General features: G+C 39.6%; 2 protein-coding genes and 1 non-coding gene across 10 annotated transcripts; 2 read left to right on the top strand and 1 right to left on the bottom strand.

Moving 5' to 3' along the window:
• The first annotated feature begins 4,889 nt into the window (after positions 1-4,889).
• HCFC2 (host cell factor C2) lies at positions 4,890-54,741 on the top strand. Of its 2 annotated transcripts, XM_065938136.1 has the most exons (16): positions 4,890-5,094; positions 6,784-6,932; positions 8,306-8,466; positions 19,864-20,072; positions 20,844-20,928; positions 22,993-23,099; positions 23,208-23,396; positions 29,594-29,761; positions 30,304-30,356; positions 36,125-36,302; positions 39,044-39,247; positions 39,792-39,865; positions 41,793-41,930; positions 43,486-43,671; positions 46,320-46,605; positions 48,292-54,741. In XM_065938136.1, the coding sequence occupies exons 1-16, from the start codon at positions 4,932-4,934 to the stop codon at positions 48,480-48,482; spliced, it is 2,541 nt and encodes an 846-aa protein (XP_065794208.1). In that variant the 5' UTR covers positions 4,890-4,931; the 3' UTR covers positions 48,483-54,741. The 2 variants fall into 2 exon arrangements, with proteins under 2 accessions (XP_065794208.1, XP_065794218.1); XM_065938146.1 differs by having other exon boundaries at positions 46,320-48,428.
• Positions 54,742-62,189: 7,448 nt separating this feature from the next.
• NFYB (nuclear transcription factor Y subunit beta) lies at positions 62,190-78,341 on the bottom strand. 7 transcript variants are annotated; one of them, XM_065938207.1, is made up of 9 exons: positions 78,212-78,341; positions 75,533-75,619; positions 70,409-70,484; positions 68,873-68,966; positions 67,336-67,466; positions 65,360-65,557; positions 64,026-64,107; positions 63,249-63,328; positions 62,190-62,639 (listed from the first exon to the last, which is right to left on the bottom strand). In XM_065938207.1, exons 4-9 carry the CDS (start codon positions 68,964-68,966, stop codon positions 62,607-62,609), a joined length of 618 nt encoding a protein of 205 aa, XP_065794279.1. In that variant the 5' UTR covers positions 70,409-70,484; positions 75,533-75,619; positions 78,212-78,341; the 3' UTR covers positions 62,190-62,606. The 7 variants fall into 7 exon arrangements, with proteins under 7 accessions (XP_065794279.1, XP_065794260.1, XP_065794224.1 ...); XM_065938188.1 differs by lacking the exon at positions 78,212-78,341 and adding an exon at positions 77,059-77,357; XM_065938152.1 differs by lacking the exon at positions 70,409-70,484.
• Positions 69,734-69,805, top strand: TRNAE-UUC (transfer RNA glutamic acid (anticodon UUC)). The gene has a single exon. It is a non-coding gene; the product is annotated as a tRNA-Glu (tRNA).
• Positions 78,342-108,924: the final 30,583 nt, after the last annotated feature.

Raw genomic sequence — 108,924 nt, forward strand, 5'->3', positions numbered from 1 at the left:
GTAATACCTACTCTGTGCATGACGTAAGGAATGCAAAGAAGCAGAAGAGGAAGTACAACAAGAAAATGCATGATATTTGTTGGTGATGGACAGGGAGGCCTGGCGTGCTGCAGTCCATGGGGTTGCACAGAGTCAGACACGACTGAGCAACTGAACTGAACTGAACTGATGTATGGATGTGAGAGTTGAACCATAAAGAAAGCTGAGCACCAAAGAATTGATGCTTTTGAACTGTGGTGTTGGAGAAGGCTCTTGAGAGTCCCTAGGACAGAAAGGAGATCAAACCAGTCAATCCTAAAGGAGATCAGTCCTAAATATTCATTGGAAGGATGGGTGCTGAAGCTGAAGCTCCAATACTTTGGCCACCTGATGCAAAGAACTGACTCACTGGAAAAGACCCTGATGCTGGGAAAGACCCTGATGCTGGGAAAGACTGAAGGCAGGAGGAGAAGGGGGAAATAAAGGATGAGATGGTTGGATGACATCATGAACTTGATGGACATGAGTTTGAGCAAGCTCTGGGAGTTGGTGATGGACAGGGAAGCCTGGCATGCTGCAGTCCATGGGGTCGCAGAGTCGGATACAACTGAGGGACTGAACTGAACTGAAATGTTTGTATCCCTGTCCAAATTCAAATGCTGAAATCCTCACACCCCAAAGTGATGGTGTTAGGATGTACAACCTCTGTTCTTGATCTAAGGCCATGAAAGTGGGGCCCTCATGAATGGAATTAATGCCCTTATAAGAGACCCCAGAGAGGTCCCTCATGCCTTTCACCAGATAGGAAAGAGTGAGAGGTCAGCAGTGTGAAACTTGCAAGAGAGTCTTCATCAGAATCTGACCATGCTGGCACCCAGATCTGCCAGCCTCAAGAACTGTGAGAAATAAATGTGGGTTGTTTAGAAATCATCCAGCCTGTAAGATAGTGCTATAGTAGCCTAAACCGACTAAGACATCTCTAACCTTTTCATCTGGATTCTTCCTCAGGACCACAATCATGTTCAAGTTTCATCCCTGGAAAAGAATAAGCACAGGTTGTTCTGTACCCAGTCATTTTTCCCCTCCAGCCATTGTTTTTTCTTTCCTTTCAGGGGCAAGTCTGTGTAAGAATTAAAGTATACACGTTATCTGTGCAGCCTCACTTGTTATTCATTCTTCGATCTTCTGTGGCTTCCCTCCTCCCACTCCACTGAGTATTTTAATCTAGGCCATTAATAACCTCTTAGTCTGCAAATTCAGCAGATGCTGCTTCTTGGTCTTTTTCTTATCTGACCTCTCTATGGCTCTTGGCTTTGATAACCACTTCCGCTCTGTGAAAGCCCCTTTGCCTGCGGCTTCCTTGACATCGCCCTCACCCAGTTCCCTTTTGACTTCTCTGGCTATTTGTTCCCCATTTCGTTCATGAGAGCCTCCTTCTGTCTTTACCACTTAGAAGTTGGTTTCTTTAGGGTGCTATTCTGCCTCACTCTTCTCTTCCCTTTCTATACTCTTCTACTAGATGGCAACTTGCATTCTTTTTTTTTTTTTTCTTTTTTTGGAAAGAGCACCGGGGTGGAGGGCAGGAGGGTAAGGGAACCCAGGAGAACTGCTCTCTTCTGGAAAACAAGGACATTGCTCTTGGACAAAGGGGGAAAAGGACTGAACACTGGACTTTTTAACTTTAATTCCTCTGCGGTTAAGGAGTTGCATTATGATTCCAATAAAAAGCTGTCTTTCTTTTGACTCACTGTTACCCATTTTTGTTACTAATTAGAAGAAAAAAGAGAAAAAAGGAAGAGGCTTAATTTATAGAAGAAGGAAAGAACCTGAAACGTACCCACCTTTCTTACCCTACCTTTCTTATGTAGGGGGGCCTGTAGCGCCCTAGTGGGGTTCTAAAACCTGAAGCCTACCCACTTTCCTCACCGTACCTATCTTATGCAGGGGGACCCACGGCACCCTAGTGGGGTCCTAGCCGTCCCGAAGACTGAACAATGGGGGGGATTACCTTCGGGTTCCCTGTTCGTGGCGCCACTTGCCAGGGTCCAGCCTTGGCAGGATCCAGGGGATACCTTCAGGATGAACGGTGTCGGCGAGAGAGAGAGAGAGAAGACACGTGAGACCAGTCTTGATAGAGCCAAGTCTGCGAGGGAGAGAGAGAGAAAGAGAGAGAGAGAGAATGACCAGACGAGGGTGTTTGCAGGGTCTGGCAGAGTCTGGCTGCAACCTGCATTCTTAAAGTTTCAAAGAAGAAGGTAGCTTTCTTGAGAAATGGGGACCTATTCTAGCCTTCTCACTTAGGCAGAGCTGAGTCATAGGTACTCTGCTAAAACATCTTTCACAGTGGATTAAGCATCTTGTCATGTACTGAACTGTGTCCCCCAACAAGGTAGGCTGAAGTTCTAATGTCCAGTAGCTATGATTGTGACATTATTTGAACACAAGGTCTTTGCAACTGTAAACGGGTTAAGATGAGGTCAGCAGGAGGGCTCTAATGTGATATGACTAATGAACTTCTAAGAAAAGGAAAAGAGACACAGACACAGGGAGGACACAATATGAGGATGGAGGCAGAAGTTGCAGTGATGCAGCTAAAACCAAGGAAGGTCTGTGATTGACAGTCACTACCAGAAGTTAGAAAGAGGCAAGGAAGCATCCTTCCCTACAGGTTTCAGAGGGATCATGTCCCTGCTGATACCTTGATTTTAGATTTCTAGACCTTAAAACTGTGAGACAGTACCTTTCTGCGGTTTTAATCCCCATGGTCTGTGGTACTTCATTATAGCAGTCTTAGGAAACTAATACAGACCTGCCCCACCATCCTGAAGCTCCTTACCTAAGCAAGCGGTTATCACTTGTAATCTCTTTTGTCTTAACATTTTGCCTTCATCTTTCCCTTAATTCAGAGATTTTCAGACTTTCAAATATCATACACCAGTTTGGATTTTTTAAAATCTGAGTATCAACACTGGGTTTGCAACTTTTAATTTTACCCTTAGTCTTTTGCTATAAGGACATTAAAAGAAAACAAAACCAAACTAACATTCACTTACAAGCATGCTTTATAAAAGTTGGGGCATTTTAACATTCAACTCTCAGGATAAAGTGTAGTTCTTTAAATGAAATATTTAATGTTTTATGAAAAACTCATTGCTCTATCCCCAACTTTTCCAGTATTGTTTCAGATAAAAAATATATAACCAAAACAGTTAAAAGTCCATGGTATGAATGTAACCCAAAAAAAGTCAGTACATAAACATTCATAGGTTTCTTTCTTTGTTTCCAGCCATCTTCCTATTCCAAGATCTCTTTGACCATATTATGAAATTCAGGCATTAATCAGCGAGAGTAAAAACTTGAGAAGCAGGAGCTGTAAAGAGTAGTAAGAATTCCTTCTTAAAAGGAAGAGAATGACCTCTCAAAAGGAAGTTTAGATGAATGAGAAGGTGGGAGAGGCATGCTAGATTTGAGAGAGCTGGGGATAGGAGATGAGCTAGGCACGAAAGAAACTGAAAACAATAAGATGAGAATGAAATTTTAGGAAATTTGGTCTACACTATGTGTATTCCCTCTTTGATACCTTAAGAGTGTGAGGTAGGGATTTAAACTGCTTTAGTCCCCCCCCAAGCCCCCCAACACTTCCCCCCCTAAGACTTTGAGTGTGATTCTTTGTAGGACCAGATCACAAGGCAGCCCAGACTTAAAAGGGTTACTTATGACTGCATTCAGAGAAAGTATGTTATAGTGGTTAGGGGTTGGGGCTCTGGAATCAGAAGTTTTGCCTTTGAATCCTGGCCCTAATTCTTCTCTGCTGTGGGTCCACGAGAAAATTACTTTTCTGTGCCTCATTTCTCCATTCACTAAAGGGAGAAAACAGTACCCACTTCACTGGATTGTTGGGAGAATCATGAGTTAACACATACAAGGCAAGGAGGACAGTGCTTGTCAATGAAACACCCTCAAACGTCAGATAACAATAAAACAGAAATCTATACATAACCTCCCACCTGTTTAAACAAAACAACTTTCGCGGCTCACCGTTCCTAAACTTCTTGGCATGGCACCCTCCAAATCTGATCTGCCCGATTTGTCTTGGCAAGCTTAGCTCCGGTCTTCCCTCCAGAGTTAGCTGCAGCGGGCACGCGGCGCTCGCAGACGCTCGGTCGTGGTCCAGATTCCCTCCCGCCCGCAGACCAGCTCCTCCCACCCCCCGCGCCCGATCACCCCCGCCCGCCTCCCGCCGCGCCCGATCACCCACGCCCGGCTCCCCCCGCGCCCGATCACCCCCGCCCGCCTCCCCCCGCGCCCGATCACCCCCGCCCGCCTCCCCCCGCGCCCGATCACCCACGCCCGGCTCCCCCCATGCTCCCGCCTTCGCGGGCATCCTCGCCGCCCTCGAGGCGCCTGGGCACGCGTGTCACGCCCTCTGCGGAGACCGACTTTCCTCTCCTCTCGCCCGGCTCCCGACACTTCAAAACCTCCAAGCGAGCTTTTCTCTTGGTGTGCTGTCATTGTTTAAAGGGTCTGACTCGCCTGCACATCCTAGATGCTCAATTAAAGTGACTGTAAAGGGAAACGCTCTCTCTTCTGCAAACACAGAACTGGAGGTAATGGGTGGGGAGGGGAGATTGGTCAGCAGGAAATCTCCTTGCATCCTAAAATCCGTTGCCCCGCGTGCCAAGACCAGCCACGTCGCCCGGGGGTAGGGGCCGGACTCCCTTCCAGGACCTCCACCCCCCCACCCCTCCCCGCCCGCGCCGCGCCGCGCCGCTTCTCACAGCCTTCCAGCCTCGCCCTGGACCCCACGGTCACGTGACCAGCATCCCCCACCTTGGGGTACACCCCCCCTCGCCCCACGCGCACAGCTGGAGGCCGGTCCCCGCCCTCCCCCGGGAGCAGCGGCGCCGGAGCGGGCGCGGTGCATTGTGGGCAGAGGGGCGGGGGTTGGGAAGATGGCGGCTCCCAGCCTCCTGAACTGGAGGCGGGTTTCCTCCTTCACGGGGCCGGTTCCCCGCGCCCGGCACGGACACCGAGCGGTGGCCATCCGGGAGTTGATGATCATCTTTGGCGGGGGCAACGAAGGCATCGCGGACGAGCTGCACGTCTACAACACCGGTAGGCGCGGCGGCGGTTCTTCGGCCCCGCCTGCGGGAGCCGCGGAGGGGGAGGGGAGGCGAGGCGGCGGCCGCGGCCCTGACAGCTGTCACCGCCGGGTCACTGCCTTCTCCAACCGGCGGCGGGGAGTGCGGCTCGGCCGGTTGGCCCGCTCCCGCAGCGTCCCGGGCCGTAGCTCCGTTTCCCCCGGTTCCGCTGGGGCGGAACCGGCCCCGGAGCGGGGCGAGCCGGCCCTCTGGCAGACGGTCGTGGACCGCCCCCCCCGCCCCGGCCCGCGCCAACGCTGCTGGCGGACGTAGGCGAGAGAAACTGTTTCCACCCGCCTGGGCCTCTTCACGAAGTCTTGCCCACTCCGGTGCCCCGAGGTCCCTCCCTGTCAAAACCCAACTCCAAACCAGCGCTCCTCGGGGCCTTTCTTGTCTTTGCTTTCCTTCCTTCGTAGGAAGAGAATATAGGGGAAATGAGGGAAAAGGAAAGGCCTTCTGGTACTTTCACCCCCATCTGAGCCCCGTATCTGGCAGGTGGCAGTCAAGATTTTTACCCCGTTCTCAGTGCTCTTAACTGGCGGGGAAGTGGTTCGTGGGTGAGACCCGCGCCTGGGTCTGCGCAGTTGGGTGTGTGTGCCCAAGCTCAGCCGTTCGGCGCTCGATCGGGGAGGGCCGTCGGCTTCAGCACCGCTGCGGATGAGAAATGCCTCGGGCCGCGGAGGCCCTTGCCCTTGAGTACCTCTGTGGAATATAAGGGAGGTTGGAATTTCATTGTTTTTTTCCCACTTGTAAATGCGCCAGCTGTCGTAAGGAAGCTGTTTTCTTGGTGTAACGTTAATTAATGAGTTTCAGATCAACGTCGCGATCCATAACGTTTTTCTGGCCGAATAGCTTAATCGTAGTGGTCATTTAGAAATGAATAAAATGGTGGAGTAGGAGAAACTTTTTATTTTCTCACCTTCTCCTCCTTCTGGCACCCCAGCCTAAAAAGTTAGAAAGTTAGTCAGTACTTGGGTAGAATGTGAAAACCTTGGCTTTGAAGTTAAGTCAGACCCAGTTTGAATTTTGCTCTGCCAGTTGCTTAGGATCAGCGCTAAAGTTAAGTAAACCTAAGTGTCAGATTTTTCACTTGTAAAATGGAGAGCATGATACTCCCCAAGTAGGGTTTTTGTTGAGAAGTTAAGTGATATATAGATCAAGGTTTTTCAGCAGCATGTCTATTGATATTTGAACCGGATAATTTTTGGTTTTAGGGGGCTGCACTGTGCATTGGGCTTCCCCGGTGGCTCAACGATAAAGAATTGGCCTGCAATGCGGAGCTAACCCTAACCTGGGATGGTCACTGAGTTGGGAAGGTCCCCTGGAGGAAGCATGGCAACCCACTCCAGTATTCTTGCCTGGAGAATCCCCATGCACAGAAGAGCCTGGCGGGCTACAGTCCCTGGTGTCACAGAGTCAGACACGACTGAGCGACTAAGCCCACGGATACTGTGCATTGTAAGATGTTTGGCAGTCCCGCTAGCTGCTAGGAGTACTCCCGCCCTTCCACTTATGAAAGCTAAAAATTTTTTATTTGTCCCTGACCGGGCAAAATCATTTCCAATTTAGAACCACTGATATAAACGATCTTTATAAAAGTACATACTTATAGTTTATGATAACTATTTATTATAATTGGTTTTTATTTTATTTTGGCAACTAGTTACAAATCAGTGGTTTCTACCAGCTGTTAGAGGAGACATCCCCCCAGGCTGCGCTGCGCATGGATTTGTCTGTGATGGCACCAGAATATTAGTATTTGGGGGAATGGTTGAATATGGAAGATACAGCAATGAGTTATATGAGTTACAAGTAAGTGTATTTCAAATTTATTATCTCAGACTGAAATATTAATAATGATATTGCTCTTAATTCTTTGAAAGATTGCAAAATATTTTCATTAACATGCTGAAGATAAGTGTGAGCTCCACATTTTATAGCTTCAAGGAAAATGTTTCCACTTCACTACAAAGCCAAAGTTTCTAATGTAATTCTTTTTCCAATACCCAGTGCAACATTTGTAACATTAAGATATCTGTTACTCAGCATCAGTTGTACAAGTTATATTTGGGCTTTTGTATCTTAGTGCAGTCTTTCTTAAGCTTTAGCCTGCAACAGAAGCAGGGGGCGGGTTTGTGAAAACATTGCTGAGCCGCGCCCTCAGAGTTTCTGAATCAGTATTGTCTACAGAGAATTTGCATTCCTACTAAATTCACACCTGCTGCTGATCCCCAGACTGTATCTTTTGGAAAACTTCTGCCTTAGTTATAAAAATTGTTCCTCTAACACTAATAATCACCACCCCCACCCCCCCACCCCCGGCAATACATACAAAAGAGGTAACAGTTTCAGATAGCCTTCCAAATTTCACTCTCCAATGAACCGGACTTAGAGCCCACGGTGACAGCCCTGACTAATTTTGATTCCTAAACTGTGCTTATATTCCTAAGGCTGTGATCATGAGGGTATTTGGTAGTTGACAGATATAGATGGATTATGCCTGTTTATAAGCAGTTCTTTTCAAAAAATTTCAATCCATGACTAGAGAGTAAGTTTTGGAGTTTGGTTTGTTAAATGGTCTTTACATTGGACTTCCCTAGCAGGCCAGTGGTTAAGACTCTGCGCTTCCACGGCAGGGAGCACAGGTTCTATCCCCTGGTTGGGGAACTAAGATCCCACATGCCCTGTGGTGTGGCCAAGAAAAAAAAATTGTTTTTTATGATCTTTATGTTTATTTAAAGCTTAAAATATATACCATTCATGGATTAACTAATTTCAAAAGGTGAGAGTGCATAAATTACATGTAATCTTAAAGTTGTAAGTAATTTTGAATTCTTCATTTGGAAAATATTGGGTTGGCCAAAAGTTCGTTTGAGTTTCCCCATGATGTGTTGCTGAGAAACTCAAACTTTTTTCCAACCCAGTATTTTATGTTTACTAGTGTTAATGATTATTAGCTTAGTTTGCCATTGTGGAAAGCTGTGAATATGGAAGACAAGACTGATTTTCTGTTGGAACACTCATTTTAATTTCAGAATTTATCTGGTTATTTGTCATTTGTCCCCAAAGTAGTTTATTGAAGCCTTCTGATTGGATTCAGATTAAAATGTATTGGTATGATATTTTAGTATTTTACCAGGAATATTTCGTGATTTTGTCTAAGTGTATTTATGCTCTTTTTTAAGGCAAGTCGTTGGTTATGGAAAAAAGTGAAACCCCATCCCCCTTCTTCTGGTTCACCTCCTTGTCCTCGGCTGGGACATAGCTTCTCTTTATATGGTAACAAATGCTATTTATTTGGTGGACTGGCAAATGAAAGTGAAGATTCAAACAATAATGTTCCCAGGTATGCCAACACTTTTTCAGATCAAATGTTTATTTTATGATTTAGATTAAGAGCATGTAATTTCTTCCATCTTTAATTATTAAAAGCAATGAAGCTTATCCCTTTGCATTTGAACCTAACAGTGAAAAAATTTGTGTCCATTTGTGATTTTTCCTTCGTCCCTGGAGTATATCAGTTTTCAAAACTGTGCCTTTTTAAATCAAATCATCTTACTAAATTGGTATTAATATAACTGCTTGTGGCAGTTATATTGTATATGTTGAGCCACAATGTTGTAAGTGATAATGAAAAGCAATAAATGGTTATTTACAAATTATATTTCTCTGGGAATTTGGTGACAAAAATCTGAATATCAAATGAAGGCCATCGTTTCCATTTTTCACATAGGAAGCTGTTAAGAGTGGTTCACACAAGCAGATTTCTTTAGAACCAATCCTCTTCTCTTTTCAAACAGAATTAATCACTGCCTCTTTTCTTTTTGCATAATGTTTTGATGACATGGTCATGATAGCATTCAGAATTTGGAGGTTTAGAGTCCATAAGGCTGTTTTCTGATTCACTGCTTAACCAATTATGTGTCCTTTAGTGGAAGTAATCTAAGCCTGTTTTCCTTCACTGTGAAATGGGAGTGATTACCTACCTTCCAGTGTCACTGTGATTACTAAATAAGATCATTGGCATAATTTTCAAAGCACTTTCCAGTTGCCATCAGCAATATCAGTAGTTGTCGTCCCTGTTATAATGTGTTTTTACCTATATTAGGTTGGTTTTAGAGCCTTAACTTTTTTTTCCCCTACAAACTTAAAAAAAATAACATATGCTAAAACTACATCGAAAATTTGGAAACTAGAGAAAAAGAGGAAAAAAATGTATCCCCCACACTAATCCAGATACTTTTAGTACATGTCTTTTTTCATTTTTCCATTAAACAGATTTCTTTTGAGATCCTGACTTGTGAAATTCAAGGAATTAGACAATTTACAAAGTTTTTTCTCCCAGGATCCCTGTTCCCCAACATAGGCAGCCACATATAATTCAATTTGATGTGTATGTTTTGGGAACTTTTTCATATAATACATTGTATTAGTCAGTTTTTGTTGTGTTAAAGGTAAGTTTCTCAAGTTTATGCTGGTTGAGAGAATAACTAGATACATGTGATGCTTTTTAAAGCCTTGATTAAAGCCAGCACATTAATTTCTGTTGACATTCCATTGTTCAAAGCAAGCTGTAAGGCCAAGACCTGAGTGGGTGATGCAAGGATACATGTTCTGCTTTCTGGGAGAAGGGACATGGGAATATTAATCTGATTCTACTCTTTTTTTTTTAACATAAGTGAGAACTTTCCTTTTGTTTTATGACTTTGGGTGTTTACTTGTTTCGGTTTTTTTGTTTGTTTTTTTACCTTTAATAATATATCTTTACCTGGCAGTAGATATGGATTGGCCTATTTTTAATGGTGGAAAAGTAGTCTGAATTTTGCAAATTATCTAACCACTCCCCTACAGATGGGCACTTAAATATTTCCATTTTGTTATTATAGTTTTTGCATAATATGAATTTTTTTGTAGGATTGATACTTATAAATGGAATTGGGAAGGAGATGGTAGTGACCAAAGGATACATCTTAAGTTTGTTCAGTTCAGTTCAGTTCAGTTGCTGAGTCGTGTCTGACTCTGCGACCCCATGAACTGCCCCACGCCAGGCCTCCCTATCCATCACCAAGTCCCGGAGTTGACCCAAACTCATGTCCATTGAGTCGGTGATGCCATCCAACCATCTCATCCTCTGTTGTCCCCTTCTCCTCCCGCCTTCAATCTTTTCCACCGTCAAGGTCTTTTCAAATGAGTCAGCTCTTTGCATCAGGTGGCCAAAAAATTGGAGTTTCAGCTTCAGCATCAGTCCTTCCAATGAACACCCAGGACTGATCTCCTTTAGGATGGACTGGTTGGATCCCCTTGCAGTCCAAGGGACTCTCAAGAGGCTTCTCCAACACCACAGTTCAAAAGCATCAATTCTCTGCACTCAGCTTTCTTTATAGTCCAACTCTCACATCCATACATGACTACTGGAAAAACTATAGCCTTGACTAGACGGACCTTTGTTGACAAAGTAATGTCTCTACTTTTTAATATGCTGTCTAGGTTGGTCATAATTTTCCTTCCAAGGAGTAAGCAGTCTTTTAGTTTCATGGTTACAGTCACCATCTGCAGTGATTTTGGAGCCCAAAAAAATAAAGTCAGCCACTGTTTCTGCTGTTTTCGTATCTGTTTGCCATGAAATGATGGGACCAGATGCCATGATCTTAGTTTTCTGAATGTTGAACTTTAAGCCAACTTTTTCACTCTCTTTCACTTTCATCACCAGGCTCTTTAGTTCTTCTTCACTTTCTGCCATAAGGGTGGTGTCATCTGCATATCTGAGGTTATTGGTATTTCTCCCGGCAATCTTGATTCCAGCTTGTGCTTCATCCAGCCCAGTGTTTCTCATGATGTACTCTGCATATAAGTTAAATAAGCACGGTGACATTATACAGCCTTGACGTACTCCTTTGCCTATTTGGAACCGGTCTGTTCCATGTCCAGTTTTAACTGTTGCTTCCTGACCTGCATACAAGTTTCTCAAGAGGCAGGTCAGGTGGTCTGGTATTCCCATCTCTTGAAGAATTTTCCACAGCTTATTGTGATCCACTACAGTCACAGTCTTTGGCATAGTCAATAAAGCAGAAATAGATGTTTTTCTAGAACTCTTTTGCTTTTTTGATGATCCAGCGAATGTTGAAAATTTGATCCCTGGTTCCTCTGCCTTTTCTAAAACCGTCTTGAACATCTGGAAGTTCACAGTTCACAGATTGTTGAAGCCTGGCTTGGAGAATTTTGAGAATTACTTTACTAGCATGTGAGATGAATGCAATTGTGCAGTAGTTTTGAGCATTCTTTGGCATTGCCTTTCCTTGGGATTGGAATGAAAACTGACCTTTTTCAGTCCTATGGACACTACTGAGTTTTCCAAATTTGCTGACATGTTGAGTGCAGCACTTTCACAGCATCATCTTTTAGAATTTGAAATAGCTCAACTGGAATTCCATCACCTCCACTAGCTTTATTCATAGTGATGCTTCCTAAGGCCCACTTGACTTCACATTCCAGGATGTCTAGCTCTAGGTGAGTGATCGCACCCTCATGATTATCTGGGTCGTGAAGATCTTTTTTGTATAGTTCTTCTGTGTATTCTTGCCTCCTCTTCTTAATACCTTCTGCTTCTGTTAGGTCCATACCATTTCTGTCCTTTATTGAGCCCATCTTTGCATGAAATGTTCCCATGGTATTTCTAATTTTCTTGAAGAGATCTCTAGTCTTTCCCATTCTATTGTTTTCCTCTATTTCTTTGCACTGATCACTGAGGAAGGCTTTCATATCTATCCTGGCTGTTCTTTAGAACTCTGCATTCAAATGGGTATATCTTTTCTCCTTTGCTTTTCCGCTTCTCTTCCTTTCACAGCTATTTGTAAGGCCTCCTCAGACAGCCATTTTGCTTTTTTGCATTTCTTTTTCTTGTGGATGGTCTTGATCCTTGTCTCCTGTACAGTGTCATGAACCTCCGTCCATAGTTCATCAGGAACTCTATCAGATCTAGTCCTTTAAATCTATTTCTCACTTCCACTGTATAATCATAAGGGATTTGATTTAGGTCATACCTGAATGGTTCTGTGGTTTTCCCTACTTTCTTCAATTTAAGTCTGAATTTAGCAATAAGGAGCTCTTGATCTGAGCTACAGTCAGCTCCCGGTCTTGTTTTTGCTGACTACAAAGCTTCTCCATCTTTGGCTGCAAAGAATATAATCAGTTCCATTTCAGAGTTGACCATTTGGTGATGTCCATGTGTAGAGTCTTCTTTTGTGTTGTTGGGAGAGGGTGTTGCTATGACCAGTGTGTTCTCTTGGCAAAACTCTGTTAGTTTTTGCCCTGCTTCATTCCGTACTCCAAGGCCAAATTTGCCTGTTACTGGTATTTCTTGACTTCCTACTTTTCCATTCCAGTTCCCTATAATGAAAAGGACATCTTTTTTGGGTGTTAGTTCTAGTTAGGTACTCCTGAATCAACCTCCAAAGAGATGGAACAATTTTATACTCCTAATGGCAGCATATAAGAGTGCCTTACACGCCTGGCAATACTGAATCATTTCACTCTTTGTAATTTTTGCCAATATAATTGGTGAAATATATTTCATAGGTTTGTTTTGATTTAATTTTAAACTAGAAATGAGCTTCATTAACAGTGCTTATTGAATATTTACAATTCCTTCTCTGAAATTGTTTAGGTCCACATTTATTTTTGTTTAAAAATTGATAATATACCATAAAATTCATCCTTTTTATATGTATTGTTCATAGATTTTTAGTAATTTATAGTGTTGTGTAACCATTACCACAATCCAATTCTAGAATATTTCCATCATTCCAAAAAGAAACTTTTTCTTATTGGAGGATAATTGCTTTACAGTGTTGTGATAGTCTCTATGGGCTTCCCAGGTGGTTCAGATGGTGGTCTCTGCTGTATATCAGCTCGAATCAGTCGTAATTATGTATATACATATATATACATATGTCCCCTCACTCTGTAGCCTCCCTTGCCCCACACTCCACTCGTCTGGGTCATCACAGAGGCCAGGCTGGGCTCTCTCTCTCTTTGTTACATACCAGTTTCCCACTAGTTACTGTTTTACACATGATAGTGTACCTATGTCAATGCTACTTTCTCAGTTTCTCCTAGCCTCTCCTCCCCTCTCTGTGTCCACAAGTCCATTCTCTGTATCTGCGTTTCCATTTCTTCTCTGTAAATAGGTTCACCAGTACTCCTTTCCTAGATTCCATATATATGAGTTACTATAAGAAACTTCTTATTCATTTGCAGTCAGTCCTCATTCCCATACCAATACCCATGTAACTACCAGACTGTCTCTGTAGATTAGCTTTTTCTGAACATTTCATATATGTGTGATTTTGTGCATTTATCTTCTTTCACTTAGCGTAATATTGAGGTTTCACCATACTGTAGCATGTATCAAATGTTTTTTGGTTTTTATTATTGAATAATACTCCATTGTGTTGATACATCACATTTTATTTATCTGTTGTCGGTTGATAGACATTTGGATTGTTTCCAGTTTGGGCCTCTTGTAATAATGCTGTTATCATTTGCCTACAAGTCTTTCTATGGATATGTATTCATTGCTCTTGATTAGATACCTAGTAATAGAACTAATGAGTCATGTGAGAAATTTATATTTAACTTTTTAAGCACTACCAGACTGTTTTCCAGTGACTACCATTTTACCTTCCCACCAGCAGTGTATAAGGGTTCCAAATTTTCCACATCCTTGCTAACATTGTTTTTGCCTGTCTTTTTGACTGTAGCCAACCTAGTGGGTATAAGGTCATGTCTTATTATGGTTTTGGTTTGCATTTCCCTATTGACCAATGATGTTGAGTTTCTTTTCATGAACTTTTTAGCCATTTATATATCTTCCTTGGTGAAATTTCTATTCAAATCTTTGTTCATTTTAAAATTAAATTGTTTGAGATAGATGGCCAATAGGCACAAGGAAAGGTACTGAACCTTGTTAATTATTAGAGAAATGCAAATCAGAATAACAGTCAGGTACCACCTCACACTGATCAGAATGGCCATCATTAAAAAGTCTACAAATAACAAATGCTCGAGAGGTTATGGAGAAAAGGAAACTCTCCTATACTGTTGATGGGAATACGAATTGGTATAGCCACTATGGAAAATAGTGTAGAAGTTTCTCAAACTACTGAACATTGTCATATGATCCAACAATCCCACTCCTGGGCATTTTTCCAGAAAAAACTATAATTCAAAAAGATACATTGCACACCTATGTTCATAACAGCACAGTTCCCAATACCCAAGGCATTGGAGACAACCTAAATGTCCATAGGCAGACAGATGGATAAAGAAGATGTGGTGCGTATATATAATGGAATACTGCTAGGCCATAAAAAGAATGGAATACTGCTGTTTGCAATAACACGGGTAGACCTAGAGGTGATCATACTCAGTGAAGTAAGTCAAAAAGAGAAAGACAAATACCATGTATCACTTATATGTGGAATCTAATATATTATACAAGTTTATTTAGGAAACAAAAATTGACTCACAGACATAGAGAACAGACTTGTGGTTGCCATGGGAGAGGGATGGATTGAAAGTTTCAGATTAGTAGATGCAAACTGTCATATAGAGCTGGGTAAACAACAAGGTTCTGTGTAGCACAGGGAACTATATTCAATATCCTGTGATAAACCATCATAGAAAGGAATATAAAAAGGAATGTATGTAGATGTGTGTTACTGAGCCACTTTGCTGTGCAGCAGAGATTAACACTGTAAATCAACTATATTCAATAAAATAAATTAAAAAATAAAATTTAGTTGCTTGTATTCTTGTTATTGAGTTGTAAGACTTCTTTATATATTCTAAATACAAGTTTGTTTTTTAAAAAATGAAATATATGATTTGCTAATATGGATTATGCTTTTAGCATCCTTTTTAAGAACTGTTTGCCTATCTCAAGGTTATAAAGATATGTTCCTCTATTTTGTTCTAAAAGTTCTGTAGTTTTATCCTTTACGTTTATATCTGTGGTTCTTTTTGAGGTAATTTTTAATGCCTAAAGTAACTGAGTAAATTCATCCTTTTACATATGGATATTCAACACTATTCGTTGTAAAGATTATCCTTTCCTCATTATATTGTTTTGGCATCTTTGTTGACTATCAGTTGACCATAAAAGTAAGAGTTTATTTTTAGACTTTTAATTCTCTTCCACTGATCTATATGTCTGGTCTTACACCAGTACCACACTGTTGTAATTACTGTAGCTTTGTAGTAAGTTTTGAAATAACTTACTAAGTTCTCAAATTTTATTCTTTTTTCAAGAGTGTTTTCACTATTCTGAATCCTTTGCATTTCTGTGTAAATTTTAGGATCGTCTTGTCAGTTTCTGCAAAAAGTTCTCCTAAGATTTTGATAGGGAATGTGTTGACTGGATATATCAATATTTGAAGAGTTTCTATCTTATTAGCATTGAGTCTTCTAGTCTATAAACATGGAATGTCTCTACATTTATTTAGATCTTCTTTAGGTTGTTAGTCAGCAATGTTTTCAGATTTTCAGTGTACTAATCTTGCTCTTGTTTTGTTAAATTTATTTTTAATTTTTTATTCTTTTTGATGACATTGTGACTAGATTTGGCTTCTTAATTTCATTTTTGGATTGTTCATTGCTAGCATATAGAAATAAAGCTGGTCTCTCTCTATTGATCTTAACCAGTATATTGATCTTGTATCCAGTGACAAGATTTTATTATTCTAATCATATTTTCGTGGATTACAGTTTTTCTTTTTATTACTGTTTTTTATATGTTCTAAATATTTATATTTTCTAAATAATATTTTCCAAGTCTTTTGTTTGCTCCCCCCCTTTTAAGAGTTTTCCTTTTTCCTTTATCAAGTATGATGATATATATTTTTTTAATGGCTTTCTGGCTTTCTGTCCTGCTTATTAAGAAGACTTTCCTATCCCCAAACTATAAAAGTAATTTTTCTATAATTTTTTTCTAGTATGTTCACAGCTTTGTTTTTATGTTTAAAATATTAATGCACTTGCAATATATTTTTGTAGCTTTTTACTTTTACTTCTGAATGAATTTTCGGTTCTCCCACAACCGTTTGTTAAATAAGCCAATCTTCTTCCACCTCCCCACTGTTTTGAAGTCCCATCTCTATCATATCTTAATTCTCCTAGAAATGGGTCTTTTTCTAATCTCTCCACCCCAGGGGTTACAAACTACTCTTTGTATGTAAAATTTAGCTTACTGCCTGTTTTTGCTAGTAAGTTTCATTGGAACACAGCCATTCCTGTTTATATACATGTTGTCTCTGGCTGCTTTCTTATTAAAAGAACAGAGTAGAATTGAACTTATGACATATAAAGCCTAAAATATTTACTATCTAGCTCTTTATAGAAAAATATTATCAGCTTTTATTCTAAACTCTTCTGTTTCATTAATACACTTAATATTTACCTATCATTAAGTGATATTTGCTGTAAGTTTCTGTTATATGCCTTTGGTCAGATTAAGGGAGCTTTTTTTAAAAAATTAAATATACATATACATATGAAGTATGTTGTTGTTCAGTCACTGAATCATGTCTCATTCCATACTGCTTTGTGAAATATCATGTCATGTGCCTTGTTCTCAGTTGTGTCCGCCTCTGACCCCACGGACTGTGACCTGCCAGGCTCCTCTGTGGATGGGATTATGAAGTATAGTTGTATAATATTATCTAAGTTTTAGGTGTACAATATAGTGATTCACAATTTTTTGAGGTTATACTTCATTTATAGTTATTACAAAATATTGGCTATATTCGCTGTGTTGTACAATACGTTCTTGTAGCTTATTTTATACCTAATAGTTTGTACCTCTTCATCCCCTCCCTCTATGCCTCCTCCCTTCCCTCTCTCTGCTGGTAACCATTACTTTGTCCTTTATATCTGTGAGTCTGATTCTTTTTTGTTATACTTAGTAGTTTGTTGTATTTTTTTAATTTCCTGTATATAAGGAAGTTTTCTTAAATCTGTAGTTTGATAATTCATTGTTTTCTCTTTTTACCCAAAAGTGTATGTTGAGCGTAATTAAAAAAATTTTTCAAATAGAAAGTTTTTTTATTATCACTAATATCTAGTTTTATTATGCTGAATTAAAAAAAATATGGTCTATGGAGTTTCTTCTTTTTAGTGATTATTTTTGTGGTCTACTTCACAGTCATTTTTTGTAACTATTTCATAGTTGTTCATAAGATCATGAGTTCTTGACTGTTTGCGTAAAAGGTTCTTTATTAAATCAGTGTCTTAAATTATTATTCAAAACTGTTTTATGCTGTAGATATTGGTCATATCAACTTCTGAATGACATGTTAAAATATCCCAGTGTGATTGTGAATTTGTGTTTTGTTCCTTGTATATAATTTCAACCTGTGTATATTATTTTGTTACAAACTCACCTTTGGTAAATAGGACTAACAGTTAATTAGTATGAACTCTTACAGCATACTGGCTAGCATTCATTCTGACCTGTTTAAATCTATGCCATATCAGTTGTTAAATAGTTTTATTATCATCCTTGCTATGCTTCCCTTGTGGCTCAGCTGGTAAAGAATCCGCCTGCAACATAGGAGACCTGGGTTTGATCCCTGGGTTGGGAAGATCCTCTGGAGAAGGGAAAGGCTACCCACTCCAATATTCTGGCCTGGAGAATTTCATGGACTGTATAGTCCTTGGGGTCACAAAGAGTCGGACACGACTCAGCGGCTTTCACTTTCACTTGTTGTTAATAACTTATAGTTGGATTTGGGGTTCTTTTGATTCCCCTACACACGCTCTACCTTGAAGAGACTTAGTCTTATAATAGGGAAGTTTTTTCCTGCCCATGTAATTTTGTCTTCCATAAACTCGGCTTGTTGTTGCTTCTCCATACCCCTTTCTCTTCCTTTGCTAGATTTGTAAAAGTTGTGATGAGGGTGAATATTTGTGTAAGTGTATTTATATAATTTTTATTTCCTGTTCTGTGAACTGCCTATTTATACCTTTTACCTATGTCTATTGTGTGATTGGTCATTATCTTGGTTTCTTGATTTTATAGGTATTTATATTAAGAAAATTTGATCTCTTTTCTGTGATGTATACTAAATTGTTTTCAATTTTTCTTTTCTCTTTTGACACTGTTTATAGTTGGTTTTTTTTCCTATCCTATCTCTATAGATTGTGCTTTGTTTTTTTTCCATCTTCATTTGTCTTGATTTATTGTTTTTCTCTGATTCATTCTTTCCTTCTGATGATTTGAAAATTATACATGCTATTTCTGTGCTTCCTTTTGTTGCTTGGAAATTATCCCACACATTTAAACCAAAGACGCCTTTTCATCTTTGGAAATAGATTATCTTTATCTGTAGCCTTTTTTTGCTTACTCCCTTTTTTATGTTGTGTAGAATTGTGAATCTTATTCCAAATGACAATAATGTTAAGAAATTAAGTTTTTGATTAGTCTTTCTCTGTGATTATTTAGTGCTCACAACCACAGTTATCAACATCAATTTAAATTTAATTATAAATTACTAGTTTATTTGTACAACCATTTCTTTTATTCAGTGTATTCCTTCTTGGATTTCTTTTTATTTTTCCTGGATGATCTAGAATCATTTTTTCCAAAACAAATTATATGGCTATACTTTGAAGTTTTAAATGTTCTGAAATGTTTAATTTTGCCTTCATACTTGAGTAATAATTTGATTACTCAATTTATTGAGAAATAGATTCCTATGACAGTCATTTTGCTGAAAACATAGAAAACATCCATGTCACAGATGAGAAGTCTAATGCCAATTTCTAGAGTGAAAAAGCTATGTAGGACATTGCTATAACATTATAGAGTGAAAATTTATAAAGAAAAAAAAGTTGCAAAGCAACATTTGTAGTATACCTCGCTTATATGTATGTAGCTATCCATAGAGAGAGAGATCTGAAAGGGTATTTACTAATTATTGTCAGTAGTGATTGTTCTGGTTATCTAGTACCATATAATAAATTGCCCCAAAAGTTAGTGATGAAAAATAGCAACCATTTTGTTGTGTCCTTGGATTCTGTCCTTTGAAAATTCATACGGGACACAGCAGTGCTGGCTAGGCCCTCAGATGGGAAGGCTTGAATGGTCACTCCCATGTCTGATGCCTCAGCTGGGATGGCTGAAGGATGGACTCAACTAGGACTGTCATCCTGTGTGCCTATGTGTGTCCTGTTCAGATGGTGGTTTTGTGACAGTTGAACTTTCATGGAGGTTCAGGATTCTGAATGCAAGTGTCACTGGTGAAGCTGCATTGGTCTTCTGTGACTCAGCCCCAGAAGTCACATAGTGTCATTTCACTATACTCTATTAGTTAAAGCAGTCACAACCTATGCAGCACCAAGGGGAGCGGACGTAAAACCTACTTCCTGTAGGGAAGAAGGTCAGGGAATTTGAGGCTGTGTTTTGAAACCATCACGGTATTGTCATGGACATGCGTGTTGGCTGGATGATGGCAGGTTTTTTTAATCTCTTCTGTTCACTGGTGATTCCCGTAAGAGTGCCTGGTACACGGTAATGTTTGATAAATAGCATTGAATGAATGAGTTATGGGCTTTCTGCTCTCCTAATATTTTTCTGTTCTGTATGACTTTTTCACAGTAAGCATATATTATTTTTATAAATAGAAATAAAAATCTAATAAAAGGTATATATTATATTAATGTTTTAATTTCTTTCATTATATCCTAGATATTTAAATGACTTCTATGAGTTGGAGCTACAGCATGGTTCTGGTGTTGTGGGTTGGAGCATTCCAGTGACTAAAGGGATTGTGCCTTCGCCAAGAGAATCCCACACAGCTGTTATATATTGCAAAAGAGATTCTGGAAGTCCTAAAATGTATGTTTTTGGTGGAATGTGTGGTGCTCGCCTGGATGATCTATGGCAACTTGACTTAGGTAAGCTTATGTTGATTCAGGCTCAGAAATTCTTTATGATTGATAAAGGCAAATATAAAAATTGCCTTGAAAAATATTTTTATTACAGTATTGAGTTATACTTAGATTTAATATGAATGGTTGCTGATGAGTCGAGTTGAACAAATGAATGTTTGATTTATGATAGTAGCACTCTTGGGCTCCCTGTAAGTAGGATCACCATATGTTCTGGTTTGCCTTTAATGGTCCTGTTTTATGCTTATTGTCCCATGTAATTAGCAGTAGTACCTCCTCTCACTCTGTGAAGTGGCCCGGTTGAGGATGATTGAATTTATTGTCTTGAATATTGTTATTGAATTTATGTCACAATTACTGTCTACAGTAATTGTGACATTAGTAATGTTACAGCTGATCGATAAAAAAAAAAACCCTGCATAGCTATTTTAAGGGCCCATAGGAATGAATATTTGGAAGATACATGTGCTGTCACTTCTGAGTGTCTTCTGCACAGTGTGCTCTTACTTAAAATGTTAAAAACCTTAATCTGATCTTAATTCAAAATTGTTTGCACCCTAAATACACCTCTCCATTGCAGATACTAGCATTCAATATAAGTAGATTTCTGTCATTGATAATTTGTGTCAGTTGGAAATGTTTAAGATGAAATTCAGATAGTGGTTTTGAAACATTTTAGCTTCATTTTAGTAGGTCCCTTTTTAAAGAAAATTCTGGAAATTGAGGTAATTTGCTATTATTAGATTAAGTTGCTAATATACTTGTTTTTATTTTTAGAAACTATGTCATGGTCAAAACCAGAAACTAAAGGGACAGTGCCACTTCCACGAAGCCTTCATACAGCCAGTGTTATAGGAAATAAGTATGGTGTTATTTTGTCTTTTGGTCTTTTTTTCTTTTTAACAAACTTAAGATATGTACAGAGAAGAGTGATGCTGCCAGTTTCTTGAAGATGATTTGATAATGCTTGATTGTACTTACTGAAACCAAAATAATATGTGCACAGGAGCTAAAATATCATGCGTTTTCTTGTCGTACTCCCTATTTTGCTTCTTTGCATTCCTTACGTCATGCACAGAGTAGGTATTACATAAGGGTAAGGCAGAGTGATGTCAAACTTAAACTGTCCTCCATCAATAGATTTGACACACGTTGTTTCTTCTTACACATCTTTGATAGTGCTTGATTCATACTCAGGTGTATATTTAGCTTCTGTGTTCAGTGATTGTACTTTGGATGGCATTATGGATAGAAGGTGGATCTGTAACCAGATTACCTGAATTTAGGTCTCAGCTTGGATACTTGTACTGTCTGTTCAGGACCAAGGAAACTTAATCTCTCTGCACTTCAGATTACTCGAGTATCAGTCAGTTCAGTTCAGTTGCTCAGTTGTGTCCGGCTCTTTGTGACCCCATGGACTACAGCATGCCAGGCCTCCCTGTCCATCACCAACTCTGAGTTTACTCAAACTCATGTCCGTTGAGTCAGTGATGCCATCCAACCATCTCATCCTCTATTGTCCCCTTCTCCTCCCACCTTCAATCTTTCCCAGCATCAGGGTCTTTTCAGATGAGTCAGCTCTTCGCATCAGGTGGCCAAAGTATTGGAGTTTAAGCTTCAGCATCAGTCCTTCCAATGAATATTCAGGACTGATTTCCTTTAGGAAGGATTGGTTGGATCTCCTTGCAGTCCAAGGGATTCTCAAGAGTCTTCTCCAACACCACAGTTCAAAGCATCAGTTCTTCAGTGCTCAACTTTCTTTATAGTCCAACTCTCACATCCATACATGACTACTGAAAAAACCATAGCCTTGACTAGACAGACCTTTGTTGGCAAAGTAATGTCTCTGCTTTTCAATATGCTGTCTAGGTTGGTCATACTTTTCTTCCAAGGAGTAAGCATCTTTTAATTTCATGGCTGCAGTCATCATCTGCAGTGATTTTGGAGCCCCCCAAAATAAAATCACCCACTGTTTCCACTGTTTCCCCATCTATTTGCCATGAAGCGATGGGACTGGATGCCATGATCTTTGTTTTCTGCATGTTGAGCTTTAAACCAACTCGAGTATAAAATGGGGATAACAATAAAACCTGCTTCATAAGGCTCGCATGAGAACTGAATGAATCAGTACATACAAAATGCTTCCAACAGTGCCTGGTACATAAAGAGCACTCCTTCAAGGTTAACTGTCATCACCAAGTTCCCTTTTTTATGCATCACTGAGCCAGGATTAGGAATATTGTTTTAAGTAGAATTTAAGTAAGTACTTATCTCTGTAGAGACTTGATCTTAAAAGGTAATCTTTTAGGAGACAACAGTTGTAATGTAGAACCTCATTAGTTCTCAAAAAATAACCATAAGCAAAATCTAATAAGATATTCATTTTTTTAAACAGCAGAACTCTTTTATAAAGTGTGGTTTTCTACTGGAACTGTAATATAGAAAACATTTTAAAAAATAGAGCTTCTCTGGTTGGCGTGAGGCTACTTGGCCTAAGCTCTGCCTGATGAGTCTTACCTCCTCAGTAACCACTGGGCATGTCTCAAGAACCTTTAGGGCTCTGAGGAACATAGTTTAATGTTTTTTATTTGATGACATCAGTGACCAAAGTTATATGAAACTGAATTCTCTTTGGTTACTGTACACATCAATTCTGAATTTGACTTTGAATGTCATGCTTCTGACTGAGGTACCCTTTAGTATATTGCATACAATATTGATTTTCAAATGTGTTATAATTGAAATGTTTCCTACTTTAAATAACTGACCAGAGGGAAATAATTTTGATTCTGTATGGCTTCATAAAATTATAAACTCTAGAATGAAGACCACTTTATTCATTATCGTATTTGCATTTCCTTGACAGTGATAAGTGATTTTAAGAAGAAAACCAACTGCTTTATGTTTTCCTTTTGTTGTTGTTCAGGATGTACATATTTGGTGGATGGGTTCCACAAAAGGGGGAGAATCTTGAGACTTCACCTCATGATTGTGAATGGAGGTGTACCAGTTCATTTTCTTACCTGAATCTTGGTGAGTCTTTTAAGAATTATTTACTAAAATAAAATTTATTAATAAAATAATTTTTATTATTTTATCATTTAAGAGAAGTTTATCAGTCATGGATATTTCAATGTTTAGATACAGCAGAATGGACCACTCTAGTATCAGATTCTCAGGAAGATAAAAAAAATTCAAGACCAAGACCAAGAGCTGGACACTGTGCTGTTGCAATTGGCACTCGATTATATTTTTGGAGTGGAAGAGATGGCTACAGAAAAGCACTGAATAGTCAAGTTTGCTGCAAGGATCTTTGGTATCTTGATACTGGTAGGTAAGAGTATTTAACAAACAAAGTTTTTCTTTAGATAAATAAATAAGTAATGTCTATCTTTTGAGCTTGCTCTCATGTCACTGCCTCTCTTTTTCCTAATGAAAAATGAATGGAAGAAATGATATGTGTAGATATTTTCCATCCTAGAGGAGTTTCTTAATTTCCCTCTCCTTGAGTTTAGAATGGATTTAGTGACTCTCTTCTGAAGGATAGAGTATGCAAAGGGAAAACTAGTGGCTTTGCAGTGTAGAAACCTGGCAAGCGTCACCTTAAGTAGTCAAGGTCAGTATCACTAGTGATAAGTTGCGTTGGCATCAGATAGTCCCTGCCTCCCGTATCATGTGATAAGAAGATACTTCCCCTCTGTGGGACTTTCCCCCAAAATGCATAATACCATTCTAAATATGAGAACATATCAGACAAATCCAAACTGAGGGACATTTTAGACGTTTTACAGGATATGTGAACAGTATTCTTCAAAAGTTTAAAGTGATGAAAAACAAGGAAAGATTAAGAAATAAATAGTCACAGGTTGGAGGAGACTAAAGAGATATGATGACTAAATGTAAGGTGATATCCTGGAACAAAAACCAGGTAAGATCTGAATAGTCTGTAGTTTGGTTAATAAATAGTGTTGTTGTTTAGTTGCTCAGTTGTGTCCAGCTCTTTCCATCCATGGGATTTCCCAGGCAAGAATACTGGAGTGGGATGCCATTTCCTTCTCCAGGGGATCTTCCTGACCCAGGGATTGAACCTGTGTCTTATGCATTGGCAAGTGGGTTCTTTACCACTGAACCACCAGGGAAGCCTTGATAAATACTATTATTCCAGAGTTAATAGTTTTAACAAGTGTGTTAGTATTTGGAAATACTGAGTAAAAGATATATGGGAACTCTGCAATTCTTCTTCTTCTATAAATCTAAAATTATTCCAAAATAAAAAAATTTTTTAAGAAGTATTATAATAAAAAACAATTTTTAGTATAGAACTCACATCCATTTTTCAGTGAACATTTGTTGAATTATTGGTTGACAGCTGTGAGTAGGAACTGTTCTAAATGCTGAGAATACTTCAGTGAATAAAACTGATAACGTCTGTCCTGTCAAAGAACTTATATTCTATAAGAGAGTGTGAGGACAGAAGTTTGATGGCCAGTAATCAGAGAAATAAAATAAATTTAGCTTTGGGTAAGTATCTGAAGACTGTAAAATAGAACAATAAGATCGTAATGGGAGGTACTAGGAATGGGGTGAAGTGGGTTGGCTACTTGAGAATAGGTAGTCAGGAAAGGGTGAACTGGCATTTGAGATGTAATCCAAATGAAGAGGGCATGACAACCCATTCCAGTATTCTTGCCTGGAGAATTCCATGGACAGAGGAGCCTGGCAGTCTACAGTCCATGGGGTCGCGAATAGTCAGACACTACTGAAGCGACTTGGCACAGCACAGCACCAAGTGATGAGAGGGTGCTATCTATGTAAAAAGCCGGGGGTGGGGGGGCAGGGAGGGGGCACTGCAGGAAGAATGAAAAGCAAGTATGAGGGCCCTGAGACGGGAACACTTGGCATGTTTGGCAACAGATCTGAGCTGACCAAAAGAGTGTAGGCATGGCGATTAGAGCAGTGAGCACAGGACAGATCATGTAGGACCTGGAACATCATGGTAAAGATTACATTGTTTTTAAAATACAGAGATAGAGTGATTTATTAGTTTGGAGGAGAGATGTGTCATGATCTGATGTGTATTTTGGAATTGTCAGTGAACTTGTGTGGAAAATAAATTGTAGGGGGCAAAAGTAGACCCAGAGACAAAAAGAGGCTTTTGCAGTTGTCAAAGAAATCTTCAACTCTAGAGGTGGAGAAAGTGGGTAAGTTTGGAATGTATTTTGCAGTTCTTGTTAACAGAACTGACTGATGAGTTGGGTGTGGCAGTTGACAGAGAAAAGAAGGATGAAGTTTTTACCTTGAATAATATGGTGTTATTTCCATTTACTGAGATGGGGAAGATTGTGGAGAAAGCAGGCTTGTGGAGAAAAAGAAAAGTTCCATTTAAACCTTGCTAAGTTTGAAATAAGGAGATCAGTTAAGCAGTTGAGGGAATAAAGAAATCTGGAAGGCAGTAGAGAAATCAGATCTGGAGACATAATATATGTTGTTTTATTTGAAAAGCAGTTATAAAACATACCTATGATTCTAGTTTTTCTTTTAAGTGTATAAACAGGAAAATCTGGAAGGATATACTGTATACCAAAGTAATAATAGCTAAGAGGTGAGATTATATATTTTTTAAAAAGGTTTTCTCTCTTATCTGTATTTTCTACAGTAGCATGTGTTGCTTTTATAATGTAGAGAGTTTAATTTTAAAATTAAGATTAAAAAATTTTTCAAGATACTTGAAAAAGTAATAAATGGAACAATTAAGTTAGAGACTAAATGCTTTCTATGCAAAAAGTAGAAAAACGAGCGTATTAGGCTAGGAGGCAGGAAAAAAATACAGAAAATTGAACTTAGTGATTCATCTTTGAAGTTGGGAATTATGAGCTGAAGTCTAAGGATGAGATTCTAATCAGTCTCTGAGATTAGAAGAAAAATGTGCACATATAAATTTTTTCCAGTGGCAACTGTTACTTTAACAAGATTCTCTAAGAGATCTGAGACTTTTAAAAGATTAAAAATCACTGTCTCTGAATGTCCAGTTTTTCATAAACCTTTCCTCCATAAAAGGCTATAGACAGGAATATCTATCTAAAAGTAATCACGGTAATTATCATGAAGATAAAATTTAGATTTTGCTTTTTCTCTTGCTAACTTGGCATCAGTTTGGGTTGGGAAGGATATAAAGGTTCTTCATCTTGCCTTTTTTTAAAACTTTTAGTTAAGTTTTGTGCACTTGAGAACATATAAAGATTAGTATACTTCCATAAGTCTTTTTAAAAAATGAAAAACAGCAGTCTTTTGCTCCCACTTTCCTCCCATCTTCCCTGTTTCACAAGCATGTGCTTTCAGCTCTGTTAGACAGTTCCTATGGTATTTACCTTCATATCTCCATATAGCATGAATATATTACTCTTTTTTCCGTTTAGTCATAATATGCTCGTTTTTCAGATTGTGGAGGTCATGGAAGTCAAGGATTTCTCACTTCTTCCCACCACTCCTTACCTCTCTCCTATGCACCTTCTCTAACCCCTGCTCTCTCAGTCTGACTGATTATGATTACACCATCATTTTGTTAGACGAGAGTTCAGTGTTTTACATTCAGTTCAGTTCAGTCTCTCAGTCGTGTCTGACTCTGCAACCCCATGAACCGCAGCACACCAGGCCTCCCTGTCCATCATCAACTCCCGGAGTCCACCCAAACCTATGTCCATTGAGTCGGTGATGCCATCCAACCATCTCATCCTCTGTTGTCCCCTTCTCCTCCTGCCCTCAATCTTTCCCAGCATCAGGGTCTTTTCAAATGAGTCAACTCTTTGCATCAGGTGGCCAAAGTATTGGAGTTTCAGCTTCAACATCAGTCCTTCCAATGAACACCCAGGACTGATCTCCTTTAGGATGGACTGGTTGGATCTCCTTGCAGTCCAAGGGACTCTCAAGAATTTTCTCCAACACCACAGTTCAAAAGCATCAATTCTCTGCACTCAGCTTTCTTTATAGTCCAACTCTCACATCCATACATGACTACTGGGAAAACCATAGCCTTGACTAGACCGACCTTTAACCATATAAACATATTCACAGGTGAGCTATGTAGAATATCTAAAAGTGATTATCTCTCTTGTACAGCTTCTTTATTTGCTATGGATTAGTAATGGTCACCTTGTTTTAGATTGGTGTATATTTACCACTAATTCAGTCTATGCTCTCTTGTTTAAATCTTCTCTCGTTATGGTTAGATGCATCAGATATTCTATCGGATTTCCTCACCTTGAAGAAATTTCTCCTCCTCCAATCTGGGATGTAAAGGGTATATTGGAACTCTGCCTTCTACAGATTGAGCACACCTATCCTCTTAGAGACTCCCTTCGTCTTCTTCCTGAGGATGTCTTTGGCCTGTCACCTGTGCTGGATTCCCTGCTTCCTGGATCTCTTATTTTCCACTTTCTTAGTTTATTTCCTCATTTTTTGTAGAACACATCCCAGGAAAAGGGTGCATAGGTGATATATTTATTTTGAGATTTTGCATTGCTTGAAAATACATTCAGTATTCCTTCCCACCAAATTGGCAGTTTGAGTGGAAATCGATTTGTATATTGGAAGTCATTATCCTTCAGAATTTTGGAAGCTGGAGAAAATATTTTTGAAAGGTGTTATATTGTATTCAAACTTCTGGTGTTTTTGTTTAGAAATCTAAACCGCTTCTGATTTTTGGTCCTTTTAAATGTGAACTTCCCCCTCATGCTTAATAGCTTTTAGGATTTTTTCCTTATCTCTGCTGTTCTTGAATTTTATGATGTGTGTTGTGTGTCTTGTTGTGTGTCTTTTTTAAGTTCCTTGTGTTGAGTACTCAGTCCATTCAGTCTGGAAGCTCATGTTCTTCAGTTGTAGGGATTTTCTTGATTTATTTCACTGATTTACACCCTGCTGTTTTCTCTATTTTTCTTCATGTAACTTCTCTTATGTGGGTGGTGTATCTTCTGGACTTGTCTTTCTATTTGTCTGCTTTTTCTCAGGTATGGGTTGCCTTACTTTGAGAAACATAAATAAACTGAGTTGTGAATAGGATCATGGAGGAATTTACATGGGAACTTGGCTTAATTATCCTCTAAAATAGGGTCATAAGACTTTTTTTGGTAAAGACCCAGAGGGTAGATATTTTAAGTTTTGTGGGCCATATGATCTCTATTACAGCTACTCAACTCTACTGGTGTGGCATAAAAGGAGTCATGCTGTTGTTTAGTTGTTTAATCCTGTCTGACTCTTTTGCAACCCGATGGACTGTAGCCCTCCAGTCTCCTCTGTCCATGGGATTTCCCAGGCAAGAATACTGGAGTGGACTGTCATTTCCTTCTCCAGGGGATCTTCCCTACCCTTTCCCTTCCCTTCCCTTCAAATCCACAGGGAAGCCCAAAAACTGGACTCATAGACAATGCATAAACAAATGTATTTCAGTAAAACTTTATTTTCAAAAGTAGGCACAAACTGGATCTGGCCCATGAGTCATAGTTTGTTTTTGCTGACCCCTATTCTAAAAGATACAAAGAGATAGATATTAGACTTGTTATATAAAAATTAAATTATAACTTACAGATTTCAGCTCACTGAACTGAAACTGTTAGGCACTCAGTCGTGTTCAACTCTTTGTGACCGCATGAACCGTAGCCCACTAGGCTTCTCTGGCCATGGAATTCTCCAGGCAAGAATACTGGAGTGGGTTGCCATTTCCTTCTCCAGGGGATCTTCCCAACCCAGGGATCAAACGTGGGTCTTCCGCTGCAGGAAGAATCTGCAGGCAGATTCTTTGCCGTCTGAGCCACCAGGGAATTTCAACTCATCTGAAAAATAGATTTTCCTTATGTAACTGTCTAGAGAGAGAATATACTGCCCTGGGATTTGTGCGTTCCCTAATTTGGTAGGTAAGCAAAAAGAAAACTGGGATATTGTAGAAATAATCTTAGCTACTTTTTTACAGTTCTAAGAGTCTATGATTGTCACTTGTTTTAGAAATGTTGGTAATATTTTATGCCAAATAATTACCTGTTTTGAGTAGTACAAGTTTTGATAAGAAGGTATTAACTTCAAAGAAGTTATGTTTTTCCAAAATATCAGCTCTAAATCATATTTGCTAACATTAACAGTATTTCTAACATGTATTCTCTTGGCTTAAAATTGGCTTATAAAATTAAAATCTCCTGAAGAATGTAAAATAGTGTAGCTGTAACTGTCAAGTACTTGGTTTTCCCCCCTCTTGTAGGATTAAATTTTTTTTTTAATTTGGTGACTCAGTTTAGACCTGGATTATTTTGTTTGTAGTTTTATTTGCATAAGTAATTAGATAAATACATAGAATCAGAACTCTAAATTATTTTCATTTGACCTGCTATAGCTTTGCTTATCTGAGTAAATTGTTTCCCTCTTAGTAAACAGATGAAATGTTCTTTGCTAATGTTTTCAGAATTCCAGGTCTGCACAAACTATATAGAGAAACTGTTGATACATTTGAAACTTAAATACTTAATACCCATTTTGTTCTTTAGAGAAACCACCGGCACCATCACAAGTACAGCTGATTAAAGCCACCACCAACTCTTTCCACGTCAAATGGGATGAAGTGCCGACAGTCGAGGGCTACCTTTTGCAGCTGAACACGGATTTGCCGTACCAAGCCGCATCATCAGATTCCTCAGCATCGCCAAACATGCAAGGTAGCATAGTTTTCACACTCAGAGGTTGTATGCGCATATGCTTCACGAAAAAAGGATGCTATAGAAAAGCCTGTGATTAGGCCTGGTTTAGGAAATGTTATGCTGTGATGTTTCCTGCCTGATAAATCAAATATGTTATGTTTCAACTCTGAAGCTTGACTGTACTACCATCGTGCTATCATGCCTTATACGTACAGCACATAGGTATGTAGGGAGAATGGTTTTTTTGTAGTTCATTTTGATGTGCTTTCTTAATTTGACATGATACTTAACTTGTTTAATTAGTTTTTGTAAATATTTCAGCTTTCAAAAGTATTTTTAACTAACAGGCAGTTGGAAAGTAAAAGCAAATTTAATTTTACATATTCTTCCAAAAAGGATTTAAATCAACTATTAAGCAGACTATTAAGAAAACAGATAAACTTTGATAAAGATACTACTTTTTAAACCTTTAATATGTAACTTTTAAAAATATTTGACTGTAATATATTTTCTTGAAGTTTATTTATAGCATATCAGTCTGAACTTTCCTATTCCTACAGGAGTCAGGATGGACCCTCACAGACAAGGCAGTAATAGCATCATTCCTAACAGTGTAAGTTGAAAAAATGTAAAATGGTAAATGAATGTTTATGGGTGTAGTGCCAGTTTTTATTAATATTTTATATTACCTTAGGATAGGGAGTCTCAACCATGGCTGTACATCACATTCACTTCTGAGATTAAAAACAAACAAACACAGGTTCCCATGCCTTTCCCCAGATCCAGTGATGCAGAATCTTTAAGATGATGACCAGGTAACTGTTTTTAAGGAAAGTTCTGCATATCATTGTGACAGTAGCCTGAATTAAGAACCCTTGGCTCGGAGATTGAAGTCTCATTGCACATAGTATCAGAGGCTAATATACACACAAGCATATACACCATATATATATTTAAAAATAAATTTAGGTGGTACTACAAGGTTTATAATGAAGAGTAACAGTTCCTTACTCTGTTCCTATTTGCTCTTGATCCTGCCTCTCTAGAAACTACTACTTTCTAATATTTTATCTTTCTTTTGTATCTACCTTTGTGCCTATAAATAAAATCCTTGTTCTGTCACTTCTTGACTTTCTAGTTTTAGATCAATTGTCTTCAATAATGGAAGATGATGAAGCTTTTTTTGTCTCTTAAAATATTGCTGTTTCCTCCCCTTTCTCTTCCCATGCACTTATAATATTTTTAGTTGAATCATTATGTGATATTTACATTGTGATGATGACATACTCAGAGCTGAGCCCTGTAATGTGCTATGAACATTGTCCCTTTTTCATGTAATTTTTTGTTTTTCTTGGCATTGTTAACTGCCTTACTTTTTCATTTGCTTGGTTTTCTTCTTGCCTATCATTAATTCATACTCTGATTTTCCAATAAAATAATAAAACTCTCAACATACTCAAACATGTAGTTTCTCTCTTCTTCCTTCACTACCCCTGCCCCAGTAACCATCCCTCCTGAAACCTCTGCCCTGGTGCTCTCGTTTGTACTAGTTCTTCTCTAAGCATGCTCCTCAGCTGTACTCTTAAAACTTCCACTTGTTTCTTTTTTAAAAGATAAATTTTATTTTTTTGGCTGTGTTGGGTCTTCTTTGCTGCATGTAGCCTTTCTCTAGTTGTGGCTAGTAAGGGCTGCTCTCTAGTTGTGGTGCATGGACTGTTTTTCCCCTCCCCTTTTTTCTTATTTTATTTTTTAGTTGGAGGAAAGTTTCTTTACAATGTTGTGTTGGTTTCTGCTGTACAACAGTGTGAATTAGTCATACAGAATTTGCCTGCCAATGCAGGGGACGTGGGTTCAATCCCTGGTCTGGGAAGATTCCACCTGCTGCAGGGCAGTTAAGCCTGTGCACCATAGCTACCAAAGCCTGTGCTCCCCAGAGCCAGTGCTTCTCAGCAAGAGAAGCCACCACAGTCGCTGTGGCACATGGGCTTAGTTACTCCACAGCATGTGGAATCTGCCTAGACCAGAGATCAAATCCGTGTCCCCTGCAGACAACTTCTTAACCACTGGGCTACCAGGGAAGTCCCCATTTGTTTTTTATTGTAAGCTTATTTTCTCTCTTTTCTGTGTTAGAGCCTATATTTCTTGATCTCATGTCATTCTCTTTTTTTTTTTATATATTCTCCAATAATTTCCTGAGAAAGGGAGTATGAAAGGTAAACTTTTTAAGATCTCCATATCTGAAAATGCCTCTCCTCTGTTACATTAGGTTGGTAGTTTGACTGGGTTATAGAATTTTATATTGGAAGTGTTTTCCTGAGAAACCAAAAGGCATTTTCCTACTGTCTTGTAGCATTCAGTGATGCTGTTAAGAAGTCGGATGCCACTTGGATTCCTGATCATTTACATGAGACCTGATTGTTTCCTTTTAATCCCCAGTTCTCAGAAATTTCAACAAGGATGTACCTTAGAGTGTATGTCCTTGCTTCATTCACTGTGCTGTCCATTCAGTGGACTGTGTCATTCTGGGAACTAATGGCTTTCATTACTGATTATTTCTTATATTCCACATTCTTTTCTTTGTTACTCCTGTTATTGAATGATGGTCCTCCTGAACTAATCCTCTGATTTAACTTTTCATTTTCTATCTTTTCTTCTCTCTGGTCTGCTTTCTGAAAAGTTTCTTCATTTGAATAAATCTTTTATTCAATTTTTAAATATATTCAGCCACACAGTTACTCTCTAAAAACCTGATCCTACTCTTTCTTTTCTTTATGGCATTTTATTTTTGCTTCAAAAATATAATATCTCTCTTATCTCTTCAAGAATTTTGCTTTTTTAAAAAAAAAAATGTGGAGTTATATTCTGCTCTCAGCATTATTTCTTTTTTTCAAGCTCCTTTAAAAAAAAATTGGTCTTAGACTTCCATATTAGAGCCTGTCAACAAATGTCTGGGGATGCTTGGTATCCTTTCATGTTTAAAGTGAGGCATTTAAAAGGAGCTTGGAAGCTGTCTTAGTCCATTTGGCCTGCTCTATCAAAATACCATAGCCTAGATGGCTTATAAACAAGAGAAATTTATTTCCTGCATTTCTGGAGTCTGGAAGTCCAAGATCAGGGCGCCTGTATGGTTGAGTTTTGGTGAGGATTGCAGACTGCTAACTTCTCATTGTATCCTCCTTACATGATGGAAGGAATAACCGATCTTTCTTGGCCACTTTTATAAGGGCACTAGTCACAGCTCAAAGGTGCTGCTTTCTTATACCATTACCTTGGGGGTTAGATTTCAACATGTAATTGCGGAGGACACAAATTTTCAGACCACAATGGCTCTATGCATATGGACGTGTTTTATTAGTAAACCTTAATGAGGTTTCTGGGCGAGAATCCACAAACACTAGTATCTTTTCTCTTGGACCAATGGGTTTCCCCTGGTTTCCTTCTCCAGCCTCTTGCTTACGGGTTTTTAGCCTGGAGCTTAATGCCGGGTAAGCGGTATCTCTCTGTTCAGTGTACAGACTTTCACTTAATCCCCATTTTCAGTAGGTTGCCTGTTCTCCATCCTCTCCAGAGAGATACTGTACCACAGTCCAGAGCCTCCCATTTCAATCTTTGTACCTACCTGCCTTCTTCAGTTAGAATCGAGGTGTGGCATTTGTTTGCCTTTGTATACTGGAAGAGCAGAGCTGGGGCTACAACCACTTTTTGTTTAGTTTTTTATACATATGTCACCTCCCTCTTGAATCTCTCTCCCACCTTCCTCCCCATACAACCACTTTTTATATAGTTTTCCATATGATGGTCCTCTGGTGTTTATTTGCACTCTGTACTTCAGCCTCCAAAGAACCTGATGCCTCCAATTTCCAAGCTTTTCTGGGCTCTTTAGCAAAAATGGTTCACCTGTCCATGACTTTCCACCTACAGGCTCTTAGCTTCAGCCTTTTCTGCTTTATAAAGGCATGTCTCATTTTTTGCACTTCACTGTACTATGCTCTCAGATAGTATGACATGGGGAGTTCATAGAGAAATAAACTTGAGGTCAAATTCTCACTTTGCTGCTTGCTGGCTACTTGACCATGGGTATGTTATCTAAGATCTCTGAGTCTTGTTATTTTCCATCTATAAGCTAGGGTGATATTATCCAATTTATAGAATTCTTGTGAAAATTAAGTGAGATTCAGACTTTATAAATATGTATCATGGGGCCTATCAGGTAGTATAATGGTCCCTAATGGTTGTGGATATCATCATTATCATTTATTAACAATAGCATAATCACCATCAATTAGAATGGAGGTAGTGTGTGTCTTGGGCTTCCCTGGTAGCTCAGCTGGTAAAGAATCTGCCTGCAAAGCAGGAGACCCTGGCTCGATTTGTGGGTCGGAAGATCCCCTGGAGAAAGGAATGTCTACTCACTCCAATATTCTTGCGTGGAGAATCCCCATGGACCGAGGGGCCTGGCGGGCTATAGCCCATGCGGTTGCAAAGAGTCAGACATGGCTGAGTGACTGAGCACCACACAGAGGGCATATTATGAACAAGTATCCTTTGAGCCATGAGAAATTGTAATTGACAATATAGTTCTAATTGACATTAAAGATAGAGACAGAAAAGTAACAAAAAACAGGTAACTAAAAAGAGGCAGGCGATATTGGGGTATTTGAATGAAGCCAGATCACTTTTATGGTTCAGTAGACCTATAGTTATTGCTATAGAAACTCCAATACCTTGGCCACCTGATGCGCAGAGCTGACTCTTTTGAAAAGACCCTGATGCTGGGAAAGATTGAGGGCAGGAGGAGAAGGGGATGACAGAGGATGAGATGGTTGGATGGCATCACCGACTCGATGGACATGGGTTTGGGTGGGCTCTGGGAGTTGGTGATAGACAGGGAGGCCTGGCGTGCTGCTGTTCATGGGGTCGCAAAGAATCGAACACGACTGAGCGACTGAATTGAACTGAACTGAATTGAACTGAACTGATATCACCAATGTAAATTGGTGATTTGAATTATCGAAAGGTTTAAATGTGTTTATTATAGTATCTTTAAGAAAATAAACAGGTGATTAGGAAGATTGCTATCTAAAATGTTTAATGGTGAAGAATATTGATATGTGTGTGTATATTAAATCTTGATGTCTATATGGAAAACTCAGTCATACAAAATAATTCGTATGCTTGAAGGTTTCACGTAACAGATTTTTCTTTTAGGAGTCATAAGATCTTTAGTAAGAGCTTCCCAGGTGGTGCTATAGTTGTGAAGAATCTGCTTGCCAGTGCAGGAGACGTAAGAGACACTGATCCCTAGGTGGGGAAGATCCCCTGGAGGAGGGCATGGCAACCCACTCCAGTATTCTTGCCTGGAGAATCCCATGGACAGGGGAGCCTGGCAGGCTACAGTCCATGGGGTTGCAAAGAGTTGGCAATGACTGGAGTGACTTAGCACACACATAACATATTTAGTATACATGTCTAGTCTTGTTTAAAAAATTTGAAAAAAAGAAGAAAATTTGACCAGACTGTTAAACTCAGTACCTTGGGTGTTGTCACCTATTCAGTTCAGTTCAGTCACTCAGTCATGTCCAACTCTTTGAGACCCCACGGACTGCAGCACTCCAGGCCTCCCTGTCCATTACCAACTCCCGGAGCTTATTCAAACTCATGTCCATCAAGTTGGTGATGCCATCCAACCATCTCATCCTCTGTTGTTCCCTTCTCCTCCTAATTTCAATCTTTCCCAGCATCAGCGTCTTTTCCAGGGAGTCAGTGCTTTGCATCCAGTGGCCACAGTATTGGAGTTTCAGCTTCAACATCAGTCCTTCCAAAGAATATTCAGCACTGATTTCTTTTAGGATGGACTGGTTTGATCTCCTTGCAGTCCAAGGGACTCTCAAGAGTCTTCTCCAACACCACAGTTCAAAAGCATCAGTTCTTTGGCGCTCAGCCTTCTTTATGGTCCAACTCTCACATCCATACATGACCACTGGAAAAATCATAGCTTTGACTAGAGGGACCTTTGTCGGCAAAGTAGTGTCTCTGCTTTTTAATGTGCTGTCTAGGTTGGTCTAGCTTGTCCATATTTACTTGAATACTAGCTACCACTTGTAAAATGTAAATTTTATTCCCTCAAAATTTACTGTTCCTTTTCCCTTCAGAACTAATCTTTTGAGAATGGATATTAAGTGGAAAGAAATTGTTTTCTTAAGCTATTATAAAATTTAAAGAATAATACTATATAAAATAAGACTATAATTTAAGCTGATTTATATTTTGGAGAATTTATTTTCAAAAGCCTTTAAGTTGTAAATTATTTTGCTCATTTTTACATATATGTCTATTTAATTGAACATTACTTGCTGCAATAAATAATTTTCTTTCTTGTAGATCAGTGAAATAGTGAACAGTGTAAAATCTGAACATACAGCCATGAAAGGAACTTCAGTGAAAAACAAACCAGATCTCAAAGCATCAACTGATTCTAATGCCTCTTCACATTCATCTTTGGCAGCTAATGCTTCTAATCATAATAGTTGTGTGGTGGATATGCTAAGGAAAAATGAAGGTATAAAGATGGCATTTTAAAATAAAGCTAAAGCTTTTTATAATGATAGAGAATTTTAGAGTCTTTGAAAAAGTAAATGTTACATAGTTTGGATCCAGTTTCAAAATATGATATATGTTTACCATATTGACCCTAATTAAAATGATGTCAAGATACCAAGCAAGAACTCACCTAAATAGTGATGATTAGTTATTAACTACAGAATTTAAATGAGGCAAGCTCTTATATGCCATTTGAGGTTGGCCAGTGTGTTCAATGTCACTGTTCCATTATTCTGTTGTCCTATAACTATCTGTAATTATTTATTTTGGGTCAGGATTTTGTCTGTCTTATTCACATATATTTCCCCAGCACCCAGATCCATGCTTGGCAAATTGTAGTCACTTAATAAATAAATAAATATTTGTTTAGCAAATAACTGTATTATCCTCAGAAGGATAGTTCATTTATGAGAACTCTTGATTAGCCTGTTGAATGCATGGAACAGCTTATAATTTGATGGCTCTTATATTTAAAAGATTTTAATTTGAATATTCTGATATCATTTGTGATATATTAAATGCTACCTGTGATTTCAGTATCTAAAATTACTTTATAAATCTTATTCTGATATATCCCTGGCATAGTAATATGTGGCTTCATTTTTAATTTGAAAAAATTGTGACAGTTAATAAAAAGCTAATCCCTCTTCAGTAAATAACAAGGCATATTCTTTTTATTTCCATTTTTCTTTAAGAACCCATGGTAGATAAAAATATTCAAGAAAAATAGTTTCCTATAGTTTTTCCTGATTTCATTACTTGTGGAAGAGGAGAGACTTTGTTTTGTTGATTTGCTGATGTAAGGGAATCATTTGGTCAGAATTATAAAAGCTTGGAACTAGATATGTTTAAATTTTTATAGTGATTTTCTATGGCCATCATGTAAAGAAGTTTACACTCTTGAAAACAAATATGACCTTTGAGATTTTAGGGTCCTAATATACTCTAAATCCTACTTATAAGGCAGTTTGGATAAAATTCATATTAGGCAAATGGGGAAACAAGTGATTATACAATGACAGTATCTGGCACATCGTAGATATTCAAATATGTAAATGAATGGCTAGCTAGTCTCAGGTTAACAAGAGGAGATTGGACTTTTCCTCTGTACGTTGGAGTAGCTGGTATTTTTCAAAAGTGAAAGAGTGGCATGATTAGTTTTTGTTTTTTATTTTGGAAAGGACATTCTAGCCTCACCATCAGGAAGAGCTATTATAGGAGATGTTTGGGAGACTTGTTAGAAAGTTCTTTTAGGACTTAAAGAGATGCATAGAAACTAAAGCAGTGGGTGAGATGGAGAGGAGAGAATACATTAGTTCAGAGACTTTTAGAAAGTGGCACCTATTAGACTAGGAAACTGGTTGTATATGAGAAATGAAAACAAGTCGAACATGACTCCCAGTTTTCTGGGTTGAACATTCAGTGGATGATGATACTCTTCATTAGGATAAGAAATACAGAAGCAAGAACAGATTTGGGAATAAGGTAGGTTCAACCTTGAACTTGCTGTTTTTGAGGCACTTGAGGAACATGTTGGTAAAGATTTCTAATGGGCAGTTGAATACTTAGGTCTGGAGTCTAGAAGGCAGTTCTTGGCTGGAAACATAAATTTCAAAGTTAACAATATCTAACATCCACAAGAACAAGGACCTTCTCTGACTTGCTCACTGCTGGATTCTCAGGACCTGACACTGTGCCTTGGACATGCATAGTTGAGAGACGTATGATTTGTAAATGGTAGCTAAAGCACCAGGGAAATATGCAAAGGGAGGCAAGATAGGGCTTGGAAAATACCTGCATTTAAAGAGTCATTTGGACAAGAAAAGTCAGCTAAAGAGATTGAAAAGGCTTCCCAAGAAGGTTAGGCAAAGAACCAAAAAAATTGGTATCGTATTTTTTTACCTCTGTAGTGGGTATTACCATTTATAACTATACATTTATGATGCATACATGAGTGAATACAAGTCATAGACAGAAACAACTTCAAAAAAAGTATGTCAGCATTGTTTATATTTCAGAGAGGACAAGTAAATGAAAATTGATCAGTATTCCTTAGAGCTAAGTATCCCTGGACATTTGTCAGAGCCATTTCCGTAGAGTGGTGTGCTCAATCAGATTGGGGTGATCAAGAAAGTAGACTGCTCTGAAGGAAAGTAGCGAGGGAAGATGGTGACTGGAGAAGACTTGATAATATGTATAGACTGAGGGCCAAAACTTCTGCAGAAGAATTTGAAAACAACCCTGAAGAGAAAGGAATGATTGATAAGAGAGGATCCCAAAATACAGGGGAAGGAATGGGACCAAGAGCACAAGAGAACAGATTAAACTTACCTTAGGAGAGAGGTCATCTTCTGGAATGGAAGAGAAGACAGAGGGACTGGGCAGAGTCATAAATGCATTTCTAGTTTAGGACAGCCATTTGATCTATGGTTGAGTAGAGTTTAAGAACAGTGGTTCAGGGTTTAGAATGGACGAAGGAGCTGAGAAGTTGGACATCCATGGATATGATGCATTTTATTTTTCTAAATCTTGATATTTTATGCCTAATGGTTAAGTCATATGGCTGACATTTGTGGTGTTCACGTTTAATGATTTTAAAATTGAAAATGCCTCGAATTGGGTGACAAGAACTCTGTAAGATACAGCAATTACTTGCAGATATTCATTTGTTAATAGTTAATCTTTTCCCTTTAATTTTAGGTCCTCACACTTCAGCAGATATAGGTGTTCTAAGTAGTTGCCTGGACTTAAGAACAGTAATCCCTGAAACTTCTGTATCCAGTACTGTTTCCAGCGCACAAACTATGGTAACCCAGCAGACCATTAAAACTGAATCATCCAGTACAAATGGGGCAGTTGTTAAAGATGAAACTTCACTAACAACATTCAGTACCAAAGCTGAAGGTTTGAAATGTGTTTCACATACTGTATTTTGAGCCATTTTTGTATAGAAATTCAGCAAGCGTATTTGTTTTAGATGGGAATTGCATTTCATCTTGGGTTGAATTGAATATAAAAAGATAAAGACATTTCATTTAAAATCATTATATAATATATTCTCTGCTGCACTGTAATACAGTCAGACTTTATCTTTCCTACCATGAGTTTATTCAACAAATTTTTTTTTCCTTAGAAAAGATTAGTTCTATGCTATGGAGTAACAGTTCTTATAGCTTGATCAATTTCTGATTTTGTAAATTCTTATTTTATGATTTTGCAACAGGAATTGTATTTCATATTTGACAAACATTCTCTGAAGTTCCAGCTAGTCATCAAATCCTTGAAAACTGAGCTTTGTGAATTAGTTCAAGTTAGAGGGTCCGTATTTCTAATTGTGATTTTTTTTTTTTCTCTCTCTGGCTGTTTGCATATTTATAAGTTACATTTTAATGTATCTGTTTGGTCAGTGACTATATAAGTCTTATCTGATGAATCGTTTGATTTTCAGTTGATGAAACGTGCGCACTGCCTGCAACTAAGATAAGCCGTGTGGAGGCGCATGCTGCCTTGCTGCCGTTTTCTGTAAGTATGTGCTCTGCGGGTGAGACTGCTTACTGATGGCTGAATGCGCTTCAAATGCTGAGCAACTTCAGCCTAAGGTCAGGAAAAGGCTCTTGGGGATCCTCTCAGTAATTACTTGACACAGATTGAAAAATGGCGGGTTAAAGAGAAAACTGTTCACAGTATAATCTTAAGTGGAAAAAGTTGGATAAAAAAATAATATATTAAAAAAAATAATAATATATATAGTGCATTCCCAATTTTATTAAAAACTCACAGTACATACATTCACACTCTCACATGAGTCCACACAAATCTACACTACAGTGCTAGATGATTTTCTTCAGGTTGTGGGGCCAAAGGTAATTTTTACTTCTTCTTTATGTTTTCAGTATTTTTCTATAATGTTAACTTTCATAATTGGAAATGTGTGTATATACAGAGATATATGTATATATGTAAATTACTTAACAATTTAAAGAATAAAAGGACATGTTATAGAACATAAAACTTAAATGGTTTTTATTGCTGGCTGCTTAATAAGAGAGCAACAGAATATTTCAATTTTGAGTCAGACATACCTGTAGGATATCCTAATAATCTCTAACATTGGACTTTTTGGTGGAAGGCCAGAATTAGTCTGCCTGGTACCAAACTTAAATGCCAGGAATATGCCTCACAAATATAAGATTGTCTCAAGTGGATGAACAGGAAGATAATACATATATGTGGTTTTGTATATTTTTAAATTATCCGTCATTTCAGATGGATAATTTAAAAATATACAAAACCACAGACTTTATTGCTATGAGCAAGAGTTTTTATTTAACCTAACATTTACCATTTAGAACCTTCAAGAATAGTCTGTAGTTTTAATTTTCTTTCAGTCATGATTCTGTGGATTTTGATCATGTCTTTACCTTCATCAGCTTTCACCTTTCCAGAATGTTAAGCGCTAGTGTTCTAATAACTCTTCTCAAAGAAGAATTATTAAAATGATTTTTTTCTCTTAAATCTGTTTTACAGTGCATCAGTTGGAATGGTATCTATAGTTGCAGTTGGAGCCAGTTGTTTTATAAAAGTTGTTGAAGACCGTTTTAACAAGTTTAAAGCTATTTCTCTTTTAAAAACCTTAAAGACTCTCTGGTTAGCTCACTTGTCATGTATGATAGCCTCAATAACAAGTACTTTGAATTATAAGCATGTACCTCTGCTATTATATATTTAAGACAGAAATAAGTAACTGAAGTACATATTTGTTTAGAGCTTCTGGAAACAGTGTCTCGTTTATAAAGAAGATGGCTTAAAAAGGATAAGTATAATTCACTTATCACTAAAAGTAGTTTAAGGTACAGGAAGTTTATTTGTTAAAGCAAGATAAAAATGTCAACTGTTTAATCTGCTCCTCTTTAGTGTATGCTAAATTATATTCAAATTGCACTTTAGTTTGAACATTTTTTCTCCTTTTAGGTTTGGAGAATCACAGGTATTTCAAGAGCAAAGATCACTGAATTTCTGCTAGTTGTTTTTGAATCTAGAAATAAGCCAGCTTGCCATGAATTTTTCCTTATTTGCTCCTTTTGGAGCGAGTTGTAATGTCACACTAAAGGGATTATTACATTTTCTGAGAGTCTCTAAAATGACAATGTTCTATAAAATAGCTGGCATTTTAATGTATCACTGATTGGAAAGCATGCTAACTCCAGCTAGGTTGATAGCACAGAGCTACTGACTTGGAGAATGCCTGTCACTCCCTGTGTTTGAATTGGCATCCCTGTCTCACTGTCAGTTGACCTCATCTGTTAAGAGTTTATTTACTTATGATCTATTAATGTTGTGGTGTTTACCCATATACCTACGTGTAGATCACTGCATGGAGTTATTAAATCTTGGCATTTCTTGTATGTTCAGTAAGAGTCTTAATAAATTTTTCTTTCTCTGAAATTAGAAAGAGACTCCTTCAAATCCAGTGGCCATGGTGAAAGCAGGAGAACGACAGTGGTGTGATGTAGGAATTTTTAAAAATAATACAGCTTTGGTGAGCCAGTTTTATTTGCTGCCAAAAGGGAAGCAAAACATTTCAAAGGTAGCTATTGATGTATTTTCTACACTGTTAGTTATAAGCCTTAAACATGGAACTTTAAGTAATCCTGATTCAGGACATTTGAATGAGTGAAATTGGGATCTGTTTACTACCTATAATTGAGAGTTTATATATATATATATATATGTGTGTGTGTGTGTATATATATATATATATATAGTTATTGTATTCTTTTTTAAGGCTCTGTTTATAGAATATATCACAAGCAGGTTATTTTAAAAAGTCTTATACACTCATTGGGTTGGATTTTGAGTCATAAGTGATACAGTCTGGCCAGTACAGATAAAGGTTTCTTGAAGTATCTCTAATGTTGTAACCTGGAGTGTTTAGAACGGAACTTTTTTTTTTTTTTTACTTAGAACTTTTGTTAGTCCCAATTTCATAATTTAAGAAATGTAAAGCCCTTAACACTATTGAATACAATTAGGACCTTATATATATAGATGAGACATTAACCTTCTAAGAATTATGAAATAGATAACAGCTGCAAAGCATACTGAACTAATTTTTTTCTGAAATGGGAATTGCAGAGGGGGAATTGCCAACAAAATGGATATTCAGGTTTGAATCTCCCAAAGATCTTACAAATGTCTCGAGAATATAATATTTATCTTTATATTTTAGTTTCTCTAATACTATTTTCTGATGTCCCACTTTTACATATTGAATCTTCCAATTCTTAACAAAAATAGACATCCTGGTTAATATTGTGTTAGTATTATGTCTAACAAAATTTCTGGCTGTAGTTTGATTTCATATATATGGAAATACCTGGATCTAAGGGCCTGGTAGCTAACTATCTTTCCCAAAAGAAGGAAACATAAAATTTAGAGCTAGTAAACTTGAGTTTGACTCATCAGTTTCAGCACTTGACAGTGTGACCTTGGACAAATCACTTGTTTAACCTCACTGAGACTCAGTTTCCTCATCTGTGAAATGGAGTAACTCCCTTAAAAACGGGATGAAACTTTGCACAGTGATGTAGTGATGTAAAAACTGAAAGTTGTAGGTGTTATGAGCTTCCCACCTGGAGTATGCAATCTGGTTATTTAATTTAATATTTATTCAGTATCTGCTGAATATTAATTTTTAAAATGCTATGTGCTGCATGCTAGTTGTTCCTTTTCTATCAAGCTTGCTTGCCTATGTCCAAAAGGTGTCGTTCCTGGCTAGACTGACAGTAAATCTTCTGAGATTTCTACTCCAAGTTAAATTTACATGGAGATAGTTGTTACTTTGTTAATAGTGGTTGGTTTTTTTCTCTTTTCTCTGTATTCTTGATGTGCAGAATACCTTTATATTTCTTTTTATAACCAGTGACTCTCAACTGGAAAGGCACTTTTCCTCTGGATGAGAATCACCAATTTATGGGCTTATTTACTTTTGTTTTGAGGGGGTTCATTCCATGTATGAAAGAAGAAAATAAATAATGTGCACTACAACCCTAAAACTTAATTCATTCTTTAAAAGTTTTGTTATTCAATGAAAAATAATTAATTACATCTTTTCTTTGACTTTTGCATATATTACATTTTAGATAGGAAATGCAGACGTACCTGACTACAGTTTACTTAAGAAACAAGATCTTGTTCCAGGCACAGGATACAGATTCAGGGTTGCTGCCATCAATGGTTGTGGAATAGGCCCTTTCAGCAAAATCAGTGAATTTAAAACTTGTATTCCCGGTTTTCCTGGAGCTCCTTCTGCAGTCAGAATTTCAAAGGTGAGACATCAGGTCAAGACTTAATGATTTAAATTAGTGAAACTTTGTACATGAAGTAAAACTATCAGTTTAGAAATTCCTTTCAGTGTCTAATGAAACGAGAGATATCTAAAAGGGGTGGATTAAAATTTTTTTTTAATATTTTTTGCTAATCACTCATGATATATATTTATTTAAAATAATTTATTTGGCTATGCTGAGTCTTTTTTTTAAAATTATTTATTTATTTTTGGCTGTGCTGGGTCTTTGTTGCTGCATGGGCTTTTCTCTAGTTATGGTGAGTGGGGGCTACTCTCCAATTACCGTGAGTGGGCTTCTCATCATGATCGCTTCTCTTATTGTGGAGCGTGGGCTCTAGGGCCCCAGGTCTTCAGTAATTGTGGCACATGGGCTCAGTAGTTGCGGCTCGTGGGCTCTAGAATGCTGGCTCAGTAGTTGTGTTGCTGAGTCTTAGTTGCAACATGTGGGATCTAGTTCCCTGACCAGGGATCAACCTGGGCCCCCTGCATTGGGAGTACAGAGTCTTAGCCACTGGGCTACCAGAGAAGTCCTCATTCATGATATTTTAAAAATTTATTTATTTTTAATTGGAGGATAATTGCTTTATATTGTTGTGTTGGTCTCAGCTATACATCATCAAGAATCAGCCATAGGTATACACATGTCCCCTCCCTCCTGAGCCTCTCTCCACTGCCCACCCCATCCCACCCCTCTGGATCATCACAGAGCTCCATGCTGATTTCCCTGTGACTTCCCATTAGCTATTGGATTTACACATGGTAATGTATATATTTCACTGCTGCTTTCTCAGTTAGTCCCACACTCTCCTTCCCCTGCTCTGTCCATAAGTCTGTTTTCTATGTCTGAGTCTGTCCTCCTGGCCTACAAATAGGTTCGTCAGTACCATTTTTCTATATTCCATCAGTTCAGTTCAGTCAGTCAGTCGTGTCTGACTCTTTGTGACCCCCATAGATTGTAGCACACCAGACCTCCCTGTCCATCACCAACTCCTGGAGCCTACTCAAACTCATGTCCATCCAGTCGGTGATGCCATCCAACCATCTCATCCTCTGTTGTCCCCTTCTCCTCCCACCTTCAATCTTTCCCAGCATCAGGATCTTTTCCAATGAGTCAGTTCTTCGCATCAGGTGGCCAAAGTATTGGAGTTTCAGCTTCAGCATCAGTCCTTCCAATGAATGTTCAGGACTGATTTCTTTTAGATATGTGTTAATATATGATATTTGTTTCTCTGTTTCTGACTTACTTCACTCTGTATAACAGGCTCTAGGTTTATCTACCTCACTAGAACTGACTCAGATTCATTCCTTTTTATGGCTTAATAATATTCCATTGTATACATATACCATAACTTCTTTTATCCATTCATCTGTCGATGAACAACATCTAGGTTGCTTCCATGTCCTGGCTATTGTCAGTAGTGCTGCAGTGAACATTAGGGTATATGTGTCTTTTTCAATTATGATTTTCTTAGGGTATATGCCCAGTAGTGGAATTTAAAAAATGCTCAACATTGCTTATTATTAGAAAAATGCAAATCAAAACCACAATGATGTATCACCTCACACTGGTCAGAATGGTCATCATCAAAAAATCTACAAATAATAAATGCTGGAGAGGATGTGCAGAAAAGGGAACCCTCTTGCACTTGTGGTTGGAATGTAAATTTATACAGCCTCTTGGAGAACAACATGGAGATTTCTTAAAAAGCTAGGAATAAAACTACTGTATGATCCAGCAATTCCATTACTGGGCATGGTATCTTTAAGGACCCAAATTTCAAGCAGAATTATAGCATCCAAATTTTGGAAAGTCAGGGAGATCTGTGTATGCTTCTTCTATTAATTTTGTTCTTGTTATAGAAATGAAAAGTATTATGCTAGAGAATTTTAATGTGTGTGTTCAGTCGCTCATTCATGTCTGACTCTTTGCCACCCCGTGGCCTGTAGCCTGCTAGGCCCCCCTGTCCACGCCTGAACTTTCCCAGGCATGAATACTGGAGTGAGTTGCCATTTCCTATCCTTCCTAGTTGGGAAGGGGATCTTCCTACCTCAAGGATCGATCTTGTGTCTCTTGCGTCTCTGCTGTTGGCAGGTAGATTTTCACCATTGTGCCACCTGGCATTTAATTGGATTATATTTTATCCTAAGATCATACCTCTGTTTAGAGAAGAAAAGCTCTGCTTTCAGATAAGAAAGATCTCTTTCTTTGGGTGTACAGGCAGACATTTAAGCCTAGTTATGTTTTTTAAAAGGGCATAAATTGGGACTTCCCTGCTGGTCCAGTGGTTAAGAATCTGCTTTCCAATGCAGGGGACATGAGTTCAATCCCTGGGCCAAGAACTAAGTCCCACATGCAGTTGGGCAACTAAGCCCCCATGCCACAGCTAAGACCTGATGCCACCAAATAAATAAATATTTTTTTTTAAAAAAAGAAAAAAAATAAAAGGGCATAAATTAAATGTTACAGATCCAGGTAAGGTAATGTTTTAAAAATCAAGAACAAAAGTTGTAACATTTGATACAGTTACTTTAGTGAAATGCATCTTGTGTTCTAAAGATAACATAATAAGTGCTATTAGAGAAAACTTCAGATCCTTTATCTGTTTTTGTTTTTCTGCTCTCTTCAAGAATGTCGAGGGCATCCATCTTTCCTGGGAACCTCCAACTTCACCTTCTGGAAATATTTTGGAATATTCAGCCTACTTGGCTATCCGCACAGCACAAATACAAGATAATCCAAGTCAACTTGTGTTTATGAGGATTTATTGTGGTCTTAAGACATCATGTATAGTAACTGCTGGGCAGCTTGCAAATGCACATATTGATTATACATCCAGGCCTGCCATTGTGTTCAGGATATCAGCAAAGAATGAAAAGGGATATGGACCAGCCACACAAGTTCGATGGCTTCAAGGTAACAATAAAAAAGCACCTTTAAATTGATTTTCTTTCTTTCTTTTTTTTTTTTACTGAAGCTATTGTGATGATTATTTATTAGTAACTGGTTTTGGAGATTTGTCATTTAAAAGAGTATTCTCTGACTGTATTTCTAGCAGTTATGAATTTGAGTTTGTAAGTTGTTCTTAAAATGTATTTGCTCAATTCTAGATCCAAATAAAAGTAGAAAAGAAGCAAAGCCTCTCTGAAAATCAGTATATGAATTCTTCCCTACAGTTATAGCTCTATTATAAAGAAAAATAGTAAAATTAAGATAAAAGCTAGAAAGCTTTATTACCCCAATATCTTTTATAAAGGCCATGCAACTCAGTCATCCTAGAGTTACTGAGATGATTCTAGTAACTGGCTGTTGTACACTGTGCTGTCTTATATGGTAAATGTTACCTACCCTGAAAAGGTCCTGTGTTGGAGTACTCCCTCTCACTTTACTCTATATGAGCAGTGGTCCTCTAGCAACTATCTTCTACTGGATAATATTTGTAATACTGATTTTAGTAGCCATTTGATTCATTTCTTTGTTTATCTACAGTTAGCACAGAGCTTAAGAAGTTAAAAAAAAGAAGCAAGTTCAGAAACTCTGCTATGGAATTTTTATCATTTTCCAAGAGTCATGGCAACATACAAAAAGATTAATGGGTTTTCTTGATTCATACCGGGTTAATATATTGGAATATAGTTTTGGCCAAAGCACTTACCTGGCCCTCAGTTTCCTGATTAATAGATGAGGGAGTTAAAAAAAAGTTTACCTTTAAGGTCCCTTTCAGCACTTAAATTCAGTATGTTTATTAGAAGTGAAGTTTATCCCTAAATATTTTAACATCTGTCTTAATGGATCTACTTTTGCTTTTGCTGAAATTAAAATGTTCATAATTTAAAATTCAGAGTTTTATGTCCTCCTTATCACAGAAAGAAAGAAGCACCTTAACAGGACATGAGTTTTGAAATAGTGTTTTAAACATTTGTAAGATTTTTGTAAATGCTCTAAATGTTTTATTTTTGCATTGTTTTTACCTTGAAATTGTATAAACTTTTTTACAACTGAAATATAAGCATTAGACAGCTTCCTCAGGTTCCATTATAACCTTAAAGATAACATATAGGCATTATATTATATTCATATACATATACAGGTGACTTATTTTAAACCTTTTAGGAATTTCATGGTTCCACTGCCTATTCAAATCCAGAATAAATATATAGAGCAATAATTGCAGAAAAGACATTTCAGACCAAGCTGCAGTAACTGCAGGAGGACAGGTCTGTCCTTTTTATACCATGTAACCTTTTGCCAGTTGCGGTTGACTGAGTAGCTGTGTCCTCAGACTTCATGTATAATACTCCCAGCAAAGGTGGATTTAATTGTGCAGAACTGATGTGTATGTATGTTCCAGTTACTAATTTAAAGTGTATAGAATATTTTAATATATAATTTTTGTAAAGAACTGGGATTTTTATACTACAGTATTTGTAATTAATGTGTCTTCACTAATTAAGTTTCTCTTGAAGAAAATATGCAAACTGTTAGACACGTATTGAGAGATTTCCGAACTCTAAAGGTAAAATAAATGCACTACTGTGGTGTTGTTAGCATACCTTTTTTGTGGCTATATGAATCCTTGATCTCTAAATGTGTGCTTTACAGACAGTGTTTACAAGGAGCTGCTCTGGTTTGTTAGCCCAGCACCTGCCTTGGTGAGAGCTTCATTCTGCATTTGTTTAACTCATATGCATTGCTTTTGGCATATGCTTGCTTTTTGCACTAGTAGAATTTTAACTTACCTCATTATTATGTTTGTAATCATTTGTATAGCTTCCATAATATGTCTGATATAGGCTGAAGAAGTACTTAACCAAAGTTAAAATAAATGGTAAGCAATTTTGCACATATTAAATGCTAGGGTTTGTTGTGTATGTGTGTGTGTTTAGTTATAAAGAGAGTAAGAATGGAAAGTTACAGTAAGTATATATTTCAAACCCATTTTATAATCTACTTGCTTTATTAGGAAAAGGTCTGGCTTTTAACCCCTTATTCTCTTCATTAACAGTTTGCATCTTGAAGCACTTCTCTTAATGACAAGGAATAAGTTGACTTTAAGCAAAGAACAGAATATTTGAGTGTGTACATTTCTATCTATCTAGTATTTTGTTTTTTAGTTTACTTTGCTTAAATGCCTCTTCTGTTCCAGACTAGCAGGTGAATATGAACCTGTGGTTCTAAAATATGTCTTATTTTCTAGAGAGAAAGGGAGTCTTTGTATACCAAGGGATTTACTTTGAGAATTAGCCCAAATTCTTAACATTTTGTTACAATTGTCCATTAACTTCTAGTCACATTTATCCCTTTGATAAATGGTTGGTGACTGAAAGATGCCATAGAGGAATCTCTGTGGCTTTGACATTAATAGTTAATAAGAGATCATTGAGCTGTATGTTTATGAAGAGAATGGATGGGGATAAATAATAGAAGTGCATTTAGCTTCTTGTGATTTGCACATTTTCTAAGTGAAGATCCTCTGGTGTTGCAGTGCGTTATCACATACAGATATCTCTCGTAAGAGGATGTACACTGAGGTAGATTACTTTCTTTCCTCCTCCTGGCTGAATAAGCCATTCAGACGCACAAGTCTTTGTGCCACAGTCCTCCTGGACTCTGCAGCTATGGTTCACGTAGTAGTGAAAAGATTTTTCTGTAGCACGCTCTTAGAATTATGTTTTCTAAAATATTGTACTGACTTCATTTTAGTTTAGTAAACTTTTTGGCAACTTAACTAGAAGTAGGGTATCATAAACTCACTTTTACCTGCATTAAAAAAACAAACAACAGAAATAATCTGATTGCATGTATGAGCCCCTGCTCCCTCTAACCCAGTCACATAAATGTAAATCATCTATAAGAAGGTCATACTGTTGATCCATTATTTCAAAGACTTGTAGACTAGCAGAGTTTGTTGCAGAGATATGGTCTGTATAACTGGAGATATTTTTTTAATTTGCAGCACTTGTAGCATAAAAATAACTTGTAACATTGGATATGAAGAGATTGTTCGTATTTAAAAGTATTGTAGTCGTCTGATCTTAAATGAAGTAGGTTACAAAATAGACTTGGTCCTTGACCATTGAAGGTATAAGTAACTGACAGTTATGTTTTCCAAGACTAATTTTAGACAGTTTTATGTACTGTGTACCAGTGACATGTAAAATAAAGCACCTTCTCTACTGTAACCAGTTACAGGTGTTATTTATTTTGAATTACATGGGAGAAAAATTAGTGATGGCATAGTAAATCTGTAGACATGTTGATTTTGTATAAATCACTTAAAATGATATAGGCAATCTTATAAATAATGTTGCTGTCAGTTGTTCAGTTGCTAAGTCGTGTCCAACTCTTTTCGACCCCACGGACTGCAGCACACCTTTTCCTGCACTATCTCCCAGAGTTTGCTCCAACTCATGTCCATTCTGTTGATGATGCCATCCAACCATGTTATCCTCTGTCACCCCCTTCTTCTGCCCTCAATCTTTCCCAGCATCAGGGTCTTTTCCAGTGAGGCAGCTTTTTGCATCAGGCGGCCAAAGTATTGGAACTTCAGCATCAGCATCCTTCCAGTGAATATTCAGGGTTGATTTCCTTTAGGATTGACTGGTTTGGTCTTGCTGTCCAAGGGACTCTCAAGAGTCTTCTCCAGCACCACAATTCAAAAGCATCAGTTATTTGGCACATAAAGAATGAAATGTGTCTAAAAACTTGTTTATGAGTTAGTGGATTGTGTTTGGGAGTCATTTTCTGATATAAATATAAAGCTTCTCTAACCTTTATTGTAGCTAAACTAGTGTGCTTGAAAGTAAAAAAGCAAATGGCTCCAAGAAACAGATTAACCTAGTTGTCACATTTCTTTTCTTTTCTTTTTTTTTTTGGTCTTGTTTACTTTTAATATTTTTTTCTTTGTGCTTTTTATTTTAATTCATAGCAGCCCCGTCTTCTGTCCAAGCTGCTCCATCAAAATGGGTGTAGCAAAGGTCAGGGATAACATCTTATTTTCCAAATCCAGTGAATTATTTCATTGTACTTAATCTTATCATTCGAAACTTTAATGCTTTAAACTTGACACTTTCACCTTTTTTAAGCCTCTTTCAAACTGTGCCCTCTGTCATCTCATGTACCTCCTTTGTCTGCAGTCCTCTCTTCCACTTCCAGCTGTCCAGAGATTCACGTAAATGTTGCCAATCTGATGAAGCCTTTCCTGACGTAATTTATTTCTAGGCAGATTTGACTCCTTTTTCTTGTGCCCCCACTGCCCTTCGTCCAGTCTTCTGTCGTAGCAGCCTAAAAGCTGTTGTGCCCTTACTTGTCAGCATTGTTCCTCTCCTGCCAGGTGGTAGGTCTTTAGGGCAGAGACTGGGTCTTTATCTCTCTTCCATATCAGCCATTTAGCTGGTACTTAAATATTTTAACAAATGATTAAAGAAAATTGTCACCTTTATGTCTCTTTCCCTACTCCCCCTCCTCTTCTCAAATTGCATCAAAGTGCAAGGGAGGCTTTCAAAGGTAAAGAGATTTTAGCAGATTTAATAAGCTTCTGGAGGAAATACAAGCTCCACCTTTGTCTTACTCTACTGCTGCTGTTACTTAGGATCCTAAGAGAAGTAAGAGATAAGGAAGAGATATCTTATTTATTAGGCTAAAAAGGATTTAATAGGGGTGTATATAGATATCAAGAGGGATTCTTTGATCTAGAAAGATCTGAGCATTTAGTGAAATCTGTCATTACTGGATATGTGCATTACTGGATAATGATTTTTAATGATCAGGATTTCTATTGATTTTGGATGATAAGGAAAATGAGCTAAAAATATTTCCAAAGTCAGTCTCTCTGATTTCCACACAGGAAAGCCATGGGCAATTGTCCAGAAGCAGCTACCTGCCTATTTAATATGTAAGCATGGGGAGCTGCTGAAGGACACGGCACCAGCATTAGTGCCGCACTGGAGTCTGTCCGGTCACTGCTGTCACCTCTGAGCTCACAGGACAGAGGGTTTTAGTTGAAAATAAGATGATAGTGGCACACCTTCCTCCCAGGTTTCCCAGTTATACTTGGGAGTTCTGATATGGTTATGCATTTCTGTAATTCAGAAAAGACTTTTTAAAAATCAAGCCTGGGAAAGCATGAACTACAACATTCAGGGGAGGAAAAATTAATTCTAAAAACTGAACGATGAAAAAAAAAGCTATACCAGTCTCATTCAAAATAGATTTCTGTATCTTCTATTTCTGTATCTGTATAGGGCAGCAGCTAATGTTTATTTTTGAACAAAGAGTAATCTGTCCACTAGCAATTCATGGTCCAGCAAATGTCCAGCTCTGACCTAGGGAATTATCCATTCCTCCTCCTCTCTGAAAAGACAGAGTGGAAGTTCCTCAAGAGCTTGAGGAAAGTCCCCTCCCTATTTCTCTGTTTCTTATTGAAGGAGGAGGGCAAAGCTACAGGTATAATAATTACATCCGATTTAACAGAGGTGTGGGTGTGCCACTTAAGGTGGCATAGCATATAAGAGGGTGGGTGAGACCCTGTAGGTCTTGTCAACTGCTTGGTCCAAAGTCACGCTGCTGCCAGCTGCAGGTTAGCACGTCCTGGTGGCGGTGTCCATCCCAGCTCACATACAGGGAAGACTTTGGGTCTAGCAGCACTGGGTCTAGCAGCACGCAGCCTAGGATTTTAAAAATAGCATAGTGGTGTCTGTAACTTTCTGAATGACTGGAACTGCTTGGGGAAATAGGACCTAAAGGATACTCTGTCTGCTCCCCATTTCCTGGGAATGTGTTGCCAGCCATTTGCTTCCAGGCCTAGTTCACTTCTTGTAGCAACTCCCTAACCCAAGATAACTTTGGCCTGTGTTATTGGGTACAAGGCATAGATCCAGTATTTCAAGATTTTTTTTCTTTCAGATTTCTAGATTGAATACCAAAATGTATAGTTAATCCCCTCAATCAGGTTACATTGCACTTTAACTGTGCCTTGTTTAATTTACAAAATGGCACTGCTGGTGATGACCCTCGCAGAGACGTGATTGCGAAGTTGTTGTGACACTTGTGACCAACTCAGGCACCTATTATTGACCAGTGTGGAGAAACAGCCAGTAGCTACCGTGCACTTTATTTTTCGATTGCTTAATACATAAATGCACTATTAGGAGAATATGCCAAAGGGAATTTGTACTTTTGAAAGTCAACAGAATTCAGGAGAGTCAATGTCTTTCTCAGTTTATTTTGGGATTTGTATCGCTTATCATTTTATTCTCCACTTATACAAATAATTATACCCAGTGAACAAAGTAACCGGTTAACCAGAATCATACCAGTGGCTGAACCAACTTGGCAGAGCAGAACTGTAATACTGCCATCTCATTAGACCCTGACTCTCTGGGAACATAATTAACTTCTGTGAAGAATAGCTCGTATTTATTCCTTTCTTCCTTTCTTCCTATTACTGTGTACTTCTTCCCCACCAGATACAGTAATTGGCTAATTTGCAATGCAGAACAGTGGCTGAAATATCAGATGTCCCCTCTCTTTGTTGGTGAAATTGTATCACATAACCTTTTATTTTTTTTCTTTTAAAACGTTTGTTGAGAATAAAATGATCACACATCTTCAGCTTAAGAACTAGAATACCCTCAGATGTATATAGCTCCCCTACTTTGCCTTCCTTCCACACATACTGCATGAGGTGAACATTCTGGATTATTTGGTAACAGCTCTCATGTTTTTATTTATGGCTTTGCATTCTATGTTATGTATCCCTAATAATATATTATTTAGATTTGTTTCTGAACTTATATGTAAATGGTATCATGCTTTATATATTCTTCTGTGACTATTTCTGACATTGTTTTTGAGATTCCTATCCATGTTATGCATGTAAGTGTATTTCATTTGTTTTCACTACTGTATAGTGTTCCATTGTATGACTGTGACGCAATTTATTTATCTGTTCCCGATTCATGGAGGTTTGGATTGCTTTCAGTTTTGGCTATTCTGAATGACACTGCTTTGAGCATTCTGCCAATTACAGTGTAAGCTCCATGTGGGCAGGGGTTTTGTCTCGTTTCATCTGATTTTGTCTAACACGTTCATAATGTCTGGATGCTTAATAAATATCTGAGGAATGAGTGAATCCTTGTACATGTCACCTGGTGTACATGTGCAAGAGTTCTTTAGGGCAGTTGTTTTCAGATATGTTCCAGGGACTCTTGAGGACCCTGACACCCTTCAGAGGGGAGTCTGTGAAGGCAAAAAGATTTTCATAAGAGTGCTAAAACATTATTTGTCTTCTTCACTCTCATTTTTCACATTTAAATGTTTTCCAGATATGTGACGACATCACTCTGACAGCTTATCAAGGATGTACCTGTATATTTTTGTTTTGAAAATGTCTATTTTAACTTCTAATATGGTAAATTTTGAAAAGTATAAGCCACATGAACAACAAGCTCTTTGAGGTCCTCAATAATTTTTAAGGCTGTATAGAGGTTCTGGAGTAAAAATTTGAGAACTGATGCTCCAGAAAGCAGGTTTTACTTAGTCATGCTGAACTGTTTTCTGCAGCATTTGTACCAGTTATGCTCCCACTGGCAGTGGTTGAGTGTCATTGCAAACGTTTAGATCTTAGCAAACACTTAATCTGGACTGTCTTTTATATTTGCCAGTTGGGTGGCGATTATATAGTATCTTACTGTGGGTTTAATTTGTGTTTCCCTGATTACTAAGGAAATTGAATATTTTTTCATATATAAACGTGTTTCCTCTTTGTGAAATATCTGTTCATGTCTTTTACCCATTTTTCTGTTGATGTCTTTTATTTCATTGATTTATACAATTTCTTTATATATTCTGAATCCCCGTCCTTTGTCATTTAAATATGTTGTATGTATTTTCTCCCAGTATATGTATTATCTTTTGTAATTGTATTGAACTTACTGATTAGCTTTGAGAAAATTGGTGTCTTTTCAATAATGAGTCTTCCCATCCAAAAATGTTGTGTATTTCTCCATTTTTAAAAAAAATATCTCTCAATAAACTTTAACTATTTTTCTCCATAAAGGCCTTCACGTCTTATATTAGTTTTCTTTCTAGAGTTTTATGTATTTTTTTTAATGCTGTGGTAAATTTCTTAAAATTACACTTTCTAATCTAAGTGGTTCTTACTGATTATAGATATATTGTAGCCATGTGTTGATTTTGCATCCAGCAACTATGCTAAATTTTTATTAGTTCTTATAATGTAATTAGATATCTTTTGAGTTTTTTATATAATCACATCATCTGAAATGGTGGCAGTTTTCTTCCTTTTCTTGAACTTTCTTTCTCCCTTTCAAAAATTTTATTATATTCTGTACTTGCTAGGACCTGTAGTACGATGTTGAAAAGAACTGATGATGAACATCCTTGTCTCAGTCCCAGTTTAAAGTGAATGCTTTTAACATTTCAGTTGAGTATGTTTTATTTTTTTCCACGAATGACCTGTCCTCAGATTGAGGAGATCTTTTCTATTTCTAGTTTGCTAATAGTTTTATTTTTTTAAATATTTACCTTCAGGATCTTCCTCGCCTTGTTCAAGGTCTTTTGCGGCATAGACTCTGTATTTGTGGTGTGTGGGCTTAATTGCTCTGTGGCATGTGGGGTCTTAGTTCCCCAGTCAGGGATCAAACTCGCATCCCCTGCATTGCAAGGTGGATTCTTAAACCAGGGAGGTCCCCTGCTAATAGTTTAATATGAATGAATGTTGGATCTTATTGAATGCTTTTTTCTCATTTATTTAAAGGGATGAATTGTTCCAATGTTACTGCATTAAATTGATGGTTGATTTTTTAATATTGAACCCATCTTTAATTCCTAGGATAAACCCAATTTGGTCCTGGTGTGTATGTGTGTTAATACATTGTTGGACTCAACTTGCAAATATTTTCTTTAGGATTTTTGCCTCTACTTTCATGAGTGAAATCAGCTTATTATTCTCCTTTTATGTCCTGCATTGTCTGTTTTGGTGTTACGGTTATACCAATCTTACTAAATGAGTTTTTCAACAGTCTGGAAGAGTTTAAATTGGAACTAGTCTTAAAGCCAGTGGTCATTAAGAGCATGTAAACTGTTGATTCGTTACTTTGAGGGTTATAACATCATTAAGATTTATTATTTTCAAGTCAGTTTTATTAAATTTAATGTTCTTCTAGTGATTTCTCCATTTCATCATAGTTTAAAACTTCTTGATATTGTTATCCATATTGTCTTTTTAGTTTCCACAGCATATGTAGTTATGACTGTTTTTCATTCCTGTTAATTTATGCCTTCTCATTTTTTCTTCATCATTAATCCTTGAGGTTTGACTGGTTAACCCACTAGTCATTTTAAAAGTGTATTTCCAAATGCTTGGGTGGGTTATAGTTGTCTTAATTTTTATATCTAATGTCATTTTGCCAGAGAATATGAGCTATAAGATCTGAAATTTGAGACTAGCTTTATGATTTGTGATCAGTCTTTATACATGTCCCATGTGTACATTGATGAGTGTATATTCCTTGGTTGAAGTGTCCATTAGATCAAATTTGTTAGTTGTGCTGTGCAGATCTTCTTTACCGATTTATCTTATACTTGGCTTCTTATTTACTGAAGAGTCTCAAGATTTCATTATTAGCAGATTTCTCAGTTTCTCTCGAAGCTGTGTTTGCTTTTTCTTTGGGCTTTATTTTTAGATGCATGCATGAGTGCTTAGTCACTCAAGTCGTATCTGACTCTTTGCAACCCCATGGACTATATAGCCTGCCAGGCTCCTCTGTCCATGGGGTTCTCCAGGCAAGAATACTGGAGTGGCTTGCCATTCCCTTCTCCAGGGGATCTTCCTAACCCAGGAATTGAACCCACATCTCTTATGTCTCCTGCATTGGCATGCAGTTTCTTTACCACTAGCACCACCTGGGAAGCCCAACTTAGACCTTTTCCATCTCCCTGGTGAAGTGAATTTTTTATTTTATGTAGCGACTCTGTGAATGCTGTTGCTTTCATCTTTTTGTTGTTACCTTTACTTACTATAGCAATATTTTGGTTAATCCGAGTATCTTAGATATTTCTTTAGCCTCACATTTTGAAACACAAGACCACAGAAAACTTCGAATAGTTTGATACATTTATACCTACTGTGATTACAAATATAATTTGAATTTATTTCTATGATTTCTGTTTTTATGCTCTCATATCATTTTTAAAATTTTTGTCTACTCCTTATCTTTCATTTTTTCTCCTCCTGTTTTTTAATTATTATATTTTTATGAGTTCTATTTGTTTTACAAATGTACTTGTTCTTTTTTTGTATAATCTTTTGCTCCTTACTCTTATTTTCCATGCTTCTATTCCTTTATATCAATACATCATTCATTTTTCTTGTGTTGATACCAATATTCATTGTGGGTGAGTGTACTGTCTGTTGTATAAATTGTCGTTTTTCATCTATGGTGCCATTTCCCCTTGTTTTGTGATATCTGAAACTTGTTTTCCTTGGAAAAAATAGGAATTACAAGAAATATGGACTGAAATTGAGATCTTCAAGAGAATTTGTCTGTTCTGCCAAACACCTAGGGGCCACTGAGACTGATTTCAATTATGGCCTTGAAGGTTCTCTGATTTCAGATCGCAAACCTTGAGGGCTCACCAGTGATGATAAATTGGAGGGTGGTAGTGATTTAGCCCCCTGACACCCAGCACCAAACAGCCAGGTTCCTCCTGCCCACTCCTCAAGTTGTAGCTCAGCTAGATTCTGGCCTGAGTGAGCCTCAGGCTTTACATCTAGTTCCCTAGCTACTGGTAGCTTCCAGTCTCCAGAGTTTAACAGAACTCTCATGGCAAAGGCGGGCTTTTGTGCTAGCTTCCCTTACAGGTTTCCTGTTTGCACTTCAGTTTTGGCATTTTGCAGATGCCTTCTACTTTCATGCCAAGTCAGTGATAAACATTTTTTTAAAATATATTATTTAATACTACTTTAGATTGTTTCTTACATTTTTTCAGCATTTGGTTTTTTAAAGCAGGGGTTATTGAAGGTATCTAGACTGCCTTACTCTCAGAAAGGAAGTAGAAATTAAAATTTGCTTTCCTTTGCTCTAATATAAGTAGGAAATATAATAGGTTGTAGTCTATTCAGAATTACAGGATGCTTTGTTCTCTCCATTGTACTGTCCTATGAGATAGCACTTTTATGGTAATAAAATTGTATAGAAAACTATTGTTTTAGTCACACTCTACCTCCACAGTAAAGAATGGCTCTGAAAAAAAAAAAAAAGAATGGCTCTGCCAGTTCCTTAAATGGCTATTAGCCCCAATATTACTTTTGTTGATTAGTGATTGCTTTGGTCTGGAAAAAAGGATTCGGTTTCTATATTGGGCATTATATATGCATGAATGGGCCTTTGACATACCTGTCCTGGCTGAAAGGCACTATCTGTTATGACTTGTCTGTTCCTAGCAACTTGTTTTCAACCAATTTATTGTTTAGTAGCTAAGTTGTATCCAATTCTTTTTGCGACCCTCTGAACTATAGCCCAGGAGGCTTCTCTGTACATGGGATTTCCTAGGCAAGAATACTGGAATGGATTTCCATTTCCTTCTCCAGGGGATCTTCCCGACCCAGGGATCAAATCCGCATTTCCTTCTTGGCATGCGGATTCTTTACCACTGAACCACCGATTACCCAATGCTTAAAGGTTCAGGACTGTCTTTTCAGATGTGCTTTGAAATTGAGCCCTGGAAAAGAGGTGTAAAAGTAAGACACAAAATTGTTACCATTTGCACTTAAGGGTACACTCAAGGAAGACCTAAATTATGCCTTTTTAAAAGAGGCAAAAACTTATGCTGTAGTGTCAGAGTTTTTTTAATCTATTTTATTTTTATGGAAGATAGAGCATTACCTACTAACTTGTAATTTCTGCCTCTAAAACCAATACATAGCCATTAGGTCTCTATAGACACAGCCAGCACTTACTTTACTGACTTTATTTGGCAAGCCTGGTGGCATTAAACTTGGCAAAGGAGTTCTTCCAGTACACTGCCTTGCACTGGTGTCTATTTGATATGCAGTGCAAAAGGAAACTGTCTTTGGAGTAAGGTCAGGGAAAGCTGTAACTGTACTAATAGGCAAGCTTGTATCTCAAAATGTGGCACCCAGAAGCCAGCGATATGAATCTATCCTAGTGCCGTCTGTGGTCCATGATTTGAAAGGATTCTACCTTCTGGTTTTAAAATTCTTAAAATCAGGTATATAAAGCAGCACAGTCTTGAAAGAAACATCCAGGAGTCTATAGCAGCCAGCATACTGGCTACTACAATCCAGTCTTGGGTGGCGCCACTTTCTGTGATGATTAGTACACTTTTTACAAGAGTTTTAAAGGCTTTCCTGATGAAGTTTAAACTAACATCTGAAAGATGAGTAGGCCTTAGGCAGAGGAAGAGAAAGAATGTTCTAGACAGAGGGAAGTTGATGTGTTTAAAGCCATGGCAGGGTGGTGGGAAGGATCAAGGAACAGGGCACAAGGAGTCAGCGGGCCAGGATGGCAGAAGAGAATGAGGCAAGAGGAAGCTCAGCTCGGTGAAATTAAGCAAAGTAGCATTTCCAGCTCTGAAAGAAAGCATCAATTAAAACTGAGTATTTTTTAGACAGTATAGATACAGCCCTTTGAGAAACAATCAGTAGAGTTCTATTCTTTACTCAAGAGCACACTGTATGACTTATAAGTTTAATGCTATATATGTATATGTAAATTATTACATAAACTAATATATAAATAGTCAAATTCAGAGAGACCAAAAATATACATTTAAAATTGACTGGCTTTGGGAATTTGCTGGCAGTGTTTAGGACTTGGTGCTTTCACTGCCAGGGGCCTGGGCCTTATCCCTGGTTGGGAAACTAAGATCCTGCAAGCCGTGTGTATGGCCAAAAATATAATAAATTAAAAAAAATTTTTTTTCAGTAAAATAGACTAGGCTTTTGGTAGAAATCTCATCCAATAACATTTAAGTGACTCAGAAGCATAATTTACTACATAAATCAACAAATAATTATCTTGTTTTAGACAGCTGATAACAGGTTTCCCTAAGAGAAAATATATTTTCCAAGAAAATTTTACACTGCAAGATTTCATTCTTGGTGAATGGTAGAAACTATTTAAAAACACTTTTAAAAAAATTTTCATCCCTATTTGATACTGCTGTGAAATCCTTTTAGTTGAGCCTTCATAATAGCTGTGTTCAATTAGCATTATTGAAGGTTAAGTGGTATTCCTGTGACCCAGTAAGGCAATCCAGAAAACTTGAAGAAAGGAAAATACTGCATATGCAGTATACAGTAAGAGGAAAAGAAACACAAATAACTTAAAACATCATCATACCCAAGCATATGACACTAGGAAGGTAGCATTAAAAAACTCTAGAGCATCTCCATTATGAGGCAGTGAGGGTATATAGAAGCTACTGAAGTCCTTTCTTCTGTGACTTAGTGACTGATACCCATGTCTCTCTCAGATACTCATAAAGCAGTATGTACACAATTATTTTAAAAACTCACTTGTAGGTTAGTGTAAGAGCTTACGTGGGCTTCCCTGGTGGCTCAGACGGTACAGAAGGTGCCAGCAGTGCAGGAGACTGGGGTTCAGTCGCTGGGTTGGGACAATCCCCTGGAGAAGGAGCTTATTATACACTTCAGAAGTTCCAGGGAGGGAGAAAACATGACATTCAGTTACATGTAACATAGCCAGGTGAGAAGGCAATACTGTCTCTCACATGCATCAGAGGGGACTATGGACCTGACACAAGTAGATGGCCAATGTTCTTTCAGAGTCTGAAGCCCGTATAACCCAAAGCTGACCAATTTTAACTTTTCAAGTTTCAGTTTTGGTATATATTGATGTAAATTTTAAAGTTGTTTAATTCCTTTTTTATCTTGATTCTTAAACAGCCCAATCTTTAAACTTTAGAGAAAGAAGCTGATAACCAAAGATCAAGTGCTTTTATCAGTTATATAATGACATACTGCCTGGATCAAATAGAAGATATTTTAAAAATACAATTATATATGCATCAAAAGCCTTAATTTTGCATATCTATTAAACCAACAATTCTGCTAAAAGAATTAACTTGAAGAAAACAGTCATGGATGTACACAAGATTCAGTGAAGTGTTGTTTATAACTGAAAAGATGTATATAGCCAAAATGTCCAACAGAAGATTAAATAAATTATGTTTCAGCTATACAACAGAATAATAAAGAAATTAAAGTAGAAGACTTACATAATGACCTGGGAAAGATGTTCACAATATATTGTTAAGTGAAAAAAGCATGTTACAAAACAGTATGCAAGTATGAGCCCATTTTATAAAAATATACATATTTAGCAAAGTAAAAGGACAAATATTTACCAAAATATTAACATTGGTTACTTTTAACATTGTAGGATGATGGTTGATTTTGCTTAGCCACACTTTTTTGCCTATTTGAATTTTCTGTAATGAAGATTATTCTTTAAATGGGAAAATAAAGAGGGAGTTATTAACTTCAGATTATCCCAGCTGTGCCCTCAGAAGCTCCTTCTGGCAAAGAAAATGTTTCTCTCCAGCCCATATCTGGGAAATTGCTTCTCCCTTGTAAATCTGAGTGTCTTTCCAAGATGACAGTCACTCAAAGTGTCTTTTAGGCAAACTATACAAGAGCAATTGTTGATTAAAAAATTATCACCAAAAAGAACAGGTGAGAAAATACAAATCTCCTCACTTTAAAAAAGCAACAACCCAAGTGCAGTGCTATTAAATTATACAAAGTTACATTATCTAAATTTAGTTTATTGCAAAGATCAAGACAGCACACTTGAAGTTGGCAGCTTCTCTTTCATACCATTGGCAGCACTCACTCTGCTCTTCATTTCATTCACTCACCCATGCAAAAAAGGTCTGTACACACACAATGATGTCTGACATTTCTTGGTTCCCACGGTATAATAGGAAACTTGACATTTCAATTAAAAAGGTAAAATGAGGACATTTACCATCAGACTAAAATTCCTCTTCTGGAAGAGGGTATTATGTAGTATTTGAAGATATGCTTTGGAAAAATCATACACAAAATGAAAGGGGCACCATTTCAAGAGCACTAGGACTACAGTAAACTTATGAATCCCAACACTCATAATAATGTAACTTGGAAACAAATCTTGTCTTACCAAAAGCTCCGATAAACTAAAACTATCTTACCAGGCACAAGGAACAGTGTAAACACTGTTAATGGGCACCAAGTTGAATAGGGCAGACAATATTTGCTTCTGCATTCACACTTAATCTCTCAATTACTTCTAAAAAAAAATGGTACTGTTTAAGCTATGAATGTTTTACAAAAAAAGTTAATTTTTAATAAATATGGCAAATGCTAAAAATCTAGCTAGGTTATCATGCAAGATATTATATAACCAAGACAAACTCAAATTTATAATAAAGGCAACTTGCATTCAAAATGAACTCTACCCTTATATTTTATTAAAAGGGCAAACATCATGAATTAACCCAGCTGCTTACTTGAATTACAAAAGTAACATGATTCAATATGAAAATAAGAAACTGTCTACAAATCTCTGACAGTAATAAATTGCAATATACAATGCATACAGGAGTCATACAGAGCAACAAACTCTCGTACAAAACAAAAATATTTTAATACCTTTAAAATCCAAATTTTTCTTTAAAATCATTCATGAAAAAGATTCTCAAGTCAGAATTAACACCTCAATTAGTCAAGCATTGGGAAGCTACATTACAGCTATTTAATATACAAAGAGACATCTTTTCACCAATCAGTTCCTTCTAATGTCTCTGTTCCAGAATCTGTATACAGACTTGGTTCTCTATACTCTCCGTTCCATCATTTCTTCAGATCATGAAAACTGAATCTGTTGAACGCCAGAAATCTAAGATTTGAAAATTTAAATTGGGCATAATTAAAGAAAAAATAGTTTAAAAGTAGCATGTCTACTATAACATTCAAAGAATAAAAACAGAAGGCAATGAAATGTAAGACTAGTTCCCACCCCAAATCTCCATTCTCTCTACTTAAGGGAGCTACTTCAATAATCTCTTGTATATCTTTACAGAAATCTATGTGAATACACACATTCCCTCAATATCCACAGTGGACTGGTTCCAGAATGCCCTGTGGATGCCAAAACGCACAGATGCTCAAGTCCTTTAGTCCGCTTTCAGTATTCATGGGTTCTGCACCTGCAAATTCCATCTGCGGATTCAACCAACGACGGACTGGAGACGGCATATGATCCACAGCTGGTTGAATCCATGGTGTGGAACCCGTGGATATGAAGGACAGGCTAAATGAACATCTGTGTACATATCTGTAACCATAAGAAAATACTATACACAGTTATATATTTTGAGAAAACAATTTTTAACAACCCTCTTTATCCAGTTCTTAATAATTATGTTGACGTTAACTACCTGTGATTTAAACAAAAAAAAAAATGAATATAATTTAAGTAATTTAAAATACAGAGAAAGTACGGTACCTGTTGATATGATGTTGTGTAAACCATAACATTTTGTTGCTGACCATCTGCAGTTATTAAGCCAGCTGGTAACTGGTTAGCTAGAAGACAAACAAACAAATGCTAAAGTAGGTAAAGAAGTGCATCTGCTTTCTTGACCTGAATCTTAAGGCTGGGTGATTTTCCATTTAAAAAAAGTTTCCCCAAAAGCACATTTTTTCCTATAGCATTTTTTCAATTTTCTGAAGTGTACTTTCGCTAACTGCCCATGTGCATAAAAGATGGATTAAGTTTCTGATTCATAAATACACCTAAACTCTAGGCTTAGGCTTGGCTGAGAACAACACTTACATAACTAAGCAGTATGTATTTTAAATATGAGAAATATAAAATATATACATATAAATCTTACATGAGAAATATAGTCACCATAGACCTTTTATTTCACAAATGCCTAATGTCTCAATTTTTAAGAAACCTTCAGTTCAAATTTATTTAAATCACAAGATTTAATATTATAAACAATTCTCAATATTCCTATCTCATGAATCTTAAATAATAAATTAGGGACTATGGAAATCAGAACTATTGGTAAAAGATTATAATCTCTGCAGAATTAAAATTTATAAACTTATCCCTCACAGACTTCAAATATAAGGGCACGAACTAGTAAGAGCTATTCAAAATAGTGCTATGTCAAAACACACAGTGCTAATATTCCAAAAGCTCCACTAAAGACATATCCTGTTAATCACCGCCAACAATTGAGTTGCACAAACGCATCGTAACACTGCTTACTAAATGCCTCCTCTGTGAGCTCCTCGCTTAGTCCATCTGTAGCTGTGACTGCTCCACCGATTCCCTTCTCTCCTTTCATAGCCTGGGGAAGGAAACGAAACAGTCATCACTGGTACTCAAAACAGCAGCAGCAGCAACAAAAACCTGCTTCCTAAATGAGAATGCTTACTTAGTTCCTAGAATTAGAGGCTTCTATTACTATAAAACTGTTTATTAACACTTCTGGTTAATAACATATAGGGAGGTCCTTCAAAATGCTAACTGTTATATATGCAGTGGTCATCACAAGACAGTGTTAGTAATGACCTATAAAATCTAAAATATTTTAAGTAAAAAGTTATTCTAATTCGACACTACGTCAAAAGGAAAAGAAAAGTCTAATTACAGATGAAGTAGTCTGCAAAATATTATAAATACTCAGCTTGCAAATCTACTACAAATGATCCCAGTATCATTTAACTATATACACCTCTCTTGGCCAACTGGGCGGCACTGAGGCAGACAGTTGGGAGTTTAAAATTCCTAAATCAGGACTACAGTTTGGATCAAAGACCGCTTCAATGTCTGTCCACACTCAGGTTCTAGCAGTCTAATGATGCTGAAGATCTGGAAAAGTTCTGTAAAGAATTAACACATTCTCTTCCTACTCCAGTCATTTTGTACCGATATCACAAAGTTAATAGAATTCTAACACTGAAGACATTAAGAAAATATTTTGAAAGTAGTATGAATCTGAGTATATATCTGAGTTGGAGTATAGAATTTAAAAATATGCTGATCTTAATTCATTTTCACAAATTCATATCATAGGCAAAGAAAAACCAAACATGAGATGTAGAAAAATTTAATTAATATAAGAAAAGGATATAGTTGTAGTTCCCTATCTTAGACCCCAAGCTCTGAGATACTACCTCTTTTAAATTAGTAACAATAACAGCATGTGCTATTAATGACATTATTGACCATTCAGTATGTGCTAGGCCAAGGGATGTACATAGATTGTTTTACTCTATCTTCTCAGTAACTCTGTGAGGTAGGTCCTATTAGCCTCACTTTACAGATCAGGACACCAAGGCCTAAAGTACTTAAACAGTCTGCCTAGGGTCACGGAGTTCAGCATCCAGGTGGTGTAAATCCAGAGTCCATGCTCTTTTAGTTATTACATAACTGTGCTGCCATTAGTAATAAACAAAGGGAGGAGGAAAGGACTTGCTATTTAAGTTCAGTAACATAAGTGGTTACATACTTCTGAGAAATGATTCATATGTTTAAAAAGTTAAAGCAAACAGTGTGCCTTATTTTCTTAAAAGCATAATGGGAGACACTTTACTTACCTCTCTGAACTTTTGAAGGTATAATTTCAAAGGTTCTACATAACTGTCGAAGCCTAAGGTAGACATGGCAAAAAGAATGTCTTCTCCATTGATTGTCTTCCGTTTCTCTTGATGGCATCTTTCACTTGCTTCAGATGTTATAAAGCTGATGAACTCGCTTACACATTCTTGAACACATTCTTTGGCATCTTTTGCAATCTGAGGAGAAAAATCGAAGGTAAATCTGCAGGGAATATAATCACCACTTTCTTAACAAACTGCAAAAAATAAAAGGCTATTCAGAAGAATATAAATTTCAGTAAATGACTGTTAACCTTTAATATTTAAAAATATCTGCTGATAACACTGAATGATGTATGCTATCAAAATTCGAACCCCCAGAGTGAGACTGAAAACTCAAATACAAGGAGAGAGGCTTTGACAGCTATTCACAGAAAACAGAATTTAGGTATAAAAGCAACCACTAGATGACTCTATTACCCAATAAAGTTGAAAATTCTTACTAACCAAGTGCCCAAGAAAATCAATCCTCTTATGTCTGGAGTGTATTGTGGGCTAGACTCAAGTCCTGCTTCTCTGCCCTGGCACTTCCACCAGTAAGGACACCAGAAAGTTTTTAAAAACAAATAAGTTTGTGTAAGGCTTACAAGGGAGTGAAATGACATCTAGTGACTTTTTTATTAATAAAGACACACTTTGTCAGCAATGGGTTTTGAGTTTATGAAAAACCCTACCAAAAGAAGCACACACCTGTCATCGAAAAGTAACAAGAGTTACTGCATAAATGCACTCAAGCAAGACAATATAATGTGAGCTGTATACAGGACTTTAGATTTTCTAGCAGCTACGCTAAAAAAAAAAAAGATGAAATTAATTTTAATATATTTTGTTTAACCTAATAAATCCAAAATATTATCATTTAAACATAGAATCCATTTAAAAGTTGAAGTATACCTCAATAAAAAACATTTTAAAAACTGAGATAGCTTTATCCTTTTTTTCAAACTATGCCCTCAAAATCTGGGGCATGTTTTATATTTACAGCACATCTCAAGTCAGACCAGCCAACATTTCAAGTACTCAGTGACCACAGGAGGCTAGTGGCCGCCGCAGCCGGCGGCGTAGGCCTGCATAGACAGCAGTGAGCGGCAGTATGCCTCTTGCCCCTAACACAGGAAGACCGTTCAAACTGCAACATCTAGGCTTAAGGATATATTTTAATAATATACTTCCTTGTAAGCTTTATTACTTTCATAAGTATTTTCTAAGCTATAATAAAATGAAAGGGAACTTACTATGCAATGTAAAACAATATAAAAAGTGTGGACTTCAGACCAAGTGATAAGCAGAGTGACAATAAGTTTTTAAAGCTGTTATAGGTAAACTATTTATATGGTTGTTTCTCTATGAGACAAAACAACTTAGAAACTTCATGCCAAGGACTTCCCTGGTGGCCCAGTGGTTCAGACTCTAGGCTTCTACCATAGGGGACGTGGGTTCAAACCCTGGTGGGGAACTAAGATCTCACATGCCATGGGGCATGATCAAAAATAAATAAAAATGTAAAAATATCATGCCAGCTGAATTTAAATGTATATTAACATTTACAATTATAGACAGAGTTTCCAGATATATAAACTTGGGCGGAATATCCATTAGTCCAACATGCTCCAATTCTGATGCAACATTTTAGAAGTTACAACTTCACAGGCCCCAAACAATGTACCTATTTTTAAAACAATTCTTAATTCTGTTTTATCTCTTCCAGCAAGTGGGGTAGGGGGAGCTTTGGGGGATATAAGAGAACTGAAATTGAACCCTGCTCGGTAACCAAGTGTGTACCACTGAACTAAGTATTCTGCTGAATGACTGAAACCAATAGCTAACTACATTCATGAACTATGTGTACATGTAGTTTTACTTTCCCCCTCTTCACCCCTGAAAAATAAAACATTTAAATTTCTCCTCTGCATTACCTTTCCCGTTTGCGGTATGGCATTTTTCATTATCCTTGCAACATTTGCAATTGGAAGGTATATATCTTGTTCTCTAAAACTTTCCTTTGAACCATTCGTGTCTTCATGATCATTCATGCTGTCCTCAGTATCTAAAGGAAAACAACAGGTTTATAGGTTCTCATAATTTTTACTTTAAGATAGAGAAGACTACCTGAAACAATCTAGGATAAGTGACATTCTGATTCATCTCCTAATTATTTTTCAGGATTAAAATGGCAGGTCTTTACATTAAGTTTCCCAGGACCATAACTGAATATCCTCATTAATTTCAAATCCACTGCCTAGAATACTTTTATCCTCAACTCTGCCTACTAACTCTCCCAAAAGCTCAAATACGTCTCTCCTGCACTTTCAGAAGTGATTTCTCTTTCACAAAATATCACATGTGCTTCTTTGTCTCTTCTCTAACACATTTTGTAATTCTTATTTCTCATTCTCCTCTTAAATTTTGGCTGAGCTTTATGTATGTATGTGTGAGCTTTGATCAGCTTTATGTTCTTCCATTTGGTATAGCAGCTTCAACAGAGCAGGTTGTTGAACAAATAAATATTTGTTACATAACTTAGCTATAAAACATAAGAGACTGACTTTGGCTCCATGCATATAGCTAGATTAAGAGGATGTATGTTTATCCAAAGCCAAGTTTATAACAGAACAGAAAAACTGGACTTGAATATTACTGACCCAATTGCAGTATTACTAAGGTAGTAATGTTTTTTGAACAAAGCTATGGCGGTAATATAATGTTCTTACAAAAAGTAAATTTTCAAATTATATAGATTTAGATATAACTGAAGCGTTCACAGTACAAGTATCCTTTTATGATTAAATGCAGTATCCTGAAAGTAAACTTCCCATTCTTTTGTATATGTTACATAAGAAAGGTACTTAAGTTGATTCAATTTATATTTTTATGTGTTTAAAATGATGTTATCAAAATTAACTTGTTTGAATTGTTTAAAAATGAAGTAAATAATCAATTACCCACCCTCAACTACCTTCATCTTAGTATTTTTTAATTCTACTCATCAGAATGCCACAAAAGCAAATTATTTCTGACAGGCCAACATAATGCTGCCATTCTAATACATAGTTAATACTTGATATTGAATAAAAAATAAAACTACATCTGTTCATAAGTACTGGAAATATAACAGCTAGCACCCACCCACTAAAGAACTAGTTTATTCTATCAATTGAATTAGAATTTTCCATATATAATACTTAAGTAGGGAATCAGTAACAAATTAAAGAAACTCTACCAGCTTTAAAAAGGCACACGTTTACAAAATTCTTTTCTAAAACCCATCATTCTTTTGAAAACTATTTCTAATAAAAATAGGCAAGTACACCTTTTAGATGAACACTCAACTGTGACAAAAGATTTCAAATTTTCCTGTAAAGACAAAAGTAACCTAGAACATCACATCAATAAAATTTCCACTTTCTCATGTTTTCCTACTTGTGAATGTGTTTCTAATTGTGGCTTTCTTACCATCATGAGGCTGTATAACATAATGACTCCCTCCAATATAGTCTGCAGAAATCCCTAGTTGAGAAGCATCTGTGGTAGAACTGTCACCATCCATCTACAAGGAAAAAAAGCTTTTCAATAATCTTCAATAAAACTTGTCTAAAAAACTACATAATAGATTCAGTGCTAATAAACTGTTATAGGATGAGTCAATTACATTTTCCATAGCTCTAAGCTATGGAATGTTTACTAAAAGAAACATTTACTAAAATGTTTACTAAAAGAAAACATTTCCACTTCTTGTTTTGGAAACGTTTTAATAATTTGCCAGTGATTCAAGATTCTCCTACCTAAACACACGTCTTTCTTTTCAATTGCATAATCCTCAAACACCATACAGGCAAGCCTGACTTACAACCTCATTTTATCCCTGGAATAACAAGAAGAGCCAAAATCAGCTTGTCAGTAAGTCACCTGGAAGTCACCTATATCCAGCATGCTCAGCTCTCCTGCTAAAGCCAGGTGTATTCCTACACAAGCATTTTTGCTCTTGCTGCAGACTTTCTTTGCTATCTCAGAAGTTCTACAGAGACAATGCCCTGGTTCAAACTATTGTCTGGTGTAAGAAACATGGATTCCTTGCACAATTCTGTACCCATGCAGCCCAAAGGTACACCCACATTTTGAACAAGCTCATCACCTCTAACTGAAAGGTTAATTTTCTCTACCCCCCACCCCCTACTCCCAGACTTTTGACTTGTACAGAAAAAAAGAAAAGGAGGGGTCTGGGAGATTGGAGATTTGCATATAAAAATATGAAAGTGTTATAACCACAGACAAAAATGAGTGTTAAAATGAGTATTTTAAAAGAACCCTGGGAGTTCCCTGGTGGTCTAGTGGTTAGGATTTAGCACTTTCACTGCTATGGCCCTGGTTCAGTCCCTGGTCAGGGAACTGAGATTCCTCAAGCCATGCAGTGTGGCAAAATAAAGCTAAAAGAACCCTGCTTATTTATACGCACAACTGAGTCCCTCTGCTGCTCACCTGAAACTACCACAACACTACTGACTGGCTACATTCCAGTACAAAATAAAACGTTCAAACAAAGGAAAATAAAAAAGAATCCTGCTTAATTTTGCTCAGAAGTAAAAGGAGAATCTGGAAAAAAAAAAAATGAAAATCATAAGCCCTGAACTGTCTCTATTCCAACATGGCAAATCCTGGAAGTCTTTCTGCTTTGCAAATAATACTATTGAAAACAATAAGGAACTGGCTATTTGTGGGTAGAAATTTTTTGAATGTATTATCTGAATAAAAAATTCCTAAATGTTTATCAAGGTCCATGACCTAGCACAAACTTGATGTTATTAACTGCAATATTTGAGTCCTTATGCAATACCTCTTTTCCATCTCTGTTGGATTTTTATCTATTAAATAATACTAAAACACCAGGCTAGTTTCCAAGCCTTCAACAACATGGCATTTGATGCATCTGGTGAGGGGCAGAAAAAAGAATTCACCTACTTTTAATAATTTGTAGAAGTACAGGGTACCTACTTATGATGCGTCTTAGTGCTCTCTAGGAGGAGGTAAACAACAGTCGGTGAGCTTGGATTCAGACTCTCGCTGAGCCCTGAAAACAAGCATCCTTACCAGTTAAATGTATTTCTATATAAAATGGAAATAATTTCACCTTCCCCATCTTAAAACAGCTAATATATGCCTGAAATAGTACCCAAATATAAAATGCTATTTTGATCCTAAAGTGCTAAAAAGATACTAGGAGAATAGCCTTTAATAGATCTGATGATGGACTTATTACCCATAAAAAAGTTCAATTAGGACAGCTGTGAATTGACTGGTTTTTACAATGCCCTAGAGGAGATCATTGGAAAAGACCCTGATGCTGGGAGGGATTGGGGGCAGGAGGAGAAGGGGACAACAGAGGATGAGATGGCTGGATGGCATCACCGACTTGATGGGCATGAGTTTGAGTAAACTCCGGGAGTTGGTGATGGACAGGGAGGCCTGGCGTGCTGTGATTCATGGGGTCGCAAAGAGTCGGACACGACTGAGCAACTGAACTGAACTGAGGGGAGATCAAGGTACCAGAGACAGGATCAAAGTGGTTGTTTAAGAGTGTACAACTGGAAACAAATCCAGTTTGATTTTTTAGGAAGGTGGGGGCATGAAGCAGTAACAAATCTTTTGCTAAATCAATGTCTACAAGATAGCCTGGGTTTTTAAATTAGCTGATGAGCAAGACTCTTGAAATAACGATGGTCTAGGAGATTAATTAATTTACAAATACAATGTAAAAAAGTATTAAAGGCAAAAAGTTTAAGTCACATTATCTTGTCCTGAACTGGAATTAGCAGCAAGATTATCACTGGAACTAATAGCATTAGCTTCTAAACCTCAGTCTTCTAAAAAATATTCCTACAAGTGTTTCACAGAGTTGTTAGAATTACAAAAAGAACAGAAACCTGCTGAGGACGGACCTTGGCCCACAGTGTACTCAGGAGACGTCAGGTCTCGCTGTCCCTCCTTTGAAGATGAGCCACACGTCAGCCGCTTAGCTGTATGTGGCTTTGGTTCTGCAAGCCTCAGCTTTTCTGTCACTTCACCACTCCTGTCTTCCTCTCCTCTATTTTTCTACCATTAAAATCCTGCCTGATACTTTAATCCCAGTGTTCATCCATCTTCCTGAATCTGATTTACCCTATTCCCTATTCTGTAAGCCAGAAATTAAGTGTTCCATCTTGGAATCCCTAAGGCTTGGAAATTCCACATATTAGCCTCGTCTTTGATGCCTATAATATGCTAGCTATTCTCTTATTTATACATATAAAAAATGAGGGGGGTAACTTGCTAGATACATCCCAAAAGTTTTTTCCAGTTCTAAAACTTCCTATCAAAATTTCAAAATAGTTTGTACAGCATAAGTAAGTCAGTGAACAAATATTTACCAAGTAAGCACCTAGCATTTATCAGGTCTGTACCATGTGCTGATGACCTCACAGGTCAACAACAAAGACAAGGTCTCTGTCCTGTCTAGTAGAGAAGACAAATATTACATAAACTGGGGGCAAGGGGAAGGGGTGGGGAGCGCAGCCCATTAGCATTTCCAAGGCACAGGCTCTGGAATCAGATCATCTGATTTGAATTCCCTGCTAATAACTGGCAAGTGGGATGAGCATAGTACAATAAGAGTACTCAGTAAATGTTATATATAGCTATTAAATAATTATAAATCATTAACTAATTGCTAGCGCCCAATGCTAAGGAAAACAAAGATGTTTTATGATACACTTTTGCAGCTGACTCCATAAGGGACCTCAATCAAGGAAGGGCATCTTAAGAAGATGACATTTACACTGAGACTGAAAGATGAACAGCAAACAGGCAAACAAAGACAGGACAAGGATGTTCCAGGCAAAGGAAACTGAGGCACAGTCCTGGTGGCCTGGAATGAGCTAAGTAGTGGCTAGGTCAAGCAGTGCCTTGTGGACAAGAGTAAATCAAAATAGAGTTTTAACAGAAGAATGCCAGCCCAATTTCCTTTAAAAAAGATCACTCTGGTTACAAGTCCCGTGTAGGCAGTTAACTGGAAGAGGAGCAAGAATGGGGTCAGAAGACCCATAAGAACCATTTGCTGCGTTTAGGGCAAGAGTTCAGGCAAGATGATGAACTTTCCCAGTACTGACAAGGAAGCAGCGCTGGAGAGCGGCAGCAGAGACTGCAAAGCTTCTCACTGGTAAGATCACCAGACTCGGTGGCTGACTGAGGAAGAGCTGGAGGAAGGACCAAGGAGAACACTGGGATTCTTACAGCTGGCGAGACAGATGGCTTTCCCTGGAGAATGCACAAGGACAGGAGAGAGCTGGGTGATGCCGAGAGCCCAGCTGAGGCTGGTGGCCAGGCACGTCTAGTGGAGCCGATAGGTCCCGCTGTGATACTTACAAGCCTGGTAAGAACAGAGAAGCTAAAGTGGTGGATTCCATCCAGACAGCAAACAGGAAAGGGCTACTGGTAGAATGATCAATCATTAGATCCAAGGGAACTGGGAAATACCAACAAGGAGTCAAATCCCATTAAATTAAGTATCCTAAGTATTTAGTTGAACTGATAATATCGTTCTCTAAAATATTAAGTGCAAAAAATGGCCGGCTGATTAAGTAGTAAATTTTATTCTGTAATTTTTTGATGTGGCAGTATTTTAACTATACTAATAATCTGTTGCACAAATGCCTAAATAGTGCCCTTTTTAATATGTTTAACACTTACTGAACACTTTCTAAATATCTTATGCAATGTTCATGGCCCAATGAAACAGGTGAGAAAACAGAGGTTATATGAGGCTAATGACTTGCCAAAGGTGGCACCCTAATGGGAGTGAAGTCTGGAGTCTCATATGCCAAGTACTGTACAGTTATTTGTTCTTGATAGGTTTTCAAATAGTCCTTAAGCCTATATCTTTAATTTGCCCCCTCTAAATTCTGAGTCTACTGACTGTATACTGAAAACATTCAAAGATACTCCTCAAGTAAAGACAATATTAACTTTCCCATTTTCAAAAGGAAGTTACTATGAAAAGTGAAGTATTGTATAAAAAGCACTTAGCAAAATGCATGATACACAGTAAAAACTCAACAAATGTAACCTAATATTATTACTGTCTCTTCAAATACAGTTCTCATCTTCTTCCCAGGCATAAGTCTTTTCTCTTTCACAAAACCCCTTTCACTGGTTCTCTGGATCAATTCCTTATCTATTTGTAGATAAGGAATAATACAATAATTCCTCCTCTCTGATACCAGCTTCTTCATTCTTCTTAAACATTCTTAATCTCCCTCATTAAACACACTGAAGGACATAGACACCTACAGCCTTAATTCTGTTACACACTCTGGTTCATTCTCATGCTGACAGTCCTTACACACCCTCTTCATTCCAACTGAAACTCCGTAACATGTGCGTTTCCATTCCAACAGGATACTGAAACTGCTCACAAAAGTTGCCAGAGATTTTGCCTTCAACCTACTCGACTATTCTTTATAGTGCTGGCCTCTGCTAATCCCACATTTATGCTTGGGATTCTCCTTCATTTCCAAAGCAGTCTTCTTCCCCCCACGCCCCATCCCGCTTAACTGTTAGTTTTAACCAACAATCATTTTCTCTTTCTTCCCTTACTTTCTTAATAAACTTGTTACCTATCACTTCTGTGCTCATAAATCCTACATCTACAACCATATCGTGACTGCCACTCATGCAGGCCGGCCCTGTAGGATTTGTTTGATTATCCCGCCACCGGAAACTTAAGATACTGGAAAACGAAATTCACCTTCCCCATCCCTTGCAGGGAGGTAGTGGAGGGGAGCTCCTTTTGAACTGTTCCATGAAGAACAATGCCATCTCTCTGCTCCTCCAGGCTAACTGTACAGTGTCATCTTAGGTTCTTCCATCTCCTCCGAGCTCTACCTAACCAGTGACCTCTTTTTAAATGTTTCCTGGATATGCCCTTCCTTTTCTCCTTCCACTAGATGACAATCCAACCTACTTGGGTACATAATGTTTTAAGACTAATCTTGCTAAAACATTGCTTTTATAACTCTTGAACCTATGATGGTTCTAGAAGTCTTCCACGTCAAATCCAAACCTAGTTTTCATGGCTTTGCATGAGTGATTCCGTTGTTAAACCTAACTAAACTAAACCAGTTGAAAACTGGTTTTCAACTCTCTTCAAGGCTAAAAAACCTTATTGAGGGATCACCAGGTACAGTTCTTTTGTTTAAGGAGTGAGGTAATTCTGTCTCAAGGAAGTTGTGACATGCCTCATGTCACAGACATAGTAGTATCTGATTCAAAAGTAAAGTATTCCTACAGGCCAAGTGGTATCTCTTCACTAGATTATCCTGTGAGATCCCCACCCGCACCATGCAGATCCACTTCCCTGCCACCAACAGAAGTCACTCAGCCCTGCCTTCAGGGTTCAACTTCTGGTGACAGCATCCAACCCCACTCACCCTTCAAGGCTCAGCTCCAGCCCTACAAGTTCCTTCTGTGACATTCCCAACTACTCAGCCCACCACACCTCTCCTCTTTTCACCTGCGCTACCCTGAGAACCAGCATTTTCTGTTCCACACATAATTTGCCTCTAAGTATTCAATTTGACTAAAGCCCTGCCAGCTAAACAGACAGCCACCTGAGATGGGACAACTTTTAACTCTGCAGCCCAGAGGAAATATTTAATACACGCAGGTCACTGAGAAGGAAGCAACAGGAATGGGGAGAGGTACTATCTGGCCTGGAAAGGCAGGAATCCCCAGTATACTGCTGCTGCTGCTAAGTCGCTTCAGTCGTGTTTGACTCTGTGCGACCCCACAGACGGCAGCCCACCAGGCCGCCCATCCCTGGGATTCTCCAGGCAAGAATACTGGAGTGGGCTGCCATCCTTCTCCAATGCATGAAAGTGCAAAGTGAAAGTGAAGTCGCTCAGTCGTGTCCGACTTGTAGCGACCCCATGGACTGCAGCCTACCAGGCTCCTCTGTCGATGGGATTTTCCAGGCAAGAGCGGGGTTGCCATTGCCCTCTCCACAGTATAAACCAGTTATAATTTTGTTTTCAGTTAATTACAGCTCAAATCTAATTAACAACCAGAATGATAAAACATACTTACTGTCATGAAATACGCTGAGAACCGTGTTGTCAGTGGTACTTAAAACACCTGCCTAAAAAGGGTGTCTAATCTCTGCCCAATTTCAACCTAGAAGATAAACATCTATTAGTAGTTTAAAAAAAAAAAGGCATAGCCCATAGGCTTTCCTCCTAGTAAAATTTTTAAAGGCATGTATAATTTTACCTGCTATTATTTAAAGTAATATATGGCAATAAAATGATACAAAATGCAAGCACCCAATAAATGTTTGTTAAATTGGAAGATACATTTTGGAAAACTTACAAAAAAGTTAATGCCATTGGGGAGAGATATTGCTTTTCCAACATATATTTAGTCATGTTCATCATAAATATTCATCACAACACACCAAATTATATAATATGCAAGAGACCCAAAAAAAAAAAATCACATCACGTATCTAAACTATTTAAAATACCAACACCCAGACTTATCAACTTAATTTTTTGGTAAGGGTTTTCTTTGTTTTAGAGTGAGAGTTAGGGTCCAAAAGCTCAATGGGGAAACAAATTTATCTCAGAATGTAATGCTTTTAAACATCTCATATTATAGTGAGAAGACGAATGTTGCCCAGAGAACAGCAAAATCAATTAAGACCTTTATTTATCATTTTAAGGCACCACCATTTTGGACTAAAATTGCATCTGGAAAGCACTTCATTCTCACTGTAAGGCATAAACAGCTGAATAAACTGGCATCAATTACAATGTTACAATCTCCTTTTCTCATTTGCTTTTCCTTTTCTCAAGTAAAACAACTAAATGGGGAGTAGGGGGAACAAAAATACACCCTTTCAGTGTTAATTTTTAAAGGATTAAAAAATATGGATATGCATTCAAGCATGAAATCTAGTAAATAGCAGAAAAAATTGTAAACCACTGAATTGAATTTTAAAATGCCATTACAAGGGTCTAGGCAGCAAGACTGGCTGGCACTGTCTACCCTGCTATAATCTTAAAAGCAATTTCTAATTTCTTTTCAGATAACGTCCTCTTTCTAACCCATAGTTGCCCGGAAAATTCCTTCCTTGTAGCTCTAAGTCTTATTTTTCAAAGGGTGTCTGGAGGGGGTGGGGGGAGAATCTTCAGAATACTTAAAATGTAGGAGCTGTATGCATTTATGTATTTTGCTGGGGGGGGGGGGTGCACACCTCACTACAATCGCTCACCCAAATAGTTGAGTCAGTATATATTTAGACTTGGTATATTAAAAACATCATGACCGCATATGGTATATATTTTCTTAAAGGCAGGTTATGATATATGTGAAAGCTCAAGGGAATGCATACATCTGTTTAATGTTTAAAGAAATGCAAATTTGTATCCAAGAAAAGCAGCAGACTCTTCCTCCACCCTCTAGTCTCTGGCATCAAGACCCGAGTTTTGCATCAATGCAATCCCTAAATTAAACTACAGGAGCAGTGTAAGGAAGGAATAATTGCCTTTTGAGGTATTGGGGTTAAACTTTTTACTTTACAAATAAAATTCCTATTTGTTAATGCCACTTACATTGATCAGGTTACCTCATCACTTCATATCGTTGATTAGTTTCCGTATCAGAGAGCGGAAACCATCCCAGCAATTCGTGGCACGAACCGTAGAGTCCATGCAGGTTAAGCGGGATGCTATTCTTTTTCTTTAAAGTCCTACATTACCTAACCTTGCTTAAATCATCTCATTAAAGTACTCTGGGCAAGATTACGACTTGTGGGTGCTCCGTAATTCTTTGTTCTCGGAGACTACTACTCCTAAGGCCCGGCACATCCTCCCCGCCTCCCACCCAAGATTAAAACCTTAGCCCAATCCGGAAAGCTTCCTTCCCACCTTCGGGGCAAGACCAGGGACCGCAAGCCGCCAGATGGCTGCATTCTTTACGCGTAAACCAGACTGCGGGGAAACCAAATCCATTCCTTCCTCCCGCGGACCTGGCTTCCTCCCCTACGAAGGTGAGCGGGCTGGCCCCGGCCCCCCGGCCCGCCCGGCCAACCTGTCAGTCCCGCCCGCGCCGCGCGGGCTACCCTGGCGCGCATCCCCCCGACTCGCCCGGCCCAGGCCCGGGCCCGCGCCCAACGCCCGCCGCCTGCCCGCCGCGCGGCGCCCGGGGTGCCGGGGCAGCAGACAAAGCGGCCCGGCCCCGCCGCGCCCCCGCGGGCGGGCGGACAGGCAGAAGAGGGGCGCCCCCGGGAACCCCCGCGAGGGGACCAGGCCGGGGGTGGGGGCAGGATCGCGGCCGGGGGTCCGGGCCGCGTCCCCCGCCCCCACGGCCGGCTCTCCGCACAAAATGGAGCCGGTCGGGACGCGGCCGGGAGCGGGCCCGACGGTGACCCGGTGCCCCCTCCTCGGCTTCGGGCCCGGAGCTCGGCGGCGGCTAGCAGGAGGCGGCCTGGCCCGCGTCCCGCCGCTCCTCGGCCCGGCGCACAAAGAGCCGAGGAGCGGCCCCGCGCCCGCTCCCCGGCCGGGCCCGCAGCGGGACAGGCCTCGCAGGCGCCCGCCCGGCCCCGGCCCCGGCCCAGGCGGGAGGGCGGGCGGGCAGAAGGGAGGCGAGTGCCCCCGGCCGCGGCGGCGTTGGCGGCGGGGACGGCGCCGGGAGGAGACGGACATTTCATTCGAGCTAAAGTGGAGTCGGTTTAGGAGCGATCATTGGCCGAAGCGAGACACAAACCTCCAATGCAGCCCTGGTTGGCTCCCGTCTCCAATCGGCTGTTTGGTTGGACAGAAAATGGCTGCGAAGGAACCAGTCCCAGCGCGGAGCTCCGCTTCCAGGACTCGGCCTCCCCTCCCTCCGCCGCGGGCCGCTTCCCTCGGCACGACACCCTCCCTCCGCGCCTCCCGCGCGCCCTCCCGGCACGGCCACGCCCCGGCCCCGGCCCCGCCTCCGACCCCGCCCCGCGCGCCCGGCGGCCGGAGCTCCGCCAGCCTGCAGAGCCGGCTGCAGGCTGCGGCGGGCCGGTCCTGCGGGTCTACCCCAGCCGGCCAGTGGTCTCCTCGTTCGGCTGAGGCTTCCAGGGACTAGGGCCCGAGCGAGCTGCTGCTGAGGTCTCTGCGGAGTTGCTTCCCGCGGTGTTTTCCCCAGGCTTTGAGAAGGGTGATTTCTCAGCCCGCCCTCTGTTTTCAATCCCCTCCCTCCCCCACGTGGAAGCGTCTCACCCACCTGAGCGCAGCCTGCCTGCGCCTCGATTTTTAAGAAGGGTAAACCAAGGTTAGAAGCCGCGGGCCAGGGCGACACCCGAGCTACAAGGTGGATCTGTGCGGCGATTGCCTCCTGGTGCTGAGGGTAACTCGTGTTCGTTCGCCTTGTGTCGCTGTAAATGTTGCCACAAGCACAGCGGTCCTTCTCAGCCGACCACCGAGCTCCGGTGTTAGTTTTTCAGATTCCTTCTAAAGATACAATCCTCTCCTTCATGTTTAACAAGTTGTCAGACTAGTGAGCCTTCACCCCATCTTAAAATATTGCATATCCCTTAAAATACTGCACCACCAACGTGTGGCTTTTCCCAACCAGATGAAATTTGGGCTGCAAGAATCCATGGCCCGTTCTTGCTTCGGTGCAAGCTCCCTCGCTGTCTTTCCCTGAGTGCAGTCTGGACCGGTCTTCCCTGGACCGCCACCATCACAGATGGGCGGCGAGCCAGACACCACTCGCTGCAAAGCGCGCAGGGTTTTGCAACCAGGGCCGGGAATCGCGTTCTCTTTACTTCCACTAAACAAGTGGCACCGTGCCACATTAAACTTTCCAGCTTTAATCATTTAAAAATATATAGCTATGTTTTATTTATAAAGCTCCTACTGTTGGGCTGCATATTTTCACATTTCTGGAGCAAATAAGGAAGCAGACAAATGAAAGCCTCCAAATTATTCCAAGAGAAGTAAGTAAGCAATACCACCCTGGGATCAGACAATCTGGCTTGAATTCCAACTCCCCCTCTTACTGGCATGTGACCCTGGCCAAATTTCTTTACCTCTTCGTAAGTACCGTTAAGTACCTCTGCAATAGGAGTAATAGTAGTCACTTCTTAGGATTGCTTGGAATTTACTTAAAGTAAATACACATAGAAAGCCCTTTAAAAAAAAAAAAAAAACTTGGCCTATTAGCTTAAGATCTTTGTATCACATGAATTTCAATCTCCATCAAACTTTTAATTTATTTTTTAAAGTTGTTTTTATTTTTAATGTGGATCATTTTTAAAGTCTTTATTGAGTTTGTTACAATATTGCTTCCGTTTTATGTTTGGGTTTTTGGCCCTGAGGCATGTGGGATCTTAGCTTCCTTACCAGGGATCAAAACCACACCATTTGCATTGAAAGGCGAAGTCCCAACCATTGGACCACAATGGAAGTCCCCTCCATTAAGCTTTTTTAAACTGTTATTTGCTAAAAAGAAGTAAAGTTGGCCTCTGTTTTAACTCCTCCCTTTGTGATTTCCATAAAGTGGAGTTTTAGGAGTGAAACCATGTACTCAAAGGTAGAAAATATAAAAAAGGAAGAATAGAACTGGAAGTATGATGAATCCACACACTGGATGATGACTCAAAAGATGCAAAGATGACTGACTACTTTCCCTGAATTCCTATGGTATTATTTCAGTGCCACTGATCTAATCTACATACTTAATTCAGAGTCAACAGTTTATCCAGCTCCTACTGTCCACAAGCACTGTGCTAGGAGTGTGGGGGCTCTAACGGTGAATAAAGCCCTGTCTTTCCCCTGGGAGATACCACTGGGAGACAGGAGACCCAGGCCACACCCCTCTGCAGTTGAAGGCCAGTTACCCAGCCTTAACGACCTGTGTTCTCTGTGCTTCTAAAACCTGTGTTCCAGAAGCCTCCAATCAACATTCACCATGTTTCATGATCACACATGAAAGAGAGGGATGTGGATCACAATTTAATGCCTAGGAAAAGACCTTCTCTGGGCTAATCTTGACTTTGTATCACAGGCCAAAGGACAGGTAATTTGACTTCATTTCTTTTCTAGTCCATGGGCTTCCCTGGTGGCTCAGATGGTAAAGAATCCGCCTGCAATGTGGGAGACCTGGGTTAGATCCCTGGCTTGGGAAGATCCCCTGGAGGAGGGCATGGCAATCCACTCCAATATTCTTGCCTGGAGAATCCACTTGAACAGAGGAGCCTAGTGGGCTACAGTTCAAGGGGTGGCAAAGAGTCAGACATGACTGAGCGACTAAGCGTGCACATACTTTCCATACACCACAGCTGCCCCTTATTTATCCCACCATATATGAGTCATAATCCGGCAAACGTTAAAACAGAATCCCTGGCTCAGTGAAGACTCCTCAGTTGGATTTTACTTTATTGCTTTAATGAGACCTCATAAATCCCCATGATGATAGTATCTATTGTATTTCTAGTGTTGTCTCTGTTTCCAGCTTCCCGGTCTACTCTTGCCTCATCCTCTCCACCCATTATCAGCGCTGAGGGCCTGGAAGGGTCTAGCTTCGGCTTCCGTCTCCCACCTCTGATATCCCTCTAGGTCCACTCCCACCTCATCACCTTCTAGACACACTGGCTTCAGCTCTGCTACACACACACACACACACACACACACACACACTCACACTCACACTCACACACACACCCCACACACATACACACACACAGACACACTCACACACACACTCATGCACACAGACACACTCACACACACACCACTCACACACACACTCACACTCACACTCTCACACTCATACAGACACACACACTCACACACACACTCATGCACAGTCACACACTCACACTCACACTCACACCACTCACACACACTCACACTCATACACTCACACACTCACACACACACTCACACACACACTCACAAACACACATACACACTCACAGGCTCTAGCCTTGAGGTGTTAACTGGCTCCTTTTCATCTTTGAGGCCTCATCTCTTCAAGAAGGTTTTCCCTCACCATTGACCTCTTTTAAAACCCCACTCAGTTACCCTCTCTAATCACAGAGTCACCCAGTCATATCATAATAATATTACTTTCATTCCAATATGCTTAGCCTCACTGGATTACCTTGGTTGGTTGTTGTCTGTCAATATAGCCAAACTGGGAATGCTTCTCCTGCCGTCTCCTCTCACCGAGGCAGCTGCAGTGACCTCCTGACTTGTCCCCCTGCTTCTACTCTGCCTTACACAGCAACCGGAGTGATCCCACCAAAGTGGAAGTCAGATTCTGTCACTCCTCTGCTCAAAAATCCTCCAGTACCTCCCCATTTTCCCCAGAGTAAAAGACAAAAAGACTCTACAGTGGCCTTGCAAGCAGAGTGACAAGTTTGTACATTTCAAGTTGAACAAAAGAAAAGACTAATTGTTCTTTGGCCGTTAAACAAGCAACACCCAGAATCTTTCTAAGTCAATCAATGACAACCTCCCAATCTTGGCTGCTGCTGACCTCTGAAAGTTAGCCAGTCAGCAACAGGCACACTCCACTAATCCTCTTCCTTCTTCAGCTAAAGGCCAATTCATCTCTGATCAGTCTGGCTTCTAAAAGTTCCAGTCTCTGAACCCTGCACTTCCTGAACACTGTATAAGACCATAGACTTCTCTGTTCAAAGATGCTCTGCCTTGTAATACAGCTGTCCTTTGCTTAGCCAGAAATATATTCATCACTTTTTATTTCTGTCAGATGTGAAGATCAGGCTTCCCTGATAGCTCAGTTGGTAAAGAATCTGCCTGTAATTCAGAAGACCCCAGTTCGATTCCTGCGTTGGGAAGTTCCCCTGAAGAAGGGATAGGCTACCCACTCCAGTATTCTTGGACTTCCCTTATGGCTTAGCTGGTAAAGAATCTGCCTGAAATGTGGGAGACCTGGGTTCAATCCCTGGAATGGGAAGATCCCCTGGAGAAGGGATAGGCTACCCACTCCAGTATTCTGGCCTGGAGAATTCCATAGCCCATGGGGTTGCAAAGAGTCAGACACAACAGAGTGACTTTCACTTTCACTTTTCATGACAATTGGACCAGATTTCCTCTCTATTCCCCCTCTAACTTTCATATCCTATTTTCTCCTTTGCTCACTCCACTTCCTTTTATCTTTATTTATGGCAGGAACACTCCTGCCTCAGGGCCTTTGCATTTGCTATTCCATCTGCCTAGCACGTGCTTCCCTATGAACCACACAGCTCACTCTCTCACGTCCTTCCATTTCTTAGTGACACCAGGCTATTCTCTTATCTACCATGGCCTTCCCTGGAGGTCCAGTGTTTAAGACTCTGCACTTCCAATGTAAGAGGCATGGGTTCAATCCCATGTCAGGGAACCAAGATCCCACATGCCCTGGGGATGCAGCTAAAATAAATAAATATTAAAAATGCGATTCCACCTCCCTTCCCCCACTCTCTCTTAACTGCTTTATTTTTTTTTCAGCAACACTTTATCACTTCTGATAAAGAGGTGAACTTCCTTATGCTATAGAGCTTCCTTATTTATTTTGTTTGTGTTTTGTCTGTCTCTTCCTGCTAGAATGTAAGCTCTACGAGAACAAGGAGTTTTGCTTATTTTGTGCATCCCAAGCACACAGTAGGTGTTCAAAAATACTTATTGAGTGAATGGATTTTTAATGTTTCACCGTATTACAATATAGACTCCTTGAGTGCAAAGACCTTGTGTTTACTGCTGTATAGTCAGGGTCTGGAAGAGTGTCTGCACTTAGTAGGTGCTCCAGAGATATGTATGGGATGAGTGAATGAGCAGACATTGGATAACACTACATGGATGGCCCCCAACCTAAAATGGTTCGATTTTTTATTTTTCAGCTTTGCAATGATCCAAAAGCAATATATAGTCTATAAAAAATTGTTCTTTAAATTTTGAGGCTTTTGTTTTGTTTTGACTGTGCAGCTTCCGGGATCTTAGTTCCTTGACCAGGGATCAAACCCATGCCCCATGCAATGGAAGCATGGATCTCAAACCACTGGACTACCAGGGAATCCACCAAATGTTGAGTTTTGATCACTTTCCAGACTGATGATATTCATATTCTCAGGATGCTAGGCAGTGGCGGTGAGCCACAGCTTCCAGTCAACCACAAGATCATAAGGGTAAAATCCGGTACGTTCACAACCCTTCTGTCCCCACACAGCCATTCTGCTTTTCACTTTCAGTACAGTATTCAATAAATTACATGAGATATTTAACACTTTATCGTGACATGGGCTCTGTGTTAAATGGTTTTTCCCAACTACAGGCTGACGTAAGTGCTCCTGGGTGTTCCTCACCAGGTGTGCTGGTGGTAAGATCCCACTTGCCAAAGCAGGAGCCGTAGGAGACGTGGGTTCAATCCCTGGGTCAGGAAGATCCCCTGGAGGAGGGCATGGCAACCCACTCCAGTTTTCTTGTCTGGAGAATCCCATGGACAGAGGAGCCTGGTGGGCTACACAGTTCATAGCGTCACAAAGAGTCGGACACCACTGAAGCAATCTATCATACACGCACAAAGGCTGATGTGATGTTCTGGGCATGTTTAAGGTAGGTTAGGCTAAGCTATGGTGTACAGTAGGAAAGGTGTATTAAATGCATTTCAGCTTACAATATTTTCAGCTTCCTATGGATTTATCTGGATGTAATGATGTAACCCCATATAAATCAAGGAAGATCTGCATTTTAATGGATAATATAAATGACCCTGAAATTACCAAAGCCATATGTATCATTTCTCTCCAGAGAAACAGAGCTAATAATCATATTTAAAATTCCTCAAGTTACTATGAAGTGTTCGTCAAATATTCAAAACATATTCATCACTAGTTCTGCATGGATTAGATGAATTAATATATGAAGATGATTAAAACATCTTTGATCCATCTGAAAAAGCAACAAGATCTTTCTCTGTTCTAGGGCTGCCCAGACCAAGAACCAGTGAACAACTTTTTCTCATTTTGTTTGCTTACGCTTAAATTGTTGTCTTCTCTGAATGAGTGACCCTGTCTGCAGTCTTTTTTGATCTATTTACTATGACAGGTTCAGATTAATTTTCCTGTAACCCAAGTTATTACCTTTTAAAAATCATGACAATAGTTCCCACTTACAGCATATTTACTGCATATTGGGTACTCTAGTCATTCACACATGTTTTCTCATTTTAGTCACACCATGACCTTGTGAAGTAAGTATTATTATTCCCATTTAACAGAATTGAAAGCAGCCTCAGAGTTTAAGAAACCCAGAAATGACACAACTAGTAAGTGGGGGAGCCAAGTCTAAGACGTCCTCTTAGTCTCACCCCTTTACAAGTTCATTCTGTCCCCAATCTCTCTTATAAAAATCCTGTTTATAAGATCTGCATAAATGTTCCTCTTTGAGGATGTTTCAATGGCCAGTAAGCACGTGAGAAGATGTGCAGCACCATTAATTATAAAGGAAATGCAAATGAAAACCACAGTGTGATTCTACTTCACAACCATTGGTTTGGCTATCATAAAATACAGCTAATGAGCTTTTTGCTCCTCCATCCATGGAATTTTCCAGGCAAGAGTACTGGAATGGGTTGCCATTTCCTTCTCCAGCCACCTTGAGAAGCCTGAGCCAAAGCCACTGCCAGATTCCCACCCCATAGAAACTGTGAGATAGAAAATGTTTGCTGTTTTATGCCATTGACTTGTAGGGTATTAATTTGTTACACAGTAATAGATAACTAATACAGCCTCATTGTCTAACAGACTGAAACTGCTTAAAGTAGGTGAAATAGTATGTTACACTGCTGTTAAACATCTGTTACAGAATTTTTAGTAACACAGGAAGATGTTCAGAATACAATGTTGAGAAATAAACTCCAAAAAGATATACAGTATGATTCCAAATTGGAAAGTCTATATTTGCATGAACACTTACAGGGAAAACCTGCAAGCGAATATGTTAACAGTCAACAGTTTTCTCTGAGAAACAGAATAGTTGTTCCTCACATGTGTGTGGATTTCAGTTAGGGAATCATTCATTCAGTTCATTTCTACTGAATATCACAGTGTGCCCGCCAGCCCTGAGAACATCTTGCTCTCGTAGGGAACAAGACCAAGTCACTGCTCTCTTGAAACACGCTTGATGAGACAGCTCATGGAGGTTTCTTCTGTGCTACGGATAGAGAGATAGAGAGTAGTGGATAGATTGTCAGATACATTTTATAAATAAAACATTTTGGTGCCAAAAATGTATATGAAGAAGTAGAATTTTCTCTTGGGTGGTTGGCCTGGGTAGCAGGGGAGGATTCTAGAGCGGGACTGCTTGGTATACAATCGTGGTGTAATAACCACCAGCTGAGTGACCTTGGAGGCACAGGCTACATAACCTCTGTATGACCCAGTCTCCTTATCTGCAGAGTGATGTCTTTCTCATCCAATTTAGAGATAGCAATCTAACTCTTAGATTGAGTTGGGGGGCATGAGTTAGTATAAAGAACTTAGAAGAAAGCCTGACATGAAGATTGGTCAACATCATTAGCCATTATTATTTTATTTCTTTATTTTTGGCTGTGCTGGGTCTTCAATGCTGCAAGGGCTTTTCTCTAGTTGCAGTGATCGGGGGCTACTCTTCGTTGCAGGGCGCAGGCTTATTGCGGTGGCTTCTCCTGTTGCAGAATACAGGCTCTAGGACCCACTGAAACTAGGGTTTCAGTAGTTGTGGCATGTGGGCTCAATAGTGCCAGTTCCCAGGCTCTAGAGCACAAGCTCAGTAGTCGTGGCATGCTGGCTTAGCTGCTCCGAGCCATGTGGGATCATCCTGGCCAGGGATCAAACTCATGTCTCCTGCGTTGGCAGGCAGATTCTTTACCCCGAGACACCAGGGAAGCCCAGTCATTGTTGTTGTTTCAATTATTGAAATGGGGATGACTGAGAACGAAGTCAAAATTAAGAATAACTGTGAGTACGTAGTATAATTGACAGTTATTAATGTTCTTTTTTACAGTGGAATCAGGCCATCTTTAAAGGTTATCTAGTCTGCTCAGTTATGGGAGTAATTTATATGCTATGTGATAATTTATATGCTATGCTATGTGAAACACCCATGTCTCTGTAGATTCGAGGTGCTTGGGGGAAGGACTAAAAGGGCAGTGAATTTTAATAGGCATGTTAGGGAGTGGACCTACAGGAGAGGTATGAGGCAGGCTGAGCTCTGGAGGGGAAGGACCTGCTGGGGGAGGTACCCTGAGGGGGAGGAAATGGGGAACCACAGACCTCCCTCCCACCTCTTGGTGCAGGACAGCTCCTGAGGGTTTTCAGTGGCCCTAAGCATGGAAAAGATTATGATGCCCTGTTTCTCACATCTAATTCAAAATTAAAAGGAGACTTTATTGCAAAATACATGGATAGAAGTCTCACAGAGTTTTAGCTTTCTCCCAAATGGGCATTTTGGGATGTTTTTCAATATTAAACTCTTTCCAAAAAATATTTCCCTTCATTTTCTGATATCCTTATTTTGCTGGCCCTTAAGCACATTCTCGGTATGCATAATGGTTCATTCCACCTGGGAAGTTTGGGCTACAGGCCTCCCCTGCTGTGTGCATGCTCAGTCGTGTCTGACTCTCTGTAACCCCATGGATTCTAGCCTGCCAGGCTCCTCTGTCCCTGGGATTCTCCAGGCACAAATACTGGAGTGGGTTGTTATTTCCTCCTCCAGAGGATTTTCCCCACCGAGGGATCCAACCTTGGTTACTGCATTGGCAAGCAGATTCTTCACCGCTGAGCCGCCAGGGCAGCCCACTGGCCTCTCACCCATTGACATTTGCCTGGCTACTGCTTTCATATCCTCCAGAATTTAGTGTAGGTATCACCCCCTCTAGGAAGCCTTCCTGATCCTTCAAGTCCAAGCCTTAGAATTATATTCATCTAAATATACCTTCCTGTGAATGTAGATTCTGCGAGAGCCCGACCACGTCCACCTTGTTCATCTCTGTACCCTATGACAGTGCCTGGCTCAAAGCTAAATGGAAGTTTACTAAATGAACAGATTATCTAATGAGTGACCTCACCCCCCCAACTCCCTCACCGCTAACAAGCCCCTGGACAAAGCTAACAGGCCAGCTCTGTGCAGGTTACTCTGATGGGACTCCAGGACGCTTGAAATTCTCCTGCCTCAGAGACAGACACCCTTCCACCACCATGCCTTTGACTTGACTCTGACCCAGTCCAGGGAGAACCCAACTCAATCAAAGGATACACAATTATGAGCTAGGACTGAACCAATGTAACTGAATTTTCTGAACCTAGATAAGGGTTTTTATTTATTTATTTTTTTAAGGCATTTGTGACTACCCTCTGGGAAATCACCGAGCTTTATGAAATGTAAAGGGAAGGATGCTTAGCGGCTCCTCCCAACTTGGCACCTCCCCCATCTTCATTATCCTGGGAAATAGGGTTTTCCTGGCTGCAAAGACTCCTCCCACTTGTGTTTGCTGATAATCAAACTTACAGATTCATTTGCACAATTGTGAAGACATTCTTAATGCCTTCTAGCTCCAAGATTGCAAACTCCTACCCAGCCAGTGTGGTCTCTGGAGGCAGCACACATACTTTCATGTCACTTAAACACCTGATTCGAAGAACTGACTCATTTGAAAAGACCCTGATGCTGGGAAAGATTGAAGGCGGGAGGGGAGGGGATGACAGAGGATGAGATGGTTGGATGGCATCACCAACTCAATGGACATGAGTTTGAGTAAACTCCAGGAGTTGGTCATGGACAGGGAGGCCTGGTGTGCCGCAGTCCGTGGGCTCTCAAAGAGCCCGACACGACTGACTGGTACACGATTTGGAGCTTGGAGCTGGGAGGGAAGAATTTAAGTCATTTGGGAACAATGGGTTCTTTCACGTGCCCCAGGCCCCACCAAGCCCTGGCTTCTACCAGACTATTCCTTACCTTTTGTGACCGTGTGGTCTGAGTGGGTGTGGCCGGCCAGGTGCTGTGGATGCTGGCCACAAGCTCAGCGGGTCATAGGGCCTCACCTCCAGAGCCAGAGCGAGGAGCTCGGGGAGTGGGTGCCAACCCAAGTCAGGACAGGCCGGACCCTTCATGGGGCTTTGAAATACATCTGTGGGGGAAGAAGAGGCAAAGAACTCACCTTTCCTCATAGGTGGTGAAGCTGTGACATGGCTCAGAGTTCTCAGCAGGCACCTCTCTTGAAGTTATAGAAAATACTCAGCCACATAAGAAACACAGAGAAAATAGAGAGAATATGAGTTCAGTTCCTGAAATCCGTGCTTTCCTGAGGCTGAATAGTTATGCTTCAATTTGGAGAACTACTCTAGGATCCAATAAATTACCCCACCTTTCTTTTTCTTTCTCCTTACATTAGTTTGAATTCAGTTTCCATTGCTATAATCAAAGAATCTTCAACAGACTCACAGACTTAGAGAACAAACTTATGGTTGCTGGGGCAGGGGGTAAAAAGATAAATTGGGAGTTTGGGGTTGACTTGTACACACTGCTTATATTGAAAATAAAATGCCTTTCCATGAAAAAATAAGATAAAAAATAAAAAACAAAAGATCTCCATCAGTTTATAAATTGCCTGTGACCTATTTTTTATTTGCCCAGGGAGCATCAGAGAACCTAAGAGAAAAGCCTGTAGATTGGGAGCAAACTTTTAGAACCAATAGTCTTCAAGAGGGCAGTAGAAAAGAGTAAGAGAGAAAAAAGCTCTAAACAGGAATATGTTTGGTTGGCCAAAAAGTTTGTTCAGATTTTCCATCAGATGATATGGGATATCCAAAAGGAAATTTTTGGCCAACCCAATATTTTGTGGCTCCTTATAATAATAACAGCTAGTGCTATCTATGAGGTAAGTATTATCTCCATTCTACAGATGAGAAAGCTGGCTCAGCAAGGTCAAACAACCAGTAAGTGACTGGCTTTAAACTCAGGTCTGTGTGATTTCCAAGCTTCATCTTCATTTCTCCAGACTAGAGTATGTTCCTGGCATGAAAGCAAACCTTCCTTTTGTTGTTCAGTTGCTAAGTCACGTCCAGCTCTTTGCGACCCCATGAACTGCAGTATGGCCAGGCTTCCCTGTCCTTCACTCTCTCCCGGAGTTCCTTCCTTTAGTCTCACCTATTTTTAGGAAAATATTTGAAATGAAGACATTGGAGACTGGACACTGGAAATTTCTGCTGCATGTCCCTTGTTAGTGGTTAGATAATCATGCTTCCTTTCTTAGACATCTATAGGAATTAAGGCAGAATCTACTGACTCATTCATTCCTGGCATACTGAAAGAAGTCCAGATTGTCTGTCAGAAGCCAGAACTGGGAAAGATCATTCGAATAGATACACCGCAAGTCTACCTGAAGGCAAAATGATAAAAAAAAAAAAATTCTTAAGAGTTTATAGCTTTCAGGCTTGCTGTGTTTAGAAATAAGTGTGGAGTGTCAGTCACTCAGTCGTGTCCGACTCCTTGTGTTCCCATGGACTCTAGACCACCAGGCTCCTCTGGCCTTGGGATTCTCCCTGGAGTGGGTTGCCATTCCCTTTTGTAGGGGATCTTCCTGAACTGGGGATCAAACCCAGGTCTCCTACATTGCAGCTGGATTCTTAAGTGTCTGAGCTAAAGGGAAGCCCTGCAGATTGTAAAGCTCTGTAGTTTATAAAGTTATCTCGGAACACAACCAAACAACTCCTTTATGTATTGCCTGAGGCTACTTTCTCACTGCAATGGCAGTTGAGTAACTGTGATATAAAACGAAAGTTACCATCTGGCCCTTTGAGAAAAACCACCTCTGGCCCAGGACAATGCTCCAAACAGAAGTGAGGAACAATAGTTTTTAGGTCACTTCTGCGGCAAGCCCAACTGCCCCTGGGTTCTGCCCCTCTGAGAACATCCTGACACTCCACAGGCAGCCTAATCACATCTAAATCCACAGTATATACTGTTCCCACCCCACCTTCCTTGTTCCTGCCCTGATACTCACCTTGGTTTTTCTTTCATTTTGACTTTCCTTCCCATGCATAAAATTTCCCTCTGTCTTCTATTCCCTAAATTACATACACAGCTCTATTTCCTATTCCTATTCTATACTCACCCTAACTCCACTGGGGTTCCAACTGGGGGATTCAAGCTCTACTCCTGAGTTTGGCCAATGGGGAAGGAAATCAAAGGCAGGAAGAGAGTGGGTTTGGGGTGTTTATTTTCCAGTGATTACTTTCTCGCTGGAAGCAGTGGATTTGCTGTGTCTCTCTACCAAAGGCCAAAGTCCTGTCTGGGCAGCCCTCTCCCCTCCACTCCTCTCCATAGATTCTTTTTTTTTTTGAATTCATTTATTTTGGCTGTGCCGGGACTTCGGGGACTTCGTTGCTGTGCTCAGCCTTCAATAGTTGTTACAGGCTCTGGAGGACAGGCTCAGCCGCGGAGGCACACAGGTTTAGCTCCTCCCCAGCATGTGGCATCTTCTCAGGTGGGTCAGGGATCGAACTCGTTTCCCCTGCGTTGTCAGTCTGATTCTTAACCACTACACCACCAGGGACGTCCCTCTCCATAGATTCGGAAACTATTCCCTCCCATTTCTCCTTCATTTCTCATGATGTCCTGGTCTTGCTAACCCTGGGGGACCCACAGTGTCTCCTATTGATTTACAAATCCTGCTCACGTCTTTGGCCATTGTATATCTTCTTTGGAAAAATGTCTATTGAGACCCTTTGCCCATTTTATAGTTGGGTTATTTATCTTGTTTATTATTGCATTGCAATAGTTCTTTGTCTACTCTGGTTATAAACCTCTTACTAGATGTGTATGTTTTGCAAATATTCTCTCTCATTCTGTGAGTTATCTTTTCATTTTCTTGATGGTGTCCTTTGAAGCACAGAAGTTTTTCGTTTTAATATTATTAAAATTATTCTATATTTATTCTTTTTCTCTAGTGCTTTTGGTGTTATATCCTTTAAGAAGGCTTTGCCTAACCCAAGATTCCAAAAGTTTGCTCTTATGTTTTCTTATAAGAATAGGTTTTACATTTAGGTCTGTGATCAATTTTGAGTTCATTTTTGTGCACCATGTAAGAAAGGAATCCAGTTCCATTCTCTGAAATATTCATATGGATATTTATTTTTTTTCAGCACCATTTGTTGAAAAGAGAAGAGTACTATCTCCCCATTAAATTAATTGATTTTCAGCAAAAGTCTTGGCACCTGTGTTAAAAATTAACTGACCATAAATCTAAGGATTTGTATCTTGACTGTTGATCTGTCTTTCTTAATGCCAGTATTACACTACCTTAGTAATACATTTTTAATGTATTTTGCAAAGGTATCAAATCACAATGGACTGAAAAAGAAAAACTTTGTTGTTGGGTTTTTCCCCCATCATCAAAAAGAAATGTGCCAACACCAGCTGTTGTTCAGTCGCTCAGCTGTGTCCGACTCTCTGCGACCCCGTGGACTGCAGCATACACAGGCTTCCCTGTCCTTCACTGTCTCCCATTGAGTTGGTGATGCCATCCAACTATCTCATCCTCTGTCGTCCCGTTCTCCTTTTGCCTTCAATCTTTTCCAGCACCAGCTAAGTGTCCTATAATTCAATTCAATTCTGACAATATCTACCTGGAAATAGTGTCAGGTCACACGGGAGGAGGGCTCTCACCTACAGAATACACTCCCTGCATCCCACTTCAAGACAGCTGTCACCTGTGCTTCCAACCACTGGCTAAAGATTAGAGGGTCCTACAACACCCTCCTCAGGTTCAACTAATTTGCTGGAGTGACTCACAGAACTCAGAAAAGAACTCAGAAATATTTACTTACGTTTGCCAGTTTATCACTAGGGGTATCATAAAGGAAATAGATGAACAGCCACATGAAGAGACGCGTAGGGTAAGGTACGTGGGGAGGAGCTTGGAGCTCCCATGCCCTTTCGTGTGTATCAGTCTCCCCAAATCTCAAAGTGCTCCTCCGCTGGAAACTCTTTGAACCCCATCCTTTCAGGTTTTAATGAATGCTTCATTACATAGGCACAATTGATTGAATCTTTGGCCACTGGTGATTGAACTCAATCTCTAGCGCCTCTGTTCTCTTGGCAGGTGGAGGGGAGGAGCAGGGAGGACTGAGAGTTCCAACTCTCTAAACACCTGGTTGGTTCCCTTGGCAACCACCCCCCATCCTTAGGAACTTTCTAAAAGTTGCTTCACTGACGTAAACTCAGATGTAGTTGAAAAGAGTTTATTATAAATCTGAAGATACCTTTGTCCCCTTAATAGGAAATTCTAAGAACTTTCAGAAGACCAAATGTCTTTCTTACTATAAATCACAATATCACAAAACCAACTGGTTCTTCACCCCAAAGAGCTTGAGACACTCTGGCAGGTGAATTCACTCCACCTCCTCCCAGTTGATCTAAACTTCAAGGTGAATAACAGCCCAATGTGGTGTGAAGCAGGGGCTATTTCTTTCAGACAAACATTGAGTTGTATATATTGCAACAGTCTGTTTAACTGTCTTCTTGTCTTGACTATGAAATTTTGGAAGGCTAAGATGTCTTTTGTTATCCTTGGCATATGAGCCATAAACACTTCATATATGTTAGTTTAAGTGAATACACAAATGAATAAATAAATAAAATGAGGTTTTTTTCCCATGGGCGAATTAAAAAGGCAGGTTGGATTTGCGAATTGTGAATACAACTTGGTTTATGGACATCAAAATACCCTAGTAGTGTTTCTTAAGTGTCCGTAGAAATGCTATGCTACCACAGAGGAGGGGAAAGGATCCTATGTTCAAATGAATTTGGAAATTTTGCATTCAAAATGAAGTTAAAATGTGTTTGTTTGTTTGTTTGTTTGTTTGTTTTTAATTGCAGGACTTCGTAAAGCTTGTACTGTGTGATATGCACTGTGATTTTCATGAGGAGAAAGTTTGGTTGCCATGTTCACCCTCTTTGGGAAAGCTTTTTTTCTGGGACTTCTGTGCTGGGGTCCACACTTCAGGAAATGTTTGTTGGGTCTCTAGATTAGAATTTAAGAGATGAGGAAACCATCCTTTGCTTTTGGCGTAGGTCAATAAACATTTGTTGAGTGCCTACAATGTACCAGGCATTAGGATTACAAACATGAACAAAACAGACAATGTTTCTTGTCTTCAAAAAGTGATCCAGCAAGAGAGATGGCGCCTAATTCTTATGATTTCAGGGTGGAATGTGCAGTGAAGAAATTGTGTTTGGGGGAGAGATGGAACATCTCTCTCAGGGCAGGATGTAGTGTTAGGAAACCCTCAGAGAGGATGCAGACAATGAAACAGATTCTGAAAAGTGAAGAAGCCATTACTCACTGGTTAGACAAATAGGAAAGGACTATCAGCCTGTTTGCCAAGGCATCACTCAGCTGGACTAGTGAAGTAATGGCTCCCCTACTCTCCTAGATCCCGAGGGCACACTGACCAATGCCAGAGACCCTGTTGACGTGGACTATAATGAGCTGTGTCCTCTGTCGTTGTACAACATGGTGACTCACTCCATACACCTGTCATACCTTCTTCTCTAGTTCAACTCATCCTCACCATCCCACACCACCACCCTGCTTAGAAAACTCTTGCCTAGCAGAGTTCTGGACTAGTTCACATCACAACTGTAGAAAACTTCATTTGTGTACAGCTACAGTAAAGAATCCGTTTGCAAAGGAGGGAACTGGGATTCCATCCCTGGGTTGGGCAGAGTCCCTGGAGAAGGGAATGGCTATCCACTCCAGTATTTTTGCATGGAGAATCCCATGAACAAAGGAGCCTGGAGGGCTACATACAGTCCATGGGGTTGCAAAGAGTCAGACATGACTAAGCAACTAAGAACTCTTTTAACTGGGGCTTCACTGGTGGCTCAGATGGTAAAGAATCAGCCTGCAATGTAGGAGACCAGGGTTTGACCCTGGGTTGGGAAGATTCCTTGGAGAAGGGAATGACTATCCATTCCTTTAATTGGAATGATGCAAATAACAACACAAACATTAACAAGATTAAATGCAGTGTATTTATCTCATCATCTTCTTGTTATCTTGTCACTGATATCAGGCTGTGTTTCTGGCTCTGAGTCTTATTTGCTTGGGCCATTTTCAAATTTCCTAAATTACAAAGGATCAAACAGATCAACTCTTGAATTTCAGACACCTCCAAGTATATATAGGCAGTGCAGGGACCAATAGAGGCAAATTCAATAAGTGGCACTTTATTTATTCACCAAGGAAGGAAGAAACTAACACTGGTAAAACAGCCTTTGGAGCCGGCTGTCTGCTTATCAACAGAGGTCTGTCTAGTCAAGGCCGTGGTTTTTCCAGTAGTCATGTGTGGATGTGAGAGTTGGACTATGAAGAAAGCTGAGCACCAAAGAATTGATGCTTTTGAACTGTGGTGTTGGAGAAGACTCTTGAGAGTCCCTTGGACTGCAAGGAGATCCAACCAGTCCATCCTAAAGGAAATCAGTCCTGAATGTTCATTGGAAGGACTGATGTTGAAGCCGAAATTCCAGTACTTTGGCCACCTGATGCGAAGAGTTGACTCATTTGAAAAGACCTTGATGCTGGGAAAGATTGAAGGTGGGAGAAGGGGATGACAGAGGATGAGATGGTTGGATGGCATCACCAACTCAATGGGCATGAGTTTGTGTAGCCTCCGGGAGTTGGTGATGGACAGGGAGAGCTGGTGTGCTGCAGTCCAAGGGGTTGCAAAGAGTCGGACACAACTGAGCGACTGAACTGAACTGAACTGATCTGCTTATCAATGAGACCAGAAAACCAAAATCCTTTAGGTTTGCTGCCAAAAAACGTTTTTAAACATATGCTTTGGAGGAAAAATTGATTTAGAAGTTCAAAGTTCTACTGCTCTTTTGATCTTTGAGTCAGTCTATGCTTATCCTTATATTTTTTGATACATTGCAGACTTCTTATTAAATCATGCTTGGAATGCATGCTTATCCTGTGTTCAAAGTTATCTTTAGGGAGGGTTTGTAACGAGTAGTTCTCTAGCAGGTGAGGGCCCAGGACAAATTACACTCTGTTCCTTCTTCCCAGCACCAAACATTTATGGCAGATTAAGTGATATTGAAATAAATGCAAAGAACAGACACAAGTGGAAAAGTAAGATGCACAACAAGATGACTGAGAGCATGAGGGATCCCAAGGTCCCATAAACAGTGTCAGAGGATCCGGTATTGGAGAACTTCATAGGCTGTTGTTCAGTCACTAAGTCATGTCTAACTCTCTGCTACCACAAGGACTGCAGCACCCCAGGCTTCCCTGTCCTTCACTGTTTCCTGGAGTTTGCTCAGACTCATGTCCATTGAGTCAGTGATGTCATCCAACCATCTCATCCTCTGCTGCTCCCTTCTCCTGCCCTCAGTCTTTCCTGACAGCACTGTCTTTTCCAGTGAGTTGGCCCTTCACATCAGAGGGCCAAAGCTTCAGCTTCAGCACCAGTCCTTCCAATGAATAGTCAGGGTTGATTTCCTTTAGGATTGAGTGGTTTGACCTCCTTGTTGTCTAAGCAACTCTCAAGAGTCTTCTTTAGCACCACAGTTTGAAGCTATGTGCAGATCTTTTTATGTTTTCTATTGCCTAGACTATTCTTACATGGTTACTTGGTCACTACACAGAAACAAAATGCAGGAATCTCATTGGCTAGAACTTTGTAAAGTCCTCTAACAATACACTATGGACGGAGGCTCGTGACACTGTACAGGAGACAGGAATCAAGACCATCCCCCAGAAAAAGAAATGCAAAAAAACAAAATGGCTGTCTGAGGAGGCCTTACAAATAGCTGTGAAAAGAAGGGAAGCGAAAAGCAAAGGAGAAAAGGAAAGATATTCCCATTTGAATGCAGAGTTCCAAAGAATAGCAAGGAGAGATAAGAAAGCCTTCCTCAGCAATCAATGCAAAGAAATAGGGGAAAATAATAGAATGGGGAAAAAAAATAGAATGGGAAAGACTAGAGATCTCTACAAGCAAATTAGAGATACCAAGGGAACATTTCGTGCAAAGATGGGCTCAATAAAGGACAGAAATGGTATGGACCTAACAGAAGCAGAAGATGTTAAGAAGAGGTGGCAAGAATACACAGAAGAACTGTACAAAAAAGACCTTCACAACCTATATAATCATAAAGGTGTGATCACTTACTTAGAGCCAGACATCCTGGAATGTGAAGTCAACTGAGCCTTAGGAAACATCACTATGAATAAAGCTAGTGGAGGTGATGGAATTCCAGTTGAGCTATTTCAAATCCTAAAAGATGATGCTGTGAAAGTGCTGCACTCAATATGCCAGCAAATTTGGAAAACTCAGCAGTGGCCACAGGACTGGAAAAGGTCTGTTTTCATTCCAATCCCTAAGAAAGGCAATGCCAAAGAATGCTCAAACTAGCTCACAATTGCACTCATTTCACACGCTAGTAAAGTAATGCTCAAAATTCTCCAAGCCAGGCTTTAGCAATATGTGAACCGTGAACTTCCAGATGTTCAGGCTGGTTTTGGAAGAGGCAGAGGAACCAGAGAGGAACCATCAAAAAAGCAAGAGAGTTCCAGAAAAACATCTATTTCTGCTTTATTGACTGCCAAAGCCTTTGACTGTATGGATCACAATAAACTGTGGAAAATTTTTCAAGAGATGGGAATACCAGACCATCTGACCTGCCTCTTGAGACACCTGTATGCAGGTCAGGAAGCAGCAGTTAGAACTGGACATGGAACAACAGACTGGTTCCAAATAGGAAAATGAGTACATCAAGGCTATATATTGTCACCCTGCTTATTTAACTTATATACAGAGTACATCATGAGAAACGCTGGGCTGGAGGAAGCACAAGCTGGAATCAAGATTGCTGGGAGAAATATCAATAACCTCAGATATGCAGATGACACCACCCTTATGGCAGAAAGTGAAGAAGAACTAAAGAGAGCTTCATGATGAAAGTGAAAAAGGAGAGTGAAAAAGTTTGCTTAAAGCTCAACATTCAAGAAACTAAGATCATCGGATCTGGTCCCATCACTTCATGGCAAATAGATGGGGAAACAGTTGAAACAGTGGCTGACTTTATTTTTCTGGGCTCCAAAATCACTGCAGATGGTGATTGCAGCCATGAAATTAAAAGACTCTTACTCCTTGGAAGGAAAATTTTGACCAACATAGACAGCATATTGAAAAGCAGAGACGTTACTTTGTCAACAAAGTTCCATCTAGTCAAAGCTATGGTTTTTCCAGTGGTCATGTATGGATGTGAGAGTTGGACTATAAAGAAAGCTGAGCACCAAAGAATTGATGCTTTTGAACTTTGGTGTTGGAGAAGACTCTTGAGAGTCCCTTGGACTGCAAGGAGATCCAACCAGTCCATCCTAAAGGAGATCAGTCTTGGGTGTTCTTTGGTAGGACTGATGTTGAAGCTGAAACTCCAATACTTTGGCCACCTCATGTGGAGAGCTGACTCATTTGAAAAGACCCTGATGCTGGGAAAGATTGAGGGCAGGAGGAGAAGGGGATGACAAAGGATGAGATGGTTGGATGGCATCACCGACTCAATGGACATGGGTTTGGGTGGACTCTAGGAGTTGGTGATAGACAGGGAGGCCTGGCATGCTGCAGTCCATGGGGTTGCAAAGAGTCAGACATGACTGAACGACTGAACTGAACTAGCATACTCTAAGCTCTCTCAGTGGGGATTAGGGAAAAAATTTGAGTTGATTGCCCTGCCCAACTGAATGCATTTCTTAGGCTCAGAGTCTGAATTCTGACTCTACAGTGGCCAACCAACCCTGTGAGCTACAGGGATCCGGGAAAGCCAAAATGCATTCCTTGGGAGCAAACTAGGAAGGAAGTATACACTGGGATCCTCATGCTGCAACTCAGACCTAGTGCAGCCTAATAAATAGATGTTTTTTAAAAAATACACTGGGATCCACTCCAGAAGATGAGTTGCAGATATATCAAAGAGGCAGATAGAGAAAATGGGGAGGGATGTTGAAAGTTGACAGAACCAGGACAGGAGGATCAGGTTGATACAAACACCTAAGAGTTTCTGCCCTAGATCTCAGGTGTTTTATACACTGGGCAGAAGAGGCCCAGGGCATAGGGCCTGTGAGATATTTGGGACTTTTGAACATATTTGGGACCTTGCAAAAAATACTGCTCTAAAATACAAAGAGAAGAGTCTCAGAATGTAAGTTAATGAAGGTTGCTGTGCGTGCTTAGTCGCTCAGTCGTGTCCGACTCTGTGGCCCCATGGACTGCAGCCCGCCAGGCTCCTCTGTCCATCGGGTTCTCCAGGCAAGAATACTGGAGTGGGTTGCCACGCTTCACTCCAGGGGATCTTCCTGACCCAGGGAACCAGCATTTCTTATGTCTCCTGCATTAGGAGGCAGGTTCTTTGCCACTAGTGCCGCTTGGGAAGCCCCTAGTATTCATATAGATTAATATAGTGGTTTAAGGCATGAACTGTGAAGCCACATTTACTTTGGGACTTCTGGCCAACAACACCTGAGTTGTTGTTTATAGTCTCCCTGAGCTTCTATTTCCTCATGTTCTGTAATCCCATATATAAGATGGGGATGGTTATACCACCAACTTCAAAGACTGTTGGAAAGATTAAATGAGCAAAACACTTAGACGCGTGCTTGGCATACTCTAAGGATGTGTACTGACTGTTATTGTTATTATCATTGCTTTCTTACTTGGAAAGAATTCCAAAATGTGAAATTGTAGCCAAATTAAATGAATTTCTCATTAATTTCTCAAATTAAATGAAATTAAAGTAATTTCAGGGCTTCCCTGATAGCTCAGTTGGTAAAGAATCCACCTGCAATGCAGGAGACCTGGGTTCAATCCCTGGGTTGGGAAGATCCCCTGGAGAAGGGATAGGCTACTCACTCCAATATTCTTTGGGCTTGCGTGTGGCTCAGCTGGTAGAGAATCTGCCTGCAATTCAGGACACCTGGGCTCAATCCCTGGGTTGGGAATATCCCCTGGAGAAGGGAAAGACTACCCACTCCAGTATTCTGGCCTGGAGAATTCCATGGACTGTACAGTCCATGGGGTTGCAAAGAGTCGGACATTACTGAGTGACTTTCACAGGAAAGTAATTTCAAAAGCAAAAGTATAAGAACTCTTTCCAAAAGCTTTCTTAAAGCACTGAATCAAGCAAATACAAATGTAAAGAAAATAGTGTCAACCATGATCAACTCATGGCCAATCCCTACCCACTGCCCTGCCGCAAGCCAGGATTATTTTCAAAAACGTTCCAGACATCCATTCTATCATTTTGTTTGTAAATATTTCAACATTTACTTTGAAAAGACAAGGACTCTTTAAAAAACATAACCAAAAAAACACAAACTATAACCCCCCAAACCCAGTAAATATAAATAAATAAACACAAACATAAATAAACAATAAAAATTTAATACCATTAAATATCTAGCCAGAAGTTCAAATATGTGTGTTTGTTTATAGAGCTGGTTTTTTTTTTAAAGAGTTGTTTGAACTAAGGTCCAAATAAAGTCCTGTCATTGTAAATGAATGATGTCTCTTAAATGCCTTATGATCTTCTTACTGACAATTTTTCTTGTTGAATAAACCAGGTGTTTGTCCCATGGAATTTGTCATAGTCTGGATTATGCTACTTTGTACCTTTCAGAGTCACTTCACACTCCTTTTCCTACCATTTCCTCTGAGTTCTTTGGTAGTCAGACCAAGTTACCGGATTAGATTCTTATGCAATCAGAATTTTTTGGAAACCTCAATCAGAGGACCTCTATCAGGAAGCACACGTGTCTGGTTGTATTTCTTTTTGAGACATTTGCAACCACTGATGATCTTTGCCTAGATCCATTAACTTATTCAATGTTGTAAAATGATGATATTCTAATTTTATCATTCCTTCTTTTAATAACTGGAATACTATAAAAAAGAAATGTTCCTTCATCAATTAATTGGTTACCCCAAAGCATAGTTTGTATAAAAGAGGCAAGGTAAATGTTTGATTCTTTCTCTTTATTAATAGTTTTCAGAATAATGACTTAGTTCTCCAGCATCTTCCAGTAGAGGGTTGTTTGCTATTTTGGTCACAGTTATTTCTTCACAGTATGGTTATATTACAATTAAATATACAGTTAACATCTTTCTTTTTTAAAAATTTGCTTTCACTGTTAAATATTATTTTTTATTTAGCATTATTTCTCCAATTATATAAACTATCATATGAATCCTTGAATCTGCAAAACAAGGTACATTCAACGACTAGCTTTTACTTCTGTTCTTTCCAATCAGTTTTTTTTTCTCCCTATAGGTAACTGTTCATTTTAATGGTATATTTTCCCATTGTCCTTTTCTCTTCCAAATAAGTAAATATACAAAAAGATTTGTATCTCCCTCTTTTTAGATAAACATTGGCATATTAAACCCTCTTTTCTCTATCTTGAGCAAATAACACAGCAAAAATTTAAAAAGTATATTTAATATATGCTGTGGTGCTATTTTAATGTTTGCTATAATAAGCAAGCAGGCCTACAAAAGCTTTAAAAAAAAAAAAGAAGAAGAAGACCGCTGCTTTTCTCTTTCCAACCAGATAAGATCCATCTCTAAACCAGGCCAGTTTGAAGTGCATAGAGTGATTGAAACCAGCCGGCTGAACGTGGGAAGCTTCGTGGAAAGGATCCCGGTGCAGAGTTCTATCCTCAACACCAGACCTTTGTGTAGGGCTTGGGCTTTCAGAAGGTAAGATGAAAGATCTCATTAGGTGGACCGCATTAGCTGTTTGACTCTTAACAACTCTCTAACAGCACCTTAGAATGAGACTTACAAAAACAGCACCTTAGCTTGAACACTTTCTGCGCTGTTTTGGTTTGTAGTTTGCGGCTCAAGACATCCTCTCGTATCGGGAGAGGTGGACTCTAGACCCAGAAGCCCATCGGCCAGCAGGGGGCGGGGCGGGGCCGGGGCCGCAGGTGAGTTGTGGGTGGGGCTGGGGGCGGGGTCTGACTGCTTAGGGGGCGTGGCCGGACTCCCGCCGGGCGAGGGCGGTGGAAAGCTGGCTAGGCTGGGTGGCGTGCAGGGGGTGTCTGCTAGCCCAACGAGCTCAGCCTGAGCAGCTGAGGCTCTTCCTGTGGGATTATTCGTCCGTCTAAGCCCAGTCGCCCCTCTTCTCTCTCGCGGCCCCCAGAACCTGGTGTACCAGGCAGCCGAGAAGGAAGAGAGGCCGGTGGAGAGAAGGAGCGAAAAGTGTCTAGAATAATCTGAAATACTCGTCCTCTCTTCCGCACAGTCTCAGACTGAATCCCTGTAACCAGGTCTTGCTGGGAGGTCTGTCTTCTATTACACTCAACGTCTGCCCTCTCTGGTTCCTACGTCTGACTTGTTTGCTAGACTAACTTTGGTGTTCATTAGAAAGTGTATTTCCCCCTGCATTGACAGTGGCCCCATTGCTGAGATGGAAAGAGGAGGAACATAGTAATCTGACCTCTAAAGAAAGCTCCGCCGGAGATTCTCAAGTCTCTTGACTCAGAAAAAGGGCAGGCATGAATGCTCGTAGATGGAAGCACTGGCTGGAAGCCGCCCTGGGAAGCAAAGCCTCAGGTGCTCAGAGACTGTCAGTCAGTTAGCGTCCCTGTAGCTGGAGAGCTGAAAAAGCATTCTCTCTTTTTAGGAATAAATGCCCCAACAGACTTTCCCTATGTGTTACATGGATCACATATCCGTGTGTAAACCAGCTGAGACCACTATGATTGATAAAGATAGACCAATAAAGACCATGCCTTCAAGATGGTCAAGTGCCCATCTCCCCAGAAGCATGTGTCTGTCGGGTGGAAGACGGGAAACTGCAAAAATATTCTTTCTGTTAGGAAGAAGAAAGTGAGCACGTATTACTTGTATAATGATAGAATAGGAAAGTTAAGAGAATGGGATTTAGCATCAAAAGGAAAAATATTTGATTCCATTTTTGTGACTTATAATCTGCAGTCTTGGGCAAGTAACTTAACATCTTCAGGTCATTATTATTAAAAAGTTGGAAGTGATTGTCACATTTTTAAAAATATAGAATATATTAAAGAGATACATGTTTCTCTTTTGTCCTAGGAAACAAATTATTCCATATCTAAAGATTCAGAAATATATGTGTTATGTACCACTTTAGGTTTAGTTATTGTTTTAATATTTCAAAGAACTGGAAAAATACATTTCTTCTATAAGCACAAAGGAAAAAAGTCACAATGATTTATTTTTAACAAGCTGAGTCAAAGGTCCTTCTAGTTCCTTTCAATTTGTTTGCTGTTTAGAATGATAGAGAGAATAATATATTTCCCAGAAGGCTATAAATTTTGATCATAAAGTTCTGTGGCTGTTTTGAAAATGATCAGTTTAGTTCTGTCTAGTCATACAGTTAAATATAATCTTGGCTCTTAATCATTTAAAATTATATGAAAGCCCAGTATCTTAATATCACTTTAAGATATGCTAAGAAAACTAGGAAGCTAGGGAATCTTGATTTATTAATGGGTTTAGATTTAGATATTTTCCAAAAGATACTGGGTCTTGCAGAAATGAAGTGGTCTTTAGGATGTAAAGTAAGAATTCAGATACACCCCCAAACTCTGATGAGATCTTAGTAGGATCATTTGTCTTTGCTGTTTTTTAGTTTTCTTGTTTAAAAAATAACTAAGCTGTTTAAAGATTTCACCATATCAGTTATCTATTGCTGCATAAAAAACCCCTGAAATTTAATGACTTAACAACAAAAAAGACTTAAAACAACAATTCTTTAATTTCCTCAACAATTCTTTGGGTTATTCATTTAGACTGAGCTCAACTAGATGGATTTTCTGCTGGTTGTCTAGGCTCACTCCTGTGGTGACAGTCATCTGGCTGAGAGCTGACTGATCTCTGAGGCCTCAGCTGGGATACTCCTCCTCCAGGAGGCTAGCTCAGGCTTCCTCACATGTCATCCTCAGGGAGCAAGAAAGGGCAAGCCCAGTACTCAAGCACTTTTAATTCTCTGCCTGTATCCTGTGCTGAGCTGTGCGTGCATACTCCGACTCTTTTTGACCCCATGGACTGCTGTCTGCCAGGCTCCTATGTCCATGGGATTCTCCAGGCAAGAATACTGAAGTGGGTTGCCATTTCCTTCTCCAGGGGATCTTCCTGACTCAGGGATTGAACCCACATCTCCTGTGTCTCTTGCATTGATAGGTGCATTTATTTTTATTTTTATTTTTATTTTTATTTTTTACCACTGAGCCACCTGGGAAGCCCCTGCTTGTATCACGTCTCCTAATATTCCATTGGTCAAAGCAAGTCCCATGGACATACCACATGTCAGTGTGGGAGGGGTCTACCCAAGAGACTGGATCTGGGAAACGGTGATGGAGTGGGAGCCATAATTGTAACAATCTGCCCAAGGAACAGCACATAAATCAGTCAGCAAATACAGAGAATCATTGCAGATTCTAAAATCTAAATGAGTTATAGTCATAAAACTTGAGGGTAAGTAAAGCAAGTTACTCAAAGTACAGTTTAAAACTGCACAATACTTGGAGAAAAGAGTGGTTTTGAACTCAGAATGAAATTTATTAATATAGCAAAATTGTCATTAGTTTGACATCTGCTTGGTTAGAAACACCCTCCCCAGATGAAAGGTGATGTGGACAGTCCACTCAGAATCTAGACTCATCTTGACCACCCATCTTAGGAGCTTCTCTGCTCCCTTCATTTCTTTTCCTTGCACCTGAAATCAATTGTCTTCATACATTTAAAAGAGTTTGTACGTTTTAACTATACATACACTTGTTTATCGTCCTTTCCTCCAGTACAGTGTATAGAAAGCTCCATGATGACAAGAACGATGTCTGTTTCACTCCTAATTTGTACCCAGCATCTAGCGTGGGACTTGGCATATGACAGGACCTAATAAATGTTTCTTGAGAAGTGAATGAAATGATGGACTTCTCTGGCGGTGCAGTTAATAGGAGTCTATCTGCCAGTGCAGAGGACAAGGGTCCGATCCGTGGTCTGGGAAGATTTCACGTGCCACGAAGCAGCTTAGCCCACACACTACAACGCCTGAGCCGCTTTCTAGAGCTTGTGAGCTGCAACTGAGCCCGTGAGCGAGCCCATGCGTCCAAAACCTCTGCCCTGCAGCAAGAGAAGCCACTTCAGTGAGAAACCCGTGCACCGCATGAAGAGTAGCCCCTGCCCATCACAACTAGAGAAAGCCTGCGCAAAGCGACTGCGATACAGCGCGGCCAGGAATAAAAATAAATACGTGTACAAGTTTGGGGGATTTCTCCGGCAGTACAGTGGGTAAGAATCTGCCTGCCAGTGCAGGAGACACAAGTGTGATCCCTTGTCCAGGAAGATCCGACCCGCGCAGGAGCGACGAAGGCCATGCGCCACAACTACGGAGCCCACACGCCAGAACTACTGAAGCCTGCTCTCCACAATGGAGAGGAGCCCCGCTCTCCAAAACTAAAGTCCATGTGCAGCAACAAAGACTCAGCACAGCCAAAAGTAAATAAATAAGTATATTTTTAAAAAATTTTGAAAAGCGAATGAAATGAAAATCCACACGAATGCAGCACATACCTCCTGATGTGTCCCAGAAATAAGCATCTTCTGTTCTGAAACTACAGTGACCTTTCCCATCTCTTAATGGATGATTCATCCTGCCAATAATTTGCCAGGGGAGGGCAGTAGCTCCTTACTTTAAACTCTGGTCTCCGTCTACCTCTTCTGTGAGCCAGCTCTCTGACTGTGGCAGAACCTAGTCCCGTGGATTCTACCTGAGCTCAACCTGAGCTCTGCCTCCACCCTCCCTTCTACCATTGCCTTTGGGGGCGTTGGCACTTCTGATCAGGATTCCCGACTTAGCCTCCAAACTGGGCTCCTTGCCAGCCGTCTTGCCCAATCCCACCTCATCTTCTTGTCAGCTGCCAGTAGACGTCATCATAAAAATACTTGAAAAATTAATTATCGGGTGAAAAACCTCCCCCAAACCTAGAGATAAGATCAAGTCCGGACACTTCACAGTCTGCCCTGAGGTCCCTCTCCTGGCTCCTCTCTCATCACTGGCCCTCCTTCCTCCCATGCAGCCCCTGCCCCAGCCATGGGGAATGCTCCAGGGTTGAATAAATGTGCCTACCCTGGCAGAATGGCCGTAACTTGATGCCAGCTGTCTCCGACCTAGCATTTCTTCACCTCTCCTCCCCCACCGAATGATCTCCTTTATCACTGCTCCGACCTGACTCAGAATTAAATTTTTAGGAAGTCTGTCCAGCCTCCACTGTTCACGTCTCTATTAAAACCCTCGAAAGTGATGTTGTAAGTCTGCAATCCCAGTTTCTACTGTTTCCAGCAAGTAAGGAGATTTGTTGAATAAAATGATTGAAGGAAGGAGGAAAATAAGAAATTAGACATGGGGAAAAAAAAAGTGTGTTCCACAGTTGGCATCCCACCCTTGACGTCTTTTTTCCTTCTGCCTCTCTACTTAGGCTGGATAAGTTACTCCGGGAGGCCTTTTGTGGAGAATATCTGTTGTAATTCTCTGCCTGACATCCCTTCCCTCTTCTGGAAACAGCATCCTTCTCCCTTGTAGGAAAACCTGCCCATTTAGTGTAAGAGTGTGTGTGTGTGTGTGTGTGTGTGTGTTAATGGTTTAGTTGTGTCCGACTTTTGTGACATCACGGACTGTAGCCCACCAGACTCCTCTCTCCATTGAATTCTCCGGGCAAGAATGCTGGAGTGGGTAGCCATTCTCTTCTTCAGGGGATCTTCTCAACCCAGGGGTGAACCCGGGTCACCTGCATTGCAGGCAGATTCTTTTACCATCTGAGCCACCATGGTTTTGCTCATATCCAGCTCCCAAGGGACTCTGTGTCCTCAGACATAATGAATGGCTCAGGATTGGGCACATGACCCAAATGATACCATTCAAAATCCTCCTTGAAAAAAAAAGTCTTCCTTGAGACTTTTCTGCCAGTGGGGTTTGGGGAAATGCTCTCCTGCCTCTGAGGAGACTAAGTGGGTAGGATGTAAGTTGGAGCTGCCAGTGATCATTATATTCTCCAGAAAAGAAGCCCTGTTTAGCAGAAAGGGAGTCCTGATAACATCATTTGAGCTCCTGAATCAAGATGTGCCTGAAGCCAACAGCTTTTCCTTCCCATGCGTTAATGAGTTGTCTTTTCATTTAATCTAGTTACTTTGGTGTTTATGCCAATTGCACCTGGAAGAGTTCCCAATTAGTTTATTTTTTGAATAAAAATGCTTCATTATTATCTCACCTTTGCTCAGAGAAAGTGTGGGTTAGTCATGAAAAGTGAGGCACTGCTCTCACAATATCGGTAGGAGGCAGAATCTTCGGGTGAGGAAACTATGGGTCTCTCTAGCCTCTCTTGGGTCAGTTTCTGTGAGTCAGACCAGAGTCTTGGGTCAGAGCAGCTTCATTCTTGTCTGGTTGTGCAAGAAATCAGGCAAACCCGTTTCCAAATGTAAATACCAAAATTCATTCCTTTGCCCAAGTTTAGCTTTTTTTGGCTTAGTTCTCTTTTGGATGGTTAACATTCTTACTGTTGCAGATACTGTCCGTATGGCCACTTTAAAATGTGTGTGTTAAGAAGCCTGGTGCCTGGTATTTCCCTGGTGAACCAGTGGCTAAGATTCTGAGTTCCCAGTGAAGGGGGCTAAGGTTGGATTCCTGGTCAGGGGACTAGATCCCACATGCTGCAACTAAGAGTTCACATGCCACAACTAAAGATCCTGAAACGACACTGCCAAATAAGTAGATTAAAAGAAGAATAAGAAACCTGGTGTTCCTTCTCCAAGTACTAAAGCCATGGGCCTTTGCACCTTGTTCCCCCTGCTCCCAGTGATTTTCACAAACCATGAAATTTGTTCTTATTAATGTTCAGAAAAATCTAAAATGAGCACTTACTCCTAGATCCTTCTGTCAAAGTCCGTCTCAAGCACAGAAGGTGTATCATGGCTGCTGAGTAGAAATAATAGGAAGCTTGAGAAAGGCCTCACACATTTTTGGGGAACCAGTTGGTGCTTGTGGGTGCATGCTCAGTGGCTCAGTTGTGTCAGACTCTGGAATCCCATGGACTGCAGCCTGCCAGGCTCCTCTGTCCATGGAATTTTCCAGACAAGAATACTGGAGTGGGTTGCCATTTCCTACTTTAAGATCTCACCACATTACAGGGTTTCAAAGGGTTTTGTTTTTTCTTCCAAATGGAGAATCCTTCTTTAGAGGTTCTTAGTAAAATTATGGGCCATTTTTGGAAAGAGAAACTGTAAAAGAGACAGGAATGACAAGACTCAACTAGTACAAAAATCTGCTTTTAAACCGTTGTTGGCAGCTCAAAAGAGGCCTCTGAACCCCTGGGGGAGCAGTGCTGAGAAAGGAGCACAGGTGACATGCCCGCCAAATACAACCAGCTGAACTCTCACTGGAGGACAGCTTGTCTAAAAGGGTCCATGAAAAGCTGGCAGTAGAAAGGAGTGTCCAGGAGGCCAGGAACACCAGCTATATGTGGCTTGCTCATTGATCTTCTTTTCTTTTGCTCTGTAGTAACCTTGAGATCACTACTGAGTGAGCCCCTTCAAGAGGTTCTCATTGAGATCAGGTGCAAACCTTCCATCTCATAGCTATCGATAAACATGCTAGGAGACTTCCTTGGCAGTCCAGTGGTTAAGACTCCTCGCTTCCAATGCAGGGTGCGTGGGTTCAATCTGGTGGGGAAACTAAGATCCCGCATGCCACACAGTGCAGCCAAAATAAAAAAATAAACAAGGCTGGCAGTAATCTCCCTGAAACTTACCTTGGGTCCATGCTTATGAAGCAATACACAAACTTGGCAGCTTACAACCACGTGCCGTATACCACCTCACAGACTGGTATCCAGGGATCAGCCAGGCTGAGTTCTCATCTGAAGGATCAATAGAAAAACCTGCTTCCAAGTTCATTTTTCTTTTTTTAAATTAACACATTTAAAAAAATTTTGTATTTATTTATTTTGCTGCATCAGATCTTGTTCTCTTCATGCGGGATCCTTCGCTGTGGTGCCGGGTGGTGCACGGACTCTAGCTGAGTCCCAAGGGCTCAGCTGTTGCAGCATGCAGGCTTCACTGCTCTGCAGCATGTGGGATCTTATCTCCCCAACCAGGCACTGAACCCACAGTCCCTGCACTGGAAGGCAGATTCTTAGCCACCGGACCACCAGGGAAGTCCCCTTAACTTTTTAAAAGGAGTTTCTTTTTAAATATGGTTTGCATTCATGACTCAAAATTCAAGAGATACCAAAAGATATATGCAGCTGAAGTCACACCCACCTCTGCCTCCACTTCCCTAGTCCCTCACTGGAAACAACTATAGTTACTACTTTGTAAATCCTTACGGAGATAGAATCTGTACTTATAAGCAAGTACATGT

The sequence above is a fragment of the Muntiacus reevesi genome, chromosome 1, assembly GCF_963930625.1.
Source record: "Muntiacus reevesi chromosome 1, mMunRee1.1, whole genome shotgun sequence".
Taxonomy (NCBI): Eukaryota; Metazoa; Chordata; class Mammalia; order Artiodactyla; family Cervidae; genus Muntiacus; species Muntiacus reevesi.

What these genes read in the sequence shown, in the direction of transcription:
- NFYB (XM_065938152.1), bottom strand. An exon ending in ACCTTCAAAAGTTCAGAGAG is followed by an intron (nt 64,108 to 65,359) that starts GTAAGTAAAGTG and finishes TTCCTTCCCCAG; the next exon opens with GCTATGAAAGGAGAGAAGGG. An exon ending in ACACAACATCATATCAACAG is followed by an intron (nt 62,640 to 63,248) that starts GTACCGTACTTT and finishes TTCAAATCTTAG; the next exon opens with ATTTCTGGCGTTCAACAGAT.
- HCFC2 (XM_065938136.1), top strand. Translation starts at nt 4,932, where the DNA reads ATGGCGGCTCCCAGCCTCCTGAACTGGAGGCGGGTTTCCTCCTTCACG. An exon ending in GCTGCACGTCTACAACACCG is followed by an intron (nt 5,095 to 6,783) that starts GTAGGCGCGGCG and finishes TTTGGCAACTAG; the next exon opens with TTACAAATCAGTGGTTTCTA. An exon ending in CTGCAGTCAGAATTTCAAAG is followed by an intron (nt 43,672 to 46,319) that starts GTGAGACATCAG and finishes GCTCTCTTCAAG; the next exon opens with AATGTCGAGGGCATCCATCT.